We start from the raw sequence: 144,179 nt of genomic DNA, 5'->3' as shown, positions 1-144,179 counted from the left end.
ATACTTTATCTTCATTGTCTGATGTTCTATCATCTAAGTGTTCTACTCTGCTGGTAGTATTCTCCATTGAGTTTTTAAGTTGGTTTATTGCTTCCTGCATTTCTAGGATTTCTGATTGCTTGTTTTTTATAACCTCTATCTCCCTGTATAGTTGATCCTTTGCTTCCTGGATTTGTTTGCGTAATTCGTTGTCGAAGTGATCTTTCATTGTCTGATTTTGCTTTTTAATGTCTTCCTTGATACTCCAGATCATCTGAAGCATGTATATCCTGAATTCTTTATCTGACATTCCATCTGCTGCAGCTATTACCTCTTCTAACGTTGAGTTGACCTGCATTGCTTGTGGTCCTTTCTTTCCTTGTCTCTTCATACTGTTCGCGTTCCTTTCTACTTGGTGAAACTGTTGTGCTATTGAATTTTCCCCCTATATATTTATATTGGTCTTGTATAGTTGCAAAGTCTCGCTTGCAGGCGCGGTGGCGGCTCTGCCCCTCCTCCAATTGGGGCAATGTGCCTACCATGCCGGTAGGCCGCTGGTCCTGCTCTGCCGGTCGGTAGCAGGTCCGCCTACCTTGCAGGCGCAGGCGGCGGCTCTGTCCCTCTGTGGGCCGCTAGGCTTGTTCTGTCGGTGGTCGCAGTTCTGCCTACTTTGCAGGCGCAGGCAGCAGCACTGCCCCTCTGCAGGCCTCTGGGGCTGTTCTGCCAGTGGGTCGCGGGTCTGCCTATCTTGCAGGTGTGGGGGGGGCGGCTCTACCCTTCCTCAGGCAACTGGGCCTGTTCTGTCTTTCAGTTGCAGGTCTGGCCTGTTCTGATGGTGGTCACAGTTCCATCTACCTTGCAGGCACGGGGGGAGGGGGCGGCTCTGCCTCTCAGCTGGCTGCTGCTCCTCTTCTGCCGGTGGGTCGCAGGCCCGCCTACCTTGCAGGAGTGGTTGGCAGCTCTGTCCCGCCGCGGGCCACTGGGCCTTTTCTGTCGGTGGTCACAGTTCCGCCTACCTGGCAGACGCGGTGGGTGGGGGGCGGCTCTGCCCCTCAGAAGGCCGCTGGGCCTGCTCTGTGGGTGGTCACAGTTCTGTCTACCTTGCCGGCGCAGGGGGAGTGGGTGGCTCAGCCTCTCAGCAGGCCGCTGCTCCTCCTGTAGTAGAGTTTGAAGTCTGGTATCGCTATACCGCTTGATTCACACTTCCTGCTTCGCATTGTTTTTGCTATTCTGGGTCTATTATTTTTCCATATGAATTTCATGATTGCTTTATCTATTTCTATAAGAAATGCCGTTGGGATTTTGATTGGCATTGCATTAAACCTATAGAGAACTTTTGGTAATATCGCCATTTTGATGATGTTGGTTCTGCCTATCCATGAACAGGGTATATTTTTCCATCTTCTAAGATCTTCTTCTATTTCTCTCTTTAGGGTTCTGTAGTTTTCACTGTATAAGTCTTTCACCTCTTTTGTTAGGTTGATTCCCAAGTATTTTATTTTTTTTTGAAGATTTTGTGGATGGAGTGGTTGTCCTCATTTCCATTTCAGAGGATTTGTCGCTGATATACAGGAATGTCTTTGATTTATGCGTGTTGATTTTATATCCTGCCACTTTGCTGAATTCATTTATTAGCTCTAATAGTTTCTTTGTAGAGCCTTTTAGGTCTGCTAGGTATAGAATCCTCAATAGGACACCCATAGCACAAAAGTTAATAACTAGAATCAACAAATGGGACTTACTCAAACTAAAAAGTTTTTTCTCAGCAAAAGAAACAATAAGAGAGGTAAATAGGGAGCCTACACCCTGGGAACAAATCTTTACTCCTCACACTTCAGATAGAGCCCTAATATCCAGAGTATACAAAGAACTCAAAAAATTAGACAATAAGAGAACAAACAACCCAATCAACAAATTGGCCAAGGACCTGAACAGACACTTCTCAGAGGAGGACATACAGTCAATCAACAAGTACATGAAAAAATGCTCACCATCTCTAGCTGTCAGAGAAATGCAAATCAAAACCACCCTAAGATACCATCTCACTCCAGTAAGATTGGCAGCCATTATGAAGTCAAACAACAACAAGTGTTGGCGAGGATGTGGGGAAAAGTGTACACTTGTACATTGCTGGTGGGACTGCAAATTGGTGCAGCCAATTTGGAAAGCAGTATGGAGATTTCTTGGAAAGCTGGGAATGGAGCCACCATTTGACCCAGCTATTCCCCTTCTCGGTCTATTCCCTAAAGACCTAAAAAGAGCATGCTACAGGGACACTGCTACATCAATGTCCATAGCAGCACAATTCACAATAGCAAGACTGTGGAACCAACCTAGATGCCCTTCAATAGACGAATGGATAAAAAAAATGTGGCATTTATACACAATGGAGTATTACTCTGCATTATAAAATGACAAAATCATAGAATTTTCAGGGAAATGGATGGCATTAGAGCAGATTATGGTAAATGAAGCTAGCCAATCCCTAAAAAACAAATTCCAAATGTCTTCTTTGATATAAGGAGAGTAACTAAAATCAGAGTAGGGATGAAGAGCAGGAGAAGAAGATTAACATTTAACAGGGATGAGAGGTGGGAGGGAAAGGGAGAGAGAAGGGAAATTGCATGGAAATGGAAGGAGACCCTCAGGGTTATACAGTGGAGGGGGTAGAGAGAGAGCAGGGGAGGGGAGGGGAGAGGTGGGGAGGGGGGATGGTGGAGGATGGGAAAGGCAGCGGAGCACAACAGACACTAGTATGGCAATATGTAAATCAATGGATGTGTAACTGATGTGATTCTGCAATCTGTGTTTGGGGTGAAGGTGGGAGTTCATAACCCACTTGAATCAAAGTGTGGAATATGATATGTCAAGAAATTTGTAATGTTTCGAACAATCAACAATAAAAAATTTAAAAAAAAGCATTAGAATAATGTTTGGCAGAGAGTAAGGACTATAGTTATGTTCTTAAAAGAATCAAAATAAATATTTTGTTGGGAACCTGCTTGCAAATGTTACGTAACTTCTCATCACTTTCTTTCTTTCTTTCTCTCTTTCTTTCTTTCTTTCTTTCTTTCTTTCTTTCTTTCTTTCTTTCTTTCTTTCTTTCTTTCTTTTTGCATTCATAATCCTCCACTATTCCTTAACCTTCCACAGGAAGCTTACTGAACTCCTTTGTTTAAAGTTCTCATCATCTATTCTGCCTATTTGGCCACCATATGTGCCATGGTTTTCATTGCCACTTACATTTTCATGTCTGAGTCTTCTCTAAATAGACTTCAAGATGCTATTTTTAGGTATATTCACTAAGTATGAAAATAATAATAAAAGTAGCATACTCTGTCAGTGTTATGTCTAGTCCTTCATATGCCTTATTTCAATAATTTTTCATGATGGCTTTCTGAAGGCAGTATTGCTATCCTCACATTATAGTTGAGGATGCAGGAATTAGTCTCATAAATTTCACTGCTGATTCATAAACTTTGCTAATATAATAAATGAAATAAAAATGATTAGAATATGCTGTCCTTAAAATAAGACAATGTTTTGAATTGCTTTTTTTTATAAAAAAAAAGACAAAGTAACCTTGGGCTGCATTAGTTGAGTGGTTTTCTTAAGTTCTAGGAGCTAATGAATCCTTTTGTGTGCTATATTTTTGTTAGCTAGACTACACTTTAATTAGTATCTTAATTTGGGACTTGTGTGTGTGTGGTACCAGATATGAAACCCAAGGCCTAGCACATGCTAGATAAGTTTTCTACCAATGAGCCCTCATCCTGGGGCCTTATTATTTAAATGAGAATGTTGACAGAGCAGAACAATTCTAGGGTAGTATGACCCATTCTTGGATACCTGCTCACTCAGAGGTCACCTTGGTTATGATGTCTTTCCTGAATTCTATGCCCTCCTTAATGTTTTCATTCTGAGGCTAGAATGTGTCTTTTATATCCTCCTGCATTATTTCATTTCATCTGATTGAAATTATCAAGGGAGACTGTGTGGAAATAAAAAGTATATAGGCTCAGCTTCAGAGAACAGAAAAGACTTAGGTGGTCAGAAATAGAGAGGATGGCATTCAGTGAGAGCCAATAACATAAAAAGATACAGAAGACAAAAAAAACAATAGCAGTAAAAATATGGATACAGAGCATGTTTGTGGTATGCTAAGGGATTGCAAAAAAGCAAGATGCAGCATTGCATATGTACTATATCTATTTATACTATAAAAAGAAAAATGTTCTTAAGACATACTAGAAACAGATTTATCAAAAATAAAAACAGTGATTCTTTTATGCAACTAGACACATGTAGAAAAACAGATTTTCAGAACTGAGGAGTAAATAAAAACTAACCACAAAGGAATAAGTGCATCAACCCGCAAAGACAGTAGCAGTAAAGTAGACATGTCCTTATAATTTACAGTTTCTGCTTTAAGTATTACTAAGTAACTAAAGGTAATAAATAATAACTCAGCATTTTTTCCCAAGGGAGGCTGCATTTTAAGACAGTGGCACTGTTTCCAACACTCATAATAGTGTTAATCACTAGCAGGTCCTCATTACATAACTTTTAAAGAATGTAATTTCTGGAGTGGGAAATTGAAGCCACCTGAAAAGGCTGACTTGCAAGATAGATTGTTGTCCAATGATCTGGGTTTACAATATAAGTCATAAATATTCTCTGGGTACTTGGTGTACTTGCAGCAACCCAAAAACCAGCTGCCCTGAAAAGCAAATAGACTAATGTAAGACTGCAACATGAAGAAAGACTATCCATGACAGTTTTTGATTAGGAGCAACATTACCACTTAAATGGTTGAAAAATCCATCAGATATATTTGCTATTTAATATAAATGCACCAATACCACCACTGAGACCCCTAAAATATGAGTTCTCTTCAAAGCTTATCAAGGCCAAGGGAGTCATTGATTGGACTTCAATGAAGGAATAGGAGACAACATTCTCAAGTTTAAACAGAAGGTATTGTGGACAATAGAACTTAAATACTATTTTTTTAAATTCCAAATTCCTACATAATTGTGAGAAAATGAAAGCAAATCTCTTCTAAAGTATATTTTTAAAAGTACTGCAAATATTTAAATGTTCTCATAGAATAAATAAACCAATGACTAAATATTCACATTTTAAGTTTTTTGCATTACAGGTGGGATAGTAATAAAATTATTTTTCTGGACATATTTCCTCTGAGTATTTGCAATATTATTAAAATTATAATTGTAAGCAATTTCTTTTAGCAGGTCCTGAACACCAGGCACTAACTAGATCATGACCATGGCAGAGAAAATCTGGCTCTCCACCTAAAGGTGTTAAGGGTTCAGGTGGCAGGCAGGGATAGGAATGATAGGAACACTTGAGCAGACCAGTGAGACAGCAGAACAGAGTACTGGTGTTCAAAGGCATCCAAGCAAGGAATGTTGATGCAAGTCTTACTGTTTAGGGATTTCTCTAGGAGAAGAAGGCTGAGGAAGAATTCCAGGGAGATGAAACTGCTATAGAAAGGAATTTAATCCTGAAATACCAAAAGTCATTTATTTAATTAAGGTAAATTTACATAAGTGTGCCAAGTATGATTTAGAAAGATCCAATGAATTGAAATAACTTTGTCCATTTGCATTCCATGTCACAAATTCTAACAGAAATAGTATTGTATTGCAGAGAGTTTACCTGGCTGTGAGTTGTACCAGGATACATAGCCCAGAGTTGCTTGATTGATAGTGTGCAGCCACATTAGGTGCTAGGTGTGTACACTCTGTGGCATCTAACACTTTAATCTTGCCTCTTCCATACTAAGTTTTCCCACAGGAGTACATATGAAAAAAATCAATAATGTGAGATTAAGTAAATCTATAAACACTACACTTTTAAATTGATTCCATTCATTAATTTTCTGAGCCCTATTTTAATATATGCAGAGGAGTTTTGCAGAAATAAACAATAAATTTATTAGTGTCATTGGCCTTCATAAAGTAACTTCCACTACAAAGGTTCCAATATATTTTAAAAAATTATTTATTACCTGCAAATCCATGACTTAATTCTCTTTTAATGCTGAGTAATATTCCATTGTGATTATATGCCACATTTTTTATCTATTTATCTACTGAAGGGCATCTAGGTTGGTTCCACAGTTTAGCTATTGTGAATTGTTGCCACAGTCCCGCTGCAGCAAAATAACTGGGGGGTGACGAGCAACTTGTGTAACGCCAGCGAGCCATTAAGTGTGGAGATTCCTTATTGGTTGACTGCTGTATCGAGTTTATGTTAATTAGATAAGCTGTGTGGAATGTATAAATACCTCTCCTGTCCTACAATAAACGGCTTCCACTCTTGCTGTATCAACGTATACAAGTTATTTGTCACCCCCCAGTTATTTTGCTACAGCCGGACTGCAGCAAATTGTGCTGCTATAAACATTGATATGGCTGTGTCCATGTAGTATGCTGTTAAGTCCTTTGTGTGTAGACCCAGGAGTGGGATAGCTGGGTCAAATGCTGATTTTCCTAGGAATCTCCATACTACTTTCCAGATTGGCTGCCCAATTTGCAGTCCCACCAGCAATGTAAGAGTGAGCCTTTTCCCCACATCTTCACCAAATTTATTGTTGTTTGTATTCTTGATAGCTGCCATTCTGACTGGGGTGAGATGGTATCTTAAAGTAGTTTTGATTTGAATTTCTCTAATTGTTAGAGATGTTCAACATTTTTTTATTTATTAATTTATTGTATATAGTCTTGAGAGAAGTGTACAGTTTGTTGACCAATTTATTGATTGGGTTTTTTTTTTTTTTTTTTTTTTTTTGGTGTTAAGGTTTTTGAGTGTTTTATGTATCCTAGAGATTAGTGCTCTATCTGATGTGCTTGTGGTAAAGATTTGCTCCCATTTTGTAGGCTCTCTATTGACCTCACTGATTGTTTCTTTTTCTGAGAAGAAGCCTTTTGGATTGAGTCCATCTCATTTATTGATTCTTGATTTTAATTCTTACGCTATAGGAGTCTTATTAAGGAAGTTGGGGCCTAATCCCACATGATGGAGATTTGGGCCTACTTTTTCTTCCATTAGGCACAAGGTCTCTGGTTTAATTCCTAGGGCCTTGATCCATTTTGAGTTAAGTTTTGTGCATGGTGAGAGATAGTGGCTTAATTTCATTTGTTCCATATGGATTTCCAGTTTTCCCAACACCATTTGTTGAAGAAGCTATCTTTTCTCCAATGTAGGTTTTTGGTGCCTTTGTCTAACATAAGATTACTGTAATTATTTGGGTTAGTCTCTGTGTTCTCTGTTCTGTACCATTGGTCCACAGGTCTATTTTGATGCCAATACAATGCTGTTTTTGTTACTATTGCTCTGTAGTATAGTTTAAGGTCTGGAATAGTAATGCCACCAGCTTCACTCTTATTGCTAATGATTGCTTTGGCTATTCTGGGTCTCTCATTTTTCTAGATGAATTTCATGATTGTTTTTTTGTTGTTTTATTGGGATTTTAATTGGGATGGCATTGAACCTGTATAGTGCTTTTTGTAGTATGGTCATTTTGACAATATTAATTATTCCTATCCAAGAGTAAGGTAGAACTTTTTATCTTCTCAGGTCTTTCTTGTTTCTTTTTTAAAATATTTTCTAATTGAACTTTCTTTTTTAAAATTATTTTTTATTTATGTATGACAGCAGAATGCATCACAATTCTTATTACATATATAGAGCATATTTTTTATATCTCTGGTTGTATACAAAGCATATTCACACCAATTTGTGTCTTCATACATGCATTTTGGATAATAATGTTCTTCATGTTCCATCATCATTTCTAACCCCATGGCTACTTCCCCTTCCACTCCCACTCATCTGTTCTATCTAGATTTAGTCTGTTTCTTCTTTCATGCTCCCCCTCCCTAAACCACTATGAATCAGCCTCTGTATATCAGAGAAAATATTCAGCATTTGTTATTTTGTGATTGACTAATTTCACTTAAAATTATCTTCTCTAACTCTATTCATTTACCTGCAAATGCCATGATTTTCTTCTCTTTTCATGATAAGTAATGTTCCATTGTATATACATATCAAAGTTTCCATATCCATTCATCAACTGAACAGCATCTAGATTTGTTCCACAGTTTAGCTACTGTGAATTGTGCTGCTATAAACATTGACATGGCTGTGTCCCTGTACTATGCTGTTTTAAGTCCTTTAGGTATAGACCCAGGAATAGGATAGCTGGGTCAAATGGTGATTCCATTCCAAGTTTTCTAAGGAATCTTCATACTGCTTTCCATATTGGCTGCACCAATTTGCAGTCTCATCAGCAGTGTATGAGTGTACCGTTTTTTCCCCACATCCTCACTAACACTTATTGTTGTTTGTATTTTTGATAGCTACCAATCTCACTGGAGTGAGATGAAATCTTAGAGTGGTTTTGATTTGTATTTCTCTGATTGCTAGTGATGATGAACATTTTTTCACGTATTTTTGATTGATTTTATGTCATCTTTTGAGAATAGTATATTCAGTTCCTTGGGGCTTTTATAGATTAGGTTATATGTTTTTTTTTTTGGTGCTTGCTTAGCTTTTTGAGTTCTTTATATGCCCTAATGATTAGTGCTCTATATGATATATGACGGGTAAAGATTTTCTCCCAAAATGTAGACCCTCTATTCACCTCCCAGATTGTTTCTCTTTGTTGAGAAGGAACTTTTTAGTTTGATTCCATCCCACTTATTGATTCTTGATTTTAATTCTTGCACCACAGGAGTCTTATTAAGGAAGTTGGGGCATAATCCCACATGATAGAAATTATGGCCTTCTTTTTCTTATATTAGACTCAGGGTCTCTGGTTTTATTCCTAGGTCCTTGATCCACTTTGTGTTGAGTTTTTTGCATGGTGAGAGATGGGGGGTTAATTTTATTTTGTTCCATATGGATTTCCAGTTTTCCCAGTACCATTTGTTGAAGAGGCTATCTTTTCTCCAATGAATGTCTTGGGTGCCTTTGTCTAATATAACAAAATTGTAATTTTGTGGGTTAGTCTCTTTATCCTCAATTCTGTACCATTGGTCTACAAGTCTGCTTTGGTGCCAATACCATACTTTTTTTGTTTGTTTGTTTGTTTGTTTGTTTTTTACTGTTGCTCTGTAGTATACTTTAAGGTCTGGAATAGTAATGCCACCTGCTTCACTCTTCCTGCTAAGGATTGCTTTAGCTATTCTCAGTTCTCTTGTTTTTCCATATAATCTTTTTTTTTTTTTTTTTTTTTTTTTAGAATTTTAAACTCTTAGTAATTTTTATTTTTACCAAAAAAATGAGGAAGGAGTCAATTATGAGCTGTCACACAAGCATTCTATAGATTGGCAAATTTATGAATATGTAATTTTCACATTTTCTAGAAGTATGTATTTTATATTACAATGCTTCAGTGTGGACATAGTACATTTGTTTTGTTGTTGTTGTTGGACACTATACCTTTATCCATATAATCTTTATGACTGCTTTTTCTATTCCTATGTGTGATGCCATTGGGATTATGATTGAGATTGAATTGAATCTGTGTAGTGCTTTTGGTAGTATGGTTGTTTTGATAATATTAATTCTGGGTATCCAAGAGCAAGGTAGATCTTTTCATCTTCTAAGGTCTTCTTTCTTTCTTTTTTTAGAGTTCTGTAACTTTTATTATATAAATATTTCACCTCTTTCATTAAGTTGATTTCCAAGTATTTATTTATTTGAGACTATTGTAAATGGGATAGTTGTCTGCATTTCTCTTTCTGAGAATTTGTCACTGATACACTGAAAGACATTTGATTTATGAGTGTTGACTTTGGTATTTTGCTGAATTCATTTACTAGTTCTAGAAGTTTCCTAGTAGAACTTTTAGGGACTTCTAGATACAGAATTATACCACCAGGAAATAGTAGCAATTTGAATTCTTCTTTTCCTATGTGTATCATTTTAATTTCTTTCATCTGTCTAATTGCTCTGGCCAGTGTTTCAAGAAGTGTATTAAATAGAAGTGGTGAAAGAAAACACCCCTGTCTTGTTCCACTTTTTAGAGGGAATGCTTTTGATATTTTTCCATTTAGAATAATGTTGGCCCAGGGCTTAGAATTGATAGACTTTATGATGTTGAGATATGCTCCTGTTTTATTCCTTGTTTTTGTAGTGTTTTGAACATGAAGGGGTGCTGTAATTTGTCAAATGCTTTCTCTGCATCTATTGAGATGATCCTAAGATTCTTATCCTTAAGTCTATCGATGTGATGAATTACATTATTAATTTACATAAGTTGAACCAAACTTGCATTCCTGGGATGAATCCCACTTGATCATGATGCATAGTCTTTTTGATATGTTCTTGTATATCAGTTGCCCGAATTTTATTGAGAATTTTTGCAGTATGTTCATTCGAGATATTGGTCTAATGTGTCTTTTTGATGTATCTTTGCCTGGTTTTGGAATCAGGGTGATATTGGCCTCATAAAATGAGTTTGGAAATGCTCCCTCTTTTTCTATTTTCTGAAATAAACTGAAGAGTATTGATATTAGTTCTTCTTTAAAGATCTTGTAGAACTTGGCTGTGTATCCATCTGGTTCTGGGCTTTTCTTGGTTGGCAGAATTTTGATGGCATCATTTATTTTGTTGCTTGAAATTGATTTGTTTAAATTGTGTATATTATCTTCATTCAATTTGGGTAAACTATTTTGACTGTAGAAATTTGTAGATGCCTTCAGTATTTTCTATTTTATTAGAGTACAAGTTTTCAAAATAATTTCTAATTATCATATATATTTCTGTAGTGTGTGCTGTCAAATTTCTTTTGTAATTATGGATATTAGTAATTTAAGTTTCTTCCTCCTTCTCTTCATTAGCATTGCTAAGGGTCTGGCAATTTTATTTATGTTTTTAAAGAACTAACATTTTGTTTTATAATTTTTTTCAATTTTTTGTTTCATTTTTTATTGATTTCAGCTCTAATTTTAATTATTTCCTATCTTCTACTTCTTTTGGTGTTTATTTATTCTTCTTTCTCTAGGGCTTTGAGATGTAATGTTAAATCATTTATTTGTGGATTTTTTTTCTTCTTTGAAGGAATAAACTCCCAATTGAACTTTCCTTTTAGAATTGGTTTCATAGTGTCCCAAAGATTTCAATATGTTTTATCTGTGTTCTAATTTTTTAATCTGGTCCTTGATGTGTTCTGCAACCCATTGTTCATTCATTAGCATATTATTTAGTCTCCAGGTGCTGGAGTATCTTTAATTTCTTATTTTATCATGGATTTCTAATTTTATTCACTATGATTTGATAGAATACAGGGTAGTATCTCTTTTTATTATATTTGCTAAGAATTGCTTTGTACCATAATGTATAGTCTATTGTAAAATAGAATCCATAAACTCTGAGAAGAAAGTGTATTCTTTCGTGAAGTAGGAAATATTCTATATATGTGAGTTAAGTTTACGTTATTGATTTTATTATTAAATTCTATAATTTGTTTGTTCAGAATTTGTTTGGAATATCTATCTAGTGATGAAAGAGATGTGTTGTGTTAAAGTCACCCAAAATTATTGTGTTATGGTGTTTGTGACACTTCAACTTGAGAAGAGTTTGTTTAATAAATGTAGATGCTCCAGTGTTTGGGGAGTATATATTTATAATTTTTAAGTCTTCTTGGTGTAGGTTCCCTTGAGGAGATTGTCATGTTCTTCTTTATCCTTTTTGATTGACTTTAACTTGAAGTCTTTGTTATTTGATATGAGGATGGAAATACATGCTTGCTTCTGCAGTAAATGTGAGGGATATAATTTTCCCCAAACCTTCACCTTCAGTCCGTGGATGTCTTTTCCTGTGAGATGAGTCTCAGGGAGGCAGCATATTGTTAGGTCTCTATGATTTTTAATTTAATCTGCTAGTATATGCCTTTTGATTGGTGAGTTTAGGCCATTAACCTTCAAGGTTATTATCAACACATGATTTGTATTACCAGCAATTTTTCTTTATGTTTGGTATTTAACATTACTTGGTTTCTCTTCTGATTATATTTTCCTTAAGTGTAACACCTCCCTCTCCTGATTTACATCATTTGCTTTTTCTTTTCCTCTTCTTGAAATATTTTGTTGAGGATGTTCTGTAGTGCAGGCTTTTTAATTGTACATTCTTTTAGCTTTAGTTTATCATGAAAGGTTTTATTCATCATCACATGTAAAGCTTAGATTTGCTGGATATCAGATTCTTGGTTGGCATCCATTTTCTTCCAGAGTTTGGTATGTGTTGTTCCATGATTTCCTGGCTTTGAGGGTCAGGTTGAAAAATCTGCTGATATACAAATTGCTCTCCCTCTACATGGGATCTGATTCCTCTCTTTTGCAGCTTTTAAGATTCTATTCTTATTCTGTATGCTAGAATTTTCATTATAATGTGGCTTGGTGTAGATCTGTTGTAATTTTGTACATTTGCTGTCTTGTAAGCCTCTTGTATTTGGTTTTGCAATTTATTCTTTATGCTTAAAAAATTTTCTGATATTATCTCATTGGAGAGATTGTGCATTCCTTTGGTTTGAAACTCTGTGCCTTCCTCTATCCCAGTAACTCTTAGATTTGGTCTGTAGATGCTGTCCAATAATTATTGGATGTTCTGTTTATGGTTTCTTACTATCTGCACTGTGTGATCAAGTTTATTTTCCAGATTATATAATTTATCCTCATTATCTGATGTTCTTTCTTCCAAGTGATCTAATCTTTTGGTTATGTTTTATATTTAGTTTTATATTTGGTTTCTTGTATCCTTCATTTCAAGGATTCCTGACTGGTTTTTTCTTCAGAGTATCTATCTCCTTCTTGAATTGATCTTTTGCTACTTGTATTTGCTCTCTTATCTCTCTGATGAAATGAACAAATTTTGCCTGTATTTGCTTACTTAGGTCATTCTTTAATTCATATATTATTTTAATTATGAACCTTCTGAACAACTTCTCTGACATTTCATCACCCATTGTTCATGGATTCTGTTATAGTAGTATACTCTCATTTGTTAGGGGCACTTTCCTCCCTTGTTTTTTTATGTTGTCTATGTTTCTTTCTTTCTTGCATCATGGGTCTGAGATATTACAGTTTCTATAATATGTTCCTAGTACCCATGCAGATTGTCTGTACTTCATCTTGATGTTGGGCTTCCAGACTTTGCTGGTGTCTCTTAATGTATGCTACTGCATCTAAAGTGGTGGCAGCAATAGCTGGGGTAACGTGAGATAATAGTTGATGTTCCCCAAGATGAAAGCAATATCTTACAGAGACAGGGTGGAAAGGGTGGGCCCCACAATCTCATTGGGATGCCTGCTCTGAGATGCAGCTCATTCTATGTCCTGTCTGTTGTAAAAAGTTAGAGGCTACTGTGTGAAGAAGGCTATGGAGATGACTGCAGTGTCCCAAGATAAAAGTGGGTTAGGTTTAGGCTCCCAGGTGTGTGGTGGGACAAACTCTGGATCTGGGTTCTATGCAAGTTGGCGTGGGTGGATCTGGGTCAGGCCTAGGCTCCCAAAGTAGTCTGCTAGTCTAAAGAGGTGGTCCTGTGCCAGAGGATGGGCTCCAGTGGGTACCTGCCAATGGAGGGGTGGAGCAGGGCCTACTTTGAGTCTGGGTTCCTTGCAGGGCGATGTGGGTGTCTCTGCACCACCTAGCTTGACCTCTTAAGGTAGTCTCTTCTTTCATTTTTTGGAATACTATAGTTTTCATTGTATAGGTCTTTCACCTCTTTCATTCAGTTGATTCCCCAGGTTGCTTTTTTTTGTTTTGTTTTGTTTTGAGGCTATTGTAAATGGGGTGGGTTTCCTAGTTTTGCTTTTTGAGAATTTGTCACTGATGTAGAGAAATGCCTTTTATTTATGGTGTTGATTTTTATATTCAGCTACTTTGCTAAGTTCATTTATTAATTGCAAGAGGTTTCTGGTGGAATGTTTTGGGTCTCCTAGGTATACAATCATATCATCTGCAAAAAATGATAATTTGAGTTCTTCTTTTCCTATCTGTTTCTCTTTAAATTTCTTTCATCTGTGTAATTCCCATGGCTACTTTTAAGAACTACATTAAAATTAGTGAAAGAGGGCATCCTTGTCTTATTCAAGTTATTAGATGGAATGCTTTCAATTTTTTTTTCCATTTAGAATGTTGTCGGCCTGGGGCTTAGTATAGATACTCTTTACAATGTTGGGGTCTGTACTTGATATCCCTAGTTTTTCTATCATTTTGAACCATGAAGAGGTGCATTTTTTCAAATTCTTTCTCTGTATCTGTTTAGAATCTCCTATGATTATTATCTTTAGGTCTATTGATGTGGTGAATTACATTTATTTATTTCTGTATGTTGAACCAACCTTGCATCCCTGGGATAAACACTAATTGATCATGGTGCACTATCTTTTTGATATATTTTTGTATTCAATTTGCCAGAATTTTATTGAGAATTTTTGCATCTATATTCATTAGCCATATTGGTCTGAAGCTTTCTTTCTTTGCTGTGTCTTTGTCTGGTTTTGAAGTCAGGGTAATATTGGCCTCGTAGAATGTATTTGGAAGCATTCTCTCATTTTATATTTCATGAAATAGTTTGAGAAGCATTGGTGTAGTTCTTATTTAAATGTGTTGTAGAACTCAGCTGGGCATGTCTCCAAACCTGGTTTCTTGGTTGGTAGGCTACTGATGACATCTTCTATTTCCTTGCGTGAAATTGATGTGTTTAAATTGTGAATGGTGACGTTAAGTAGAGGAGCATCTACTAGGCATAGCTCAGGAGGCAGTTGAACATTTCTCATATGAACTGCTATGGGAGCTTTCTTTACAATCTACTGAAGAATGGCTATATAAATAAGTTAGTTAAGAAAAGAGGTGACACTGTTTCACACAGCATCACCTGTTAATCCTTTGGAAAAACAAGTTTTAACCATCAACACATAATCAAATCTTGCAGTCTCCCAAATACATTAGAAATATACAGTTAATCACAGCAAAATTTACAATCCAATTTTGCTCTAGTTGGAGCCAGATCTCTTTACATATTTGGACTAGTCATGTTTTCACCTTTTCTTTCTATATAAATGTTTCTATTTCTGGATCCAGGATGGTGGGCCAAAGGGAGGCATTCTGCATTGCTCCATGAACTGGGATGCAAGTAGTAAGAATACTGCTTCTGTTCAATCAATCTTCCTTCCTCCTGCACGCCTTAAGGGCTCCAGGCCTCAGCATCAGAGTAGGCCTCCCAACTACTTGCCCACACAGCACTACTGGGTTCCCCAGAGAGACCATCAGAGGTGGCAGCAGCATCCATGAAGAACTTTCGGCCACCCATTTAAGCAGAAAGCATTGATGTGGCTCCCATGGAGGACACCTGGCTGCTTCCCATGAGTAGAGACCAAGATCCCTGTGTGGACCTTCATCTACCTAAATGGGGCTCCCCTTGTTGCTGCCGTCTTGGGACTTAGCAGCAGTGGACTCAGACCCCTAGGTGCAGTAACCTGCCTGACCCTGGGAATTTCACACAGGCTCCCAAATCAGCTCACACTGTAAGCCACAGAGCTCATCGCTAAACTCATCATCCAACACCATCACCTGGCTCCCCCCACCCAACCCAACACTCCACTTCTGAAAGCAAGAGCCTCCAACTTGTGTCACTTTCATCACCATCTTCCAGGAACCTAGTTTCTAACACCCCCTCTCCCCAGCAGCAGCTAACCTGTCACAGTGGCACCCTGGTTACCTTCACCATCCTGAGGGCAGAGATACCAGCTAACAACAGATGACTCCACCTATTGGATGAGAAGGGAAGCAAGAAAGATAATGATCTCCAACCAAAACAAGCCTTGTGTCTTCCTTCAAGATTTTTTTCCCTCTCCCCACCTCACATCCCCAACATACGTAAAACCAAGTACTTTGCATGAATTAGAACTTTGAGGACTGGGACTCCTGAATAGTATGTTACAGTGGAGTTGTACACTCTTTTTATTCTTTTTTTCCCCATCAATTTCTGCTATGAAAACTTTTTTAAATTTTTCTTGATATATATGTGTGTTTGTTTTATGTACTCTCTTGTCTTCCCAGTTACTTTTCTACACAAATTTACTTCCTCTCCTTTCTTCTGCTACTAGTCTTCCTCTTTAGATTTCTCTTTCACACTTTCTAAGACATAACAACTCTATATATCCTCACCTCCTACCTCCTCAGTGTATCATCTAACTCCTCATCCACTCCTTTGTAACTGTAAACATTTTTACAAACCTACTGGCTATGTTGTAGATAATAATTGAATTCATGATATCTGTACATTGTGACCAAATATAAACATCTTATTAGCAAACATTGGTTTTCAGGATGTATATGGTTTATATTGGGATCTGATCACATTGTCCTTCACCTCAAAGGAGGTGATCCCTACAGGGGCACTGTAAGCCTGTAGGGTAAAAATGATAATGCCTAGGATCCACAGTTCTAGAAGGGAAGATACACCAGCAATATGAAAAGACAGGGAAGAAAGGGTCCAAAACAAATCAAGATACCACATTATTAGAATCCATGACCATCACAACAGAAGATATGACAGAATGAGTTCAGAATGTACATAATTAAAATGTTCTGCAAATTAAAGGACAATATAAAAGACTAAATACTGGCAGCAAAAGATCATTTTGACAAAGAGCTACATAAACAAAACAAATATTGGCAGCAAAAAATTACTTCAGTAGGGAGATAGAGATTCTAAAAAAATCATTGAAATAAAAGAAACAATAATCCAAATTTAAATTTAAAGAGTTCAATTGAATGCATCACCAACAAATTAGACCACTTGGAAGACAAGACCTCAGACAATGAAATTATGACCTCAGATATGAAGGACCTCAGATATGAAGCCATATATAATTTTGAAAAGAATGTAGATCACATAGTGTAAATAGTATGAAAACATGAGCAGCACATTCCAGAAATGAGGCATATACATTGAAAAAATCTGCAAGAAAAAGCTCTTCAATTTACAACTTCAAAGTATAAATATGAACATCCTCACACAATTAAACTTCAAGTTAGGATATTTTATGAAAATTAAAGAAATACTATTATTCTTAAGTTTCAAACACCTGGAACTGGTGCAATGAAGTGATTTTCGTGATCCTTAGGATGCAAGTAAGTGTGTCTTGTGGCTCTGGTGGTCACTTCAACCTGTATGCATGATGAAATCACAGTAAACCATATACACAGAGTTGTAAATCTCTGAATTTCTTATGTAATGTGAAAGTAATTGGGTAACTCTTTCAATCTTATAGGTAATAGCTAACTAAGCTGGAAAACAGATAAAGGCTCTAATTTAATTATGACCATAACTAAAAATGCTGTTATTTAAAATAATGTTTTTTCAATGTCTTGTTAGTTCAAAAGTAGTATATGTCCAGTAGAATTTGTACTTTAGAGTTTGGATTTTCCTTTGTCCTGAGCTAGCAATATACAGCACAACACCCTCTTGGTGGGGGCAGCAGCATTGAGTGGCAGCTCCCCATCAGTGACAGAATCATCTGGGGAAGCAAGCAGCACACTGCAGAGCACTGTGCTTCTAGGCACATGGTGTGGTGCATGAATTTTCAATTTGAGATGTTTTCATTTATGGTGGGCTTAAGAAGAGGAGCATCTATGATGCCAACCAGGCAGAGCTCGGGAGGCAGTTGAACATTTCTCATATGAATTGTTATGGGAACTTCCTTTACAATGTATGGAAGAATAGCAATTTAAATAAGTTAGCTAAGAAGAAAGGTGACACTGTGTGAAGGATTGTGGTCTGTTAATTTTTTGGAAAAACAAGTTTTAACCATCAAACTATAATCAAAACTTCCAGTCTCCCAAATACATTAGAAATATTACAGTAATCACAGCAAAATTGACAATCAAATTTCACTCTAGTGGGAGCCAGAGCTCTTTACATATTTGAACTTGACTTTTCACATTTTCTTGATATAAAATGTTTCTCTTTCTAAGGCATATCTACATTGACAAAATCTGCAAGAAAAAGCTCTTCAATGTACAACTTAAAGTATAAATATGAACATCTTCGTAAACTTAAGCTTCAAGTCATGATTTTTTAAATAATGGGCTGGTAAAAAATTCTTAAGTTCTAAACAGCTGGTGCTGGTGCAAGGAGGTGATTTCACTGATCATTAGGATGCAAGTGTGTCTGGTGGCTATTGTGGTGGTAATCACATCAACCTATAGGCATGATGAAATTACAGAGAACCACATACTCAGAGTTGTAGTGGACTGGTGTTGGAAATCTTGTTCTCAGCCTTTTGATGCAAATTCTTCTAAAGATGATTCATATTTTCTTCAGGTCTACTTTGTGCACTATGTAAAGAAACCATGAATAGTACTTTCTTTTCTATTTGTAAATTGCTTGAGGTTTAAAAGATAAACCACATGTTCCTATCCTAAAGAAGCTTGAAAATCAAATAAAGAAAGAAGCTGAAACTGAGAGAAAATTTAAAATTGAAAGAAAAAGCTGATCTATATAGCCACTATGTATTTTGTCTTCACTTTTTATTTTGGTAAATTAAGATAAAAGATAAATCAAAAGTTTCCAGCTCAACTTAGGTGAAATCAGAGAAAAAAGTAGATTATATAGCAAATACTTCTCTGACACCTGCAATTTCTAAAACAACTGAGAACATTTTATCAAAATTAATTGAAGAGGATCCAACATGGTGGCGGGTGGGGAGGCAGTGCTTTCATTACCTCCTCAATAAAGGGGTCAGAGAGATGCATTAATATGCTTAGATTCTACCTGCTAAGAAACTTCTAGCAAAATTCTGCTGAAGTGAGACCGGCCGGGAATTAGTAGGATTATTGGAGGTGACAGTTTGCCCCAGACGAGTGAATCTCCGCCACAAGGTGCGGAGGTCCAGACCTGCCAGCCGCCGCCCGCACGGCTTAGCGACCAGCCTCTGAGGCGTGGCTCAGCCAAGCCTTCATGAAATAGTGAACTGGGAACTGAAACCAACCGAGATTGGGTCAGACCAGAGACAGGCCAGTCCCACCCCTCCCTTCGGACATTGCAGCAAGGAGCCTGGTGCCCGCCATAGCAGAGAGGTGTCATCACCAGAGTTCGGCCAATGAAATTCCTTCCCAGTGGAATCCACTTTAGCAGGTGTGTGACTCCCATCCCCACCAGATACAAACAGCCGGGAAACCTCAAAAATCTCTCCAGGGGCGTGACTGTAGGGGCCTAGGGAATCCCAACCCCCAACTCCCCCTACCGACAGCGGCGTGGGTGTGACTGTAGGGGCAGAGGGAAGCAGAGAAGACTCCCCACCCCCAACTCCCCCAACCACCAACGGAGTGGGCGTGACTGTAGGGGCAGAGAGAAGCAGAGGGCACTCCTGACCCCCAACTCCTCCTACTGCCAGCGGAGTGGAAGTGACTGTAGGGGCCAAGGGAAGCAGAGGGGATCCTCGATCCCCAACTCCCCTTACCACCAGCGGTGACACCCAAGGTCTTAGCCACCAGTTTCCTGGGGTGTGCCCACCAAAGGGGTCCGGAAAAATTAAACTGTTGCTTCCCAGATCACCGCTCCACAGCACTGGGGTTTAGATGAATGGCAGATAGAGTGCTCAGTTGTTCAGGAAATAGGGCACGTGGTGGGGCTGCAAGTGTAACCAGATCCTTGGGGCACTACCCCCGGTGAACAGGACCTGGCTGGCTGGCAGGAGGAAGGGGGGGAGGGGCCAGAGAAGAGAAATGGCGCTGGACTAACAGGATTGAGAGACTCCCAGGAGCTGCCTTACAGGGATTGCTGTCATCACATAGAGGGCAGAGGCTTGGCTCGGAGGGCACAGCTCTGCCTACTGGAAGAGAAGAAAATGGATTTCTAAGACTTCACTTTATTTTTTCTCTTTTTTTCTTTTCTCCCCTTTTCCTTCTTTCTTTCTTTCCCACTTCAAGTTTTATTGTTCTTTCCATTCTCCTCTAATCTATCTATCTCTCTCTCCTTCTTTCTTTTTAAGAGCACCTTCCTTCCCCTATCCCCCAACTTTCATCCCAAGCATTATGTCTTCCATTAAGTGTAATTGTCTAAATGCAAATAGGTGAATGTTTCGAGGCTGTCTATAGGGCTCCTAAATACCCAGCTACTACCAAACACCCTGATTCAATCACCTGTTAATATCCCCCTTCAGTAGAGCAATCTTCCAAAGTAGCCTAGACATACTAACCCTCATACCATCATAACACCTAACCTAAACATAAAGTCCTAAGAACAAACAACAAATCCCTATATGCATACAGAATCTGGAAGCCTTTTATGAATTGAATGAAACAGCTTTAAAGTACAATAAAGCCAAACATTTCTAGGCGTAGTCTCCCACCACAAAGGAGAGACCACAGAGATATAAAAAAACAAAACAAATTTATAGCAGAAAACAGAAACACAGCAGTTACACAGAGTTGGAAAGTAACATGAACAACATGAAAAAACAAGGGAAAAAAGGATTACGAACAATGCAGGACATCTTAAATCTACAGGATAGCCTAGAGGCATCCGAAAAATGGACAGAGAAAGAACTCAAGGCATACCTGACTCAGATGGAATGCAATCTTAAAGAAGTCATGAGACAACAAGTCGAAACAATGAAAGAATACTTTGAAAATGAATTGCATAAGCAAATTCAAATTGCAAAGCAAGAACTCTATCAGGAGATAGAGATCTTAAAAAATCAAACAGTAATCCTAGAAATGCAGGAAACCATAAACCAAATTAAAAACTCAAATGAGAATATTACAAATATACTAGATCAAATAGAAGTCAGAACATCAGATAATGAAGACAAAGTTTATCAACTCGAAAAGAATATAGCCAACACAGAAAAGATGTTAAAAAATATGGGATGTCATAAAAAAACCAAACTTGAGAGTCATTGGGATAGAAGAAGTTACAGAGGTTCAAACCAAAGGAATGAACAATCTGTTGAATGAAATAATCTTAGAAAACTTCCCAGATATGAAAGATGGAATGGATTGCCAAATCCTGGAAGCCTACAGGACTCCAAACATACAAAACCGTAATAGACCAATTCCAAGACACATAATTATGAAGATATCCAACATACAGAAAAAGGAAAGAATATTAAAAGCTATGAGAGAAAGGAGGCAGATTACATTCAGGGGTAAACCAATTAGGTTAACGGCTGAATTTTCATCACAGACTTTGAAAGTGAGAAGATCCTGGAACAACGTATTTCAAACGCTGAAAAATAATGGATTGCAACCAAGAATACTGTATCCAGCAAAATTAAGCTTCATATTCAACAAAGAAATTAAAATATTTCACGATAAACAAAAGTTAAAAGAATTTGCAGCCAGAAAACCAGCACTGCAAGGCATGTTGAGCAAAATACTACAAGAAGAGGAATTGAAAAATAGCACCCAAAACTAACAGTGGGAGTTATCTCAGTAAAGGGGGAGAAAAATAACCAAAGAGGAAAAACTAGCCAAACTAAAATAAATAAATAAACATGACTGGAAGTAAAAACCATATTTCAATAGTAACCTTAAATGTTAATGGCTTAAATTCACCAATCAAGAGACATAGGCTAGTAACCTGGATTAAAAAATAAACAGATCCAACAATATGCTGCCTTCAGGAGACTCATAAGATAGGAAAAAACATACACAGGCTGAAGGTGAAAGATTGGGAAAAATCATACCATTCACATGGCCCTCGGAAGCAGGCAGGAGTGCCCATACTCATATCAAATACAATCAACTTCAAACCTAAGTTAATCAAAAGAGATAAAGAAGGACACTATATACTGTTAAAAGGAACCATTCACCAACAAGACATAACAATTATCAATATGTATGCACCAAACAATGGTGCTGCAATGTTCATAAAACAAACTCTCCTCAAGTTCAAGAATCAAATAGACCACAACACAATAATTATTGGTGACTTCAACACACCACTCTCTCCATTAGACAGATCCTCCAGACAAAAGCTGAATAAAGAAACTATAGAACTCAATAACACAATCAATAACCTAGACTTAACTGACATATATAGAATATATCAACCATCATCAAGTGGATACACATTCTTCTTAGCAGCACATGGATCCTACTCAAAGATAGACCATATATTATGCCATAGGGCAACTCTTAGTAAATATAAAGGTGTGGAGATAATACCATGCACCTTATGTGATCATAATGGAATGAAACTGGAAATAAATGAAAAAAGAAGGAAGAAAAATTCTGCATCACCTGGAAAATGAACAATATGTTACTGAATGATCAATGGGTTACAGAAGACATAAAGGAGGAAATCAAAAAAATTCTTAGAGATAAATGAAAATAGGACAAAACATACCGGAATCTATGGGACACAATGAAAGCAATTCTAAGAAGAAAATTCATTGTTTGGAGTTCATTCCTTAAAAAAAATAATAAAAAAAAACCAACAAATAAATGATCTCACACTTCATCTCAAAACCCTAGAAAAAGAAGAGCAAAACAACAGCAAAAGTAGTAGAAGGCAAGAAATAATTAAAATCAGAGCTGAAATCAATGAAATTGAAACAAAAGAAACAATTGAAAAAATTGAAAAAACTAAAAGTTGGTTCTTTGAAAAATTAAATAAGATCGACAGACCCATAGACTTGCTAACGAAGAGAAGAAGAGAGAGAACTCATACTAGCATATGGGATGAAGAAGGCAATATCACAACAGACACTTCAGAAATACAGAAGATAACTAGAAATTATTTTGAATCCTTATACTCCAATAAAATAGAAGATAGTGAAGGCATCGATAAATTTCTTAAGTCATATGTTCTGCCCAGATTGAGTCAGGAGTATATACACAACCTAAACAGACCAATATCAATTGACGAAATAGAAGAAGCCATCAAAAGACTACCAACTAAGAAAAGCCCAGGACTGGATGACTATAGAGCAGAGTTTTACAAAACCTTTAAAGAAGAACTAATACCAATACTTTTCAAGCTATTTCAGGAAATAGAAAAAGAAGGAGAACTTCCAAATTCATTCTGTGAGGCCAACACCACCCTGATTCCTAAACCAGACAAAGACAATTCAAAGAAAGAAAACTACAGACCGATATCTCTAATGAACTTAGATGCAAAAATCGTCAATAAAATCCTGGGGAATCAAATACAAAAGCAAATCAAAAAAATTGTGCACCATGATCAAGTAGGATTCATCCCTGGGATGCAAGGCTGGTTCAATATACAGAAATCAATAAATGTTATTCACCACATCAATAGAGTTAAAGATAAGAACCATATGATCATCTCGATAGATGTCGAAAAAGCATTCGACAAAGTACAGCATCCCTTTATGTTCAAAACTCTAGAAAAACTAGGGATAACAGGAACACACCTCAATATTGTAAAAGCAATCTATGCTAAGCCTCAGGCTAGGATCATTCTGAATGGAGAAAAATTGAAGGCATTCCCTCTAAAATCTGGAACAAGACAGGGATGCCCTCTCTCACCAATTCCGTTCAACATAGTTCTTGAAAAACTGGCCAGAGCAATTAGACAGACGAAAGAAATTAAAGGCATAAAAATAGGAAAAGAAGAACTTAAATTATCACTATTTGCAGCTGACATGATTCTATACCTAGCAGACCCAAAAGGGTCTACAAAGAAAATACTAGAGCTAATAAATGAATTCAGCAAATGGCAGGATATAAAATCAACACACACAAATCAAAGGCATTCCTGTATATCAGTGACAAATCCTCTTAAATGGAAATGAGGACAACCACTCCATTCACAATATCCTCAAAAATAATAAAATATTTGGGAATCAACCTAACAAAAGAGGTGAAAGACTTATACAGTGAAAACTACAGAACCCTAAAGAGAGAAATAGAAGATCTTAGAAGATGGAAAAATATACCCTGTTCATGGATAGGCATAACTAACATCATCAAAATGGCGATATTATCAAAAGTTCTCTATAGGTTTAATGCAATGCCAATCAAAATCCCAACGGCATTTCTTGTAGAAATAGAGAAAGCAATCATGAAATTCATATGGAAAAATAAAAGACCCAGAATAGCAAAAACAATGCGAAGCAGGAAGTGTGAATCAGGCGGTATAGCAATACCAGACCTCAAACTATACTACGGAGCAATAGTAACAAAAACAACATGGTACTGGTACCAAAATAGGCGGGTGGACCAATGGTACAGAATAGAGGACACAGAAACCAATCCACAAAACTACAACTATCTTATATTTGATAAAGGGGCTAAAAGCATGCAATGGAGGAAGGATAGCATCTTCAACAAATGGTGCTGGGAAAACTGGAAATCCATATGCAACAAAATGAAACTGAATCCCTTTCTCTCGCCATGCACAAAAGTTAACTCAAAATGGATCAAGGAGCTTGATATCAAATCAGAGACATGCCGTCTGATAGAAGAAAAAGTTGGCTCCGATCTACATACTGTGGGGTCGGGCTCCAAATTCCTCAATAGGACACCCATAGCACAAGAGTTAATAACTAGAATCAACAAATGGGACTTACTCAAACTAAAAAGTTTTTTCTCAGCAAAAGAAACAATAAGAGAGGTAAATAGGGAGCCTACATACTGGGAACAAATCTTTACTCCTCACACTTCAGATAGAGCCCTAATACCCAGAGTATACAAATAACTCAAAAAATTAGACAATAAGATAAAAAATAACCCAATCAACAAATGGGCCAAGGACCTGAACAGACACTTCTCAGAGGAGGACATACAATCAATCAACAAGTACGTGAAAAAATGCTCACCATCTCTAGCTGTCAGAGAAATGCAAATCAAAACCACCCTAAGATACCATCTCACTCCAGTAAGATTGGCAGCCATTATGAAGTCAAACAACAAAAAGTGCTTGCGAGGATGTGGGGAAAAGTGTACACTTGTACATTGCTGGTGGGACTGCAAATTGGTGCAGCCAATTTGGAAAGCAGTATGGAGATTTCTTGGAAAGCTGGGAATGGAACCACCATTTGACCCAGCTATTCCCCTTCTCGGTCTATTCCCTAAAGACCTAAAAAGAGCATGCTACAGGGACACTGCTACATCGATGTTCATAGCAGCACAATTCACAATAGCAAGCCTGTGGAACCAACCTAGATGCCCTTCAATAGACGAATGGATAAAAAAAAAATGTGGCATTTATACACAATGGAGTATTACTCTGCATTAAAAAAATGACAAAATCATAGAATTTTCAGGGAAATGGATGTCATTAGAGCAGATTATGGTAAGTGAAGCTAGCCAATCCCTAAAAAACAAATGCCAAATGTCTTCTTTGATATAAGGAGAGTAACTAAGAACAGAGTAGGGACGAACGGCATGAGAAGAAGATTAACATTAAACAGGAATGAGAGGTGGGAGGGAAAGGGTGAGAGAAGGGAAATTGCATGGAAATGGAAGGAGACCCTCAGGGTTATACAAAATTACATACAAGAGGAAGTGAGGGGAAAGGGAAAAATAATACAAGGGGGAGAAATGAATGACAGTAGAGGGAGTAGAGAGAGAATAGGGGAGGAGAGGGGAGGAGAGGGGAGGGGGATAGTAGAGGATAGGAAAGGCAGCAGAATACAACAGACATGAGTATGGCAATATGTAAATCAATGGATGTGTAACTGATGTGATTCTGCAATCTGTATATGGGGTAAAAATGGGAGTTCACAACCGACTTGAATCAAAGTGTGAAATGTGATATATCAAGAACTATGTAATGTTTTGAACAACCAACAATAAAAATTAATAAAAAATACTGAAGGCATTCCCTCTAAAATCTGGAACAAGACAGGGATGCCCTCTCTCACCACTTTTATTCAATTTATTTCTTGAAATACTAGCCAGAGCAATTAGACAGACAAAAGAAATTAAAGGCATTAAAATAGGAATAGAAGAACTTAAATTATCACTGTTTGTGGATGACATGATTCTATCCCTATCAGACCCAAAAGGGTCTACAAAGAAACTACTAGAGCTAATAAATAAATTCAGCAAATGGCAGGATATAAAATCAACACACACAAATCAAAGGCATTCCTGTATATCAGCAACAAAACTTCTTAAATGGAAATGAGGACAACCACTCCATTCACAATATCCTCAAAAAAAATTAAAATACTTGGGAATCAACCTAACAAACGAGGTGAAAGATTTATACAATGAAAACTACTGAACCCTAAAGAGATAAATAAAAGAAGATCTTAGAAGATGGAAAAATATACCCTGTTCATGGATAGGCAGAACTAGCACCATCAAAATGGCTATATTACCCAAAGTTCTCTACAGGTTTAATGCAATGCCAATGAAAATCCCAACGGCATTTCTTGTAGAAATAGATAAAGAACTCATGAAATTCATATGGAAGAAGAAAAGACCCAGAATAGCAAACACAATTCTAAGCAGGAAGTGTGAATCTGGAGGTATAGCAATATCATATTTCAAACTGTACTACAGAGCAATAGTAACAAAAACAGCATGGTACTGGTACCAAATCAGGCGGGTGGACCAATGGTATAGAATAGAGGACACAGAGACCAATCCACAAAACTACAGCTATCATATATTTGATAAAGGGGCTAAAAGCATGCAATGGAGGAAGGATAGCATCTTCAACAAATGGTGCTGGGAAAACTGGAAATCCATATGCAACAAAATGAAGCTGAACTCCTTTCTCTCTCCATGCACAAAAGTTAACTCTAAATGGATCAAAGAGCTTGATATCAAATCAGAGACTCTGCATCTGATAAAAGAAAAAGTTGGCTCCAATCTACATATTTTGGGGTCGGGATCGAAATTCCTTAATAGGACACCCATAGCACAAGAGTTAATAACAAGAATAAACAAATGGGACTTACTTAAACTAAAAAGTTTTTTTTTTTTCTCAGCAAGAGAAACAATAAAAGAGGTAAATAGGGAGCCTACATCATGGGAACAAATTTTTACTTCTCACACTTCAGATAGAGCCCTAATATCCAGAATATACAAAGAACTCAAAAAATTAAACAATAAGAAAACAAATAACCCAATCAACAAATGGGCCAAGGACCTGAACAGACACTTCTCAGAGGAGGACATACAATCAATCAACAAGTACATGAAAAAATGCTCATCATCTCTAGCAGTCAGAGAAATGCAAATCAAAACCACCCTAAGATACCATCTCACTCCAGTTAGATTGGCAGCCATTATGAAGTCAAACAACAACAAATGCTTGTGAGGATGTGGGGAAAAGGGTACACTTGTACATTGCGGGTGGGACTGCAAATTAGTGCGGCCAATTTGGAAAGCATTATGGAGATTCCTGGGAAAGCTGGGAATGGAACCACCAGTTGACCCAACTATTGCCCTTCTTGGACTATTCCCTGAGGACCTTAAAAGAGTATACTATGGGGATACTGCCACATCAATGACCATAGCAGCACAATTCACAATAGCTAGACTGTGGATGGCACTAGAGCAGATTATGCTAAGTGAAGCTAGCCAATCCCTAAAAAAACAAATGCCAAATGTCTTCTTTGATATAAGGGGAGCAACTAAGAACAGAGCAGGGAGGAAGAGTATGAGGAAAAGATTAACATTAAACAGAGAAGAGTGGTGGGATGGAAATGGAGAGAGACGGGAAATTGTATGCTAATGGAAGGAGACCATCATTGTTATACATAATTACATATAAGAGGTTGTGAGGGGAAAGGGGGAAAAATGTGAGAGAATTGAATAACAGCAGATGGGGTAGAGAGAGAAGATGGGAGGGGAGGGGAGGGAGGATAGTAGAGGATAGGAAAGGTAGCAGAATACAACAGTCACTAATATGTCATTATGTAAAAATATGGATGTGTAACCGATGTGATTCTGCAATTTGTATTTGGGATAAAAATGGGAGTTCATAACCCACTTCAATCAATTGTATGAAAGATGATATGTCATGAGCTTTGTAATGTTTTGAACAACCAATAAAAAAAAAGAGAAAAAAATTAATTGAATTTTATTAGAATTAATATTAAAATATATAATTAATATTAAATAATTTACTTTATTTAAATTACCTTTAGTAAACTAATTTTTTAAATCCAATAAAATTTAAATATTAATCAAAATATAATATAAATTAATTTATTAAATTTATAGATAAAATTTATTAACAAAATTAATTAAATTCACCAATATAATTAATAAAATAATTTAAATTAATTTATATTAAATTATAATTTGATTTAACTTAAATAATCTAATTTGTATTAAATTTTATTTGAATTAATTTTAATGAAAATATTTTCAATGGTTTTAGAAATTACAAGTGTCAGAGAAGGATTTGCTGTATAATATGCTTTTTCACTTCTCTGATATCACCTGACTTAAGCTAGAAAATTTTGGTTTATCTTTTATCTTAATTTACAAAATTAAAAAAAAAAATAACTACTCCTTTGTTAACTTTTTCATCTTTTAAAACTCTGTATTATGTTATTTATCTCCCCACTCTCTGTTTTTGATCAAATTTTTTTTTTAATGTGTTTATAAGCATTACTCTAAGGCCCAGAAAAGTATGTAAACATTCCAGACATTTAATGATACATTCTTACAAATTAAAATGAGGCATGTGATTATACTTTTGGTTTCACTGACAAAAGTCATCTTCCTTCTGTACATATTTAACATCTAGAAAAGGGAATGAATGTCAAGTGACTTTTTTAATACAATGAAGATAAGGAATCGGGATAGGTGTCATAGCATTTGGATTAAAAGAATCTTAGAACTTATCCACTAAACTTCATGTTCAGGTCCTCCCTCTGTAATTTTCATTTAGTAGTTATACAGTGTTTTGTTTTATAAATTAAAGAATTCTCAACTTTGCTACATTATATTTTGTTTGCATATAATCCAATTTCTGAGTATATATCTTTTTTGTATGTGTTGGACTTTTTCTTTTCTATCATTTTTATCTTAATATAATTAAATTTAACAATATAATCATAAAGACACTGGAGCTATAGTTATTATACTTGAATACCTTATAGCACAGGAACAAAATTTTATATAAAAAAGCTACAGCAAACCAACACAAATAAAATTTTAAAAAGTGCTACAGCAAAACACACACACACACACACACACACAAAAGGCGGGGGCAGTCAAAACACCTGGTAGCTCTATATATCAACTTTTTTTCTTTTTCTTTTTCTCTGCAAATACATGACTTCTTTTTGAAAACGCCTCTCTGTAAAATGTTCAAATTTTTTATGGCTTCTTTAAACTGGTAAATCATCTCTGGCTTGAGAATCACCTATTGCTTTAAAAGGTCCTTTTGTAAAACCCTGGTGCTGTTGTCAGGGAACACTGGCAATGTTGTAAAGGTGGGCATGAAGTCTTCTATGAGATTCAAATGGAGATTCCCAGGTGCTGCAGTCTGGCTGGGCACACAATCATGAGCCACCACACAGCTTGTAGATTCAAACAGCAACTCTTTATTCTCAAACTCACACCAGCCGTCTACAATCACGTTCTGGGGAAATCCGTGTTCTCTGCCTAAATCCACGTTCTCTGCCCAAATCCACCTCCACTGGGCTTCTATCTCCCAAAAAATACTGTCTGAATCCCGTGAGAACTCAAGGGGAACTCAGGCAGCAGGATACGCCCTATTCCTAGCAGGAATAATCTTAAACCTGGAACGCCCTAAACCTGATTATCCTAAACCGGGAACACCCTAATCCGCCCTGGTCCTTGAGCAAGGTCAACTACATTCAATGTCACTGCAACATGGGGTACGCTGGCAAGGAAATTGTCATACCTACTTGGCTAATGGCTCCCAGCAGCCAGGTCCACCAGGTCCAAGTCAAGCTAGCCTAAGCAGTGGCTCAGCCACCAAATGCGGTGCCAAGAACAGATTCACAGCCACTCTTTTGCCAGTTCTGAATTCTGCCGCATCTTTCAAACTTCTTGGTACATTCTCACTTTCCTTTATCCTTCCTCTGGAGTCTAGACGTTTCATGGCACGAGCAGAAAGTTTTGGTGGTGGAACACATGAAGGAGATTCTCTTTCCAGAAACTTAACAAAAAGTTCTGAAAAAAGAACTATTAAGCAGAGATTGCTCATTTGGTCTGAAAGATGTGCTGGGGACATTTTTTTGATCTTCCTCCAAGCCAACTGTCATCCACATAGTAATGCCACCATTATCTCCATTCAACAACTGCTCCATTTTCTCCTTTTGAATGTCCAGGATGCTTCCTAATAAATGTAATTCTTCATGACACTTACTTTTTGCTGTATGGAAATGCCCAATGAATAGGTTTCTCATTAGGGCTTTGTCCACTTTTCTTTCTGTGCCCTTTTCAAGTTCATCAATTTCTTATCATTCAACATTTCTTGTTGGACCTCATTGTGCTTTTTAAGTCCTTCAATCTGTTCTTCCTTTAGATGTAACTATTTTTTAAGTCTGGTTGCTGAATCCAACACATCGTTGGCTTCATCCAAATGTTCCTGTAATAATAATACCTCTCTAGATTTTCTGCCTTTTCATTCCATTTGATTATGTATTGTCTTTCCTTTTCTAATTCAGCCCAATACATAGCTTTTTCTTCTTTGTTGGAAACTCTCTAGAACCATTTGCAGGTTAGTTAATGACATGGCATACTGCTTTACTTGTTCCTGGTAGAGAAAAAGCTGCAGTGCATTCTCATCCCTCTCTTGGGAGAGTAAACACACCTATTTCTGCAGGGACTCTATCTGCACAGTGCCTTGATGCCATGCATTAGAAGAGGAAACTAGCTTTTCCTCCAATACTGTGACTTTCTTTCTCAGGTTCATCTCTCTCTTCTCCACAGCCCAAGTTTCCCGGGTGTAAGAATCTTCTGATTCTAAAAGATGGCTCCCCAGTCTTTGTACCTCCTGATTTAAGTGTAATTCTTTGTCATGTACATGTTGCACCTCTTTCTGGAGGGTACTCTTTTCCATCTGTTTGTTCTTTAGGGACAAGGTGAGTTGGTCTGTCTCCTGCTGATAAAGAATGGTCTTCTTCTGCATGGATTCAAGTGCATTTAAAAGCCAATTTAATTTCCCAGCCTTGCCTGTTCTTTTTCTTGTAACAGCTGCTCAAAGGAAAGAGCTTTCCCCTTCATCGAATGGTACTACAACTCTTGTTCTTGCAGCATCACAGAGAAGTTCATGTTCATCTCTTGTAATGCTTGATTCTCCACTACCTTTTCTTTGGATATTTCTATTATATTTTTCAGTTTACCCTTTTAGTTGAGAAATGTCTATTTCTAAAATTAATATTCTCTCCTTGAGGTTAGTTATTGCTTGCCTCAACAATTCATTTTTATCCACTTTGTTAGTGAACTTTGCATTTAAGAAAGTAACTGATCACTTTTGGCTTGGATTAAGAGGTATTTTTCTTTTTTTCTTTCAGTAAATTTTGTAAAGATCTTGTTTTTCCGTGAGCTGTTCAATTTCAGAATCTGTTTGTTCATGTTCTTTCTTTTCTCTCTTAGAGGTAGCAGCAGTTGCATCAGACAACCTGTGATTATTTTCCTTGAGTATCCTAATGGTGGTATCTTTTTCCTGCAGTGATTGTCTCAGCTCTTCGACCTTTGCTGACTGGGAGGTAAGTGATTATGCAGACAAGAGCTGGTGTGTAATCATATCAAGTTTTCCTGAATAAATTTTAGCCTGAAGAGCTTATTTCTCCATGTATTTCTGCTGGATAACTTGAGTGAGTTTACCAACTTCATCTTTGGACACCTGATCAATCTGTTTGGTTAAAGATATATTCTTTTCATTTAGAAGTTGAAACTCAAGTTATGGTTCTTGGATTCCTTTCACTTATTTTTCAGTTTCATAGTTATACAGGTTGTGTTCTTCACTTCCATTTTCTATAGGAAGGCTTTTAACTTTTGTTTCTTGAAAACTATCAGAATTGTCTGCTGGAGTATTGTGTATGTCTTCCTGAAATTGGGCTTTTATTTATTCAATGATTTTCTGCAAATTCTTAATTTCCTCATCTTTCTTCTCCATCACAGAAGGCTGCAATTGACTACATTCCAGTTTCAAGTTTTCACACTGTTCAATTATTTGTCACATTTCCACACTGAGCTGCTCTCTTTCCCACTTCAAGGTGTCTGTCATTTTCTGACAAAGATAATTTTTTATTTATGTTTTTTATTTGATTCTCAAGTTCTCCCATCTTTGTTGAAGACTCTAATTTTTAAGTTTGTAGAACCTTAATAGATTTTTCCATCTCACTGATTTTAGACTCATCAGTTACTGTAACTCCTGAGTCACCTTGTTCTGATTTTCAAGTTTTTCAATCCCTTCTTCATAGTCATTTAATTCCTCTCGATACCAGCGACTTATCTCTGCCAGTTTCTGTTGATGTGAATTCTGCAAAACTGACATTTCCTCTTGATGATGATCAAGGTCTTGACTTTGGTTTTGTTCACATATTTTGTAGTTTGCAGATTTCACTTTTTTTTGTAGTTTGCAGATCAGAATTATGTGTTCCCTTTGCCTGAGCTATATCCCTCCAATGGCCAACTTGAGATTCAAGTCTTGAAACTTCAATTGATAGTCTACTGATTTCTTGCTGTGATGAAATGATGTCACTGAAGTCCATGTCATCACTGGGAAAAGCTGAAAAATGATCTCATTACCGAATGAAGATGGGACAGTGGTTGCTGGTACAGCTCCTGAATCTACTGACTGCAGCGTGGACAACTCATCTTGTAGTACAAACTGTCTTGCTTTTAGTTGCCTGATTTCTACTTCTTTCTCTTGCAGTTCATTTCAGTAATTTGCAGATTGATGTGGGATCTGTAGCTCTGATGCTGCATACCTTCCTTCCAGCTCAGTACAATAGTTTTAAAGTCTTTCATTATCATATCTGATCATCCATTTGGTACCTTCAAGGTTCTTTCTCCAATAATTAGGTAAACCTGCTTCTACATCCTCAAAATTGTCCAGAACCTCATCCTTGGTGACATTGGAGATATGGCTGGTGAGGGAAGCTAAGCTGCCCTCCACCTGACCCAAGGAATGGCCCAACCAGAGCCTAGGACTCTAAACAAGGACAACACTGCCACAATTTCAGTGAACCATCATACCCTCTCTGAAAACCACCTCAGTCTCTATCCACCTCTGCTATGAACTCCTGGAGCACCAAGGAGTCAATTATGACCCAAGCATTCAGAATTCCGTGAAGGGTGGGGCTTTGCCAACCATTGTGTTGTGCCTGGAACGGCAGAGTCCTAGCCTAGGCTTGCACCATTGACTCCCCACCAGTGGCCCAGTCACCCCAACTGAGCCTTGGCTCCTTCCCTCAACTTTCTGCCCTTGGGCTTGGGTGAGTTCTCCCTCAGCATTGGCGACTTGCCCCAGCTCATGGTCTTCTCCTGCCACCTGTGTTAGTGTTAGGGTGGCCATATCACCCCTACCTCATTCTTAATGAAAATAAACTTGAAACTTTCCCACTAAGATCATGAACAATCAATGATATCCTCTCCTAAAACCCCTATTTAACATCTTCCTGACTTCTTAGCTAATGCCTCTCATGTGCCAGGTGAGCACCCTACCACTGAGCCCCAGCCCTAACCACAAAACTGATGCTTTATTATATATATATTATATATATATATATATATATATATATATGTATATATATATATATATATATATATATATATATTATATATATATTTTAATATATATATATATTGAAATGTATTGGATACTATTAATCTAAACCACACTGAAGGCAAGAATGTGAATGCAGGTTCCCAAATCAAGTTATCACTAATTACCAGGGAAAGGCCTCATTACTACTGGGCTGAGGAGAATGATACTGAAGATCAGAGACTCCTTTTCCACATGCATGCCTTGTAAACCTAATGTACTTTTGTGATTTGTATAATGAGATGTTCTTTCTGTAATATAGACTTATTTATAAGATTATGACTTATATGACCCAGACTTATGTATGAGACTGGGACTTCTAATTTTTTCTTATAAATAAGTCCTAATCTTATTTATTTACTTACACTCAAAGCATAGCTTTTAAGCTATAAATTTAAAACAGATGTATACAGGAAACATTGCTTTCCTCCTAATTTCTGAAATATCAGGCTGTCTGCTTTACCTGCTAACTTAGTAAAGCCTGTGGAGTGCTGATGATCTCTTCTCTGTCCTGTCTTTCCAATTGCATCCTGTGGTTACAGGCAGCATGTAGTATGTACTCTGTGTCTAGTGGAATGGCACTGCCCTGGCATATAGAGCTGGTCCATCCAGAAATCTAGGGGCAGCAAATAATTTTTTTTTCCCAAAAAATACCCTTCCTTGCTGGGGCTCTGGCTTTACCTGGGTCCCCCTGGGAGTATCTGAAGCCTGGACAGGACAGCCTGGATCCTACTCAACTGCTCTAGATAGTCAGGCCATGGATTTCTTTATACTACATCTTAAATAGAGCTTCTATTGCAATAACATTCTGTGCTAGGTTTGGGATTTGAAAAGTAAGATATGATTATTAATAACAAAGGAATGAAAGGACCAAGATGGGAGACAAAGAACCTGTTAGCCAGAGCACAGTGTTCCAGCAGTAGTTCCTTTCAGTGACCTCCTTTCCAACAGCCATCAGGAGGAATTGCCCCTGTTTGTTCTCTCTGTGGAGCTGGAGAGAAGCAAGCTCTCCATGGGAGATAGTGTGTCTGGCTCTGGTGCTCAACTCTGAACTTCTGATCTCTGCTTCCCTCAGGAGCCCTCAGTCTTTCTCTGGCTTTTATTGCTACAATGGAAGAAAACAGACTGGGCAATTTATAAAGAAGAGTGGTGTTTTTTAGTTGATTTTTTTTATTAATTCTATTCAGTTATACATGACAGCAGAAAGATTTTTGATTCATTGTACACAAGTTGAGCACAATTTTGTTCTTCCATTCCTCCATCTTTCCTACCTGCATCTCTTCTTCCTTTCTCTTCCTCCCTCTTTGCCCAATCGTAGTATCTCCATTCTCACCCCCCAATCCCCTTCATGGATCAGCATCCACTTATCAGAGAGCACATTAGGCCTTTGGTTTTTTCAGAATTGGCTTACTTTGCTTAGCATGATATTCTCCAATTCCATCCATTTACTGCAATTGCCATAATTTTATTCTCTTTTAATGCTGAGTAATATTCCATTGTGTATATACACCACTGTGTCTTCAACCATTCATCTATCCAAGGGCATCTGTATTGGTTCCACAGTTCAGTTATTGTGAATTGAGCTGCTATAAACATTAATGTGGCTGTGTTTCTATAGTATGCTGATTTTAAGTCCTTTTGGTATAGACTGAGGAGTGGGATAGCTGGGTCAAATGGTTGTTCCATTCCAAGTTTTCCAAGGAATCTCCACACAGCTTGCCAGATTGGCTGCACCAATTTGGAGTCCCACCGGCAATGTAAAAGTGTGGATTTCCCCCCCCACACACATATTTTTCAACCCTTATTGTTCTTTGTATTCTTGATAGCTGCCATTCTGACTGTAGTGAGATGGTATCTTAGAGTAGTTTTGATTTGCAGTTCTCTAATTGCTGAGATGTATTTGGGGTAAAAATGGGAGTTCATATCCCACTTGAATCTAATGTATGAAACATGATATGTCAAGAGCTTTGTAATGTTTTGAACAACCAATAAAAAAAAAAGAGATGTTGAACATTTTTTATATATTGTTGATTGATTATATATCCTCTTCTGAGAAGTGTCGGTTCAGTTCCTTGGCTCACTTATTGATTGGGTTATTTGATTTTTTGGTGTTAAGGTTTTAGAGTCCTTTATATACCATATAGATTAGTGCTCTATCTGATGTGTTTGTGGTAAAGAGTCACACTCATTTTGTAGGCTCTCTATCACCTCACTGATTGTTTCTTTTGCTGAGAAGATTTTTGCATTGAATCCATCTCATTTATTGATCCTTTTTATTTTAATTCTTGTGCTATAGGATTCTTATTAAGGAAGTTGGGGCCTAATCCTACATGATGGAGATTTCGGCCTAGTTTTTCTTCCATAAGGCACAAGGTCTCTGGTTTAATTCTTAGGTTCTTGATGCACTTTGAGTTGAGTTCTGTGCATGGTGAGAGATAGTGATTTAATTTCATTTTGTTCCATATGGATTTCCAGTTTTCCCAGCACCATTTGTTGAAGAAGCTATCTTTTCTCCAATGTAGGTTTTTGGTGCCTTTGTCTAATTAATATAAGATTACTGTAATTATTTGGGTTAGTCTCTGTGTTCTCTGTTCTGTACCATTGGTCTACAAGTCTGTTTTGGTGCCAATACCATGCTGTTTTTGTTACTATTGCTCTGTAGTATAGTTTAAGGTCTGTAATAGTAATGCCACCAGCTTCACTCTTGTTGCTAAGGATTGCTTTGGCTATTCTGGGTCTCTTATTTTTCTAGGTGAATTTCATGACTTTTTTTTTAACATCTGTGGAATATCATTGGAATTTTGATTGGGATGGCATTGAACCTGTATAGTGCTTTTTGTAGTATGGTCATTTTGACAATACTACATTTTGACAATACTATTAATTTTTCCTATCCAAGAAAATATAAGATCTTTCTATCTTTGAAGGTCTTCTTCAACTACTTTATTAGTGTTTTGTAGTTTTCATTGGTGAGGTCTTTTACCCATTTTATTTGATTGATTTCTAAGTTTCTTCTTTTTTTTTTCTTTTTTGAAACTATTATGAATGGGATAGTTGTCCTAATTTCTCTTTCAGTTGATTCATCATTGGTGTATAGGGATGCAATTGAATTATGGGTGTTATTTTTATATGCTGATAAATTTCTGTATTGATACATGAGTTCTAGAACTTTTCTGGTGGATATGTTGGGTTCTAATAATATCTCAATAAATGCAGAATTAGCATTTGATAACATATCATCCAAGACACTAGGAAAATAATTATTGTAGAAAACATACTTATTTTAGGAAAAATACTTATTGTAGGAAAATACTTCAACATTATAAAAGCTATTTTTGTTAAGCCCAAGGCCAGTATCATCTCAAATGGGAGAAAACTGAAATTATTCCCTCTAAAAATGGGAATAAGACAGGGATGCCCTCTCTCACCACTTCTATTCAACAAATGTCCTTGAAATCCTACCCAGAGCATTAGGGAATAAAAATGATACAAATAGGAAAACAAGTGCTCAAACTTATGAATAATTCTTAGTACATGCAAATGGCAACCAAAGCCAAAATGAAGTAAGAACCTCAAATTGAAGGTCAATGTAGGCTTGTAAGATCATTCATTGAGACCTTGGAAAAACAGAAGTGGGTGCCTCACTGATTCTTTCAGAGAAAGAGAACTGATAATTTAAAGTTTGGGCCTCTCATATTCTACCTGTTAAAAATAGGTCCTTGGGTTGGGGATGTGGCTCAAGTGGTAGCACGCTTGCCTGGCATGCATGTGGCCTGGGTTCGATCCTCAGCACCACATACAAACAAAGATGTTGTGTCCGCCGAAAACTAAAAAATAAATAAATATTTAAAAAATTCTCTCTCTCTCTCTCTCTCTCTCTCTCTCTCTCTCTCTCTCTAAAAAAAATAGGTCCTCTAGGACTAGGGTTGTGGCTCAGTGGTGGAGCACTTGCCTCACATATGTGAGGCACTGGGTTCAATTCTCAGCACCACATATAAATAAATGAATAAAATAAAGGTACATCAACCACTAAATTTTTTAAATAGATCCTCTAGGAAGTTTAAAGGGCCTAGCCCTCCTACCATGATCCTTCAGCAACCCAGAGTAGGGAGAATCTTATCTCAGAGACATTTGTGGTTGGGCATTGGCTATGTGGAATACACTTAGAACTTGTGGGAGATCCATGAAACATTAATGTAATTGCTGTATAAAAACACCACTGTTTGAGTTAAAGTGAGCAAAAATAATACACAAAGGAACAATGATTTTAGATCTCAGACTGCTAGGTGTGATGTGAGGGGCAAAATTCTAAGATGTTCTCACATCCTCAGCCCCTAGAGGACTTGCACCTACCTCCAGCTCTGTGATTCAACAGTAATGCCCCTTTGAAGATGTGATTATGGTCCTCAATCAACTGACCTTAATGTGGGGAGATTGGCCAGGTGGACCTTATGCAATCATGTGGGCTTCTTAAAATTGCTTTCTAGGTGGTGGCAAAAGATGGAGACTGTGATCTATACTTATTCCATGGAGAAAGACCTGCAGGCAGCCTCCAGCAGTGGAGAGATAGCAGGAGAACACAGCAATAAATTACACCAGCAGCCAATGGACTTGAAAATGATCCTGATATGAGTTGAGATCTTTACTCTGACCAACACCTTGTCTGCAGCCCAAGGAAGCCCAAAGCAGAAAACCCAGTTATGTTGTGTCTAAACTTGGGAACCTTGGACACAATAAACTGGTGATGTTTTAAGCCACTAATTTCTGGTAGATACACAGGGCAATCAGACTGAGAAAACTACTCAGTCAAAAACCCATCATTCACCATGGGACAAAGAAGGATTATTCAGAGCTCCAGATAATTAAACCAGAAACCATGAAGAAGCATTTCCAGGCAGTGGGCCTGGACCTACTGCTTGGGCTGCACAAGCATTTTATGGGTTTTGAGGTGACACAGAACAAGAACAGTCATGGTTTCCCCACTTCAACTCTTTCCTGTAAGAGACTATGTGGTGGTTGCCCTATTTCTGCCCCATGGTTGTAAGTGAGCAAGGGAGGGACAAGGAGCCAGTCCCTTTTGTCCCCAGGTCTTCAAATGAGGAAGAACCTTACCAAGAAACCTCATCTGCATCCAGAACTCAGATGACAGTGAGACTCTGGAGGCTTGGTAGGGTGAATAACATTTTCAAGCAGGAAGAATGTACATGTTCTGTGGCTGGAAGTCTGACTCTGATGGTTTCAAACACCATCCCTATATTTAGCATCTCTTTCATTGAAAAATGGTCTCTGTCCCATCCTTGGGCCCTGGGTGGCCTGTGTAACTGCCCTGGTGTGGAAGCAATGCTGAGTGATATCTGATGTTGATTTGAGAAAGCTGAGGTTCTGCCAGCTTCTTGGGGCTTTCACCATTTTCAGTCCTGCAAGAAGCCCCTTCTCTGAGTTCACCATGTGGAGAGGTCACATAGGGACACTAGAGAGAGAAAAAGACACCAAGCTTCTAGTCACTCTGATCCTTCTTAGTCCAGGATGAGACTTGGGAGCAAAGGAGACTTTGAGAGGATCTGGCCCCAGCCACTCTCTGATACAACCACAGATAGAGAATAAAGACAGCCTCACTGTACCATGTCAGACCTTGTGTTCATGAGAAAAATCAGCCATCCTTTATTTTTTTAAACAATGAAAGATGAGGACAGTCAATCAAGCAAACATCACCCAAGAGGATTTCCAACATAGCAGAAACATGGAAACAGATAATACCCTAGCCTCTAAATTGAAATGATCTTAAAGTACTCAAAAAAGAAAATGGAGGACAAAATGAACATTGTTGGGATCTATTATGAAGAGAACCTGAGCTCAGAGGACAGACAAATAATACCCTTTGCTTCATGGCTCCATTAAGATAAAGGACTCCAAATGATGTATCCATTCCTTAAGTACTTACTGTCAAAACCATATTTCTTTCCTGTGCTGGTTTTTACCCCCCTCCAAAGTGAATCATTATGGTTTTTTTTTGGGGGGGGTAGAATTTTTTTAATCCTGGGGAAAAACCATAGCAACTTTCATAAATTGAAAAAATAAATAAGGCCTGAAACAATTGTACTTATATGGCATTCTGAAAATTGAAATAATCTGAGAAACATCATGGCAAAATCAAGGGTACTTCTGTGCATGTAAGATATTAAAACAAGTGACCACAAAATCTGGTGCAAATTCTAAGCTTTGATGAATCCTAAGCAGTTAAGAAATGCTCAAAAGTAGTAAAGGAGGAAACATATGTATTCGTGTTTTGCCTGCACACATAAATAATAAATATTAACTCAGTGTTTGGACCTCATGTGGTTTTCTTGTCTGGCACTTCCTGAAATGCACACTGGCTTCCCCTCTTCAGTTGTTGCTATATGATGAGAGGCAATCTCTCTATGCTTTTTCTGCTAAATGAACTCAATAATCATAAACCACAGGGAACATTCAATGAAGGGTAGATGAAAAGTCTTTACACATTAACAAAAGTACAAAAATGTTTGTATTGCTAACCAAGTAGATAGTAGATAGAGCTCTGAGTGTGTTGATATTTTTGTCTTTCTCTGAAATATATATATATATATATATATATATATATATATATATATATATATATATATATATATATAAGCTTTCAATTATAATTTATTGTTGAACTCACTTCTAAATCACATTTCCTCTCTTTCCCTGCTTGGTCTCTTACTCATATGATCTTTCACTTTGGGTTCCCCAGGACCTGCCCTCACCCTATCATACCTGGGCCCTGCAGGAGGTGCTGTGATCATCCAGAGGGAAAGAGGAAGGGATACAAATGAAGATCCAGAGAACTGGTTTAAAAGGGGCCTTCCCTTACATCACTGGTTTTCAAGCCTCAGGTTAGACTCTGACAGCAGAAGCCAGCCTCTGACAGTCTATCTCTAAATGGTGACAATGCTACTTGCTTTCAGAGAGAAGAAAATATACACATTATAACCAACCAGTAATTATGAGCACTAATGATGGTTATTTAGAAGGGCTGAGAACAAAGAGGAGTGTTGTGCAAGCAGGTGTACTCTACCACCTCTGGCCCTGCTGTGCAGTATTTGCATCCAACAGGCAGTATCCGTGTTCCTCCATCACTAACCCTGTCAATCATATGATGTCTCCAGGACTCAGGTATTTCTGGCTCCAACAGAGAGGTCAGATTTTAATGTCATTTCTAATCTTAAAATCATGAGGCTTATTACATCACTTTGATTATCTGACTTTTAAATATTCATTCTACATAGTGTGCTTTCATAAATCTCATATAAAAGTTAAGACTATATTATTCAAATTGTTCTGATACTGAAAATTGCCTTCAATAGAATATTTTTTCAAGCAGAATAAATAATTAAAACTTACCAAATAAAATAGGTGGGACAATTATATTTAAAGTCTAAAAGATATGTCATATGGTTTCAAAACTTTTCAGAATACAGATATTATATATACTCCCATTGAAACAATTGTACATTACCATGCATTCTGGGATTAACTAAGCATTGATTATGTTGAAGTTAAATTTCACACATTTGAACATTTAATATGAGAAATTAAGAATAACAGCAATTTAAAATGATGTCTATTAAGATGCATTGATTAGCCATTTTAAAATGGATGTTCTGTCATTCATTTTAGGCAAGCCAACACTCTCCATGTAGATTTGCACAGTGGAGATTTTGTAACTTAGTAACATCTTGGATAGAAGTCAACTTTTATTAGCATTGTCAAGTTCTTAATAAATTCTCATAAAATATTTGAGCTTATAATCAATTTTAATGGAGGAGCAGAGGTCCATTAAGTTGCTTATAGTTAAACAAAAATCAGAATTGTGCATCTTTTTCCTATGAAAATTCATCAAGAAAAATTTTGTGACACCTCTTACCCAAAGCACCTCATAATCTGACATTTATGACCTTTGATTTGATGGTTGACTCCTTCTTTAGTTAGAATCAGAAGAAATTTAACACAAAGAAAAGTCTCTGTGGATATGATATTGACCACAATGTCCAACTTAAAAGGTGATGTGGTCTCATTATTTAGATTTCATTCCAGAAAAGACACAGTTGTGTAAAAGTAGAAGTTAGAATGAAAAATAACCATTGTTCCAAACCTAGAAGCACCCTACAGAATGGAAGCAGTAATGCAGAGATTGAGAACCCCCAGCTTAAGAGATAAAATCCACATTGATGTTGTGGTTCAGGAAGTTGAGGAGGCTGTGGCCAGATTACCGTTTGAAGAAGGATTTGATTTTCAGTGCCTGCTTCACACTAAATTGACTTCCCTTTATACACAGTATTGGGTGTGTGCTTGTTTATTTCTTAGCATCCCTTCCCAGTATTATTCTCAGGAAAGAACCCTAGTCTCATTGCACAGAATAATGATTAAAACTAATGATCAACCATGCCAGGAAGGTTCTGAGATGTGGCACCAGAACATTTTGACTATGGAAGGCAACAGAGTGAATTAACAATGGAAGTCTTCATGAAAATAAAGATATTATTTACCCTACAATTTAAGATAAACAAGAAAAACTTGACACTCAGCCCCTCAAATGTTGCTCATTCGGTGGTTAACCAAACAAGCCTTTCTTATAAATGAACTAGAGAGAAGATAGGAAACAGCTCAAAAAAATCCCAAAAGTTGTAAAAATTAAAATCTATATCTGACAATAAAAGAAAAAAAAAACTAGGCCAGAGCTCCAGCATCCCCACAACCATTAACAATAACAAAAATGTTCCACACAGAAAACTTGTTCTTCAATATACACTCTCATTACAAAAAAGTATTTGCAGAATCTTAGAGAAATATCTTTTTTACTTTAATATAAATTTGATTAAAAAATCAAGACAAGCTGATACTTTAAAAGTGCAGAAACAACATTAAGTCACACCAGAAAGTATCTGCTACTAGGATAGCATGAGGGATGGAAATTTACCTGGGAGTTTTCAGAAAAGAAAACAGGAAAAAAAGAATTGCCTTTTCCATTAATAGAGGAGAAAGAGAGGGAAGAGAAAGAGACTGTTCAGCTGAGCATAGACCCAAAAAGAAAAAATTTCTAGTGTGACAGGTGGGGAATATACGAAATGAAAAACTTTGGAGATCCAACATGGTGGCGGGCGCAGAGAGATTAAGTCTCTGACCTCTTCAGCTGTGCGGGCATAGGGAGCCATAAATTGTCTAAATGCTCTTTGCTCAGGATCACTAGGCAATGCTGAGCTGACATGGATCTGGGGCAAACAGTCTGGGCCCCTCAGAACACACACACCGAGCCCTGATCGGCTGCATTCAAGCTACAGTTCGCCTGCTTCTCGTGACTCAGCACTAACGATCCCGCTGAAATAACTGGTCGGCCCTTCTGAACTTACAGAGGTAAAAGCCAACAGAGCCTTCATAGGCAGTGGCCACAGGATTGAAACGGGGATTGGGAGAGACAGTCAGGACCCACCCGTTGCATTGGTCACCAGGCAAAGGGAACGAATGGTTGCATGGGATACCACCTTGGCAGAGAACTGACGTCACGGGCAGAAGAGATAAGTTCATTGAAACCAGCACGACAGGTGTGTAATCCCCTAGCCATCTCTCTCCACACAGCGGAGAAACCTTAAGGGCCCATCCCAGCTCTCCTGTGAGCACAATAGCCAGGCCAAGGGAATCAGGAGTGGTGCGGGACTCAGGGCATGGAACTCCCGGCTACCGCTCCCACCAGTGCTGACAACTGAGGTCTCTTGCACCAGCTACCGGGGGCGTGGCTACCAGAGGGCAAGCAAATTCGCTGGGGGTTCTCAGCCCCAAGCTCTACAAACTTAGGGTCTGAGGGAGGCAAACAGGGAGAGTGTGCCCAAGTGTTCATGAAAACAGGGCTCCCAGGAGCAGCAGACCTGGCGTGTAGCCAGTATTGTGGTGAGCATCACAGGTGAACAGGGCCAGGCTTGAGGAAACACAAGAAAAGGCCCTAGACACTCAGGATTGGAGACCCGCCCAGTCTGGTAGGAAGAGGTGCTGCACAGTGATTGGTTCCCACCTATTGAGAGGAGAAGCTTGGCCCAGTGGGCACAGCTCCACCTACTGGAAGAGAAGTTAATCGAACTCTATGACTGCATTTATTATTTTTTCTTTTTCTTTCATTTTCATTTTTTGTTGTTGTTCTTTAACTTTTTTTAATGTTTTTAAATTTTTATTTTATTATTATTATTTTAAATTTTAATTTTCATTTTTTATTATCATTATTAGTTTTGTAAAAAACTTTTTTTATTTCTTTCTTTATTTTCTATTTTTTTGTTTCTTTTGTCTTTTCATTTCTTTTCAATTTTCTTATTCCCCCTTCCTTGAATTCTACCTGCCTACTCTCATTCTCTTTAGTGACTTCTTCCCTTCCCTTCTAATATCTTTCCTCCCAAGCATCAAATAAATTTATAAGAGTAAACAGTAACTCAGCAGTCAAACAGAACAAGAAGTAACATGAGCAGCATAAAAAAGCAAGGAAGAAAAGGAGTACAAACAATGAAGGACAGCCTAAATATTCAGGAGGACCTAGAGTCAGCAGAAAAATGGTCATATAAAGAACTCAAGGAATACCTTAGACAGATGGAATGGAACCTCAAAGAGGATACGAGACAGCAAATCCAAACAGTGAAAGAACACATTGAAAATGAATTACATAAACAGATAAAAGAAGAAGTTAAGCATCTTTATCAGGAGATAGAGATTATAAAAAAAAATCAAACAATAATTCTAGAAATGAAGGAAACGATAAACCAAATTAAAAACTCAATTGAGAGTAGCACTAACCGAGTGGAGCAAGTAGAAGCCAGAACATCAGATACTGAAGACAAAATATATCATCTTGAAAAGAGCCTAGCCAACTCAGAAAGGCTGGTAAAAAATCATGAGAAAAACATCCAAGAGATATGGGATAACATAAAAAGCAAACCTATGAGTCATCAGGATAGAGGAAGGTATAGAGGTTCAATCCAAGGGAATGAGCAACCTGATGAATGAAATAATTATAGAAAACTTTCCAGAAATAAAAAAGGAAATGGACGTAAAAATTGTAGATGCATACAGGACACCGAGCATACAAAATCCCAGTAGACCAATGCCAAGACACATTGTTTTGAAGATATCCAATATACAGAACAAAGAGAAAATATTAAAAGCTACAAGAGAAAGGAGGCAGATTACATTCAGCGGTAAACCAATAAGGTTAACAACGGATTTTTCATCACAGACGCTGAAAGCGAGAAGATCCTGGAACAATATATTTCAAACACTGAAAGACAATGGATGCCAACCAAGAATTCTGTATCCAGCAAAATTAAGCTTCAGGTATGACAATGAAATGAAAATCTTTCATGATAAACAAAAGCTAAAAGAATTTGCAGCCAGAAAACCAGCATTGCAAAGCATCTTGAGCAAAACACTACACGAGGAAGAAATGAAAAACAATAACCAAAACCATCAGTGGGAAGTGCCTCTGTAAAGACAGAGGGCGGGGGGAAATTTAATCATGGAGAAACAAACTAAATTTAAAAAAAAAAAAACGAAGATAAATAATCAAACATGGCTGGAAGTACAAACCATATATCAATAGTAAATCTAAACGTTAATGGCTTAAACTCTCCAATAAAGCGACATAGGCTGGTAACATGGATTAACAAAACAAATCCAACAATATGCTGCCTCCAGGAGACACATCTGATTGGAAAAGACATACACAGGCTGAAGGTGAAAGGTTGGGAAAAAATATACCACGAACACAGTCCTCATAAGCAAGCAGGGGTGGCCATGCTCATATCGAATAAAATCGATTTCAAGACTAAGTTAATCAAAAGGGATAAGGAAGGACATTATATACTGTTAAAAGAAACCATTCACCAACAAGACATAGCAATTATCAATATTTATGCACCAAATAATGGTGCTGCGACATTCATAAAACAAATTCTCCTCAAGTTCAAGAATCAAATAGACCACAGCACAATAATTATGGGTGACTTCAACACACCTCTCTCACCACTGGACAGATCCTCCAAACAAAAGTTGAATAAAGAAACTATAGAACTCAATATCACAATCAATAACCTAGACTTAACTGACATATATAGAATATATCAACCATCATCAAGTGGATATACTTTTTTCTCAGCAGCACATGGATCCTTCTCAAAAATAGACCATATATTATGCCACAGGGCAACCCTCAGTAAATATAAAGGGGTGGCGATAATACCATGCATTTTATCTGATCACAATGGAATGAAACTGGAAATCAATGATAAAAGAAGGAAGGAAAAATCCTACATCACATGGAAAATGAACAATATGTTACTGAATGATCAATGGGTTACAGAAGACATAAAGGAGGAAATCAAAAAATTCTTAGAGATATATGAAAATACAGACACAACATATCTGAATCTATGGGACACAATGAAAGCAGTTTTAAGAGGGAAATTCATCGCCTGGAGGTCATTCCTCAAAAAAAGGAAAAACCAACAAATAAATGAGCTCACACTTCATCTCAAAGCCCTAGAAAAGGAAGAGCAAAACAACAGCAAATGTAGCAGAAGGAAAGAAATAATTAAAATCAGAGCAGAAATCAACAAATTTGAAACAAAAGAAACTATTGAAAAAATTAACAAAACTAAAAGTTGGTTCTTTGAAAAAATAAATAAGATCGACAGACCCTTAGCCATGCTAATGAAGAGAAGAGAGAAAACTCAAATTACTAACATATGGGATGAAAAAGGCAATATCACAACAGATGCTACAGAAATACAGAAGACAATTAGAAATTATTTTGAAAACATATATTCCAATAAAATAGAAGATAGTGAAGACATCGATAAATTTCTTAAGTAATAGGATTTGCCCAGACTGAGTCAGGAGGATACTCACAAATTAAACAGACCAATATCAAGGGATGAAATAGAAGAAGCAGTCAAAAGACTACCAACCAAGAAAAGCCCAGGACTGGATGGGTATACAGTGGAGTTTTACAAAACCTTTAAAGAAGAATTAATACCAATACTTTTCAAGGTATTTCAGGAAATAGAAAAAGAGGGAGCTCTGCTAAATTCATTCTATGAGGCCAACATCACCCTGATTCTGAAACCAGACAAAGACACCTCAAAGAAAGAAAACTACAGACCAATATCTCGGATGAACCTAGATGCAAAAATCCTCAATAAAATTCTGGCGAATCAGAAACAAAGGCACATCAAAAAAATTGTGCACCATGATCAAGTAGGATTCATCCCTGGGATGCAACGATTGTTCAATATACGGAAATCAAAAAATGTTATTCACCACATCAATAGACTTAAAGATAAGAACCATATGATCATCTCGATAGATGCGGAAAAAGCATTCGACAAAGTACAGCATCCCTTTATGTTCAAAACATTAGAAAAACTAGGGATAACAGGAACTTACCTCAACATTGTAAAAGCTATCTATGCTAAACCTCAGGCTAGCATCATTCTGAATGGAGAAAAATTGAAGGCATTCCCTCTAAAATCTGGAACAAGACAGGGATGCCCTCTATCACCACTTCTATTTAATATAGTTCTCGAAACACTGGCCAGAGCAATTAGACAGATGAAAGAAATTAAAGGCATAAAAATAGGAAAAGAAGAACTTAAATTATCACTATTTTCAGCTGACATGATTCTATATCTAGCAGACCCAAAAGGGTCTACAAAGAAACTACAAGAACTAATAAATGATTTCAGCAAAGTGGCAGGATATAAAATCAACACGCATAAATCAAAGGCATTTCTGTATATCAGCGACAAAACTTCTGAAATGGAAATGAGGAAAAACACTCCATTCACAATATCCTCAAAAAAATAAAATAAAATATTTGGGAATCAACCTAACAAAAGAGGTGAGAGATTTATACAATGAAATCTACAGAAGCCTAAAGAGAGAAATAGAAGAAGATCTTAGAAGATGGAAAAATATACCCTGTTCATGGATAGGCAGAACTAACATCATCAAAATGGCGATATTCCCAAAAGTTCTCTATAGGTTTAATGCAATGCCAATCACAATCCCAACGGCATTTCTTGTAGAAATAGATAAAGCAATCATGAAATTCATATGGAAAAATAAAAGACCCAGAGTAGCACAAGCAATTCTAATCAGGAAGTGTGAATCTGGCAGTATAGCGATACCAGATTTCAAACTATATTACAGAGCAATAGTAATAAAAACACCATGGTACTGGTACCAAAACAGGCGGGTGGACCAATGGTACAGAATAGAGGACACAGAGAGCAATCCACAAAGTTACAACTATCTTACATTTGATAAAGGATCTAAAAGCATACAATGGAGGAAGGATAGCATCTTCAACAAATGGTGTTGGGAAAACTGGAAATCCATATGCAACAAAATGAAACTGAATCCCTTTCTCTCACCATGCACAAAAGTTAACTCAAAGTGGATCAAGGAGCTAGATATCAAATCAGAGACTCTGCATCTGATAGAAGAAAAAGTTGGCTCCGATCTACATATTGTGGGGTCGGGCTCCAAACTCCTTAATAGGACACCCATAGCACAAGAGTTAAAAACAAGAATCAACAAATGGGACTTACTTAAACTGAAAAGTTTTTTCTCAGCAAGAGAAACAATAAAAGAGGTAAATAGGGAGCCTACATCATGGGAACAAATTTTTACTCCTCACACTTCAGATAGAGCCCTAATATCCAGAGTATACAAAGAACTCAAAAAATCAGACAATAAGATAACAAATAACCCAATCAACAAATGGGCCAAGGACCTGAACAGAGACTTCTCAGAGGAGGACATACAATAAATCAACAAGTACATGAAAAAAATGCTCACCATCTCTAGCAGTCAGAGAAATGCAAATCAAAACCACCCTAAGATACCATCTCACTCCAGTAAGATTGGCAGCCATTATGAAGTCAAACAACAAAAAGTGCTGGCGAGGATGTGGGGAAAAGGGTTCTTTTTACATTGCTGGTGTGACTGCAAACTGGTGCGGCCAATTTGGAAAGCAGTATGGAGATTCCTGGGAAAGCTGGGAATGGAACCACCATTTGACCCAGCTATTGCCCTTCCCAGACTATTCCCTGAAGACCTTAGAAGAGCGTACTACAGGGATACTGCCACATCGATGTTCATAGCAGCACAATTCACAATTGCTAGACTGTGGAACCAACCCAGATGCCCTTCAATAGACGAATGGATAAAGAAAATGTGGCATTTATACACCATGGAGTATTATGCAGCACTAAAAAAATGACAAAATCATGGAATTTTCAGGGAAATGGATGGCACTAGAGCAGATTATGCTAAGTGAAGCTAGCCAATCCCTAAAAAACAAATACCAAATGTCTTCTTTGATATAATGAGAGCAACTAAGAACAGAGCAGGGAGGAAGAGCAGAAAGAAAAGATTAACATTAAACAGATACATGAGGTGGGAGGGAAAGGGAGAGAAAAGGGAAATTGCATGGTAATGGAGGGAGACCCTCATTGTTATACAAAATTACATATAAGAGGTTGTGAGGGGAATGGGAAAATAAACAAGGAGAGAAATGAATTACAGTAGATGGGTTAGAGAGAGAAGATGGGACGGGAGGGAATGGGGGATAGTAGAGGATAGGAAAGGTAGCAGAATACAACAGTTACTAATAGGGCATTATGTAAAAATGTAGATGTGTAACCGATGTGATTCTACAATCTGTATTTGGGGTAAAATTGGGAGTTCATAACCAACTTGAATCTAATGTATGAAATATGATATGTCAAGAGCTTTGTAATGTTTTGAACAACCAATAAAAAAAAAGAAAAACTTCATTGTCAAAAGAGCTGTCTGGAAGTGATTTCCCATGGCAATGCACTTATTCACCAAGCTGGAAACTGCCCTTTATCTAAGAAATCCTTCACCAGAGCAACCATTAGCCAAAGTTTTCACCTTCCCCATGAAAGAAATCCCAAACTGGCAATCAATCTGGGGTTTGAGTAAAAACATTACATAATGCTGAGCTCCCTGCTCAAGGTTTTACATGAAATTTTCCTTTTATACTAATCAGAAAAAGTCAAATCTTATGTTGTCCTAAATTAATGGGTACTAGAATTCAGTAGGTCTTGAAATGGTTAAATGGGCCCAAATGCCAGAAGTGTGGAGAAGCCCCTTGTTGAACCTAACCTATTAACCATGGTGTCATCTGCATGATCAATTTTATAATTAATAGTTTGTGATGCCACATCAGAAACTCAAAATATTATAAATATTTTTGGTAAGCATAATATTGTAAACATTTTTGGTATAATATATAGAAAAACCTAGTTTTATAAGTTATGTTTCAGGGAAATAAATTCCTTCTCTGTCCATTTTGGTGCTTATTGAACTGAAATTATCTGAAGGAGGATATTCTAAGGTTTTTTTTTCTCACCTCGTCTCTTCTTCGCCCTAAGTCAGGTAAGAGCATATAACACCATTTGGGAAGAAAAACCTTTCCAGAGTAACACACACTTCAATTGGCCCCTGCCTCCTGAAATGGAGAAGCTCCTTTGGAATTCTGCCCTGGAAAAGCTGTGACTCAGAAGGAGCTCCACACATGCCCTGCTGTCATTGCTCCAAGTTAAATTTCATGAGTGGCCACTGTTATTTCACCTGCCCATGGAGTCATATTGAAATTCTCTCTAGTTAAGTCCCAATCCCCACAGCTGGACTGTGACTAAGCTTTCTGAAATCAAGGAAGCAACTTTTATTCTCTGTGTCTAATCTGACCCAGCAGCACCTGGGAGAACTTTGCCACTGAGCTACCCTCTCCACCATTTGCTTATTTACTTATTTTTATTTTATTTATTCCAACACAGTTTCAAACCAAGTTGTTGAGGCTGACCTCAAAATTACCATCATCTTGCCTCAGCCTCACACATTGCTGGGATTTCTGTCAACTGCTACCATGCTTGGCAGCCCACATGGTTTTAAAGCCCATATTCTAGACATTAAACTTCAATCTTGTCTGAAAGAGGTAAAATTATTTTCTACTTAAAAGTCACAATAAGGGCTGGGGATGTGGCTCAAGCGATAGCACGCTTGCCTGGTATGCGTGCGTCCCAGGTTCGATCCTCAGCACCACATACAAACAGAGATGTTGTGTCCATCAAAAACTAAAAATAAATAAATAAATAAATATTAAAATTCTCTCTCTTTCTCTCTCTCTCTCTATCTTTCTCTCTTTCTAAAAAAAGTCACAATGATACAAATTCAGCAAATCTCACTGTGCCAAACCACATCAAAGTCCAGCTTCCACATACCCAGATGGGGGTTGACACTATGTTACACCTTACTGCAGCTAACAACCAGTATTCCTGACTTTTGCAATGCAAACCAGACTAGTGTGTTCTCATTCCTTCCCCCTGTGCTTAATTTCAAACTCACCTAAACCAGAGGAAGGGAGATGTTCCTCTTTCCACCTTGCCACACTGTCGTTCAGATCAGCCTAGTGACCCTCCAAACTTTTCTTCTCAAAGACTTGATTCTGAAATGAGCTCCTTATCTCCCTCAGCTTACAGCATCAGCCTCTTCTCCTGAGAGCTCAGGTAATTCACTTAGCCCCATATCTTGCCCATCCCACCACTCTTTTCTGTTTTCAAATTTTATTGTAATTGCACAGTGGTACACACCTGTAATTCCAACAGCTCAGGAGGCTGAGGTAGGAGGATAATAAGGTGAAAGCCATCCTCATCTACTTAGGAAGGCCCTAAGCAACTTAGCAAGATCCTGTCTCAAAATAAAATTAAAAAAAAAAAAAAAAGACTGAGGATGAGGTTCAGTAGTAAGTGTCCCAGGGTTAAATCCTTAATACAAAAAAAAGTATTATAAATTGACAATTTAGCATTGTAAATATTTATGGGTTACAATATGGCTTATGAACACAATATGGAATATAAATTACCTCATATATACATTACCTCAAATACTTATCATTTTAATGAAACATTGGAAATTTACTCTTAATATTGTTCATCTCAAAATTATTTACTATTTTCATCATGCTACGTAATAGAGTTAAATAAAATCTCTATATCTCTCTTGTCTGAGATTCTGAACACTTTGACCTTCATATCTCCACATCTCCATCCTCTAGCCTCTTTAGCCACAATTCCATTCTCTGCTTATTTGAGTTGGTTGTTTTAAATTCCATATATAATTGAGATATTGTCATATTTGTATTTTTGTGTCTGGCTTATGTCATTTAACATAATGCCCTATGGATTTATCCACATTGTCATGATGTCAGTATTTCCAGATTTTATGGTTGAATAATGTTTCATTATAGATATATATCACATTTTGTTTTTCTGTTCATCTATTGATAGACACAGATTATTGTCATGTCTTGGATGTTGCGAATAGTGTCCAATCAACGAAGGCAAATATCTCTTCTTATGAATTTCATTCCATGTGAGTGTGTAACCAGAAGTGGGATTTCTGTATCATGTGGTAGATCTATTATTAGTATTTTGAGGAACATTCATAAAATTTTTTACAATGTTTATACTAGCTTACATTCTCACCTATGGTCCTAACTTTCTGCAGGGTCTACACATGTAAAGACTTCAGACTAACTTTCTCTTCCCTTTCTCAATGAATAAAGTTTACCAATGTGTAAGTGCCCCTCTTCTGTTCATGGAACAACTTGAAGCTTGAGCTCTATCTGCCTTCTTAGAAACTTTGGAGTTTTGATTTAGGAAGAAGTGTGTTACATGCATGCACATGTGTGGGTAAATACATAAGCACATTGACTCTAAACAGCAGTACATTTATCTGAACATTACAATTCTTAAACTGACAAAAACATATACTCTACATACTTACAAGGAAATATATTTTATATCTAGAGGAGGATAGGTAGGAAATGGATGACAAATGAGACATCAGCTTAAATTAAAAGAATTTACCATTCCAACTTTACTGTATAATGCTCACAGTTTTTCCATGGATGTTCAGATTGTAGGCCTGTCAGTGCTCTAGAGCTTCCTAGCTCATGAGGTGAGCAGCTTGTTCTGCAATGTGCTTACATAATGTTGTGCTTCCCTTTCTAGAGGAGTAAAACAAGGGGTCCTTAGTTCTTAAGTTAAAACATCCAGAATTCTAAGAAAAATAAACATTTTGTCTTTATACCTCAGTTATCTCTGGTATCTCATTAAAGAGATGGTAGCTGACTCATAGAATGGTTGACTTCTTCTTTTGAAATTGGGTGAAGGTTCTATTCTGCCAGGAAAGTCTTCCCTCTTTTGTCTTCTGCCAGAAAAGCAAAATTAGCAATTGTGTGATCTACTGTCCACTGCAATCAACAAGAAATAACTCAAAACCTGCAAGAGCCTTATATTCTATGTAAGTTGAATTCTTGTCCATTCTGATTTTTGCCTCAGAATCTTCTGCCTGTACTTCTTGCTTATGATATCTTGAACCTGGTGACGCTACTAGTATTTGTCAGAGGCAAATAGATCCCAACTATAATTGCTTTTAGTGTCTGTGAAATGAAAATCATCCTCTCACTCCCAACTCCTGTCTGGATTTAGTGCCCCACAGAAAAATTCTGAGCTCTTCCCCATTGTTAATATCTAACATTAGAAAATTCTACATTGCCACTCCTACAGCAAGGCTGATGTGTGAAATAGACAGAAAGCACTGGTTGAGCCTGATTATCAGGTCACTTTCAGACACTGGTTTCACTGATCACACAAACCTTTTTGGACCACCTTTGTGGCAGAGGCTGTGACACTCCAGTGAAATCTCTTCCTCAAGAGGTTGCACAAGAATCCTGGGGGTTCTCTCAGAGGGCTCTGTGTATGAGAGCCTAGAATCAGGCCAAGAGGAGGAACCATAAGTTCAGCACCACTGGCTAGATATTTCTGCCTCTGCAGGTCAATGGAAGGGACAGTTCGACATTTGAGCCCGAAGGATTTCTGGACTGGAACTGGGGCCAGGCAGCAGTTGCAGCAGCATCAGCCACCATAGCCACTGTCACCAAAGTGGGGCCTGACTGGTGCAGAGGGTGCACTATGCTGGAAGTTCCCTTGCTCACTTGCTCCTTCCCTCTGACACCCATATTCAGGGACTCCCTCCCTGCTGCCTTCCCTAGAAAGAAAGGGGCCTACCCACCTGCCCTTAAACTTCATTCAGGCCTGGGTGCAGTGATCTCCTAGATTGGCTTTCTAGGAAAAGAGGGGGCAGCTAGACCAAGTTAGTGGCATGTTGCTTTGCTCCAAGTTCCCACCACAACCCGCTGAGTTGCCTTGGATGCTCCACTGCCCTCAGATGTCTGCAGTGGCCGCTCCCTGGGGCCGCCAAGAACCTAGCTAGGCTAGTTCACTGACTGGGCCAACTGTCAGCAGAGCAGGGCCCTGCAGGAGCAGGACAAGAGGGCAAGGCCGCTGGGCCTGGTGCTAACTGGGATGATCCTCGCGTCCACCTGGTGCTCGCCAGCCCTGCAGCCCTCCCAGGTTCGCTGCCCCTGCAGAGCCCCCAGCGCTGGCACCTGGATAAGGGTGCATGGGGCGCGCGGCCTGCCTGGTGCGACCAATTGTGGACAGCGCCACCTAGCGGGACTGCAGGGTGGTGCTTGCAGGGGAGTGACAGCTGCTGGGTCCAGGGCCCTGGAAGGAGCAGGAGTGCCATGAGGGGGCACATTGGACAGACCACCAGCAGAACCAACTCCACTTCCAGGGGCTGAACAATTTGGGGATGCATGGGTTGAAAAGTACATACCCTCATGGGGTTCGGTCCCAAGATCTCCCCTCCTAACATGACCACAGACCTCCTGCTTGATTTGGATCTTGCTGGCATGCCGCCTAGAAGGAAACCTTCTCTGCTGGCCTGCACAAGGTGACTTCACTATGCTGTCAGTCCGCCTGTCCCTGAAACCAGCAGATATCTGGAGACCGGCCAGGAGAGCATAGCACCACCAAGCGGGTCCCTTGGCATGCAAGGCTGAGAGGCCTACAGGGGACACAAACAAGTGCACTCTCCTGCCAGAACCTAGAATCTCCAGGCATTTGTTTTGGAAGTGGATGGATGTGGGACGCTTCCACGCTGAGTGCCAGACTCTCCCCTGCTCTGCAGTCATTTCTCCCGAGCATTGTTGACACATTCAGGCATTTTATTGACGAGTCCAAACCAGGGATTTTTTGAATGCAGTTCAGGTTGGAATGTTTGGGGACAGTGAATGTCTGCAAACTCATGTCCTTGCCATGATTTTGGTGTGGGTTGCAGAAAATTGGATCATCTGGAGGGATCAAGGTGCAATGAGCCTTTTTGTGGTTCTTCTTGTCTTTTTTTTCCTGTTACCACATATTGTATCCAGGTTTAGCTGTCCACTGAAAGTGGAGTGTTACTCTGCCTCTTCTTGAAGAAGAAAGGATGCTCACAATTATCCCAGGGCATGAAATCAAAGGAGAACCTGCATGAGTCTTTGTTCTGTAGTATTTTCTGAGGCAGGGTCCCTGGAAGCATGTAAAATTAAGTGCCCTAACAATAGTGGTTCATTAGGGAAGTCAAATTCCATGTGAAGTGGGCATCCCAGAGGTGTGTTGTCTGTGGTTGGTCGCAGCAGTCAGGCAGAGCGTCCTACACACCTCCAGTGCTGGTGCCTGGCAGCAGCAGCAGCAGCAGCAGCCACCTCCACAGCCCTCTGTTGCCAAAGTGGGGCCTGGCTGGTGTAGAGGGTGCTCTGTGCTGGAAGCTCTCTTGCTCTCTTGCTGCTTCCCTCTGACACCCATGTTCAGGGACTCCCTACCTGCTGCCCTCCCTAGAAAGCAAGGGGCCCACCCACAATCCCTTAACCTTCATTCTGCCCGGGGTGCAGTGATCTCTTAGATTGGCATTCTAGGAATGGAAGGCCATCCCTACCAATTTAGTGGGATGTTGTTGAGCTCAAAGTTCCCACAACCCCGTGAGCTGCCTTGGATGCTCCACTGCCCTCAGATGTCCACAGCAGCTGCTCCCTGGGGCCACTGGTAATGTAGGCGAGTTCCCTGACTGGAACGATTCTCAGTGGAGTCAGAACATGGAGGAACAGGGCATGAGGGCAAGGCGACTGGGTCTGGTGCTACCTGGGATAATCCTCACATCCTTCTGGTGCTCGCTGGCCCTCCAGCCCTCCCAGGTTTGCTGAACCTGTGGAGCCCCCAGTGCTGGCACCCAGATCAGTGTGTGCAGGGTGCTCTGCCTGCCTGGTGCAACCAACCACAGATGGCACTGCCTAGCAGTACTGCAGGGTGGTGTTGGCAGGCGAGTGACAGCTGCTGGGTCCAGGGCCCTGGAAGGAGCAGGAGTGCCCAGAGGGCACATTGGACAGGCCATCAGCAGAACTATGCTCCACTTCAATGAGCTGAATAACTTGGGGCCGCATGTGTTGTAAAGAATATACCCTCTTGGGTTTCCATCCCAAGGTTTCCCCTTCTACCTGAACACTGAGCTGCTGCTTGGGTTGGAACTTGCTGAGATACCGCCAGGAAGGAAAGCTCCTCTGCTGGCCTGTGCATGGTAACATCACTATGCTGTCAGTCCACCTGTCTGTGACACCTGCAGATATCTGGAGAGCAGTCAGGATGGCATAGCAGACACCAAGCAGGACCCTTGGTGTGCAAGGCCCAGAGAGACCCATAGAGGACACACACAAGTGCACTCTCCTGCTAGAGCCACGAATCTCCAGTCCTTTGACTTGGAAGTGGATGAATGAGGGACACTTCCACTCTGAGTGCCAGACTCTCTACTGCTCTGCAGTCATTTCACCCGAGCATTGTTCACACACTCAGGCATTTCCTTGACAAGAATCAAAACCAGGGTGATGGGACTGGGGATGTGGCTCAAGCGGTAGTGTGCTCGCCTGGCATGCATGCGGCCCGGGGTTCGATCCTCAGCACCACATACAAATAAAGATATTGTGTCCACCAAAAACTAAAAAATAAATATTAAAAAAAATTATCTCTCTCTCTCTCTCCCTCTCTCTAAAAAAAAAAAAAAAAAAAAAAAAACAGGGTGAAAGGCTTTTTCAGTGAAGTTCAGGTTGAGAGGTTTGGGGAAAGTGAATGTCTGCAAACTCATGTCCTTGGCATGATCCCTTGTATGGGTTATAGAAAATTGAATCATCTGGAGATATCAAGGTTCAGTGAGCCTTTTTGTGGTTCTTTCTTTCTTTTCTTGTTTCTTTTCTTTCTGTTGCCACTAATTGTATCAGGGTTAGCGGTCCACTGAGAGTGGGGTGTTACTCTGCCTCTTCTTGAAGAAGAAAGGATACTCACAATTATTCCAGGACATGAAATCAAAGGAGAACCTGCACCAGTCTTTGTTCTGTAGTACATTTCTGAGGCAGGCTCCCAGGCTGTATGTCAAATTAGGTGGTCTAATTGTAGTTGTCCAGCAGGGAAGTCAAATTCCACTTGAGCTGGGACACCCAGAGGTGATAAAAAAAAGAGAGCTGGTCCTTGGCACTGCCTTTTCTCCCTTTCCCCTGTTTAGCATTTGTACCATTTGATGTTTCTTTGAGAACATGAGGAAGAGGCGGTGCAGGAATATCTTAGTTGTTCTCATTTGCCTGAGGAGCCATGACAGGTATTGACAAAGGTGGCTTTGCTATAACATATTCATCTGGTCAAAACTCTTGGGATATATCTTTATAGTCTTTTGTGGTTTTCTTGGATGTTTTCCCACCATGCTGTGTAGTGTTGCGTGGAGGAGGCTGTTTTCTCTTCTTGTCAATATTCCTTTGAATCTTTGGATAATAGAAGTTAATTGGATGTCAAGAGCCTTCACCCAATCTGTGAACTCCTCACCTGCTAGGATCAGTTGGCTGGTAACTGGAGGCAGGTGGGGTGCAGATGGAGGAGGTCTGGATCAAGGCTGTGGGCTGTGTATCTGTATGTGGAAAGTGGAAATCTCTTTCTCTGCTTCTTGATGATCATGTCAGCTACTTCCTTCTGCCACACTCTCCTGCCATGATGTTCAGCCTCTCATCTGAGGTTGCAAAGAATGGAGCCTGCTCTCTATGGACTGAGACCTCTGAACTCGTGAGCACCCAAAGAAAATTTTCTGCCCCTCAGGTCATTCTGATCAGATCTTGTCTTCACCAAAGCAAGGAGCTGACTACTCTAGGCTTTAGTGGTATTGTTACTCATATGGAACTGACATTTTAGGCAAGTTCCATTTAATATAAAAGAAAATAAAAATTATATAAAAATTGACCAATGAAGAAAGTATCTATCGCTTCACACTCCTTTGATAACTATCCCTTTATGCTGATACAAATTTCCTAGGAGTATAATTGTATGGTTATTATAGAACTGAGCACACATCCTATAATGCCTTTGATTTGAACAACAAAAGGAATTTGGGACCTTGTCAAATATTGGCAAATACCATGAACAGATACAGACTCCACAAATAGGGAGAAAGACAGAATGAGAGTAAGGACTTCACCTTTCTTTCCTGAAAACCGCAAGTTTCCTAAAGATATGTCAACAATTGTTAGTGTCCATAGATAAAATGAAAACCTTATGAACTGGAAGATATGTGGATCATTTGCATATCCTGACTAGAGTTTAGTACTTTGTCTTTCTGGTATGAATATGGCCTGTTCCAGGGTAGCCCTGGGCAATTCTGAATCCAAATATGAGGGAATGCCAGATAATCAAACAACATGGACGGTCAATATTCATACAAAATATACCAAGTGGAAAGAAATCCTCTGCATCTTGCATCCCAGTTGCAAATTTGTCTCAGTGCTTGAAATACTACCAATACCCTTCATCTTCACAAAGGCAGTTATGGAATTAATTTATTTTTATAGCTTTCTCTATACTTCTTTTTATGAAGCTTTAATAATTATTTAACCATTAAAATTATTTAGTGATTAGCGAAAGATTAAATTTATTAATTATTTTTATTTCCTTTCTGAGTTAATGAAAACTATTCCACAAAATCACCAGAACTTTCTCCAGGATTTCAATTTGACAACATAATAGTGAATATTGGAATACACAGAGTTAAAGACACCTATTCATAGGAAACTGTCAAAGTGGTATGGATTTTCTCTTCCCTGGGAACAAGGCTTCTTGATTCACTGCACTCAGTGAAGGGTAGCTGTGCTTGGGATGGTGAAGAATCTCAAGGCAACCTATGTTCAAGGCTTGGTCCCCAGGGCAGGGTGATTGGGAGGCGGTGCAAGTTTTGAGAGGTCAGGGTAAAGGGAAGTTCTCAGGTCATGGTGCATATGCCCCAGAGGAGATTGTAGCCCTGGCCTGTGCTCTAGCGCTTCCTAGCTCATGAGGTGAGCCCCTTGCTTGGCCTTGTGCTTCCATCATGTTGTGCTTCCCTTTCTAGAGGAGCAAAGCAAGGGGTCCTTGGTTCTTGGGTGAGAACATCCCGAATCCTAAGAAAAATAAGCATTTTGTCTTTATATGTAAGTTATCTCCGGTATCTCATTAAAGGGATGGAATGCTGACTCATAGAATATTTGACTTCTTATTTTGAAATTGGGTGAAGGTTCTTTTCTGCCAGGAAAGTCTTCCCTCTTACATCTTTTGCCAGAAAACCAAAAGTAGCACATGTGTGATCGCTGTCCACTGATCCACAAGAAGTGCCTCAGAAGATGCAAGAGCTTTATGTTCTATGGAAGTTGAATTCTTGTCCGTTCTGATGTTTGCTTCTGATTCTTCTGCCTGTGCTTCTTGCTGAGGATATCTTGAAGCTGATGATAATAAGCTACTGGTATTTTTCAAAGGCAAATAAATACCATTTATAATTTCTTTCTGTGACTGTGAAATAATCACTATCCTCTCTTTCCCGACTCCTTTCTGGATTCAGTGTTCCACAGAAAAATTTTGAACTCTCCCCCTTCTTTGATATCCAACATTAGAAACTTCTAAATTTCCATTCCTACAGCAAGGCTGAGGTGTGAAATTGACAGGCAGCACTGGATAAGCCTGATTATCAGGTCACCACAATGGGGCACTTGTTCTGCTCCTCCCACAGACCTTTTTGGAGCATCTTTGTGGCAGGGGCTGTGACACTCCAGTGAAATCCCTTCCTCCAGGGGTTGCCCCAAGAACCTCGGGCATTTGTCTCAGAGGGCTTTGTATCTTCGAGCCTAGAGTTAGTCTCAGAGGAGGAATCCTGAGGTTCAGCCAAACTGGCCAGATATTTCTGCCTTTGCAAGACCATGGAAGGGAATATTGGACTTTCGGGCCCAAAGGATTTCTGGACTGGACCTGGTGCCGGGCAGCAGCAGCAGCAGCAGAAGCAGCAGCTGGTGTCACCAAAGTGGGGCCTGGCTGGTGCAGAGGGTGCACTGAGCTGGAAGCTCCCTTGCTCTCTTGCTCCTTCCCTCTGACACCCATGTTCAGGGACTCCCTCCCTGGCTGCCCTCCCTAGAAAGCAAGGGGCCCACTCACCTGCCCTTAAACTTCATTCAGCCTGGGGTGCAGTGATCTCCTAGATTGGCTTTCTAGGAAAGGAGGGGCAGCCCTACCCAGTTAGTGGCATGTTGCTGAGCTCCAAGTTCCCACCACAACCTGCCAAGCTGCCTTGGATGCTCCACTGCCCTCAGATGTGTGCAGTGGCCACTCCCTGGGGCCTCCAGGAACCTAGCTAGGCTAGTTCACTGACTGGGCCAACAGTCAGTGGAGCCTGGCCCTGCAGGAGCAGGACAGGAGGGCAAGGCCACTGGGCCTGGTGCTACCTGGGATGATCCTTATTTCCTCCTGGTGCCCAACAACCCTGCAGCCCTCCCAGGTTTGCTGCCTTGCTGAGCCCCCAGCACTGTCGCCTGGATAAGGGTGCATGGGGCGCCTGGCCTGTCTGGTGCGACCAACTGCGGATGGTGCTGCTTAGCGGGACTGCAGGGTGGCGCTGGCAGGGGAGTGACAGCTGCTGAGTCCAGGGCCCTGGAAGGATCAGGAGAGCCTGAGGGCACATTGAACAGGCCACCAGCAGAACCACTCCCCACTTTCAGGGGCTGAAGACGTTGGGGAAGCATGTGTTGAAAAGAATGTGCCCTCATGGAGTTCCGGGCCAAGGTCTCCCCTCCTAACATGACCGCTGAGCTGCTACTTGGGTTGGATCTTCCTGTGATGCTACCAGCAAGGAAAGCTCCTCTGCTGACCCGCGCACACTAATGTCATTATCCTGTCAGCCCGCCTGTCCCTGACACCGCCACATATCTGAAGAGCTGCCAGGTGGGCATAGAAGGCACCAACCGGGACCCTTGGTGCGCAAGGCCCACACGAACACAAACAAGGGCACTCTCCTGCCATCGCCTTGAATCTCCAGGCCTGTGACTTGGAAGTGGATGGATGCGGGAGGCTTCCACTCTGAGTGCAGGACTTTCCCCAGCTTTGAAGTCATTTCCCTGCAGCATGGGTTTACACACTCAGGCTTTTCCCTGACAAGAATCCAAACCAGGGTAAGAGGATTTTTGAGTGGAGTGCATGTTGAGAGGTTTGGGGACAGTGAATGTCTGCAAACTCATGTCCTTGGCATAATCCCTGGTATGGGTTGCATAAAACTGGATCATCTGGAGGGATCAAGGTTCAGTGAGCCTTTTTGTGGTTCTTCTGGTCTTGTTTTTCCTTGGCTTTTCTTTTTTCCTTTTTTCTTTTTTTCTGTTACTACATATGGTATCTAGAATTAGCTGTCCACCGAGGGCGGGCTGTTATTCTTCCTCTTCTTGAGGAAGAAAGGATTCTCACAACTATTCCAGGGCATGAAATCAAAGGAGAACCTGCAGCAGTATTTGTTCTCTCATCCCTTTCTGAGGCAAGCTCCCTGGCTGAATGTCAAATTAGGTGGCCTAATACTGGTTGTTCAGCAAGCAAGTCAAATTCCATGGGACCTGGGCCACCCAGAGGTGATGACAAAAGAGAGCTAGTCCTTGGCACTGACTTTTCTCCCTTTCCTCTGTTTAGCCTTTGTACCATTTGATGTTTTTTTGAGAAAATGAGGAAGAGTCAGTGCCAGAATATCTCAGTTGTTCTCATCTGACTGAGCAGCTAAGGCACGTATTGACAAAGGTGGCTTCTCTGTAACATATGCATCTGGTCACAACTCTTGCAATGCATCCTGAGAGTCTTTTGTGGTTCTGTTGGTTATTTTCCAACAATGCTGTCTAGTGTTGCATTGAGAAGACTGTTTTCTTTCTGTGTAAATATTCCTTTGAATCTTTGGATAGTATAAGTTAATTGGGTGTCAAGAGCCTTCACCCAGACTGTGAACTCCTCTCCTGCTGGGATCAGTTGGTTGGTAACTGAAGGCAGGTGGGGTGCAGATGGACAAGGTCTGGGTGTGGGTCAAGGATGTGGGCTATGTATCTACAAGTGGAAAATGGAAATCAGTTTCTCTCTACTTCTGGATGATCATGCCAGCTACTTCCCTCTGCCAAACTGTCCTGCCACAATGATGTTTAGCACCATCCAAGGTTGCAAAGAATGGAGCCAGGTCTCCATGGCCTAAAACCTCTGAGGTGGTTTAAGTTTTGAGAGGCCAAGTTAACAGGATTTTCTCAGGTCAAGCTAGCTAAGGGTTCTCTTCAAGAGGTAAAACTGTGGCCAGTTGCTAGAAAACAGTATTTTGGTGATATTCCTCTGGGTGTATTCACCACTTACAAGAGCTGAATAACATAGGAAACTATCAAATACAATGAATAAAGACAGTGAGAAAATATAATGTCAAAAGTGTTGCAAAATGGAATTGTTAAGCTCTGATAAGTGTAATACAAAATTGCCATAACTCTTCTGCAGAGAAATTTCATAAAATATGCCAAAATTTAAAGTGCATGTCTAACATTTGCCCAAGAATTTCAATTTTAATGAGTCATTCATTGGTACTGTGGCTATTTTTTTTTTATTTTTACCATGAAGTGGTCCACTGTAATCATTTTGCATGAATATATAAAATATATTTTTACTATTTTTTTGGGGGGGAGTGTATTTGTACACAATGCCTTTATTTTATTGATTTATTTTGTTGTGGAGATGTAGCTCAGTGGTAGAGTGTTCAGCTGGCATAGGAGAGGCCCTTGGTTTAATCCTCAGCACCACAACAAAATAAATCAATAAAATAAAGGCATTGTGTCCAAATACACTCCCCCCAAAAAAATAAAAATAGTAAAAATGTATTTTATACATATTTCTGTATAATTATATCTCCAACACATTTTTTTTAAAGTTACCACATGAGCTGGGAGTGTAGCTCAGCCATAGCACATTTGCCTTGCATGTCGGAGGCCTTTTGTTCTATTCTCAGCACCATTTATAAATGAAAATATTAAATATCTATCCACAACTAAGAAAAAATTAAGAAAATAATATAGAAGTTGCTTTTAAAAAAGTTAACACAGTTGTAGTTGTACATATTCATGATGTGATACAATTCACATGTTACCTTTTTAAAAAAGAGTATGGTTCTATGGCTCCAAAGAGAATCACATTATTTTACAGCCATCACCGTGATTTGTCCATTCCCAGGACTTTTCTATTCATGAATTCAACCTGTCCTCATTCAATAATATCTTGCCACTTATCCCTGTATCTTATCCCAGTAACCACCATTCTACTTCCTGTCTGTATGAATTTGATTATTTCAAAGTTTTATTTTAACACTATCAAAGTACAAGAGCAATGTGTGCTGGTGTATGTGTGTACATGTGCATACACACATACACCTCCATATACATACAAAACATACATTCATAACCAACTTCACCTTCTTACTTTCCACATTGATGTTTACAAATCTTCCTATATTGTGCAAACATTCATTTATTTTGTTCTTGTACTTTCATGATTTCTACATTTAATGTCTCAGAGCACCTGGAGTTTATTTTGATGGACATAATGAGATAGGGATTGGATTTCATGTTCTTACCTACATCATTAGGCATCTTCAAAATGGTCCCACTACCATTTACAGAATAATTTGTCTTCTGCAAATAATGGATATGTGACCTTAGTGACATTACCAAGTGTTTTATTCATGAAAGTCTTTCCTGATCTCTCTTTTTAGTTCTGTCACTCTGTTCCCAGTTACCACCCTTCAGATATGACAATTCTCTATGTGAAGGTAACTCTTGGTGCTAAATCCATGACTTATTTTATTTTTCCAAGATGATACTTTTATGTTGGGCATGATGGCCTATGCCTCTATTCCCAGTGGCTTGGGACACTAAGGCAGGAGGATTGCAAGTTGTAAGCCAGCCTCAGGAACTGTGAGGCACTAAGCAACTCAGTGAGACCCTGTCTCCAAATAAAATACAAAATAGGTCTGGGGATAGGGCTCAGTGGTTGAGTGCCTCTGAGATTCAATCCCTGGTACCAAATGAAAAATTTAAATACACACATGTGCACACACACACATACACACACACACAAATCTCACACCTGTATACTTTTGTGAGTTAATTTTTCAAAATGACTTTTGACCTTTTTTTTTTTTCTCTCATGATTCCTTCTGCATGATGACATGATTTCTTCTGCATGATGACATGAGGCTGCAGCCCAGGCAGAGGGTAGTCACAGGTGCATCCCACCTCGGGCTGCCCCCTGCCATATCTCAGACTCAGCCCAGGAATGACTCTACCCACTGTGAGATGCCTGCCAGAGCTCAGACTCCTTCAGGCACTGTCTTCACCTACTGGAAGACACCTGCTACAGTTCAACCCAAGCCCAGATCACCTAGCTGATTGGCGTGGGAGCCTGGCCCAAGGTAGGCCTGTCTCAGTCCTGCCACAGGCCGACCCCCACAATGCTCAGGCCAGACCAAGGATTGCCTCTGTCCCCAGGCAAACAAATTCTGGAGCTCAGTCTGGAGCCTAATCAGCCAAGTCCAGCTGCAGAAGAGCTTGGGTAGGGGTAAACACAGTTCCACCTAGCCACAGGTGGAACTCTACAGAGGTCAGGCCCAGGCCTGATCCCCCCAGCTGAACTGCAGTTGAGCCTAGGAAGAGGGTAGACACAGGACCATACTGCCCTGGCTGACTCCCGTAGCTGGAGACCTGGGAGATATATGTGCTCAAGCCAAGTCAAGCTGTTCATTTCCTCTCCGACCTCCCCCTCTACTGAAACTGTGCCTGCAGCAGGTCTGCCTGGGTTGTTCCATCTGCAAAAGGATCACATGGGCTCCACAGTGTTATGTTACAAGTTGTGAAGGTGAGACACAGGAACATATGCACTTGGATGTCACATAATGCACGTATGGGAAATTCTAATGGTATGTTTACTTTTTATTTTTGCTAAAAGAGGAAATACACAAGAACAGTGGTGGCATTCAGAATGCTTCATAATGGGCGGCACTGGTTTGGACCACCTGGAATAGGTGTGACTTGCAAATAATCACTATGACCCAGGCCTTTCCCAGGTCTGCCAGCTGGGTGCCAGCTTCGAAGCACACAGCAAGTATCCTCATGCCCCACGCTTGCCTGGCTCGTGGCAGAGCCTAGAGAACAAATTTCTAAATTTCAGTGATCTAGATGAGGTTTTTTCTTTTCTTTTCCCAGGATGGAATCATGAGTGACTGTTTCTAATGTAGCCACTAGATGGCGCGCAAAGACCAAGTTGTGGCCAGAGGTGTGCCCTTCTCCCCTCCCGCAAAGGGCTCCAGAACACCTGAGGCTGACTGGCTTTGCCTAGTTTCCCCTGAGAGTGAGCAGGGAGGCTCCCTTCTGTCACCCACCTGGTGGTCCAGCTAGCACCTGGCATCTGGTAGGTTGGAAAGGCACCACCTCCCTTCTCCACACCACTGCAGGCCCCACAGCTAGATGGATGCCTAGTGGATTTTTCCCCTCAAAAATCTTTACTATTTTTATTTCTAATGATTGGTGCTCATTATAAAAATTTTAAGCAACATATGGATAAATCAAAATCCCTGCACCCCCAGTATGGTTCCCATTCCAAATAGCTCATCTAAGTCAAAGCTGTGTAGAGAGAGCTGGCTGGACAAAGAGATGAGGGTGGACATTACACCTTGCAGCCATGAGCTCCTGCTCTGCATGCTAGGATTTAAAGAGATGTCAAGTACCCCATTCACTTCTACTTAAGAGGAGGCAAGAAATCTAATGTGAGATCCTTGAACTTCAAAAACCATCAACCACCACAAGGTACTGGTTTTAAGACAGCTCACCATGATTAGGGGATGATATTATGGTAAAAACAGGTTAGTGATTGGAGCCATTATTTTGTTACTTTTACTAACATCACTAGTACCATGACAGCTGTATCCACTCTGTAAGAGGTGCCATTTAATTATAGTGTAGCAACTGCACTATCCAATATGGTGGCCACTAGTTATCTTTGGCTATTACAATTGGAACCAACTAAAGTTAAATAAATCCCAGACGCCGCCTGCGCGACTCGGAGAAGGGGCCCAGCAGCCCGCCTGCACGGTAGACAGACCACCCCAACTGGAAGAGGGGCCCAGCCTCCCACCTGCATGGTAGGCAAACCTCGCAGCCTGGAGAGAGGGCACACCCACCCGCCAGCGCGGTAGACAGACCACCCCAACTGAAGGAGGGGTCCAGCCGCCCGCCTGTGTGGTCACCTGACAGAGCTCTGGACAAACATAGGGTTTCTCCAACACCCCCCACCTCATCAAACACCTTATGAGAAAAACTGATGGAACTCATCTTGGAAAATCACACCAACCCTTAAAACCCACCAACCGGTGGGCGTGGCTACCAGCTCAGTTCTACAGCGGACCAGGCACCTGGTTTACATCTCAGAGAATAAGAGTAGAGAAGCTCAAGTTCTCTCACACTGACTACCACCACCACCCTGAACCCAGAGACTCAAGCTAGGAATAGACAACACCACCAACTGGAAGAAAAGAAAACAGAGTTCTGAGAGACATTTTTTTCTTTCTTTTTTTTCTCTTCTCTCTCTCTTCTCATCCATTCATCCAGTCTCCTCTACCCTTCCCCCTCTGGTCCTCGCAACCTCAACAAATGTGAAACCAAGAGTTGTTCATGAAAAAGGTCTTTAACAAATGAATCACCAGAATAATATAATATAGAGGAATTGCATATGCCCCACTTCCCCCCCTCCTTTTAATTTCTTTTCTTTTTTCTCTTATTTTCTTTTTCCAGCTTTCTTTTTTCTCTTTCTTTCCTTTTTATTTGTTTTTCTCCTTCTTACTTCCTCTATCCCACTTGAAACCCCCTAAATTTTACTATTTATAGGTAGGGTAATCTTATAAATACAGATAGGAATTTTAATCTATATATTCTTCCATAAATTACCCATCTATTGGTTAGAGCTTTCCAAAGTTACTAAGTTAGATTAACCCCATACCCTCACTCCTTTTCCCCTAAACATAACATCCTACATCTGAAATTCAGTTTTCTTCAAGCTAGCAGAAACGGTATGCCTTTCATGAAACTAATGACTATATTTGTATATTTGTAAATGATAATTGAACCCAAAATTTGTAGACATAGAGTCTAGATATAAATGTAGTAATAAGGAAAACGTGTGCTTAGATGATGTACTATTGATATTGGAACTATTAACATTGTCTTTCTCCACAAAAGGGAGACTTTGCAGCTACACAAGAGCAATATAAATTTATAGGGGGAAAACCAATAACACAACAGTTTCACAAAGCAGAAAGAAATGTGAGCAGTATGAAAAGACAAGGAAAGAAAGGACCACAAGCAATGCAGGTCAACTCAGCTTTAGAAGAGGTAATAGCTGCAGCAGATGGAATGTCAGATAAAGAATTCAGGATATACATGCTTCAGATGATCTGGAGTCTCAAGGAAGACATTAGACAGCAAAATCAGACAATGAAAGATCACTTCGACAATGAATTACATGAACAAATTCAAGAAGCAAAAGATCAGCTATACAGGGAGATAGAGATTATAAAAAACAAACAAACAGAAATCCTAGAAATGCAGGAAGCAATAAACCAAATTAAAAACTCAAATGAGAGTACTACCAGCAGAGTAGAAAACTTAGAAGATAGAACATCAGGCAATGAAGACAAAGTATTACAACTTGAAAAGAACATAGACAGCTCAACGAGATTGTTAAGAGACCATGAGGAGAACATCCAAGAAATATGGGATAACATAAAGAGACCAAACTTAAGAGTTATTGGGATACAGGAAGGTATAGAGGTAAAAAACAAAGGAATGAACAATCTATTCAATGAAATAATATGAGAAAACTTCCCAGACTTGAAGAATGAAACAGAATTCCAAATCCTAGAAGCCTACAGGACTCCGGATGTGCAAAATCATAAGAAATCCACAACTAGACACATTATAATGAATATGCTCAACATACAGAATAAGGAGAAAAATTTAAAAGCTACAAGAGAAAGGAAGCAGATTACATTTAGGGGTAAACCAATCAGGATAACAGCTGATCTTTCAACACAGACTCTGAAAGCTAGAAGATCCTGGAACAACATATTTCAAACACTGAAAGGAAATGAGTTCAAACCAAGAAGCGTATATCCAGAGAAATTAAGCTTCAGGATGGAAGATTAAATTAAACCTTCCACAATAAACAAAAGTTAAAAGAATTTGCAGCTAGAAAACCAAATCTTCAAAACATCCTTGGCAAAAAAATTACAGGAAGAGGAAATGGAAAATAACAATGAAAACCAACAGTGGGAGGTAGTGCAGTAAAGGGAAAAAATAATCAAAGAGGAAAAACAAATCATGTTAAGTAACATAAATGAACAAATATGGCTGGAAGTACAAACCATATCTCAATAGTAACCCTAAATATTAATGGCTTAAACTCACCAGTCAAGAGACACAGGCTAGTAGAATGGATCAAAAGAAATAACAAAGATCCAACAATATGCTGCCTACAGGAGACTCATATGATAAGAAAAGACATACATAGGCTGAAGGTGAAAGTTTAGGAAAGATCATATCACTCATATGGACTTCGGAAACAAGCAGGAGTATCCATAATCATATCAAATAAAATAGATTTCAAGCCAAAGTTAATCAAAAGGGATAAAGAGGGACACTACATACTGCTCAAGGGAACCATACACCAACAAGTCATAACAATCATAAATATATATGCCCCAAACAATGGTGCAGCTATGTTCATCAAACAAACTCTTCTCAAGCTCAAGAGTCAAATAGACCACAATACAATAATTATGGGAGACTTCAATACACCTCTCTCACCACTTGACAGATCTTCCAAACAAAAGATGAATAAAGAAACTATAGAACTCAATAATACAATTAATAACCTAGACTTAATTGATATATAAAGAATATACCACCCAACATCAAGCAGTTACACTTTTTTCTCAGCAGCACATGGATCCTTCTCAAAAATAGATCATATATTATGTCACAGGGCAACTCTTAGAAATTATAAAGGAGTAGAGATAATACTATGCATCCTACTGATCATAATGGAATGAAACTGGAAATCAACGATAAAAGAAGGAAGGAAAAATCCTGCATCACTTGGAGAATGAACAATATGTTACTGAATGATCAATGGGTTACAAAAGACATCAAGGAGGAAATTAAAAAAAATTCCTAGAGATAAATGAAAACACAGACATAACATACCGGAATCTATGGGACACAGTCAAAGCAGTTCTAAGAGGAAAATTCATTGTTTGGAGTTCATTCCTTAAAAAAAAGAAAAAAAAAAAACAACAACAAATAAATGATCTCACACTTCATCTTAAAACCCTAGAAAAAGAAGAGAAAAACAACAGCAAAAGTAGTAGAAGGCAAGAAATAATTAAAATCAGAGCTGAAATCAATGAAATTGAAACAAAAGAAACAATTGAAAAAATTGAAAAAACTAAAAGTTGGTTCTTTGAAAAATTAAATAAGATTGACAGACCCGTAGTATTGCTAATGAAGAGAAGAAGAGAGAGAACTCAAATTACTAGCATATGGGATGAAAAAGGCAATATCACAACAGACACTTCAGAAATACAGAAGATAATCAAAAATTATTTTGAATCCTTATACTCCAATAAAATAGAAGATAGTGAAGGCATTGATAAATTTCTTGAGTCATATGATCTCCCCAGATTGAGTCAGGAGGATATACACAACCTAAACAGACCAATATCAATTGACAAAATAGAAGAAGCCATCAAAGGACTACCAACTAAGAAAAGCCCAGGACTGGATGACTATAGAGCAGAGTTTTACAAAACCTTTAAAGAAGAACTAATACCAATACTTTTCAAGCTATTTCAGGAAATAGAAAAAGAGGGAGAACTTCCAAATTCATTCTATGAGGCCAACACCACCCTGATTCCCAAACCAGACAAAGACACTTCAAAGAAAGAAAACTACAGACCAATATCTCTAATGAACATAGATGCAAAAATCCTCAATATAATTCTGGCAAACCAGATACAGAAACATATCAAAAAGATTGTGCATCATGATCAAGTAGGATTCATCCCTTTGATGCAAGGGTGGTTCAATATACGGAAATCAAAAAATGTTATTCACCACATCAATAGACTTAAAGATAAGAACCGTATGATCATCTTAATAGATGCACAAAAAGCATTCAACAAAGTACAGCATCCCTTTATGTTCAAAATACTAGAAAACTAGGGATAACAGGAACATACCTCAATTTTGTAAAAGCTATCTATGCTAAGCCTCAGGCTACCATCATTCTGAATGGAGAAAAATTGAAGGCATTCCCTCTAAAATCTGGAACAAGACAAGGATGCCCTCTCTCACCACTTCTTTTCAACATAGTTCTCGAAACACTGGCCAGAGCAATTAGACAGACAAAAGAAATTAAAGGCATAAAAATAGGCAAAGAAGAACTTAAATTATCACTGTTTGTGGATGACATGATTCTATCCCTAGCAGACCCAAAAGGATTTACAATGAAACTACTAGAGCTAATAAATGAATTCAGCAAAGTGGCAGGATATAAAATCAACATGCAAAAATAAAAGGCATTCCTGTATAGCAGTGACAAATCTTCTGAAATGGAAATGAGGACAACCACCCCATTCATAATATCCTCAAAAAAATACTTGGGAATCAACCTAACAAAAGACGCGAAAGATTTATACATTGAAAACTACAGAACCGTAAAGAGAGAAATAGAAGATCTTAGAAAATGGAAAAATACACCCTGTTCATGGATAGGAAGAACTAACATCACCAAAATGGCGATATTACCAAAAGTTCTCTATAGGTTTAATGCAATGCCAATCAAAATCCCAATGGCACTTCTTGTAGAAATAGATAAAGCAATCATACGGAAACTCATATGGAAAAATAAAAGAGCCAGAATAGCAAAAGCAATTCTAAGCAGGAAGTGTGAATCAGGAAGTAGAGCGATACCAGATTCAAACTATACTACAGAGCAATAGTAACAAAAACAGCATGGTACCAAAACAGGCTGGTGGACCAATGGTACAGAATAGAGGACACAGAGACCAATCCACAAAATTACAACTATCTTATATTTGATAAAGGGGCTAAAAGCATGCAATGGAGCAAGGATAGCGTCTTCAACAAATGGTGCTGGGAAAACTGGAAATCCATATGAAACAAAGTGAAACTGAATCCTTTTCCCTCGCCATGCACAAAAGTTAACTCTAAATGGATCAAGGAGCTTGATATCAAATCAGAGACTCTGCATTTGATAGAAGAAAAAGTTGGCTCCGATCTACATATTGTGGGGTCGGGCTCCAAACTCCTTAATAGGACACCCATAGCACAAGAGTTAAAAACAAGAATCAACAAATGGGACTTACTCAAACTAAAAAGTTTTTTCTCAGCAAGAGAAACAATAAGAGAGGTAAATAGGGAGCCTACATCCTGGGAACAAATTTTTACTCCTCACACTTCAGATAGAGCCCTAATATCCAGAGTATACAAAGAACTCAAAAAATTAAACAATAAGAAAACAAATAACCCAATCAACAAATGAGCCAAGACCTGAATAGAGACTTCTCAGAGGAGGACATATAATCAATCAACGAGTTCATGAAAAAATGCTCACCATCTCTAGCAGTCAGAGAAATGCAAATCAAAACCACCCTAAGATACCATCTCACTCCAGTAAGATTGGCAGCCATTATGAAGTCAAAAAACAACAAGTGCTGATGAGGACTTGTACATTGCTGGTGGGACTGCAAATTGGTGTGGCCAATATGGAAAGCAGTATGGAGATTCCTTGGAAAGCTGGGAATGGAACCACCATTTGACCCAGCTATTCCCCTTCTCGGACTATTCCCTAAAGACCTTAAAAGAGGTTAAAAAATGTGGCATTTTTACACAATGGAGTATTACTCTGCACTAAAAAATGACAAAATCATGGAATTTGCTGGGAAATGGATGGCATTAGAGCAGATTATGCTAAGTGAAGCTAGCCAATCCCTAAAAACAAATGCCAAATTTCTTCTTTGATATAAGGAGAGCAACTAAGAACAGAGCAGGGAGGAAGAGCATGAGAAGATTAACATTAAACAGGGATGAGAGGTGGGAGGCAAAGGGATAGAGAAGGGAAATTGCATGGAAATGGAAGGAGACCCTCATTGTTATACAAAATTCCATATAAGAAGAAGTGAGGGGAAAGGAAAAAAACAATGAGCAGAAATGAATTACAGTAGATGGGGTAGAGAGAGAAGATGGGAGGTGGGGGGGGATAGTAGATGATAGGAAATGCAACCGAACAAAACAGACACTAGTATGGCAATATGTAAAAATGTGGATGTGTAACTGATGTGATTCTGCAATCTGTATGCGGGGTATAAATGGGAGTTCATAACCCACTTGAATCAAATGTTTGAAATATGATATGTCAAGAACTATGTAATGTTTTGAACAACTAATAATAAAAATTAAAAAAAAATAAGTAAATGAAATAACAATCTACAATCACATGTTTTATTCAGATTATCTTTTCAAATAAAAATAATTCTGTGACCTCAAAAATAAATAAATAAAGGTAAATAAAATTTAAGTTAGTTCCTCAGTGGCAGTGGCCACATTTTGAGTGTTCTGCAGCCCCCAGGGGTCTTCAGACCCCCAGGGTCAGTGGCTGTATCATTTCCCTGGAGATTAGCACATTGTACCCGTGAAAACAGGATGTTGGGTGGTGCGGGTTTTGACTAGCCCCTCCTCAGACAGGAACAAACAGCACCTCAGGCTCCTGACTTTGCATGGATAAGTATTACTGATGAATAAAGTTAACAAGATACCTCCGGAGTGACACGTGCAATACCTGATTATGTGCAAGTGTCTGCAAGTTATCAGGATATGGCACCCTCAGCCTCTCCTGGAGCAGGGCCTCCACTTCAGCAGCAGTGCATTGTTCAGAGTCTTGCTTCCAAATCCAGTTCCTATTGATCCAGAAAGGACTTTTCTCTTTGTAACCGGAGGCTCCTTTTGGTCAAGAGCTTTCTTCTTTTCCATACCTTTAGTCTTACATCAATGAGATCTTGAGGGGGGACAAGGAAATTCACCATGTGGTCAGCTTGCAGTGTTGAACAGGAAGACACTTCTGCCCCTGTGCTTGGTGAGCATGAAATGCTGAGATTTCAGGGCTGTTGGTCAGTCCCTCCTTCATACATGTTGATGTGCCCCTAGGCTGGGGGATGTGATGTGAGGGGCTCAATTCTTGACATCAGGGACATCTCCAAGCTCTCTGCCCAGGAACAGAACTCCACTTTTTTTGTGAAATCTCCTTAGTGATGGAGGAGGAATGCTACCCCAGGACTCAGGATGGAGATCTGAACACCAATGTCCTGAGGCAGAGTGAGGGAGCCATAGTTTCTTAGGAAAAAAATGGAGAAGCTGCTGGATTCTTTTCTGAGGAAAGGAATGAGAACATTTATAGCAGGCTGAGAGAGGTTGCCATGGACTTGGGGCAGACTTGCCTACCTTTCCCACCTTTCCTCAAACTGCTGTGATTCTGAGAAGTTTTGCCCTTGGCTGGTGATGGTTGTGATGCCAGCCTTCTCCACAGGAAAAGGCACTGTGGATGGAGGAATCAGGGTATGAGAGGGCACAACACAACCTGTCCTCTTGGGTGGGCTGTGTCCCCACCAGACTCTCTGTGAGTTCTCCTTGGTCCACTCCCAGGTCCCATTGAGAAACAGCCATAGAAACCCAGGCTGACTTCTGTTGTGTGGGTCTGTGCACAAGGAGCCCCCTTTTTCACATGCAGCCTGGCAGGCTAGCCCTAACCTTGTCATGCCTCTGAGCTCTGAGGATAGAGGATGTCGGTGTTGAGGGCCTTGTCCTCTGAGGTGCTGCTGACCCCATGTATGTCTTCCTTGCAAGGTGCCACAGTGTAGTCATGAATCACAGCCCAGCAGTATCTGCTGGGGTTAAGAGGCACCATTCCCTACGGACCATGCTGTCCATCTGAATTTCTCCAATGTGGACTGTCATAGGGAGGAAGAGCAGATTGGTGGCTATAGTTGGCCCCATGGCTGGTCCTTTGGTCTTTCACAAGCTGCCTGAGATGAGGCCAGGGTCAGAGGCTTGCTGAAGTGCTGAGCAAGTCAAGACTCTCGCACTGAAATCTCTCTGGGGAGACCAGTTCACATGTGGGTGAGACCTGGGTCCAGATAAAAGGGGGTGGTGGAGGCAGGGGCCTGAGGACTCTCTCCTGCCTGAGAGGTGTGTGTCACTCAGCCCATCACTTCTTGCTGCAGGAGGCAGAGCCCAAGGCTGCCCAAGGCTCTGGATGTTCATGACAGGCCAGGAGGCTGGAAGGAGATGAGCTCTTTCCACTTTTAATTGCTCAGGTTCAAGAAGGTAATAACGACCTATGTGCACAGGGGGTGGCAGGTTTGAGGGTGGGGTGGAGGGGAGTTACACCTTTTGGTCAGGGCCTCCCTGCCATTCATTCTGTGTCCTCCACAGAATCAAGGGTGAGCAATGGATGGACAGGCTCACATCCTAGGGCTGGCTGGCTGCTCTTGAGGTCAGCAAGTGTTCTGGGACAGTTCTCATAGTGCAGCCAGCCTGGCTGGGTAGTGAGGGGCTGCTTCCCCTGCTGCCTAAGACTTGGGAGCAGGGCAGCCGAGTTGGCCCAAGCAAGCTAAAGGGTGGTCCCAAATTGACCCTAAATAACCAACACTGTGGGTCATCCCAGGCCTGGGCAATGTGACACATTGTAAGCACCCTCCTTCTGCCTGCAGTTGCCCTGCTGGACTTTGAGGTAGGCATGGGGGAACCCTACAGGGATCCCCAGTCCTCATGAATGGGCAGACATGGGGCCTGGGGATGCCAGCACTGCTTGATGGTAACAGCTTCCCAGCAGAAGCCAGGCAGCACTGTCTAGCCATGCTGAGTATCTTGCTGGATGCACTCGTCTCAGTTGTTTTCTTCAACAAAAACTAATTGAGAGGAAACTCACACACCCTGAAATTTACCCTTTAAAGTCCATGGATCAGTGGGTTCAGAACATTCATAGGGTGGGGGCAGCACCACTGAAACTGATTTGTTCACCCCAAAGAGACCTCATATTCACATAGTCACTCTCTATTTCCTCCCACCACCAAGTCTCCTTGTCCTAGCCCACCTTCATCTTCCTCTATCTATGTTAACTGGTGTATCCTCAATTCTTCATGTAAGAGGATGCATGTGACATGTGGTCCTGGGGTCTGGGCTGCTGCTCTTGCTGCCTCAGACTTGGGAGCAGGGCAGCTGAGTTGGTCAAAGCAAGCTGAAAAGGTGGTCCCAAATGGACCCTAAGTAACCAACCCTTTGGGTGACCCCAGGCCTGGGCACCTTGACACGCTGTGAGCAGCCTGCAGCTGCCCTGCTCAGCTTTGATTTAGGGATGGGGCAACCCCACAGGGAGCCCCAGGCCTCCTGGGTGGGCAGTGGGGCCTGGGGCTGCCCAGCACTTCTTGATGGTCACACACTCACAGCAGCAGCCAAGTGTCACTATTTCTAGACATGCTGAGTGTCTTGGTGGATGCACTAGTCTCAGTTGTTTTGTTCAACAAAAACTTATTGAGAGGAAACTCACACACCCTGAAATTCAGCCGTTTAAAGTCTATGGGTCAATGGGTTCAGAGCATTCATAGGATGGGGACAGCACCACTGAAATTGATTTGTTCTCCCCAAAGAGACCCCATATTCACACACAGTCACTCTCTACTCCCTCCCACCACCCACGCTCCATCCTCCTCTGTCTATGCACACTGGTGTGTCCTCAACAATTCATATAAGAGGACTCATGTGATGTGTGGCCCTGGGGTCTGGCTTCTTGCACACAGCTTGGTGTTTTCCAGGCTCATCCATGAAATGTGTGGCAGCATGTGTCGGCATGTCCCCCTTCATCGCTGAAAACCTCTGTTACTGCTGCTTAACGTGTAGCACTGGTCTTGTCCACTCGACTGATATCAGCTGGGATACATCTGAGTTGTCTCTAATTTTTGGCTCTTGTGAATAATGTGGTCACTCAAATTCATAAATCAGTGTTGGTATGGACATGCATTTTTTAATGCAATAAATCAGAAATAGTGAATTATTGTTCCCTAACACTTATTTCTTAGAGGATGTTACCATGGTAACTTTTGGGAGCCTTTGGAGCAATCTATACTGCTTTCCATTAGTTTTCAGAGTAAAATATTTTGTGCTAGACACTTGTGACTCAAAAGCACACAGGAGCCAGGCATGGCTGAGTGTCTGGTGGGGCACCAGGAGTGGCAGCTGGTGCCATGTGGTTGGAGCCCTCACCATCCATGTGGGACAGCAGCTGCCTTGGAGGATTCTGGTCTCTGTGTAGCAGGTGTTTGTATTTTTCTTTCAATGATGAAAACTAGAAATGTGGATTTTTATGGAGATCTATCTGCTTTCTCTTCTTCTTCTTTTCTTTCCTCTGTGACTGCCCTGATTCCAATTGACCTGCATCTGTTGAGCTTCCTTCTTTTCCCAGGTGTAGGTTTTCTTGCCTTTTCCTCCCTCATGCCAAGGTATATCTGTTAGGCTCTCGGAGAGTGCACCATGGTGTCCCACTCGGGGTCTCTGGCTGAGTCTTTCCATTCAGACCCCACTGTTGTGACCAGTGGACAGCTGTGTCTAGGTGGGCTGTCCTCCTGATCCAGCTTGTGGTGAGACTGACTCTCGTTCCTCGTCACCTAGATGAGAATCCATCTGGTGTACCGAACAGTCTCTGACACCAGGCTGGGTGTCTGATCTGTAGTATGAAGGCCCTGAGGGTTGCCACATTGCACAACCCAGAGAGGATCTAATGAGTCACATGTGCCAGTGCTTAAAGGTCACCTGGCACTTGGAAGCCCAGTTGGTGCTCCTTCTTCATCCTCACCACCATCATCCAGGGACAGGTTATTTACCTAAGGAATCATTTGGAATAGCTGCACCTCACCAAGGCAAAAACACATGTCCACTGGTGAGCAGAGTGATAGAGCCCAAAGGTTAACACTCCCCAATTCCCAGCACCCATGGGTGTTTCTGTACCTGGACAAAGGGGCTTCACAACTCTCAATAAGTTAAGGATGTGAGGTGAGGGATTATCCTGGGAGAACAGATGTGGTGTTAACATGCATTCCTCAAAACCAGGCTTGAGAAACACAATATTACCAAAATGGGACTAATTATTTTTTAAGCAAGAACATGTAATACCTTTCAAAAGATGTTTTGACATTAAAAATTCTCCCATAAAGATGCTGTTTATTTTCTGAAAGCAAAATAAACACACAAGATTGCAGTGCGTGAGACTCCAGGTCAATGAAATCCCTGTGTTCCTGCTGACCCATGTGGCCTTCCTGAGATCCCCGAGGACTTACCCTTGGCCTGAGGTCTTCCATGCCATCTGTGGGGAGGGGCAACCTGTTATGAACATTGTCTCTAGGGCTGGGCTTCATGGTTGGGAGAGGAAGGAGAGAGAACTGTAGAATGGCTGGTGGATCTCACCCTTGCTGTTTCCATGTGATAAAGGCAGACAGGGAAGCTGATCAGCTCTTCCAGGATGGGGACATCTGTCCACTACTGTCCTGGCCATTTTGAGCAGAGTGTATCAGAGAGACAGTAGATGGCAAAGTGCTGAAGCACAGTGGTGGGAGAAGGTGGGGCAGGTGAGGCAGGAGGAGCAGGAGCCCAGCTAATTTGTGTCCCAGTTCCTGCTCCAAATTCCTGGCTGTGACCTAGGCAAGTGTATGGCTGTCCTTGAGCCTCTGTGTCCATCTTCTAAGGGAGTGACAGTATGTACACAGGCTCAACCGCTGTCTGGTCCCCAGTCTGTCCCATGTCACATATCTGCACATATGGTTCTTGTGGACTCAGGAGATTGTATTCCAGTCTGGGCCAGCTGTGTTTCAATATAGAAAGTTCCAGACTGCATTTGATTGGAATGAGAATTTGGAGATAATCTAGTTATGGCAATCTCTGAGGAAAACTGAGGCCTGAGAGATGGCTTTACCTTGGTTCTGAGAGAACTTACTTATGACTCCCAGGCAGGCAGAGGCTGAACTGACCCAAAAGCCCACCTGTCCCTTGCCTATGACAAGAAGTAGCTTTGGGAGGGTCTCCTGTGCCCAGCCACAGCCTCTGTTGAGTGGTCGTCCCTGTGTTCACACAGGGAGGACACAGTGCCTCCTTAGAGGCAGACCAGCAAGTGCAGCTCAAGTGAGCTGCTGGTCATGGGGACAGAGGCCGCTGGTGTTTGCACCAGGAATTCACTCTTATTCCACTGCCAATGGATTAGGCTTTCTGCTCTGAGACCATGGCTGGTGACTCAATTCTGATGGCATCCCAGCTCAGAGGCTGTCACTGGTAATGCATGGAGTGAAGTTAACTCTGCCTGTGGCATTTGGCTTGGAACCTGCTCTTGGAAGGGTTTACCCAGCTTTTGGTGATTCCAGAGTTCAGGAGGTTCTCTGAGTCCTACTCGTCATGTGGATAGACATAATCGGCCTGTCAGTCCTTCCTTTATTAGCAAAGGGCTCCACCTTTATCCCAGAGGCTGAGAATAAAAACCTAGGGATTGCCTGGTGGCTTCTCCATGGCCAACTGGCATCTCTAGGCCATCAGCAAGTCCTGGAAGCTCTAACCTCCTAAATATGCCCAGCAGCCCCTCACTGCACCCCATCCTCCTGCAGCACGCACTCAGCCACCTCCTTGTCCTGCCAGAAAGGCAGCTATAGCCTCCCTCTGGCCTCCTGGCTCCACTCATGCTTGGAGCTACCTCTCTGGCCCCTCTGCCTGCCTGCCAGGCAGCCCTTCTAGTTCATGACAGATTCTGTGCACCCTATTGCCTTTGGAATCTACCAGTGGCCCAGGTCCTCTAGGCTGATGCATGCTGCTCACTATCTTCTGTCCTCCTTTTTTGTCCCCTTCAGGGGCCACACTGGCCTCTTTCCTGGTAGGGACACATCCTCACCTCACTGGGATGCCAGAGCCCCTCACTCAGGTCTCAGGTCAATCAAATTCCCCTACGCTTGGCAGTGCTGTCCTCAGCCACCCCCTATGTCTTCTTTTTGTGTCTCCTTCATAATTAGCACTCTCCAAAGTGATCTGGACACACATGTGCCTGGCAGCCTACAGACTGTCTTCACAGGCTCCATCCTTCTTCATTCTTTCACCAAGAAGAGTCTATCCCAGAGTCCCCTATGACATCATGACATTTTCATATGTCTCCAACTTGCAGTCACATCCTCTCTCATTTCTGGCATTGACAATTTTGGCCATCTCCTTCACTCCTGATTATTGTGGCTATTGCTTTATCAATTTTAATAATCTTCTCAAAAAATCAGCTTTTTGTTTCATAGATTTTTATTACTTTTCTTTTTTTACATTGCATTGATATCTGATCTAATATTTCCTTTCTTCTGCTTTCTTTGGATTTAATTGGCTCATTTTCCAGTAGACAATAAGGCGGAATCTGATGTCATAGATTAAACCTGTTTCTTCTCTCTAGAGCTAGTGCTGTACATTCCCCCACATTCTTGTACACCATATTTTCATCTTCATTCAATTCACAGTATGCTCTAATTTTGCTTTTGACTCTTTTCTTTGACCCTCCATGTTCAAAAAGGTGTTAGGTACTTTCCAGTGTTTGGGGAATCTTCCACATAGACCCCAATTTGATTTCTGGTATTTATTTCTGTGTGATCAGAGAACACACCATAAGGACTTGAGTCCTTTCACTCTGCCTAGACCTGCTTCGTGGTGGGAGGGGGATTTCTGTTGCTGATGCTCTGTACTCCTGGAGGGTGTTCTGCTGCTGGGTGGGGTGTTCCACAGGGCTGCCAGGGGTTCAAGTCCCCTTTCTTGCCATCTGTTGTGTGAATGATCAAGAGAAGTGTTGCCCTCTCACCACTGGGGAGCTGGCTTTTTTCCATGGTAGCTCTGGATGTTGTCACTTCATGTATTCTGAAGCTGTTGTTAGGTGTAGCACATTTGGGATTGTTAGGTCTCTTGAGAGTTGACCCTTTTACCTTTATTATATGGACCTATTTTCTCATAGTGGTGTCATATGCTATGAAGTCCCCTTTTTCTGATGTTGGGATAGCCACTGCAGTGTGTTTGACTGATGCAGCATCAGGTAGATGCAGAGATTTCCCTTGTGTTTTTCACCTCTCTGTGTTTGGTAGACTTGTTGTGGGCAGCACTTAGTGTTGTTTTCTGATGTTACTCTCGGAGTGCTCAGGCCATTTCCAGTCCCAATGTTGGATGTGTGGCCAGGGTTCAGACATGCCCTTGCTGTCTATTTTTATCTGTCCCATCTGTTCTCTAGTCTCCTTTTCTCTTTTATGCCTTCTTTTGGATGAATCAACTCTTTTTTATTCTGTTTTGTCACTTTTATTAATGTTAGCTATAGCTTTCTTTTCTTACTCTGCAGTAACTTTAGGGCTTATCATGAGCCTTTAGCTTGCCATAATCTGCCTTTGAGCACTGCCTGCCACCTGGTCCCAAGTGACAATGCTGCAGTAGTCTCCTGAGCTGCTCACCTCTTGGTACCTGGGCTGAAGCTTCACCACCAAAACTTTGGCTATGTCACAAGCATGTTGCATTGTTAATTATTTTTGTGTAAACATTGGACACTCTTTTGAATAGTCAATAATAATAATTCTACAGAGCTCTCATTTATTCCCCATGTTGACACCATTGTCTTTGCTTTGCATTCTGGTGTGCAGACCAATTTGCATCTGGCTGATCTCTCCCTGACCAGTGCATTCCTGTAACATGCCTATGATGGAAATCTGCTGGTCCCATTTTGATAGGCTTCCATGACTCTTTCAGTTTCTGCTTTGCCTTTACTTGGTGAGGAGACCGCTCCACTGTCCCCGAGGTGCCATTTGGCCTGCATCTGGGAGGTGCTGGCTGCCCCCTTAACCTGCCTGTTTCTGGTGGGAAGCTCACCCTTTCCTGGTTTCTGGTACTGCTGAAACTTAGATGTCCCCCTGGCTGATTTCCAGGTTTCCACTCTGTGCTGGATTCCTGCAACCCACTGTGGTGTTTCTTGCATCTACTTCATTGTTCTTCTGTTGGAATTTGTTGACTCCTTGTATTTGGGGTTCATTGTTCTCATCACATCTGGGGACACTTCAATGCCAAACCTTCCTGCTCTCTGTCCTTGCCTATCTTTGGAGAATAGTTGCATACATGTTGGGTCACTTGGGTAGCCCTTGACGGCCTGGTGTGCTCCTCATGTGTTGAAATGCTCCTCCTCTGTGTGTTGACCCAGGGTATCCTTCTCTTCTTCAGTGTTGGATCTGCTGACATCTCATCAAGGGCATTTCTCATGTGGATGGCAGATTCACCTGTGAGACCTTCCCCTTCCATGTTTCTATTTAAATTTTTAAGTTCAGCCTTTGATTCTGGATTCTTGTGTTTTCAGGTGCAGTCATAGCACAGCCAGCTCCATGTCTTCCTGTAGTGCAGCTTGTGGCTTCCCACAGAATCACCCACTCACCCAGGCAGCCCCCTGCTTGGGCTTGCCTGGTCTCACATGCACTCCTGCATGTTTCCTCCTCACCATTTTATTACTCTTGCCTATTTTTGTAACCCCTCATGGTCACATATAGCACCGTTCTGTCACTGTTGTGCTGTCCATTTTGGCCTCAGCTGCTCACCTCCACTGGCTTTTCCTTCCTGACCCCCACGATAACTAATCCATCCTCCATATCTGTGACTTTTTCATTTGAAGAATGTGCTGTAAACAGAGTCATCTGGTGGGTAACATTTTTGGATTAGCTTGTTTTCCTCAGCATAATTCTCTGGAAACCCAGCCAAGGTGTTTTGCAGGTTGGTGATCTTTTCCTTCACTGCTTCATGGCACTCCGTGGTGGGAGCTGCTCAGCCCTTCTCCTTCGAAGAACAGCTGGGTTGCAATGTCTGACTGGGAGGAACAAGGTTGCTGTGAGCATTTGTATGTATGCTCTTTTGCAAACATAAAATTTCCATTCTCTGAGATGAAAGTCCAAGAGTGAAATTTCTGGGTCAGAGGCAAATTCATGTTAAATAGGTGTGTGTGTGTGGGGGCAAAGATGGGGTCCCAGGGGTCTGCAGTTTTGTAGGGCCAAAGAAGGAGATTGCGACTTCTTCTGTGAACTGTGGAAAGTCATTTGAGGGCTTTGGCACTGGAGTGGCAGGCTATGGTTTATGCTGAGCAGTGGTTGTGAGATGGCCACCCACTGTGTGGCAGAGGATTGAGATTTGGTAGGTTGGAGGCCATGGCAAAGGTCCAGGCAGGATAAATGGCTCCCACCTGGGAGGAGGGGGAATTGCTGAGATGGAGATGTCCACTTCTGGCGTCACTTTCAGCCAGGAGCCCCTGAGTTGGTTTCTCATGTCACCCTGTGAGGAAATCACTTGGGGGTTCTGGATTGCATCATGAATAGAAATAGAAGTATTGATAATCAGCTCCATTTTTGCCATCTGAGGCCCCTTTAAAGTGGCCTTCAGGCAGTAGGAAATGGTTGCCCCCAAGAAGGTTTCTGAGAGTCAATTACTTGACATCTGCTACAGTTTTGGAGAGTGTCATTTCACAGAACTGACTCTGTGGCTATTGTGATGTGTTGTTTGTCACCATGGAGTTAGATTTTGCTTGTGTGTTAACAGACAGAGTGTGGGGGCAGCTGCATGTGTCCATCAGCTCAGCTCTGCTGTTAAGGAAGCTCAGGGTTCTCAGGGAGTGGCCCCAGCTCTACTAACCATCCACTCTCCAAGGTCCCAGGAACCAGGTCGCCTCAGATCCTGCCATGTGAGTCCAGCAACTCTTTGAGAAGCTGTTACTCCAGGGCCTCTCGAGTAGGAGGCAGTTGTGTTGGTGCTCACAGAAGGAGAGGAGTAGAGAACAGGGACCACCTCCTCAGGGAGAGGCAGTTATGCCAGTGCCCACAGGAGGAGAGCAGTGGAGAACATGGAACACCTCCCCAGGAAAGCCTTGGCTGCCTCTATTCTACAGGAACATGGCACAAGCTTCTTCAGGGCTCTCCAGGCATCCCAACACTGCTGTTGCCTTGGTCTGAAGGACCCACAGGAAACCCAGGTCTGATGAAAGCTCTGAGGCTCAGGCCCTGGAGGGGAATCTTATTTTTTAATTCATTGCTAGCTGATGGTGTGGGGTTAAGCACACTATTTAACATCTCCCTTTTCATTTTTTCCTTTGAAAATTCACATTCTGCTAAAATTAAATAGTGTTACAATTTAGCAAACCCTTTCAAATATGCTAGTTGCTTGTCAATCATGGAGTTGAGAAATAAGGAGGAGAGAAAACAAACACTATGGACAGCATCATGGGCTATGATGTGCAGTTCTAGGTACAGCTTCCCGGATTTCAGGTGCAGTCAGCAGGCCATGTGCAGAGGTGGTGGGTGGTTTGGGATCTTCTAGCAGAGGCCACTGTGGGACAGAGAACCACATGGAGGGCATGGGCTTCTGTCCTCATTTCCTGCACTCTCTCCACACAGCTCCCAGCAGCACACAAAACTCCCTGGTGTTCACTCTCCAGGTACCAGCTATGGCCACCTCCTGCAGCATCTGGAGGGCCCAGCCACACCTCCTGTGAGGGCTGGACTGCAGCCTGAGCAGGGAGGGTGCCCTTGGTCCTGGTGACTCTTCTCTACCTCAGGGGTGGCCCAGCTCTTTCCATTTATGATACTTGTATTACTTAAAATCTTTTAAAAATCCCAGTTGCCACTCACCTTTTATTGGTTAGTAATTGTTATCTTAGGCATTTTCTGATCAGAGTGCAGGTGTGTTTTGCCCCAGGCTGCATGCTGACTGACATGTTACTAGGCATGGTTATGCACTCACATGCATATTGGTGTGACATTAAAGTGATATTAGTTGTCCCTTCACCAACCCTCCTTATCCATCTATCAGTTTAGTGAGTGCCCCTGGACACTTCAGGCCCTCTTTCCAGTGAATGCAAGACTGTTTTCCTTGATATCAGCTAGGGTTTTCAAGGTGCCCAGTGGGCGTCACTCATGGTGTCTTCCTGAAGCTCTAGATGGCTTAGCTGGTTGTTCCTGTCCTGTGGTGGGCTTAGAGTTCCCAAGGAAGCCAGTTGGTGTGTGTTCTTGGGCCTCTTCCATAGATGTGGGGCTGTGGGACTGCATTTGTTACTGTGAGTCCTTCCTGTTGCTTTTTCCCACTTGGTTCAAGTGACAGACCCTGCAGGTGCCTCGGTGCGGTGCCCCACTCCAGTGCTTGGGGCTTGGAGAAGCATCTCAGAGGCAGGTCAGAGGTCACAGGGATAGACACCAATCCAAGGCTTCAGGTCCCCAACTCATTTTCTTCTCTCTGACCACTGCTCCTTGCCTAGCACAGAGTGAAACCTCATTTCTGTTACTCTACTCAAGCCATGAGGAAATTGAGGCAGGCAAATAATTTGTTTTCAAAATATTTTTTTTTCTCATTGTGAAAATCTATTAAATATAAACTTTCATATAAAAGAAAATGGAAATATTCCTTTATCCTCCTGCCTACAGACACTGATTAACTAAAGTGATATGGAAAAATAGTGGAGAGTTGGGATTAGTTGAGAAAGACCCCTCTGAAGGTTAATGAGATGCAAAGACTCACATCCCTCCTGGCTCAGTGTCTTAACACTTTTCAGGTGTTGATGTTGGTTTTTCCTAATAAGCAGAACTGCAGAGGAGTGAGGAGCCCCCAGGCTGTGAGCATCGGTAGCAGGTGAAGCACTCAGTGTTTTGATATTGGCTGAGATTTTTGTGCCTTTGTGTAAAATTTTGTGCCTCTCATCTGTAAAATCAGAACTCTGACTTCTTCCTCAGACTTGTTCTTATAATTATGTTAATAAAACCTATGTGACTATAAGCAGTGCCCACAGTCCTAGGTGTGCATGTGGGCACTTTGTCCTAATCATTTTCACTTGCGTACCCACCAGCACCTTGAGTGTTTGCTTAACAATTAGCTTTTTAGATAAAGTGCTTCCCACCAGGATACATCAGTGGACACAAGTGTAAAGTTCTTGCTGGATCTCCTTGGAATGAGGAGCACTCTGCCATGTGTCCCAGCTCTGTCAGGAGCTGCTCCACACTGGGCCCAGCTCAACAACTTCAGCCTAATAGTTGCAGGATGCAGCAATCAATGGGCTAACCTGTGACATCTGGGCACCACTGGGTACACAGGCCTCTTGGCTTGTGTAGATCAGAAGGCTTCTGGCTTGCAAGGTCCGAGTCTCCTTCTTGGCTCTTCCTTGATGCCTTTCTCTCTTTCGGCTCGCAAAACCAGTGGGTCTTCCTCCCTGGTGGCTCTGTTAGCTCTCTGGATTTTCCCCCTCCAGTTTGTACAGGTCCCTTTGTCCTTTCTCATTTAATCACACTCCACTGCTCTTTCTCTGTATATCTGTCTCTTTGTTTCTCTCTTTCTCTTCCTCTCTCTCTCTCTCTCTCTTTAGGACCATACCTCCATGTCCTTTGTCTCCCTTTCCTCTTTCCTTCTCTCCATCTCTTCCTCTTCATCTCCTTCTTGCTCTACTCTTCCACCTTTCTCACCTCCTCTCTCTTCCCTTTCCAAACTATTTGTCCATCCACCCATTCATTTGTCCATTTTTCCTTCCATCCATTCACCCATCTATGTATCCAGCCATTGATACATTCATGGATCAATTCACTCATCCAACCATTCACTCTTTCAACCGTCCATCTATTCACCCATCCATCCATCCATCTATCCATCCATCCACCCATCCACCCAGTCATCCTTCCATCCATCCATCCATCCACCCAGAGGCATGACTAAAGTGTTGACAATCAGTGGAGCCTCCTTCCAGGGTTCCCACTGCTCCCTGCAGTCACCAAGGCCTCAGACATTTCACAGCAACTATACAGGGGGTTTATTCATATTTAAATAAAGTTATCACTGCAAGCCTGGGTTTCAGGAGAGCTAATTGTTTCCTCACCGGTGCCCTCGGGCCACATTTTAGGTTTAAATTGAACAGATGTCATTTGCTTGCTTGCTGTGTGGCAACTGGAAGTTGTTTTCAATTCTGATTCATCTCAAACTGGATGAGATATTTTTTCTGACAAGAGAGAAATATTCAACAGGTTATGCTGTAGTCAGAGGTTTGCTAATAGAGGGCAAGTAGAGAACACACAGGTGGCTGCTGTTCAGTGTTGCAGCCAGTGTGTGGGGTGGGCAGGACCCACTGACATGGAATGGAGGAGGAAGCAGGCTGGGAGTAGGGCAGAGCTGGTGCTCCATTCATCCTGCACCTCTATGGCTCCTTTGTTCTATCTCTGTAGCCTTGTGGTTTTCACTTAGTGCTGTGTCACTCTCCCTATCTCTGTCCAGCTTTGCTAGCCATGCCTGTGGGAGCCTCTGCTCTTCCCCTTTGGCCCAGGTTGGAAGTTACTGCCTCCTTTACAGAGGAGATGATTGCTTGCTCGAGGGGTCACCTAGGAAGTCTGAAGCAGCAGACAAATCTCCTGACTATAAATGAAGGACTCTCCATGTTGACCTGCCACAGTTGTGGGGTCTTCCAGGGAAGGGTATAGGATCCCGTGTCTATCTCCAGCTGGCAAAGTGAAGCATTTGAGAAACTGAGGATGCCATGTCTTTAGCATTATTTTGACAACTTAGAGCCTTGGGGTGCAGCTCCTGTCTTCCCCCAGGACTCAGGGATCAAAGGACACTGGCATAGTTGAGCCCATAGGGTAAGATGACTCTGGTGAGCAGCAGAAACCAGCTAGGATCCATGGAAGCTGCTCTTCAGGTGAATTCTTGACAAGGACATGACGTGTCCTGGAATCCTGGAATCCAAAGGCTTCAAGGGCCTACCTGCCCTGCAGCTCTGTAGGAAGCCTGCTCTCTGCCAGTGTTTCATCAAACTCTATGGCTCCCTCCTTTTCAGCTCTGGTGGCAGCAAATGCCCAGCAACTGCCTTTTAGTTAATGTCTTCCTTTCTGGAAAGGAGTCAGGCAGAGGCTGAGATCTCTTCATCTCCATTCTACATGTTTTAAAGAAAGAGGTTCATTAGTCATATCTGGACCAATTGATGGTGACTGGTGGGGGACAAGTCCATTTTGTATAAAGTGGTGACTTGGCACCTTGTCACCATTCCCAAGGTGATGGGGGTGAAGAGGAGGGGCATTTCCAAAGGATGGTCCCCATGTCATGTTGGGCAGCTTTACCTACATTCAACATTTGGCATCTTGTTTTACCTTGGGCAGTGTGGGAGGCAGTGGGAAGACAAGCATGGTTTCTGCTGCTGTAGTTTAGAGTTGTGGCTTTAAAGGTTCCAGGGCCCACCCCATGCACACGCTCTGCCAGTGCAGAGGCTGCAGGGACTGAGTATTTGTGATGGACTAGCAGCTTTCCTACTAGAGATCTCTTCTCACACTAGCTAGGGACCATGGCCTCTACTCTTAGCAACTGGAGTTGAAACACCCGCTCTGGACTTTGGTGAGGGACCTTGGGGGCCTTACAGCTTGGCCTTCCCTCCACAGATGCTGGCTGGGGCCTAGGACTGCATGTAAGATCTCCTCCTGACCCTCTGCACACTGGCCTATTTGGAACACCTTTTGTGTTAGTCAAGAACTCATAAAGAGCTGAATCTTAAAATCATTTACTGCATTTCAGATAACAAATTATCTGATTCTAAAAATATCCCTTGGATATGTTGGGTAGGGGAGAAGGACTGGTTTCAGAGTTACATAATGCATAACAGTGGGACTGAAATCCCTTATTTAAATTGAAGCCAGCATCTTTCATTTACTCTGGGTGACGTTCTTATTCAGTTTGCAGCTGTCAAAATGAGCAGTTTAGTGTCTGCCACTAGAATGTGGTCAGATTAGATTCCTGCTTAAAGGCCAGTGTTCTTGGGTCAGATACCTGGGCATGCAGGTGTCCAGATCTCAGGGCTGTGGTCCAGAACCACAGGCTGAGTGAGGAACTGGGGAGAGCATAAAGAAGCCACATAAGGCCATGTTATGGTTCCCTAGGGACATATGACTGTGCCTACTAAAATTTAAGATTTACATGCATTTAACATCTTTGTAGAGGTTTTAAAATTTAAAGTATCTATAAATCTACCTTTAATCCTTCAAGATTTCTTTTGAGTTAGGCAAAGGAGTGACTTGGCAAGGTTTATTGCATAGGCAAGGAGCTGAGCCATCTTGCAGGGTGGCCGGGTGATGGCTTCTGTGGCTGATCACCTGTGTTCCTGTTCTGGCTCTGCCACTTAGCAGAAGTGTGATTCTGACCAGATCATTGAGTGATTTTCAGCTTTAGTTCATCATTGGTAAAATGGGGATACAAATGGTAACCCTTCAAAAGCAATGTTTGAGGAAGAAGTAAGATGTTAATAAGACCTGTTAAAATATATCAGGCACTTAGAAGATGTCAGGAGTGGGTTTTGGTGCTTTATCAGGTATTGATATGTATCATTCTGTGTGTTAAAAATATGCATTATTATGAACAGAAAATGCATGTAAATTAGTTGGACATTGCCTATCACTTATCTAAGGGTTTATGAGAAACTAATTGCCATTATTCATCAATCATTTTTAAGTACTTATATACTGTATTATTACACATTTGTTCATCAGTTCATCTTTAATTAATTCTTTTTTTTTTTTTTTTGGTTGTGCTGGGAATTGAACTTGGGGCCCTGTGCATGAAAGGCAAGCACTCTACCAACTGAGCTATGTCCCCAGTCCCATCAGTTGTATTGTCTTTTTCTTTCTTTCTTTCTTTCTTTCTTTCTTTCTTTCTTTCTTTCTTTCTTTCTTTCTTTCTTTTATTGTATATGTGAGTCTGAATAAATGCATTTCCCAAATGCATTCATTAAAATATCCTAAATATTAATATTCTCTCTCTCAATATAAACATATAATATTGGGCTACGGATGTGGCTCAAGCAGTAGCGCGCCCGCCTGGCATGCGTGCGACCTGGGTTTGATCCTCAGCACCACATACAAAGATGTTGTGTCCACCAAAAACTAAAAAATAAACACTAAAATTCTCTCTCTCTCTCTTTAAAATAAAAAAATAAACACATAATATTATTTTAATAAAGTGTTCAAGAATAAGTTACACATATAAAGATACTTTGTAAATACTTTGCTGTGAATTTCCCCAGAACCTTAAAATTCAGAAATAAACATCAACACAAGAATTTTCTCATCCCCGGGCTTTATTCTTATTTCTTGTTCCACTAATGTTCACTGTAGCAACCACCCAACCAAAGTCTGGGATTGGATGGTGCATTGCATCTGTGCCCCTTGATATGGAAGGGTTTCCTGGGTCTCTGTCCTTAGACTAGGATTCAATGGGGATTACAGTGCAGTCACACTGCGCAGTGCCACAGTCCGGGATGGCCTGAATCTTGTTCCTTATCAGCCTCACTTCTCCTCCTCTATGGAGCACAGGGTCTGTTTACCTGTCACTAGTGATGTCACTGATGGCCTCTAGTGGCTGGTCTGTGCAGTATCCACACCACAGAGCTTCTGTTTCTCCTCTGAAATGAACACATCTCCTGCACAGAGGTCCTTTGTCACTGTGCAGATATCATTTTTCTTGCACTTTCAATCACTTGTCAAATGTATGAATGATTCTACCTGAAACACCTGTGGCAATTAATTGTGCTTGTGGAAGGTGGTGGTCTCCTTCTATGGTTCCTTTCACATTTACTAGATGGAGTTTGATCCTAAGACACAGCTTTTGTTTCAGTTGTGTTCTTATGTTGGTGTGGACTCAGATTCGTGTCACCTGCCAGGATCATTTGCCATGATGCTGAACTGTCCCAACTCTGCAGTGGCACCTTCACCACTCTCTCATGTCAATTTGACATTGTCTTTAGCACACTGTTATTTTCTGGGTGTTTTTAGCTGGTGACTATGCACAGTTCTTGCCTCAGTCTGTGAATCGGCCATTTCTCCAAGCTTCTGGTTTATTTTCTGGAGAGTGGTGTTCAGAACTGCAGTCTGGGCTCTAAGTGTGCTGACTGCTAAAGGGTTGTCATCCTTTGGTTCTGTGCCCTTCCCCTGGAGAGAATTGAAGGAAAGCCACATCTATGCACACACACACGGCCACACTCCACATATGCACACATGGGCATACCACCCAGAACTCCTGCTGGCCACTCATGCCAGGTCTTGTTTGTAGAGCTCACCCTGACTCTTTATCCTCTCCATTTTGAAACTCATTCTTCCATCAGCGAGAACCCTGGTGTTCATTATCCATCACATTGTTTTCTCATTCCTAGATACTAAAGGAACTTTGGAACTGCTGACCCCAACTGCTGTAGAGAACAACCCAGACAGAATTAAATGTGTGTTTACAGTTATTTTTGTCTTTGCTCTGAGAGTGAATAGTCAAAAAAAATGCCCCCAAATTATTTGCCACTACTAGATTGTAATGCTTCAAAACAATGGAGGTTGATTCTTGCCCACACCCTATATCCAACACAGATCAGCCGGGGACTTTGCTTTGCATTGCCCTTACTCTGGACCCAGAGTGACAGAGTGGCCACAACCAGTGTGGCAGAGAAAGGAGGGCACAGGGACTTATTTTCTTGGATCCTCTAGTTCAAAGTGAGTGCATTTGCTCACTCATCTTCTGTGGACAGGTCACCTCAACTGGTCAAAACTATAACGTGTTTGGAGAAGGCCAACCACTCCCTAGAGCTGATGGGCAAGTCTTGTTATTGAGTGTCATCCTTATAAATCACTGCAAAAAAATCTGATTACAGAGGAGGAAGCAGAAGCACTCAGGCTCTTCTTAACTCTTAATACACGGATCCAGTCCATAAGGTTCTCTGCTGTGTACCATTGTATACTGTGTGCATGTACCATGCCCGCTGAGACATGCCCTGTTGGGTGGATATTCAGAAGGTTTACATCTTCTGTAATAGACACAATGCTCCAATCGTACCCTTGAGCAGGAGGCCTGGGTGGGCATGGCTCTCCTTGAGGCAGCCTGTGTGGAATTGTTGAGCAGCACAGGGCCTCTATCAGAGACTCCTTGTTGCTCTTTTCTTCTTGATAAATAAATATAGAACCAACCTCATTAATGTACTACAAGAATTATATCAGGTGCCACATGAAGCCGTAATCCCAATGCCTAGCACATAGCAGAGACTTTCTAATGTAGGAACTCTTGTTCTTATTGTTGTTGTTTGTGGAGCTGGGGATACAGTGGAGTTGTTACTGTGCAGGTCCATGGCTCCAGGGCATGGAGTGTGGGCTCTGGCTTTCTCAGTTCCCTTAATGTACTCTGTGGGCTGTTCTCCTGATCCAATGGGGTTTTGGGTTCCCAGTATGGGAGCCATAGCTGCCACCTTCCCTTCTGAAAGGAGGTGCCTAGGGCCAGTGCATCTTCACCCCCTTCCTACCTCTGGGTCCTCTCCAAGTTTCATTGGCCCTTTGAGACTGAAAGCTAACAGAGCTGCTGTTGAGAGACCTTGACCATCTGAGAGACAAAAAGGGGTAAAGAGGGACTGTGAAGAGTACTTAGGACTTCTGGGTCCCAGGTCTGAGGATTCTTCTGTGAATGGAGCCACCTCAGCCCAATAGAGCCTGCACTGCTCAGAAGGCCATCTGTGCTTGTTCTCACCAAGTTCCCTATCCTTCCAGGTCCTTTCCCATTGACATGACTGTCATAGAGGCCACGTCCACTTGGTAAATAGCCCTGGATACAATACCAACCCTGGGGCAAGGCATGAGCATGTTCCCAGAAAAGGTATTGCCTCAGTGTTCAAAATATGCAGTGTGTTTTAGTGTGTGTATAAGGTTATGTAACCATCAGTGCTAATTCTACAACATTCACATCATTCTTGCAACACAACACCATACCTCCAAGTGACTCCCCATCAACCTTCATCCTCCTCTCCAATCACAGCCACTAATCCACTTCCTGCCTATTCTGGACACTTCATATACATGGAGTCATAAGATGCATGTCTGGGCTTCTTTCACTAAATATAAAGTTTTAAGGTCCACCCATATGGTAGTATATATCAGTTCAGTCCGATGACTCAGTAGCGTTTCATTTGACAGGTCAGCTTGATGGCAGCCCATGGGATTTACTCAGGCACCTGGCACTTGCCTTCACTTCAATTTCTTGCATTCACAGAGATAGAGTCAGCTGGGGGTGGAGCTCAGGGTCTGCTGGTCCCTCCAGGGTGTGGGCACACTCTGGTTATGTGCACATTTCTATGGACAAGAATGGCCATACTTATGCATTCCAAAGAACATGTCATAGTTTTCCAAAGCCCTGTGGTCATCTGCTTATCCATATTTTCCCTTTTAGATTTTTGATGAACATGCTCTTCACTGCCTCAGAGAGCTACATAGGTAAACAATTACTTATAGTTGCTTTTGACAAACATCTCTATAGAAAAGATGAGCCCAGAGCCAGGTCACATACAGCCTTGCAAGTGGTGTCCTCCAGAAAACCCACAGACAAGTTCTGTACCATGGATGGTTTGGGAATGAGGGTGCAAAAAGTCTCCAGTGCAGTTTTCTTTCCTATGGTGCCCACAGTGCTGGTTTTTACTGGGAAGGTGGTATCATATTTCAAAGCCATTGTGGAGCTGGAGAGTGGGGGAGTGGCCCAGGTCAAGTTAAAATGTCACAAATGTCTCCATTTTTTACTAGAATCTGTTCCTATATTTCTTGTATAAATGCTATCCCAATCATACAAGTGTATGGTGCATCTTCAGAGCCCAGGAAAAGTTGATTTTGACAGTGTTTGCCAGTTTCCTTGTTACTTTTATGGAGAAGAGAGATTTCTGATGTCCTTATTCTGATTTTGCCCTTGGTATCGCCCTCATGTGATGGAAGTGCCTTCCACAGAGGAGTGTGAGTTGCTATCTAGGCTTTGGACCTGGATTTCCACAGACAGGAACAGAAAATACTTGTTCTGGGGATGATTGTGGATGTTTAGCAGTTTCTCTGAGCAGCTCACTGTTTTGATGTAATATTGAACGTGGTAATTGCTCTCTCAGTGTCCCGAGGGTACATAGGGATCTTCTTTGGGATTTTAGAGAGCCTAAATTCATTAACATTATTTTGGAATTATCTCCTCAAGATCCTATCCCAAGCTGGGCACAGTGTTGCACACCTGAAATCCCTGTGACTCAGGAGGCTGAGAAAGGAGGATCACAGGTTCAAAGCCAGCTTCAGCAATTTAGTGAGACTCTAGGCAACCTAGTGAAACTCTCTGTCTCAAAATAAAAAGAAAAAGAAAGGGCTGGGGATGTGACTCAGTGGTTAAATGCCCCCAGGTTCAATCCCCCCCCACACACACACACTCAAATACCACCAGGAAAGTAAATATATCAAAAGAAGAAGGTTGGCTTACCACCTTTTGGGGTTGTACCATCACCTTTCCCACATATTCCTTACAAATTTGACATTTTATCTTGAAAAGTAGCTAGTATTTGCAGGATTAATATCACTGCAAAGCAATTCATGTATAAAATGGTAATAAACCTCATACTATATTGGGAGGGTCTTTGAGGAAACAGAATGGATGATTAAATTCATGCCAGCCATTTAGAACACCACCTGTCTCCTAGTAGCTGTCTCAGTGACTGTTGTTGCTGCCATTCAAGGCTAGCTCCTTCTCTTGCCTTTCTCCTATTTTGGAATGAAGAATGGGGGGGGGCAAATGAGGACATAGAGTGTGGGACCCACCTAGTGCCTAAGTTGAGGTGGGGACTGAGGAGAGGAGCAATGGGTGTCGGCCTACTGGACGGCTGAACACCTGTGCTGTGGACTTCCACTGCTGAGCTGAGTTTTGCAGCTGTTGCTGGCTTCTCTGCTTTGCCTTCTTCTCCAGCATTGTGTGGAAGTAGTTTCTCTTCTGTGATGCCTGTGTGAGCCTTGCAGTGGCTCTTTAACTCATTCATTGAGTAAACATTCTAAACTCCATCTGTAATGGCCGATGCATGGAGGGCTGGGCTCATGGTGCACATTCTGCCCTGAGACCTGTACAGATGGCCTGTTATACATCCATAAGTTTGATATGGAGTAGGGGTATGTTTATCCTTATTTGCAGACCAGGGATGAGAGGCAATGTGGGGCAGAAGTCCCCTGAGTGTGACAAGGCTGAACTGTGCAGGGGATAGAGAGAAGGGGACAGGAGAATGATGAGGAGGTGGGCAAGGCCGAGTTGGCCTGCCTCAGTGAGTGGGACTCTAACTTAAGAACAGTAGGGCACTTTCCAAGAGTTTTGATCTAGGAGAGAGAGAGTGTCACAGCCCGGCTGCAGCAAAATAACTGGGAGGTGATGAGCAACTTGTGTACATTGATACAGCAGGAGTTGGAGCCATTTATTGTAGGACAGGATGGATATATATACATTACACACAGCTTATCTTAATTAACATAAACTAGATACAGCAGTCAACCAATAAGGAATCTCCACACTTAATGGCTCACTGGCATTACTTCACAAACCACTCCCTCTGGCAAAATGCCAGGCACCATCCTGACTTGTTTACAGACCCTAACAAGAGAGTCTGTGCTGGAGATCTTGATGACTATGAAGGGAGACACAGGGAGAACCCCAGGGCCCTTGCAGCTGTCCAGGTTAGAGACGTTGGGAGAGGAGGGGAGTTGGTAGAGGTGACAGCAGGACTTTGACAGATGAAGATGAGTGATGAAGAGAGAATATATGAGCCCCCATGGGTCATCAGGGTTTGGAGGAGAATCTCTGGGGTGCTCAGAGGTGAGGGAGGGGCCACAGAGCTCAGCTCAGCTGAGCAAAGGTTTATGATGTGACTAGCTCTTCTTTTTTTTCTTTGTGCTCTTATTTTTCTTCTTTTGAAACAAAAATTAAGTGGGTGCTCCCTCTGTTACTAAGCCCAGAAGAACAGGCAGTCACTGCCTTAAGGAACCTCAAGCCAAGTCCTGGAGAATGCTGGAGAGAATCTTGTGTCAGGCATGAGACAGATGCATGTGGAGCAGCGTGTGGGAAGAGGCAGAGGTCAGGGAGCAGTTTGGTGCTCCCTGGATAGGCTGCGCACCAGGAGAGGGTCTGGCTGGACTCCTGCCTCATGCAGTTGCATCCCTGGACCAGCCTCACCCAGCCAACTCCCCAGGTTCCAAGCTCACTCACCTGCACCTCTTCCCTTCTTTAGGACACAGGTTTTGAGCACAGCCATTCTCACTGGAAAAAGTCCTTCTTGGTCCCTGTCAAAGTCGTGGGAGTTCAAGAGGATGTTTCTGTAGTGGATATGTGGGAGTCTGTGGAGTGCAGGTTGGCTGATGAGGATGTTGTGAAGGTGTGAGTCTTCATCTGCCTGTCTCCCAAATACACACAGCTTTCATGGCTCACTGTGCCTAGCCTCCAGATCTGGTGAGCACCCATGCTTCTGGGGCTGTGAGTCAGAATGACCTAACTAAGCAGTAAATGTCTGAATCAGAGACACCTGGGTCATATGGCAGCTGCAGGGGGCCGAGCTGTTCCCCTCTGCTGAGCCAAAGTCCCAAGGGCAAATTTGTGCTCATTCTTAATTCTTTCTATCTCCATTTTCTTCTCTTCCCTCTCTTTCTTCATGGGATAAGGTTTTCTTAACATCAACAATCCCCATACCAACTCAATTGTTACCAAATCTCTGCCCAATAATATTATTTACTTAACGTATTTTCTTTAACTGCCATACTTTCTTGGAGTGGCTGGTTGGCTCAGCTATTGGTTAGAGTGTAGTGTTAATAAATGCCTCCCTATTTCAAACTTACAAACAGATTTAGTCTCATTATAGGATAATAAATCTCATGAACTTGATGTACTAAGTTTTTGTTACTAACATTATAATAAGTGACTATTAAAATTTCAAATAGCTCATTCTGTGCTACCTACCTTAATTTGAATATAACCTGAGGAAGATAGCTCAGTTGGGGTGTCTGTCTAAGGGACATTTTTAATGTGTGCTTCATTCTAATTGGCTACATTTCTGACTCCAAATTCTGCCAGGAAGAAGTCTATGTTTTCAGTTTTCCAGGGTCTTTACAAATTTCTCCTTGAACTACTAAATTTGGTGTTTCTTCCAATTTTTTCCTAGTATATTGGTTGCTGCTTCATTTTGCAGCAGAGACCTGAGGGAGAAGGGACTTCAGTCTTGAGGATGATCCTTCCTCCTTCAAGTGCTGAGAGAGGCTTTAGGTACACTATCTATGTTTTAGAAGACAACAATACCCACCTCTGCCCTTCCTCGCCTTCTCCCAGCTCTGGTTCATATAGTCAGGGAAACTGTTCAGTCTAAAGAACTTCATGGCAAACAATAAGGCCTTCATGAGTTTCCAACATAGAAAGGGTCTGGGAAGGTTTTATTTCTACACAGTGTGACCTGCGGGATGCTGTGTCTTGGTCTACAGGCAGTTTAGTAAGGAAGAATTTGTGTATTTGTCAGATCTAGTAAAAAACAATGAGTCTATAGAAAACTCACATTTGGTATCGGTTGTTTCCTGGGCTTGGAACACTAATTCTCTCTGAGAAGAAGTCTGGACTAGCTTAAGTCCTGTACACACAGCCCTTCCTGGGGAACCTGGTAATGGAACAAGCCCAGGTCTTACCTTCTCAGCTCAAGGAGACCAAGTGCTTGCAGGACATCATGTGCATGGATAAAAAAATGGAACATGCACTGCTCCTGGATGTCTTTGGCCATGCACAGCCTTTACCTTCTCCTGCCTTCCAGAAAGCAGTAGCAGATATGGCTCTGTGTGATTATGCCATCATGGATCCAGGTAAGTGATTCCCTCTAGGTCAGTTTCCTAAGCCTTCAGTCCCCTCCTGAGGGCCTCCTGTGGAGCCTCACACAGGATCCTTGTTCTTCTGCCTGGAGAGCTCCATTTGCAGATGGCCAGTTCAAGTACAAGTCCATGGATCCTGCTAAAAATATCCTTGGCCCATCCTGATACATATAATTTTGGAAGCAGAGGGGTTTTGCCTATTAACTGTTGCAGCCTCATGAAAAAACAGAGTTCTTTAGCAAATGATTGTTGACTCTTCCAGGAATGAAATGGAGCCCACAGATCATCAAGCTCAGCCCTACAGTCAGACAGGTCCTGCAGCTATCCTTGCTGTCTATGTCAGTGGGCCAGAGTTAGTTAAACAGCTGTGATGCACAGGCTGTTGCTCCACTCTTAATGTTCAAAGTAAATTTTTCCATGACTCCAAGATGGATGGAGATGTCCACAGAGCCCTGTGCTGGCCTCAGCCTCATACCAGGGACAGCACCAGACATTGAATAATCATTAGTACCCTTAGGAGACCCCCCTCCATCTGTGGGGCTATTGCTCAGTTGCTCCTTCATAGCATAGGAAACACCACAGGGCTCCAAGAAGGAGTTTGATGGGTCATCAAAGATCTTCATGCACTGTAAGTTCAGTGGCCTGGGTCTGGGATTGTGATGTCAAGAAATAGGGAATTAGGGAAGATGCAAATTATGGCAATGCACAAATTAGCTTCTTCGACCTGAGATTGTATGACTTTTGAAAGACAGAATCTGAAGGCATAAATATTTTAAAAACCTGGAGATTGATCCTGATTAGGCAAGATTGGAGAGGATAAATGCCAAGTTTTAAGTCAACAATTATTCTGAAGTTAAAAATAAAGAAAAAATAATAAGTGTTGCTGCTTAACAGAGAGAGTGTGTGTATGTGCAGGTACATGTGTGTACATGCATTGTGTACATGTACATGGATGGCTGGATTTCAATCTTTAATATGTTGCAGTCATGTAAAAATTGACAAATTTGAGATTCTAATGAAAAATCACAAGATCATGTGGTCCTGGGCACTGGGCCTATGTGGGCCTCACCTGGAGTTGAGGAGAGGATACCTTTTGTGTAAGGCCTGCATCCCCCACTCACCACAGTCTGCACTACTCACTCGTCTCCCCCAAGGAGGTAGAGGGACATTTGTCACTTCACATCATACTTGAGACGCTGGCTTTCTGATCTTAGATTTTAGATGAAAGTGAGTTTTTCTTGTATTGTGGTCTCATTCTATCTTCATGATGGAGATTTCTATATCTTTATATCCTCTAAGAGGAAAAAACTGGATTGTGTTCTGCCACACATTGTCTGGGTAGTTAAGGGTTCCTGAAATCAAATCAGAGGAGAAAAGACTACAGCAAATGTGAGTATTTAGCCTTGTGATGAGAAGAGGAGGCCCAGGGGTGAGGTGGTGACAGCACTGTTATGTCTTTCAAGGACCATTATGTGGAAGAGGGAGATTTGTGCTTTTTGCATTCCTAAAGTGGAAGTTAAAAAGAACCATTTTTAGTTCAATATAAAAAAAAAAGGACTGCAGATGTAGTGAGTTCTTTGGTTATGCTTTCAGTCAGATGATGGGGTTCAGATCATAACTTCACCTCCCTTACCACTAGACCTTGGGCAAATTCCTTAACTCATGTGAACTCAGATCCTTATCTACGAATGGGGATGATAATCATATAGTAAAAAGTTACATTCTATTGAGATTTCCTCTAATGTCATTGTGCAAGGAAGAATGAACAGCAGTTAAAATAGTTCTGGAAAGTCCTTTAGAGGAGATCTGGGTTTTGGAAGTTCAAAAAGCAGTTGACTTGGGGATGAGGATGTGACTCAAGTGGTAGCATGCTCGCCCAGCATGCGTGCGTCCCAGGTTCGATCCTCAGCACCACATACAAACAAAGATGTTGTGTCCACCTAAAACTAAAAAATAAATATAAAAAAAAAACCCAGTTGACTAAAAAAGATTTTTTTTTCTTTAAGCCACAGGGAAAGGGCAAGAGCTAGTTTAAAGGAAATGCTGAGGGGAGCTGAGCTAAGCTGCATTTGGGTAACTCCCTCTTTTTCTTCACTGTGTCTTCTGGTGGAAGTTTCATCTGGTGGCAATCCAGGTATTCTGAGCATATATAATTAAATTTCAATTTGTTATATCTGTGTGTGATAAAGTCCTAATGTGGGAAATTATTAAATGAGAATGTATATCTAAAGAAAGTCACAAAGTGATTGGCCTGTCATATGTCAATGTTGCATTGATAGATGTGCACATTTGTATCTATATCCATATACATGACCACATTCACATCTACAAATCTTAATCTCTACTTGGTTGTAAGGGCCACAGTATCTATGGCTGTGTCTATCCTGTTCCCAGCCCTCATCACAGTCTGGAACAAGTAAATGTTGGTTTAAAATACAAATGAATGAATGCTAGAGATTCCGGGAGGAGAGAAGATACTATGCATGAGTGGTTTTCTCATCTTTGGGAGGCATCTCCACCAAATTTCCTGCTACTGGAAACATTCAAAAAGTGGTGGAGGGGGTTCTAAAGCCATAGAACTTGGTAATGGGTGGAGACATGGGCCTGGTTTGTGGTTCACCTTCTTCTGCTTTCCTGGGGATATTCCATTCTGCAACACGCCTTGATCATCTGCTTGTGGAGGTCAATGCATACAGAGCCACAAGAGCTACCAAGATGGAGTGTGTGTCACATGTTCCCTTAGTAGTTTTCAACAGCACATGAGTATTAAGAGACATTATTTATTGAACATTTACTAAGGGCCAAGTACTATCATAATAAGGATATTAGTACTGTTGAACCTCCATTTTCACATGGGCCTTTATGATAGGCAATATCAGGGCCTGGAGTTTGCACACAAGTAAATGGCATGTAGATGGGTGATGGAACTCCCTGGAGATTTAGTGGATGTGGGGGTTGCAGTCCCTTCCATGGCCTTCAGACCTGTGCATAATGAGTGTCACTCTAATGTCATGTACCATATTGTGGGGGGGAGGTGGCAGTGACCTTCAGGGGGTCACTTGATGATGGCTTTCTCTGGATCTGTAAAGGACTTGTTTTCACCAACAGCACCTGGACGGTATGTATGTTAGTCCCTGTGGTTGCTGTAGCAGATCACCATGAACTTGGTGGCTGCCTGTGGTTCTGGAGGTGGGAAGCCTGGGAGAGGCTGGGAGAGCCACCTCCTCCTGGAGGCCCAGGGGACACCTGTTCACTGCCTTTTTCAGCATCAGAAGTAGGCTACCTTCCCAGATCATGTCCTTCCTTCATCTCAAAGTTAGCAGTGTGGTGCCTTCACCTCTCTCCATGGTCTCTGATCCCACCATCACATCCTCTTTGGTTGTAGCTCTCCAGCTCCCCTCAGGAAGACCTGCCCAACAACTGCCCCTGTCAAGGTTCTTAAAGGTGTCTGTGACATTCCTTTGCTACACATGTTGCTTTCTTAGAGCTGGTGTCACAAGTTATTACAAATATGATGACTTAAACAATAGAAATTTGTTCTCCTGTAGGTCAAAATCTGAAAGCCTTGCTTCCTCCAGTAATTCTAGATAGGGTCCTTTCTTGCCTTGTACAGCTTCTGTGGGTCTGAGCATTCCTTGGATTATGACAAATTCCCTTTAATCTCTGATTCCCTTGTCATTGAATTTGAAGTCACCCTGATTCAGGATGATTTCTTCTTGAGATCCTTAAGGTTTATATCTGCAAACCCACTTTTCCAAACAAGGCTGTGTTTTATTGCATTTGCAATTGTATTGTGTCAATGAGTTTTGGCTTCCAGTGCCACCAAGGCCAGTCATGTTCCTTAGCAGGGGATTAACTCTTTAATGCTCTCAGAGAAATAAATATAAGCACAAGCAGATCTCAAAATCATGCCTCCAATCTATAGCTGCTATCACTATGTTTCTGGTCTTCAAGTATCAGCTGGACTAATAATAATGAGATGTCAAAGGGCCAATGATAGACTATTAACATGTGAAAGCCTTACCTACCCAGAAAGGATCTTATTTCCACAGGTGGTCTGTGAGGGTCAGGTAAGGCAGTGGACATCAGAAGAAACAATGTCTGCTGCTCAGCAGCCTGTGGGCTGCTGGCCACCAGAGAAAGCCTAGAGGGTCCAGGCAGCACCTGGAAGAGCAGCCTCACTCCTTGGATCATTGTATCCCTTTGAGTGCTGCAAGGAGTTTCTCCCAGAGACTGTCCTTTCAGACAGTATTGGCTGGATGATGGTGTGTTCTCAATGGGGCCCTTACAGAGAAGAAATGGCTGAGCCAGGCACTTCACTCTTCAGGTGTGAGTGGTACTGGTCAGGGTGACAGGTCTTGGGCTCAGGCAGAGCTAAGCTGTACTCCTTCTTTCGTATGGGTTGTTTTTGTTGATGTTACAGATAAGAGAAAGCCCATCCAATGGCCCTCAACTTATACTAATTCTACTTGGAAGAACAGAGAAAAATTCCAAAAAAGACCAAATGTCATTCTTTCTCATTTAGCAATGCTTCACAAAAATTCCTCTTAAATTCTCAGTTATTCTATTTCTGGGCATGAATTTCTTTCCTTCACACACTGCCAGGAGCCACGCCGCTCAGAAGAAGTTGTCAGGCAGTTTGGAATTATTGCCTAATTTTGTCCTTCATTATGTTGGACTTTTATTGCTCCATTCTAATTGGAGACGTGTCCCATATTTCCTGTTGTCCTGGGATGGACACTTCTGCCTTCTCAACCTTCTTTTTCTGTCAGCTTCACTGTGATTTTAGTATTAATCAGATCATTTTCACCTCTGTCTTTGGCATCTCTAATTAATAACTAACACCCTAGAATTGTTTCTGAAGAATTCAGGGAGATCCTGGAGCAATCCTGCATGAATCTGCACACCTTTGTCTTCACTTGCCCAGGCACATACCTGTGGTCCCTCTCTCCCCTCCTGGGAGACCCTCATCTGCTCTTCTCTGGCCAGGCCCTGCTTGCTACAGGGTTGGGGTTTTGCTGGAGATGTGGGGCTGTCATTGTGCTGCAGACTTCAGGTCTGGTCAGGTACAATCCCTAGTGTCCTGTGTCTTCTGAGGATATATTTATTCTGTGATCACTAAGAAGAAAGGGATCCCTCCATTGTGCTTTGGTTCTTGGTTCACAAATTAAACTTCTGCCATGCAGCTTTGGTGGTGGAAAGGGTGTATCAGCTTCCCTGAGCTTCCAGAAAAAAACTCAGAGGAGCTAAACAAACTTCATAAATTAACTTGATCACATAACTGTGACACAGGGAGGCATAGATCCAGGCACAAAGGCCATGGGATGAGGCTGCTGCCTCCTTCTGCCATTTTCCTATCTATCATCTTCATGACAGCACAACTGACACTCAATGAGCTGCAGATATTTAAGAGGATATTTTGGTACATTTTCTTAGTTTTGTGGGTGCAAAATCACCATGGAAATTGACGTAGTGAACATATATTTAATCTTTGATTTTTTCATTATGCTTCTTTATGATCCATTCTCTTTTGCCCCTCTCCATTTGTCCCTGGCAACCACTTATATGCTCTTTGTGCCTGAAGGTTAATTTTTTCTTTTCTGGAGTTTCATATAAATGAAAAAATAAAGTATGCTTGCTATCTATATCTTCATTCCCCCCTCTTATCTCTCTCTCTTTCTTTTTCCCCTCATAATGATTAAATTGATATTTATCCTTGCTGGTATGTGTCTCAATAATTCCTCTTTTACTTCTAAGTCATGTTCCACCATGTGAATATATTAGTTTGTCCCCCTGTGGCTGGACATTCGGGTTGTTCCTGATTGGGCTAATGCTACTGGGAGCATTCATGCAAGCTTTTCTCTGAAATTTCAAGCCATAATTTCTCTAGGAATACACTTAAACTCATGTTGATCTCCTTAGGAAACTGTTTAGTTGTTTTCTGAAGTGGGTGTGACATGTATATCCCTGTCTTGGGTGTCTGAGAGTCCCATTGCCTTCACAGTTGTGCCAGCGCTTGGTTTCATTGTTCTATTGATTGTACCCATTCTGATGGGTTCAGAGAGTGTGCCATATTGGTTTTATTTTGCATTTCTGAAATTATTAGTGTGATCAAGCTTCCTCTCATGTGCTATTTGACACCTAGAGATATTTGATAAAGTGATCCTCAAATTTTTTGCCTCTAAATTTTTAAAATAGTTGTGATTGAGCTTATCTGGTGTGATTTGAGATACTTTATCCCAGATTTTGACCTTTCATGCATTTTCATCTTTTGAAGAGAATAAAATTTTCACTTGATGAGATACAATATATATATATATATATATATATTTTTTTTTTCTTTTATGGATTAAGCTTCTTCTGTAGAACCTAAGAAATAATTGCCTAGTCCACATTCACAAGATTTTTCTCATATACTTTTTATTTTATTTTATTTTTTAGTTCAGCTGGTACATTTAGGTCTGTGATTCATTTATTGAGTTAATGTTCCTATATGGGAGGTAAGGGTTTATAGTCATCTGTTTAGCATGGATTTTCCAGGTTTCTCAGCAACATTTACTGAAGACCATTCTTTCCATTGTGAATATCCTGCCATTCTTGCTCTCTGTAAAAACAGAGTTTTATTTCTGCCTTTCTTGTCTGGAGGGCTTTCATTGTATTGCATAATCACCCTGCTAGGTTTGCCGGTAAATAATCGCTCACAAAGCCTTGACCAAGTGTAATGAGTCTCCTCCCTGTGCTTGGCCCTGGGGAGAGGACGTTTACCTTGCTCCAGTATGTTTAACTCTAGCTGTTTCTGTTGCTCTTCGAGTGACTTTCATTAAGTTTGAGAAATTTCCCTTCCATTCCTGCTTGTCTGTTTGTTTGTGTGTCTGTTGAGATGACTGCATGGTTTCTGTCCTTTGTTCTATGTGGGGTTATAGAGAAAATGAGTTTTGAAGTATTTTGAAATTGTTTTTGTTCACAAAGTGGGAGATGACAGCACTGTGGACCACCTCTTTTGGGATCGTGTTTTAATTTAAGTTAATTTTTTGCTTGTTTGTCCCCTAAATCCATAGAAGGGTGGGGAAGTTGCACCAGAACTGTCTTTGGTTATTTAACAACATTGAGAAGGAAACACTCTGTGAGCAGGTTCTTTGGTGAGCTGATGAGCTCCTGAGCTCCCGAGGGCAACAGACATGTCCAGCTGTCACACCCTGTTCCAGGTCCTCCCCTGTCACCTGGGGAGCAAGCACTGTTGGAGGAGTGTGTGAATGGCTCTGTGGATGTGCCAAAGGGAACATGCAGTAGGAGTTTGGTGTGGCCCTCTTCTGAGACATAGTGCTGCCTGCTCAGCTCTCTCCCATGTGCAGTGCTGCTGTGAGGCCCCATTCTTACAGGGCCTGGTGGACTGGCTGTGCATCTCCACCCCTCAGCCCTCCAACTGGGCAGGGCATTGTTCATCTGTCTGCTCAGTGCACCTGGTCACTGAGCCTGGCACCAAGCATGTGCTCTATGAATAGATGCCTAGTGCAGCCTCTGGATGATCACTGGGGCCAGAAGAGGACAGCACTGCTGTGGAAGAGGTGAGGCTGTGTAGTCAGGGGACGCTAGTATAAATCTACACAGCCTTTGCTTTAGGGGGATCCTAGGAAGGCTGCTCTTTGAAAAGAATTCTCTTAAATTAAACATAACAGCAGAATACATTTTGCATAATTATACAAGCATGGAGTGTATCTTATTCTAGCTAGAACCCCATTCTTGTGCACAGTTGTGGGGTTCACTGTGTTATGTTCATATATGAATACAGAAAAAAATTATGTTACATTCATTCCACTGTCTTTCCTTTTCCTGTGCCCCCTCCCTTACCTCCATTCTCCTCTTTCTAATCCACTGACTTTTACCCTCTTTGCCCTTTAAAGTGGTTTACCTTCTACATATCAGAGAAAACTTTTCAACCTTTGGTTTTTTAAGATTGGTTTATTTTACTTAGCATGGTAGTCTCCACTTCTATCAATTTACTGGCATATACCATAATTTCATTCTTTTTATGGCTAAGAAATAATACATTATGTATATGTACCACATTTTCTTTATCCATTTATCCATTGATAAACACCAAGGTTTATTCCATAGCTTAAGTATTGTGAATTGAGCTGATGTAATGTATGTAAACATTGATGTGGCAGCATCACTGTAATATGCTGATTTTAAGCCCTTTAGATATAGATCAAGGAGTGGAATAGCTAGGTCAAATGAGGGTTCCATTCGAAATTTTCCAAGGTATCTCCATACTGCTTTCCAGAGTGGTTGCACCAGTTCACAGTTCCACCAGCAGTGTATGAGTGTAACTTTTCCCCCACATCCTTGCCAACATTTATTACTTCTGTTTTTGATAATTGCCATTTGGACTGGAGTGAGATGAATCTCAGTGTGGTTTTAATTTTCACGTCTCTACTTGCTACAGATGTTGAACATTTTAAGTGAGCCTCAGAGTTGGACTGTGTAAAGCCTTGGAGCTACTGGGCACCCATGCATTTTACATGCATGAGTTCATGCAATACTGTGCTCACAGTGCCTGAACCTCACTTAGCCTGGCTATAGAATCCACATCTTACAGGGATGTTACTACATGGGGAAGTCAGTTATCCCCAAATGAAGCAAGCACAGTGCAGGGTCTTGTCTCTGAGCTAGGCTCTCAGGCTGCTTTCTTTGGTGCTCCTTGACTTCACACTGAATGTGCCCTGGGCCTGGTCTAGCTGCTGATCTTTTGGGTGGGCTGTTCTCTCCCTACTCTTAGATTGCACATTGGCCATTTTGAACCTACCTTGAGAGGTTATGATTATTACCTTCTGCAGATAAAGGTGTGTCCTCTTTTTTTCTTGAATATCTCAAATGTATACAGAGAAATTCACTCATATTAGGAACTAACGGACATCAAAAGAATAAAAGTCTGGAACACCTTTTGCAGCCAACATCCCAGAACGAAGGATACATGATGAACATAGATGAGAGATTCAGAGACACTCTCACATGTTTTCCCCAAATACAGGGAGATTAGCAGGAGCAATTTATTAGTGCTTTGTTGATGTTTCTCACTAGAATATTATGGACTCTTGGAAGTGATTGCTGCCTGTTCAGCTGGTAAAATATGAATTCCATCTCAGAAGAAAATAAGGGTATGAGCTTCCTTGGGGAGCAGGCAGAGGGGATTGCATGGTCTGCTGTTCATCAGACACGGGTTTGTCACTTGCATTCTGTTGTCAAGAGGAAAGTGCTCCCAGCAGTGAGAGATCCTTTTTCCCACACACAAAATCTTCTCATCCTTCTCTGATTATATTGTCTCTCACGTGCTCTTGGTTCTCTCAGCCCTCTTCTACTTACAATAATGAAAGACCTGAGACTGGATAGCTTTATAAAGATAAGAGGTTTAATTTTGCCTCATGGTTCTGGAGGTCCAAGGTCAAAGGACTCCATCTGATAATGACCTTCTTGCCAGCAGATTTCTGAGTTCATGTAGCCAGAGACAAAAAGCACACATTGAAAACTTGCTATTTCAAGTAGAGGTCACAGTAACCCCTTTGGATAACAGGAATATTACCTCTGTGAGAAATGTGTTCTCCTGTCCTAACCCAAAGAATGGACTAAGAGTTGCAAAGTATCGCAAAAAGCCAGGCTTTACTGACAACCCTGCAAGCCTGGGTTTCTGAGGACACAGGCATACCCCCTACTATTAAAACCAGCATTTTATACTCTAGAGGTGCAAGATCCCTCCCAGCTCCTCAGTGCCTTAGAACTATGGGGTGCATAGTCTTCCTGAATGTCACCCAGGTTTTACTCTCCCCTATTGGTTATTTAAAGGGATATACCTGGAGTTTCTCCACCTCCTTTTGTTTTCCTGGGCAGGAGGGCCTTTCTGGGATTGGTCTGTCCTGTGTGAGGTTTTTCATCTCTTGGTCAGGCTGGGCCCTTTTACCTCAGCTTCTCTGTGTCAAGTTTGTCTTTTTTCCTCACTCAGGTGTTAACTGCTGGTAACCACTTGTTTGGTTTTCTCTTTGGCTGATTTACAGTAATTTTGCATTTAAGACTAAAAGTTGCATTTTGATAATGGACTGCTGGACTTTCTATTTCTCACCTCCACTGCAGAGATGAAGAGACTAATGTTCCTAGAGGTAAACTGCCCAGGCCCATGCATGTGTGAAGGAAGGCACAGGAAGCTGGAGCCCAGGTTCAGGTTACTCCAGAATCTGCACTTCACTGATGTGCTGCCAACATAGATGTGATCTGTAGAATTTGAGGAAGATTTAGTGAATCTGGAGGATTCTGATTTGGGAGTGGGATTTCTGGGGTGCAGGGTGTGGGAGGGCACAGTTCCCTTGAGGACATTTTGATGAAGGGTGTTATGGTGAATCAGAGCCTTAAAAAGAAACTGCAGTCTGGAGAGATGTCAGCAGCACTGAGTAAACAGACTGCAGTCCTGTGTGAAGCCCAGGCCACTGGTCTCTTGAAGGTGGGGAGAGCGTGCAGGCTGCACAGCTGTGTGGCATCAGGAAAGCCACTGCTCTTGAGGAGACCTTGAGGATGAAATTGGAGGTGACACCTGATCCCTGAAATTCAAAATGTGGATCATTAAGAAATTGACGTCCATCCCCAATCCACAACAGTTCCTGGCCCAGGCCCATCAAACAGCAGAGGTGGCTAATGGCACAGCACAGCACAGCACAGCCATGGTGTCCTGGCCAAAGGAGGCCCTTCTAGGGCAAACCAACTTGTGCATACCTGCAGCCTGCCTAAGAATGGATTCTTTATGGAGTCTTTTATTTGAGTCAGGGCAGATGAGTATGGAGCTTGAGAAGAGTCCTCAAAGATGGAACTGGCACATCTATAAGAATAGAAAAAAAACAATATAGGAGAATCCCACAAAAAATGCTTCTTTTGAGATGTGCACTTTGCCTTGGTAAGCTGGGTGGGTTGTGGGGTGGGGCTGGGAGTGTGGTGGGGTTGGCCTGGTCACTGTCCCCAGTGAAGGAGTTGAGCTCTGTATCTCTGGAGACTGAGGCAAAGATGTGTTAATCAGGACTGTGGCTCTGAGTGGCAAGGTCCAACTACTGAGTTCCCCCAGTAGAGGGGTGTGATGGTAACATAGCAGACAGTGGGATGCATAGGGGTCTTGGTGATGGCAGCAGCCAGAGAATGGATCTGTTCACTATACTTTCTGTTCTTGTAATCATGCACCAACTTTCTTCAACTATCACCAACTTCCAGGATCACAGCTGTTTTAGTCTCAAGTCACATCTATGTATCATTGTAAAAAGAGAAGAGAATAATCTTTTACCCTCCTGTTCAAAAACTTTTGAGGAAGTCTCCTGGACAGTTGAGAATAATCCAACTCATCAGCTTTGTGCTGGGGCTGGTGGTGGGAACTTGGCTGTGGTGGGGATGGGGGGCAAGTAGTGTGGGCATGCTCAGGGAGCTGATTGGGCATGCCTGGATGACATGTTTATCTGGCAAGCAGAATCTTAGGACATAGAACGGGGCTAGAGTTGCTAGGTAGATGAATACTACAAGAGACCCTCTGAAAAGATTTTTAATTTAGAAGTTAAAAATTCAAGTGTGTTTCTGACCTAACTGTTGGGTCTGGGATATCAGGAAATGCAGGTGATATTCTAAGTTACCAATGGCTTCCCTCAGAATTCATGTGTGGAAGAAAAGCAAGCTTAGCAAGGAGCTGTGAGCCCTCTGTTGGGAGCTTTGTTCTTGATGGTGACTGAACAGTCACCAGGTAGTTCAAGAACACCCAGGTCCTCTGGCAGGAGAAGCTGGCAAAGGCAGAGATGCAGAACAGTAGGGCATAAGATCGCAGAGAGCCTGGGAGGCAGGCAGCAGCTTGGTTGTGATGGACATTCCAGCTTCTATCCTAACATCACTAGAGGATGTTATTTTATTAAGTGGGAATTTTAGAAAGTAAACTGAAAATAAAGATGATTTCTGCAATAGGGTGGGGGATGGGACAGAGGTAGGAAAAAGCCCTTGAAGAATGCCCTTCTATTTCTCCAATAAGGACCCAGGAAGGGTTCAGACCAGCAAGAAACAGGGCAAAGAACCTGAGTGGATTCAGGGTGAAGAGGACCTTGCCATCCTCATGGTCCACATTTTCCTACACCTCCGCCCAGTCCCACTCAGTCTCTCTCTATGCCATCTCCTTATTGTCTTCCATACCATTTAGCTGTGGTTGACATTATGATATTTATTTGCTGTATTTATTATTGGCATTTTGAAATTTGCTGCCCCGTGTCCCACATCATTCTGTGAAATGACAGTGTGTCTAAATTACTAAGCAAATGTCTGGTCAAGTGATCTTATGAAGCATGGTTTTCATCTTGCCAGGAACCCATGATGTGACAGGACATCTCCCAGGAGAACCCACCCCTGGAGAAGGAAAGTTTTCCTCTCTGAAGTGGGTGCCATAAACAGGGAAGTGCACTATGGAATGTCATGCCTGGCTTTGGGGGCAACTTTTGCCCCCCCCCCCAAATTATAACTTTGGTCTCATGAGCTTATAACCAGGTCACATGAGTGAGGCTCTGTGACAGATGTTTCTTAGACTCTCATTCCTTCTCACCCCCTCTGGACCATATGGAAAAAGGATGTGTTCAGAACTGTTTGAGGGGAGGGGAGCAGTATGTGGCAATGCAAGGGAGAGCAAAGCTTGGCCTACAGACAACACAGTGGGGAAAATGCTGCTTGGGTGGTTCTTGGCTACCGTGAACCTGGTGTCAATCATCTGTAATGAGGAAGCAGTCTGTGTGCAGACCCCACTCAGTTAATTAGACCAACATAGGAGACACCTGTGTGAGTCTGCCCAGGTTGATAATTATCTTTCCCCTTTTTTTTTCTGTAACTTGCTATTTGGGGTGATACACTTCACTGAGCCATACTCCATGATTTTGTTGTTGTTGGCTTGTTTGTTTATTTAGGGTCTGTAATTAGGGCCTCTCTCCCATACTGTGGGGGGCTCTTGCTACTTCTCAGAGGGCACAGCCTTGGTCATGGTCATTGCCTTCTGGTAGGACAATGGATTAAGCAGTGGTCTTCCACTGCCTAGTACTTGAAGTCTCTGCTAAGCAGACTACAATTCAAATTCTGGCAATGCAAATCAATCAATAGATATTGCTTCAGAGTTTCTTCAAGCATGGCATGTGTGCCCTTCTGGTACATAACATGAGAATTGGTGGGACTTAAAACAAATAGCTATCAGAATGTTTGTAATGTACCTCAGGAAATTTTATATTTAGTGCAAGGAGCCCATTCCTCCTGAATGCATTTTAGTAGGGGCTGATCTGCATGGGCAGAACTGAGCCATTACTGGTCATTCCCAAACTGTGACCTAGAGGGACAGGAACAGGTCATGTCTGTGAAAATTATGAACCTACAGCAAGTGACTTCCTACCAGGATTGTTGGAGAGATGGAGAGATTGAGGGTATGGGTCACCAGCAGAGTTCCTCCTGCTCTCATTTGAAAGCATTCAAAGCTCCACTGGGCTGTCTTTCCCCGTGGGAAATGAAAGTTGTTTATAAAGAAAAGACATGGCAGAGCCTGTTACCATGCCACACAGATAACCAGACTTTGGGAGACTTGGCCTGATAAGCCATTGGCTCAAACCTCAAAGGAACTTAAATCTCCATTATTTCTTGTTACTTTACAAACACATATTGTGATGCTAGGTGCTAGAGATGCACAGATGATTAAGGCCTGACCCTTAACCTCAATGGTCACAATTTAGAAATCCTCCTTTAAAGCTGTGTGCAAACTGATATGGGGACAGGAGGGTCATGGCTGACAGGTAGTAGTGACTTCCTGGAGAAGGTGATTTTGGGGCTGTATCTCAAGGGATGGTAGGAGGCATGCAAATTCTTTACAGTAAGAATGCCTGTAATTTCACCCCCAGGGGTGGGCTACTTTTCAGGCCAGCCCAAACCAGAATTGTAGCCAGAATTCAGCCAGCAATTGTCTTGCTAGAAAGGAAAGAGTCAATCAAGGGGTGGATTCTGGTGACTAACTGGGCCACCAAGTCCTGCCCAAGAACAGGCTTTCCTCTCTGACCCTGGTTTGGTGCTGGTTTCCTGGACCTCCCCAAAATATTCACCATGTGAGAATGGGTGTCTAGACTTCTCTTGGCAGCAGAAAATAAGTCTTGCCTCTTCCAGGTGTTCAGCATGGACCTTTCTATGAATTGTAGTAGGTGGTGGGAGGCTACTTTTCTCATTTTCCTAAAATCTCAGAGATAAAAATTCTTAGCTTTTGATTTTTACAAGGTAACTTTACAGTTCACACCATTTACATATTTACACTATTCTTTTTGCAAAACTTTATCTTCTTTAAAAAATGTTTTCATTGTGGTGGTACACATCTGTAAACCCAGTGGCTTGGGAAACTGAGGCAGGAGAATCACAAATTCAAAGGTAGCCTCAGCAAATTAGAAGACCTTGTCTCAGAATAAAAAATAAATAAATAAAAATATGTGTAGGGACGTGGCTGAGCACTCCTGGGTTCAATCCCTAATACCTCCCCACTAAAAGTAGTTTCAAACAAGTTTGAAAAACACACATAATTCTATCCTTCAGTATTCCTCTACTTCTGAGACTCTACTAATAGTACAAAATATATGTCTTTTGTATGAATTATTTATAAACTCACCATGAAGACTTAAGATCATGGTCCCAACACCTGTGCATGTGGCACATGGCACCTATGCTCCAGAGATACTCCCCAGAAGCCCTGTGCCCTGGTTACAACTGTGCAGGATTCTGGCAACACTATGTGCTTCTGGGCTCATCAGGTAGACACTCTGTCCTTCCAGGCATGTGAAGCATAGGACTCTTATAAAAACCTGTAAGCGTTGATGTTACATTTTAAGTCTTCCCTGTGAATGGATAATGTGCTTAAATGAAGATATATCGTAGATAAGCACATGATAAGGTTTGCACCAAAAATCATAACCTTGGGCTTTGGTTGCTGGCATAGTCTTGATAAGGGGCACCATTTTGGTAGTGCTTGTCTAAAAAGGTAGAACTGAACTTTGCTGAATGCAATTTGGGCAGGGGTTTCTTTAGAAAAAAAAAAGACTGGCTTTTTTGTCCAGTTTTTTTCCTCTATAGAGGCAGTTCAGCAGTGGGGGATGAGGGACAGAGCGTCTCTTTCATCAGGAGATGTCATGGGCATCTCAAATTAAGGTAAGCAGCAGCCCCTTGTTTGGATGGACTGAATGTAGCCAGCAAGACCTTGGCATTTCCTAAGCTCAGAGAGTGCACATGTGATTCTATCTAGATAAAATTCTACAGAATGCAGAACAGTCTACAGTGGAAAAATCTCATCAACAGTTACATGGAGCCAGGATCTCAGGGAGTGATGGATGGAAAAGAGGCATTCAGAGTGACAGAAATATTCTGAGTATAGTGTGGTTTCATAGATATACACGGTGTCAAATTCACAGACCTGTACCCTTTAAATATATGCATCATATTAATTATACATTATTTACAAATTATATCTCAGCAAGGTTGTTTAAAGGTCCCCATGTGTGCATTCACCTTTCCCCATCAGCCTATGGTCCTCTAAAGCCAAGGCCACGTATTCCTTGTGTGGGCTGCACCAAGGTGACAAAGCATTGCACCCAGGAGGCCTCTGACACAGAGCACCAGTGTGAACACACAGTCTGCATCACCCAGCTGTGATCACTGGAGAAGCAGCCTACACTGAGCCTCAGTTTTCCCATCCATAACATCAGGACACAACACCAAATATACAGACTATTTGGAGAGTGTAATTGGTATGATTCTAAGTAAACCTTTGAAAATAATTGTTATGTAATAAAAATACATTGGGGCTGGGGATGTGGCTCAAGCGGTAGCGCGCTCGCCTGGAATGCGTGTGGCCCGGGTTCGATCCTCAGCACCACATACAAACAAAGATGTTGTGTCCGCCAAATACTAAAAAATAAATATTAAAAAAAATTCTTTAAAAAAAATAAAAAAAATAAAAATACATGATAGTTATTATTATTTGTTTTTTTTTAATTATTTGGCAAAAATTCAAGGTAAAATAGTTTGGGATCTATTGTACCTTAGATTAAACTTTGCTAAACAGTAATACATAAAATGTGTTCAGATTTCAATTGAGTAAGTTTTTTTTGGCTGTCTTGATATGAAATTTCAATATATTCTGTGAATTTTGTGAGAAACATACTACCTGATTCTGTAGTGTTCTTTCCCTCTATCCTAGTGTCACACTACTAAAGTTTTAGAAGGTGTCGTAAGGAAGAAGTTTAATGCACAATCTCCCATTTCAAACCAATGAGTCAATGGTTTGGCAAACACAGAGCATGGGTAATACAGATGAAATTCCTGCTGCTCTACCAAATAGAAAATGAAGATAATTATGTGTTCTCTGAACGACTGTGTAGAGCGTACACACACCAATCTCATAGGCTTTAATCTCAATCCTAGAAACAGCTTATTCTGTTACAATCTGTTTTCTTTACCCAGGAGACAATTCAGAAGTATTAAGTGAATTGCTTGATGCTGCCTACTACCATGTGCCAGAGTCAGAATTCAAAAACCCTGTCCTAATGGAATGAGCCTCCTGACCCGTGCTGCACTGCCTTTCCCTGCTCTGGTCTTCTCTGCAAGAGCTGAAAGAAGAAGGTAGAGTGTCCATCCCCATGGACCTTCTCAGCTGGGGATGTGTGCATGGGACAAGTGACTCAAAGTTTTCACTGCAGTGTACATCTCCACCAATGACCAAAAAAATATCTCAGGTTGTTGCTTTTCAGGTTACAAATGATTTACAGATATAGAATCCATGAGTAATAGTGCCTGCTGTAACTTGGTGAATAGATGGAGTGGGGAACTCTGTTTTTTGTATATCTGATATGGCCCCTGTATGTTATCACCTACTCAGAGGTTAGCACTCAATATGATAAGCCTTATTGAGCTGTTTTTTAAGCTACACAAGGATGGAGAACATACATATATAAAGGATATTTATATTTTATGAGAGATATATGATAATAACATACAGAATTGTTAAGGTCATTCACTCTGTTACATTTTTAGTTAATGAATGAATTAATTATTTTTCCATGTCATTATAGATAAATTACTGAAATACATGGCAGGGTTAATTCTGCATGTGTTCTGAAAAGATGCAGAGTCACTGTGTTATGATTTCAATTTGAATGACAAATAAACCTCATGGTTTCCAAAGATGATGTATTCCTGGCAGTGGGATATGGTTCAGAGTGATCTGAATTGGAATTAGTTGTGGGTGGAAAGCCATTGACAAAGAAGAACTAGAATTTTCCATAAATGTAGTAGAGTTGAGGTCTGTACTCTAGTAGGTAGGGTTGGGAAAGTCCCAGCAATAGGTGACAAATACCTGTACCAGGAAAAAGGTGAGGGAAGAATAGAACTTTCTAGTGTGTGCACTGCAGCCTTCTGATTGGCAGGGAACCCCATTCTCTGGAGTTGGTCTGCGTGGCTTGGACAGATTACATTCTTTTTCTTGCTCCAGAGGAAAGGTTCTTCTTGAACTTCCATTTGCCCCAGAACAGTGCTCCCATGGGAAGAGGGTTTGCTCTGCAATGGGACTTCTGTTACCATTCCTAAGGATCTAAATGGATGGCAGCCAGGCTATACTTTGTGTTAGCATCATGGGATTTAAAAATAAGAGCATGATCCTCCATTCCATTTTTTCTGCTATAAATGGAAATTGTATTCTGATTGTTCCCTTTACAATACTGGATAAAATAATACAGATTCAAGTCACTCAAACATGTCTCCCCAAACTGCTGATTTTTTTGGCTATTCATTTTCTCCCTTTTAAAAAAAGTAAAGAAAAGAAGATGGAAAAGTATTTTTCTCCTTCAAATTTGAAGTGTCAAAACAGATGCCCTCTTCAGCTCAAACTGGGATTATGGGGCTGAGAGACACATTAGCTACCACTATACACTATCAACTTTAAAAAAAATAATTTGTTCTAATTAATTATACATGACAGTAGAACACATGGTTTATAACTTCTCATTCTTCTGGTTGTACCTGATATAGGGTTATACTAGTCATGTAATCATATATGCACATAGGGTTCTAAAGTCATTCATTCTACTATCCTTCTTGCCCCTACACCCAATCCCCTTTTTACTCCCCCTATCTATTCCAAAGTACTTCCATTCTTTCCTAGCCCCTTATTTTGAATTAGCATCCACATATCAGAGAAAACATTCAACCTTTTTTTTTTGTGATTGTCTTATTTTGCTTAGCATGATATTCCCTAGTTCCATCCATTTACCAGGAAATACCATAATTTCTTTCTTCGTTAAGCTGAGTAATATTTCATTATGTCTCTATAACACATTTTCTTTATCCATTAATCCATTGAAGGACACCTAAGTGGGTTCCATAGATTATTAAAAATTGTGCTATTATAAACATTGATTTGGCTGCATCACTGTAGTATTATGATTTTAAGTCTTTTGTGTATCAACTGAGGCTTGTGATAGCTGGGCCAAAAAGTGGTTCTATTCCAAGTTTTCTGAGGAATATCCATACTGCTTTTTACAGTGGTTGCACCAATTTGCAGCCCCACCAGGAATATATGAGTGTACCATTTTCCCTGCATCCTTGCCAACATTTATTGTTGCTTGTATTCTTGATAATTTCCAGAATCATCATTTAAAAACAGTATTATTTTAATTTTACAAATTTATGGGTACTGTGTGATAATCTGATGTTTATATATAGAATATAATGCTCAAACCAGGGTAGTTAACATTTTCACCTAAAACATTTCAAACTTTAAATTAACACAATAATCTTACATATTTATGTTCTACAGTGTAATATTTCAATACATGTGTGCATTGTGTACTGATCAAATCAGGACAATTAGTATTTATGTTCCTCTCATTCCTCATAATTGGGGCCTTTGAGCTCTTCTCTGGTTAGACATAAAACAAAATAAGTTATTGCAAAGAATTGTTCCCTGACTCTTTTATAGATTACCAGAATTTATTACTTCTATCTAACTCAGTATTAGTACACATTATGTAACCTCCCATTACCTACCCCCTCAACACTTCCCAGCCTCTAGTAATCACTGCTATACATTAAGATTGACTTTTAAAAACACACACATATAAGAACATGAAGAATTTGACTTAAATCTTTGAATATAATATCCTTCAATTCCACCCATTTTCTGTAAATGATAGAATGTCGTTCTTTTTTAAATTTTTTGAATATTTTTTAGTTTTAGTTGGACACAATACCTTTATTTAACTTATTTACTTTTATGTCGTGCTGAGCATCAAACCCAAGGTCTCACATGTGCAAGGTGAATTCTCTACCACTGAGCCACAAGCCTAGCCCTAGAATGTCATTATTCTATGGCTGAATAATATTTCATTATATACAACTGTGTGTATATAGTACAGTATCTTTATCCATTCCTCCACTAATGGGCATCTGGGTTTATTCCATATTAGCTATTGTAAAAAGTGCAGCCATGAACACAGGTGGCAGGTTTCTCATTTCCTTTGGAGATATACCCAGAAGTGCATCATATAGTAGATAAACTTTTAGTTTCTTGTGGAAGCTCCATCTGTTCTCCATATGGCAGTATTAGTTTGCGTTCACATCAATAATGTTTGAGAGTTTCCTCTCACTCATATCCTTGCCAGAATTTGTTTTCTTTTTGGTAATAACTATTCTATCTGGGTTGAGATAGTATATTTTAATTCTTATTGCCATGATGGCTAAATAAGTTGAGTGCTGTTTTTTTTTTTCCTTTTCATTAATTTGTTGGCCATTTGAATTCACCCCTTTCAAAACAGACATGCAGACCAGTGGAACAGAACAGAATCAGAAATAGCCCTGTGTACTTACAGGCAAATCATTCTCAACAAAGGTGCCAAAAACATGAGTTGGAGAAACGAGAGTATCTTTGATAAATAGTGCTGGAAAAACTGGATATTCACAAGGGGGAGTGTTGAGAGCCACAGCCAAAGGGGCCTCAGCAAACTTCCAGCTGCCAGCTGATTGGCTCTTCTGTGGTGATGCTCATTGTGCTGTTTCCCCACTCTTTCAGACCATGAAGCTGCTCATTGGGGGACTTTTTTTGGATATGCCCATGCGACCCAGCCAATCAGCCTCAAGAGCAGGAGGAGTGGTGGGCGGGGTTCTGAGGCTTGTGGGAAGCTGGTGGTGGCAGTTGGGCTCTGAGGGGAATTCCTGAAGAGCTCCTGTGGTGAGGCATGTGTGTTCTAAAAATAAAGTTTGTTTCTGCTTGATAAGTGGCTTGTGAATTGTGCCCAGCCAGACTGCAGCATTTGGTGGGCCACACGGGGAATGACTGAGGGTAAGTGATAAGGTAAACTGCTTGCCCCTGAGGGCAGGAATAGAGGATAGGTAGCCATTTTAAGATTCTTCTTTCATTTTGTCTCATTTTTGTTTTAAGTTGCCTGTCCCTGGAGATGAGTGAGATGGAAGAAAAACTGCTCACATCTGAGGAAAAACTATTTGCATCTGAGGAACAGATAGGAAGAAAGGACGCATGGATATTTCAGGAGGATAGAAAGGCTATCATAATGATTTTTTGCTGTTCCATTTTTGTTTCATTCTGTTTCAGTTTTGTTTGTTGTCATCTTGTTGGATTGTATTATAGTAGAAATATGGGATCAGAAATTAGTAAAAAACAAACCGAAAGAGTGTTAAGTAAATTGTTAGATGAAGGAGGCATCTCAGTAAAATCAAGAACAGTCAGGGCATATGTTGATACAATATAAAAATGTAGCCCATGGCTTTTTAAGGAGGAGTTGTTAAATATCACAATGGAACCATCATGGTGAAGATTTAAGGGAAAAGGAAAAGAAAAACTCAGGAACTCTGCCAGTTGGCACATTGCCATTGTGGGCATTGGTATCTTGGTTGCGTAGTCCAAAGCCTTCTGTTCAGACAATGGGAGAGGAAGGAGAAGACATATTGGTTCAAGTAAAAGAGAAGGTCTCTCAAGTTAGAGGAAAAGATTCAAGTAAAAAAGAAGGTCTCTCAAGTTAGTCAGAGAGAAGAAAAAATTCAAGTAAAAGAGAAGGTCTTTTGAGCTAGTCAGACAGAGGAAAAAGTTCAAGTAAAAGAGAAGGTCTCTCGAGCTAGTCAGACACAGGAAGAAAGTTTAAATCAGAAAAAGCCATCAGGGGAAACATTACAACAGGAGACTGCTACTAACACATTTCTGTCACCAGAGGGCGTAAGTTTCCAACCAACAGGGCCACCTCCATATGCTGGGAGGCCCCCAAACCCCCGTAGTTGATAGATGGGATCCTGAGACAGGACCTCAAATATTAGCATGCCCTGTATTTGAGTAGGCAGAAGGGCAGCAAATTCACCATGCTTTAGATTTCAAAACAGTAAAGCAGCTAAAAGAGGCTGTAACAACCTATGGTCCTCAAGCACCCTTCACTGTAAGCATGGTCAAATCCATTACCAACTTGAACATGACACCAGCAGATTGGACTTGTATGTGTAAAACTGTGCTAAATGGAGGACAATATCTGTTATGGAAGGTTGCCAATGAGGAATTTTGCAAGGAGACGGTTAGGCGAAATGCAGCTGCTGGTTATCCTCAGAAATTTAGATGTGTTGTTAGGAAAGGGACCTTATGAGGATCAGCAGCAACAAATTGCATGTGATTCTGCCGTATACTCACAAATTGCTGCAGATGTGGTTAGGGCTTGGAAGACTTTATAAGGACATGGAGGTTTACAAGGTCAATTATCTAAGGTAATACAAGGAGATAATGAACCTTACACTGAATTTGTAGATAGGCTTATTCAAACAGCTACCAGAGTTTTGGGGAATACAGAACAAGCAATGGAAGTAAAAGGACAAAGTGTAGTAGCACCAATACAAATAGATGAAGAAATAGATAGATATGGATTGGGTTTTCAGGAGGGGTCACTGAGACAATAAAAATTACTTGGAAATCAGAAAGACCAGTATGGGTTCCTCAGTGGCCCCTGACTAAAGAAAAGATATAAGCAGCCCATGACCTGGTCTAACAACAATTAGAGGAAGGACATATACAACCTTCTGTATCTCCCCATAATACTCCCATTTTTGTCATCAAAAAGAAATCTGGTAAATGGAGATTATTGCAAGATTTAAGAGCCATTAATAATGAGATGGTTATTATGGGACCTGCTCAATCGGGAATTCCACAGTTGTCTGCTTTGCCAAAAACCTGGTATGTTTTAGTTATAGATATTAAAGATTTTTTTTTAATTCCAATTCATTCTGAGAATAGTCCACGTTTTGCATTTACTATCCCTGCACTGAATCATGAAGGCCCTGAACAGAGATATGAATGGAAAGTACTCCCTCAAGGGATAGCTAACAACCCAAGTATGTGTCAAATTTATGTTAACAAAGTAATCCAGCCACTTAGAAATCAAAATCCTGAACTACAAATATTTAACTATATGGATGATGTATTATTAACACACAAAGATAGAAACACATTGCTAGAATGTTACGCCACACTTACAAACTTATTAAAAATTATAATCTAGAGACAGCAATAGATAAAGTACAATTAAGTTTTCCAATTAATTATTTAGGAGTTCTATTATCCTCAACCATGGTCTGTCCACCAAAAATTCAAATACGAGTAGATCAACTAAAATCACTTAATGACTTTAAAAAGTTATTAGGAGACATAAATTGGATAAGGCCTTACCTAGGCATACCAACAGGATAGTTGGGACTTTTATTTGATATCCTAAAAGGTCCAGATCCAAATTCATCCTGCATGTTAACACCTGAAACAAGAAAGACATTAAAAATCATTGAAACATATATAGAAAACATGCATTTGGATAGAATTGATATAAGTTTGCCTTTATTATTTATTGTACTACCAACAAAAAATATTCCTACAGGAGTATTTTGGCAAGATGGTCCATTATTATGGATACATTTATCTTATTCTCCTAACACTATTCTTACTAGGTATCCTGAGGCTGTAGGACAATTAATACTCAAAGGAATAAAATCAGGAAAGGGAGTGTTTGGAATTTCTCCCAATAAAATTATTACTCCATATATTATGGATGAAATTGATGAGTTAGCTAATAAGTTAAATACTTGGGCAATAATCATGTGTAAATCTAATGTTTCATTTGATAACCACTTACCATCTAATCCTTTATTGTCTTTTTGGTCTTCACATCCTATAGTTTTTCCAAAAAAGACAGAAAAACACCTATCAAGAATGCTCCAAATATATTCATTGATGGGTCAAATAATGGTGTGGGTTACCCCTGATCAAACTTTTACATTTTTAGTATCCAAACAATCAGCTCAAAAGTAGAGCTTAATGCAGTGTTACAAGCTTTTGTGATGTTTAAAGATTCTGTATTTAATTTATTTTCTGATAATCAGTATATAGTTAATGCTATAATATCCCTTGAAGATGCTGGTAGGATTTTCCATTCATTTACTGTTTTCTCTTTGTTTTCCACTATACAAAGTCTAATCTGGGACAGAAAAGTTCCATTCTTTATAGGACATATCAGGGCACATACAGGAATGCCTGGAACCCTTAGTTTGGGCAATGATTTAGTAGAGAATACTACACATGACATACATATTATCTCTACACTAGAGGAAGCTACAAATTTTCATAAAAGGTTCCATGTCTATGCTAATACTGTACAAAAGCATTTTAAAATAACTAAGGAACATGCTAGACAAATAATAAAACAATGTCAAAATTGTGTGACATTTTTATCACAAGTTAATCTTGGAGTCAATCCAAAACATTAAAAAACAGATAATGGCCCTGGTTATACTTCTACCTCTTTTAAACAATTTTGCTCATCATTTGGCATTGCTTATATAACAGGAATCCCATACAATCCACATGGACAAGGCATAGTTGAAAGAGCTCATCAAACTATTAAAATGTACTTATTAAAGCAAATGAGGGAATTGGGAAGGGGTATATATCCCCCAAAGATAAACTTAAAATAACCCTTTTTACTCTAAACTTTTTAAATTTGGATTCATCAGGGCTTAACGCTGCAGAAAGGCATACGTGTCCAAAAAATTTACATAAACCCAAGGTACTTTGGAAGGATATTCTAATAGGACAATGGAAAGGTCCTGACCCAGTGATTGTCTGGAGTCGGGGGTCTGTTTGTGTGTTTCCACAGGGAGAACAGCAGAGGATTTGGATTCCAGAGAGATTAACTAAATGATTTCTACAGACCAAAAAGAAGATGATTTGGCTCAAATCCATAACAGCTGATATCCAGAACTCCCATTTGGCTATGCTTAAATCTGCGGCAGTGGTTCTCCCACACCTGGAGGCTAATGAAACCAGAATGCTTTTTTCAATACCTATTTTATTATTGCCCTTTCCCACATAATGAAGTTCTATGTTGTTTTTTGAGCTCATACAGACCTAGGTTAATGTTTTGCTGATCAGTTCTATTTTTTGACTATGGAGTTTTTAAACATTTCAATGGAGATTTCACCTGTAAAAATTTACAAGGCCTTTACTGTTATGTTATTTGTTGTATGTATTTTATTATGTGTGCACACTTGTGTTTTGTGTTGTATGACTGTATGTGTGTATGTCCATATATCATATATGATGAGCGTTCATGAAAAAATGGATCCAAATATTTTTTTTTCTTATTCACGTGATTTAAATGGTTTAATTTAAATTGGGTAAACAGCTGTTGAGGATTGTTTTAATTTGTGAACAAAAAAGGAGGTTAACAGATCTGTTTGTTTACTTTCAACTTTCCTTTTCATTATATTTATTAATTCTGTTCATGATAATGTAAATTGTTCAGAAAATTGCTTTCTTTTAGTGCCTGCTGGAATGTTACATATTTTTTTCTTTAGTCATCATTGCCAGAATTCTTATCGTCATCACAGTGCTGGTGAAGACAAAGATAAAACCAAACTACAGCTTCTTCAATAGCTACCACAACAAACTGTATAAACTGATGGATCATTGAATAATGTAACTCAACAAGTGATGCTCAATGAAAAAGTTGATTTGCTTTGGGAGAAAATGGACATATTAATGGGTTCCTCTGCTTTGAACTGCTTGTAGAACTTGCCTGGACTATGTATCACTTGTATGCATTGTGAACTATCTGTTGGTGCAGCGACTTGTTGTAGTACCGGGGTATTTTTGCTGATGGTGTCATCAGTGGTACAATTTTTCCAAAAGAAGCTGTCAATTGGCTTGGTGTCATGGCATTTTGTATCCTCCTCCCTTCTGCTTGTGATGGTTGTTCAGCTAAAATTTTGGGGCTAACAGAGGTGAGGCAAAGAACCTCACGCTCCCATTGGTACAAAGGCCTATCCACAGGAGTGGCTGTATGCTGGACCGGTAGTCAATGAAGGGTAAGATCCAATTGCAATGGTACCAACCTAAGACAGGAGGCTGATGCCTTGAGGTCAGATCATCCGATGATGATATGTATACTGGATATGTAGTATTGGATAACCTAAGACAGGTATGGTCCCTAAGCCACCTGCTTGTTGTTTAATTAAACAGAGAAGGGGAGATGTTGAGAGCCACAACCGAAGGGGCCCCAGCAAACTTTCAGCTGATTGGCTCCTCTCTGATGATGCTCATTGGGCTGTTTCCCTGCCATTTCAGACCACAGAGCTGATCATTGGGGGCTCTTTTGGCTCCACCCATGCAACCCAGAAATCTTCCTCCAGAGCATGAAAATTGAAAATGACCTAGGAGTTCTGGTAGAGTGCTCGCTGGAAGTGCCGGAGGTGGTGGTTGAGCTCTCGGGGAATTCCTGGAGAGCTCGTGTGGAGCGGCATGTATACTAAAAATAAAGTTCATTCCTGCTTGACAAGTGGCTCATGAATTGTGCCCAGCCAGACTGAGGCAGATTCCTTTGAGGCAGGGGAAAGGTTTGGGTTGGCACAGGGAGGAATGGGCTGTGTGCTCATGCACACAAATATTAAGTTTTGCTGTGCTTAGCAAAACAAGGAGTTCTGTGAGAAAGTATGAACTCTTTGAACTGTGTCCTTGTTGCTGTCTTAAGAAGATAAAAGAATGTTCTGCCAAGTGTGAAATTTATATATATATATATATATATATATATATATATATATATATATATATATACACACACACACACACGTGTGTGTGTGTGTGTGTGTGTGTGTTCCTTGGAATAACTAACCACAAGTTAATTGATAAGAAATATGGAGCACTGTGACCATAAACAAAATTTTCCTGAGAATGTTTATCCATGCTTGTAAGGATCAACTGCTGAAAGGATGTTTTTTTTTCCTTGTTTTAATTAAAAATGCTGTATAAAAAAAAGGAGAGAAAAAAGTAAAGACGGTGCTCATTTTCTACTGAATGCATGTGTGTGTGTGTGTGTGTGTCTTTCTTAAGTATCTCTGCTGTACCAGGATTTACAGATTTTCAGCAGGTCTGACAGATGGTGGCCCTCAGTGGGCAGCAGAGAGTCAAATGCAACAGGCAATTATGACTTTGCTTAAGGAGCAAGGAATTGTAATTAATAGAAAAACAGCTTCTGCTTTTATACTTGCTATTAAAACTACATCTCCTTTTTTTTTTTTTTTTTTTTTTTGTACTCAGGGAATTTAATGGTTCCTGATTGGGAAAATGTAAAAGAAGATTTGCAAAAATATTTAAGGGAAAAGGGTCTGGACAGTTTACCTGTAGCTAATTTTTCTTTTCAGAAGTTGGTAAAAGATGCACTTTTATCTCCAGATGTAAAAGTGCATGGATTTTTACAGCAGGCTCAGGGAACTTGGATGGAGGTTCAGGACAGGGAATCAATAGTTTCAGTGAGTGAAAGTGATTCCTCAGATGATGAGGCCCCCATTTATGACACTTCTAAATTAAAAACAAAGGATCTACCACCTATAAAAGAGGAGCTAATCCTGTAAGTAATAAGAAGCACTCATAAAAATTTTTAAGAATGGATCCAAATATCTTTAATTCACGTGATTAAAATGGTTCAATCTAAATTTAATAAACAGATAGAAATAAATGTCTTTAAATTTAAGTTTACAAGTGTTTCTAGGTGTTCAAAAAACTAATAAAATATTAATGTCTATAAAATGTCTAATATGCCTTGGTTCTAGGACTTTTCCTTCAAAAAATAACTAACACTGTTAAATATACTTGTCTAATATTTTGATAAAATAAGTAAAGTAAATTTGATATGGGATTACTCATTCATCAGTACTTTTGTTAGATATCTGATTGATTTACTAAGGTCTGTATAAGTTTGTTTTTACAATCAGTAATGTGTTAAGAAGACAAAAATTTCTTAAAACATGTTTACCCATAACATTGTGTTTATTGAGTTTTATTTTTTCTAGACCAAGTAACCATAAAAATTAAACATCCTGTTAAATAAGAACTGTTATTTTAGAGCATTGTACTGTCATTTCTTTAAAAGCTAAACTTGGTTAATATAAAAACATCAATGTAATTGTAATGCTATTAATGTGCTCATATTTTCCAAATATACAAGTCTGTAAGGTAGAAGCTTTAAAAGAGCATTATATCAAGCTGGAGTTCTTAGGTTTTATGGTGATTTTAAGCTTAAAAAAGCATATTGTGGATTTACTTACCTGTTATCAATAAGATATGTAAAGTTTTATATTACTTTTTACATTGGGAAATAATTTAAATGTATTTTTAAGTTAATGAGAGCCTAATCTATGTAAAGGTTAATATTGATAAGCACAAAATATTTTGCTACCTTTCCACAAATGGTTAAAATTTTCAGCCTTTCTTTAATTCATGTTTTAAATGTGATATCATATGGTATTAGCTAATGTTCATGTGACCTCAAACAATTTATGTAAACTTTGTAAAATGATATTTAAAAGACAAAGATCAACTAAAGATAGATAACTAAAACACTTAAGATTTATGAAGAGCCCTGTCTTACCTGAGATAAGGCTCTGTGTCCCATCTTACTACATGTGAGAATGACTACAAAAGCAGTAGTCCAGATTTTAGTTCATTTAATGTTATGTTCAAAAGTTGGTTTTGTTTTTTTTCTATCAAGATTACTACGATCTCAAACAGGAGATATAATGTGTAACTCAGCCAAAATTCAAGGTACCTATTACATGAACTAAATATGTTTTCATATTTTATTTTGTAGTTTTCTTATAAATGGTCTAAAGATTGCCTGTTAATGTTTTACAGAGGTACTGCTTTAAAACACACATCCTGGGTTAATTTAAGATAATAAGCCATCACCTACAAGACAGATAGGATAATACAGACCCCAATTAATAAAAAAGATAAATAATTATAAAGTTATAGGGATTAAAGCCCAGTACTCTTAATATAAGGCTGTTAAAATTTATTTACTGGATGTTTAAGATGAAGTTTTAAAATTAAAGTTAAATCAAAAGGGCCAAGAAAACCAATATTTGGCTCTTGCTCTCTGAGTCAGTCTGAATCCAGGGAACATGGGACTTCTCTAAAGAGCTTTGCAACTCTGGGCCACATGACCCCTCGCTCAGGGAGATTAATGAGACCACTGGAGAACAGAAAGCCAGTCAGTGCATTTTCTATGAAGAGGGGGATCATTAGAGAAGGGAGATATCCCTGATGCTTCAGAGGGAAGCCACATAGTCAAGCATGACCTGGACCCATCCTAGTTCAAATGGCACTAACAGAACTGAGAAGCTGCTATAAAGTTTCCCCCAGGAATGACTCCCATAAAAACTCAGCTATTAATAATAGATAAAAACAAAAGTCAGTTTGACTGCTTCATCTTAAACACTCAGTAAAGACAGTTAAAACCAAAACAGCCATTCCTGGGCATTTTCAATAATAATAATAATAATAATAATAATAATAATAATAATAATAATAATAATAATTATTATTATTATTATTATTATTATTATTATTATTATTTAAGTTATACACCTTATGTTAGCCTGAGATAAGTAAAATAAGTAAGACTGGAGGCTACAAAGAAGGATTCTCAGACAGAAATGTCTGATAACTATAAAAAGAGATGATCAAGAGGAGATGACAGAGACAGAATTTTTTAGTTTAAGGCCTACAGATATTCCTAACCTACACAGGTACGCTTAGTGTTTGTTAGTATGGTTATCCAGCACTGAGTAACAGAATTAAAGGTTTCTCTATTAGACATAAAGGTCATTCCACTTGGTGAGAAAAATGCTGCCACTGATTTAGCCTCCAAAATGTCTGCCTTTCCATCTATGGATCCCCAAACTTTACATTCTCAATTTCACCATAATGCCTCTTCTTTAGCTTATCATTGTAAAATTTTTCATGAAGTGGCTTCTCAAATTATTCACAATTTTTCCCACTGCTCTGCACAGATACACTCTCCTAATTTTGACATTAATTCCAGAGGCCTTTTACTGGGTCATTTATGGCAAATGGATGTTACTCATTAACATTTTTGGCAAATTAGCATATTTTCATGTGTCTATAGATACTTACTCTCATTTCATTTATGCTTCTCCTCATTTAGGGGAAAGTGTCAAAGATGTACTTCTCACTGTATGGAAGCCTTTTCTATTATGGGTCTCCCTAAACATATTAAAACAGATAATGGACCAACATATACTAGTACATCATTTGCAAAATTTCTTCACATTTATGATGTAAAACACATGAAAGGTATTCCTATAACCTTCAAGGATAAGGCATAGTAGAACGAGCTCATCAAACTCTTAAAGCATATCTGTCAAAAACAAAAGGGGGGGAGAAGTGACAGTCCCCACTCTTGTTTAGCACATGTATTATTTATTTTAAATTTTTTAACTGTAGACCCAGCTACAAAACTTACAGCTGCAGATCGCTTATGGCATGCTAAGGGACAAACATCCCATCCACTTGTAAGGTGCAAAGATGTTTTAACAGGACAATGGATGGGTCCTGATCCTGTATTAATGTGGGGAAAAGCAGCTGCCTGTGTTTTTCCACAAAATGATCCCGCACCTTGATGGATTCCTTCTCATTTGATACGGTTTGAATCTTCTAAAACTATATCATGAATGCTCTTACTTCTTTGGTTTGTTTTACATCTTATAGATACTGTCCCTAAACATTTTTCTCCTTTTTGGAGCTATGGAAGTTACCTCTTTCAATCATACCAATGTATGGCTGAGATTGGCTCAATTGGCAGGGACTGATAATATCTGCCTAAAACAAGATGTCCATTTGGGAGCAGTATTGAGTTCCTGTTTACTACCTGTCTGTCATCCTGCAGAAGAAATAAAAAATATGACCTTTTTCTCCAGTTTTGATAAAACTATTGCTTATGCTGATTATTTTAATTGGGGCACCCCTTCTTATCGCCTATCCTGAAATGCAGTTCAAGTTATAATCACTACTGTTATTGTAACAGATAATGACACCTGCACTGAGCTTCACAATTGTGCAACTAAGTGTAGATCTATGGGACCTGCTTTTGCATGTAATAATTCCTTTCCAGTTCCTTCAAGTTATGGACACGTGCCATTTTCAAGAGGCTGTTTGTTTTTCCTGTGGAACTTTTACATTCAACTATATACTGGCAAATATGACTCATGGAACATGTTGCTGTTTTAGTCGTCTCACAGTTTTCCTTCCCTCCATTGATGATTTGCTTCCTGAACATCCTTCTCGTAACTTACGAAGAATGGCTATGCTAACATCGGACTGTAAGGATGATATAAATTTATTACCTAAAGCAGAGTTTGATGCATTGACTTTTTCCCTTGTAGGGATCCCTCGATTGACAGTAGGAGCTTATAAGACAGATATGAAATTGGCATGTGTAATGGCAAAAAAAAAAAAAAAAGAAAAAAAAAAGAAAAAACATTAAACATACATTTACTGCTCTAGCCTTGTTGAATGAACAGCAGGTTTTATGACAAGGAGTTTTGGATAATAGAGCTGCTATAGATTATTTACTATTGTTACACCATAAAAAATGTATTCAAGTAAAAAAAAATATGTGTTGTTTTAATCTGATTGATAACAGTGTTCCTTTGATACAGAAATTCATCATTTGAAAAGAAATGATTGATAATATCAGACAATATGAAGGAAATGAAGAATTATTTTCATAGTTAACATCTTGACTTCCTACTATTTCCTAGTTAAAAGAATTAATGATATGTGTGATTTTGATACTTGGCATATCTATACTTGTTTGTATCATTGGTTGTTGTATGACCACTTGTCTCTTATCTTATCCTCCTGTGGTGACTTTATACGCCCCCTGATGGTTAAGATGATTGCTGCCAATGATGGGTAAGATGAATCACTGCACATATCAACCTAAGACAGAGGCTTTCATTTTCCATTAGTGGAAGTCCTCCATGACGGGTAAGAATGTTGCAGTATGGTTCACAACCTAAGACAGGCACAATCGCCGTCATTGTTATTTAAGGGGGGAACTGTGAGCACACACAAACAAAGTGTTAAGTTTTGCTGTGCTTAGCAAAACAAGGAGTTCTGTGAAAAAGTATGAACTCTTTGAACTGTGTCCTTGTTGCTGTCTTAAGAAGATAAGAGAAAAGAGTGTTCTGCCAAGTGTAATATATATATATATATATATATATATATATATATATATATATATATATATATATATATATATATTTATATTTATATATGTGTGTGTGTGTGTGTGTGTGTGTGTGTTTGACTCAGAATAACTAACCACAAGTTAATTGATAAGAAATATGAAGCACTGTGACCATAAACAAAGTTTTCCTGAGAATATTTATCCATGCTTGTAAGGATTAAACTGCTGAAAGGATGTTTTTTCTTTTCCCTTGTTTTAATTAACAATGCTGTATAAATGAAAGAGAGAAAAAATTAAAGACGGTGCTCATTTTCTACTGAATGTGATTGTGTGTGTGTGTGTGTGTGTGTGTGTGTCTTTCTTAAGCATCTCTGCTGTACCAGGAATTACAGATTTTCAGCAGGTCTGACAATGGGCAGCCAGTTAACTGGGCCCTTGTAGGCTGGCTGCTGTGTGAACATTCTCAAGACCCTCAAGGGGTCCTTCCTCCTAGGATGGCACTTGGAGCCCTCCTAGCCACAACTCAGGACTCCATGAGAGATGACTCTGTACCATGCTCCTGTTTGTCTCTTGATACTAATTGCCCATTCATTTTTGTGCACAGAAATTTCTGCTCCATTTCTATCAGGATCCAATCCTTGGCATAAATGCTGCTCTCTTTGCTCACTTTTCCCCTCAAAATTTTCTGAGACAAAAAGTGTGATTTCTATTTTTGGTATAATCTGAGTTAGATAATTATGCAAATGTCATTTCTCTGAAACATATTTTATGTATGTAAGTATGCCCACAATTGTATTTGTATTTTGACTTTTGTTCAAAATTTCACTAACAGTTTTGTATGCCACAGTTCAGAGAGCATACTAGGCTTCATAAACATTAATAAAACACTGTTGTATCTTAAATATTATATTTATTCAAGATGTGAATAGGTCTTAAGTGTAAATATCACAGATTCATAATTACATGGCAATTAACAAGCTTTTAGTTTCCATCCCCTACTTTAAGGTTAAAGGAAAATCCCTTAGACATGTTGTGTTTAGTGGAGTTTCTTAAGCAAGGAAAAGAGAATGGAAACAAAATGACCCACTTACTTATCAGCCTCAGGACTGGAATAGCTTCACAGCACTTATGCCTCCGTGTGTCAAGGCAGTGTAGATGCAGAGGAACAGTGAGGCTGAAGACAGCTTCCCAGGTCACACAGAACCTTATTCCTAGGATTCCACATTTCACAGGCTCAGCACTGTCATTTCTGAAACACTGCCATGTTAAGAGTGTCCTCTGCACTAGGCTTTCACTAGGTAGGGTGAGCACTACCTTCATTGACAGATCCCAGACTCAAGGGTGGAGTCGTCCTCAGGCCAAACCTAATTTAATATAATGCCGCAGTCCGGCTGCAGCAAAATAACCAGGGGGTGACGAGCAATTTGTGTAGATTAATACAGCAGGAGTGGGAGCCATTTATTGTAGGACAACAGAGATATTTATACATTCCACACAGCTTATCTAATTAACATAAACTCGATACAGCAGTCAATCAATAAGGAATCTCCACACTTAATGGCTCACTGGCATTACTTCACAATCCACTCCCTCTGGCAAAATTCCAGGCGCCATCCAGACTTGTTTACAGACTCTAACATTATGATAAAGTTTTAAGAATAGAGTAGCACATCTGGTTGCTACAAATTATTTTAGAAAAAGCCCCTTCAAGATTGTAAATAACATCACTTTAATATATTTTTGATTCAAGTCTAAATTATTAACTTAACAATAACTTATAGCTCCATACAGTGGTTTGTATGTAACAAACAAAATGAATACATTGTATAATAAAAGAATTGTGAGAAGTGCAACTAAGGGACTTCCCAATGATAAATAGTTCTTGGACCTGTATTTCAGAAAAAACAAACAAACAAAAAAAAAAAAACAAACTATAGTGTACATAGTAATACATAGGGAATTCAAGTTGAGTGCTAAATATGAATGGATATGGAGCACTTTTTTTTTTTTTTTTGGTACTAGGGATTGAATTCAAGGGCATTCAACCACTTAGCCACATCACCAGACTTGTTTTAAATTTTATTTATAGAAAGAGAGTCTCACTGAGTTTCTTAGTGCCTCACTTTGGCTAAGGTTGGTTTTGAACTTGGGATCAGCCTACCTGAGCTCCTGGGAATACTAGTGACACCTTGTCCTTCATTCCAATTTTCTGTTGGATATTCCCTCTCCAGGTGCCCATGGAACTATGAATCCTCTCTTTCCATCACCCCCTATCCTGGCTGCCACTGTCCTCACCTCCATCCTGCCAGGTGCTGTGCTGCTTCTGCTGGAATGGGATCCAGTCTCATGGCAGAATCCACTGCTGACAGGTTAGAAGATTGAATATTATGAAGATTTTAGTTCTCAAATTTATCTACAGTTTTGATGCCATCTCATTAACATATATTAATTCCAAAATTTAAGCAGGTACAGATAATCTCATAAGCTGGGATCATGGTATGGTAAAAGTAATTAAGAAGTAATGAAATTTGAGTATCAATTATTTCTGATTTTTATATGATCTACATAATATTTAATAATGTTTGGGTTAAACAATAATTTTCAAAATTTATAAAAATTACTCTCATAAATAAATAAGTGTGTGCTGACTTTAGCAAACCAATGATTCCAGGTATCCAGATAAGTTTAGGTATCTATGATTTTCTTTGCAGCCATTCTTAATTACTGGATGAATATTAGCCTAAGTACAAAAAAGAAAGAAAAAATAAAATGAATGAAAGTTCAGTCCCTGCCCCAGAATATATAATTTGATTTTCAAGAGTAAGCAGGTTTTTGAAGTTATAAATAGGTCATTTTTTTTTCTGTACAAGGCTGGCTTTGCTTAAAAATTATAGGTAACATCTATGGATTTATATCTGAAGATAACTTTCTATAATGTTCTGCAAGCCATTTAAGAAAAAGAGGGTCATGAAGTGTTCATGCTTCCATTAAAACAATATACATTTTAGATACAATATGGCGGTGGGCACGGAGAGATCAAGTCTCTGACCTCTTCAGCTGCGCAGGCATAGGGAGTCGTAAACTGTCTAAATGCTGTGTGCTCAGGATCACTAGGCAATGCTGTGCAGTGGTTAGTTTATAAAATATCATCACATATCTCTCATTTTAATCAGATTTTAAGTACACACATGTAAGTTACTCAATGTCAGCATTCAAACAAAAAGTAGAGAATGAAAACCACCTTCATTTCCCTGCCCATAGGGCATTGTGCTGACTTGAATATCTGTTAAGGAGATATTCATTTCCAAGTTTTTGAAACAAAAAGGATATATTAACACACTTATACTTTTGGAAAATCAAAATACAAGAACGCTTCTCAATTCTTTGAGGACTTTAGACTTATTTGAAAACCTCTGTTCATTATCACTGTTTTGTTTTTTTTTTACAAAGAGTATGCAGGGATTTTGTAATTGAAAAGACATGAGACAAATTAGAAAAAAGAATGGAAATAGTCCAAATTTGTTTCTTTCAGGGGAGGATTCAGTCCAACATCTCACTCCATCCAGAAATGTTTTCTGCAGGGTTGTGAGTGTAGCTCTATGGTGAAGCCCTTGCCCAGTGCGAAAAGCCCTGGGTTTAGTCCCTGGTTCTGCAGAAATATGCAAAACAGAAAAACAGCAAACACATCTGGAATTGTAGCTCAGTGGCAGAGCACTTGCCTAGCTTGTGTGAAGTACTGGGTTAAAATCTCACAACCACATTTAAATAAATAAATAAATAAATAAATAAATAAATAAAGGCTCATTTACAAACAAATACATAAATAAAACCAACAGCAAATATTTTCTGGAATACTGTTGCACAGTTAGGTGGTGAATATTGATAACAGTTAGATATACTATATTTCAAAAAGATCCAAGGAAATAGCCCACACATTCTCACCATTTACAAAGAGGAAATATTTAAGGACATCTGTGTCTCAGTAATTTCTGTGGCCTCAGAGTCAGTCTCCACATAGTTTTTGATAAGACCACCATGTGGTCCTGACTGAGGTTTTCATTCTATTAGCAGTGCAAGTTTTGACTTGGGGAGATCATGGATGAGCCACCTATTGTCAAGAAGGTCATTTTCCTTTCTCAGTTCCTCTCAGGGTCTAGATGAAAACAGCACTGATTTTATTTTATCAATGGGCATTTTACCGAAGGCCTTGAGTTTCAGTGAGAGGAGGTTTTTACCTAGTAAGGTACATGATATTTAGATAAGAGGTGTCTCCCAAAACTCATGTGTGATAAAATACAGAATTATTCAGAGGTGAAATGATTATATCATGAGAGCTGTAACATAATCAGTGGATTAATTAATTTGGTGGGTTAATAATTTGAAGGGGTTAATTGGTGATAATTATAGGTGAGTAGGGTGTAAGCAGGTCATTGGGGAGTGTATCTTTTTGTTTATATTTTGTCCCTGGCTAGTGAAGCTCCCTCTATTCCTTTCTCTCCTTGTGGCCATGAGCTGAGAAACATTCTTCCACCTTCCACCATGATGTTCTGCCTCACCTCAGGCCCAGAGTGATGGAGTCATCCAGATATGGACTGAAGCACTGAAACCATGAGCTGAAATAAGCTTTTCCAATTCTAGGGAGTTTGTTGGGTATTTTGGTGACAGTGATGGAAAGCCAACTAACAGAGTGGATAAGAGAGCTACGAGGAAATTTGGTTGCTGGAGTGCTCAGCTGAGCATCATGCTTGAGGGATCAGCATCCATCAGTCTTTGGGGAGACAGATGATCTGAGGCAGGTTTATGAAGAGGCAGTTCCAGGGGTGCACCTGAGGGAAGGAAAGGACCAGGCTGCAGCCCAGGCAGGAAGCTGGCAGAGAAGGGGGTGAGTGGGGAAGCTGAGGTCTGCCACTGGACAATGCCAGCTTCTTTGTCTGCTGCATGGTTTTTCTAGGCAAAATGAAAAGGAATGGTGAGCTGTCAAAACCAGTCCTGGCTCTCCCAGTTACTTGGTCAGCCACCTCAGGGCTTACTTTTGTGAGGGTTGCCCATGACCTCATTCTGGACAATAGAGGCCTAGGAATGATCTTATATGTTGTCAAATTAGGAGTATAAAGAGGCTGCTCCCCAAGTGGCCATTTTCCCCTTGTTCTGGGCAAATCCGGGGTAGGTAATGCCTGGTGTCATCCTTCCAGGTTTTGTTCTAAATTTCTCAGCATTCTCAGAACTTACTTAGTTGGGAATGTGGTTCCTTGTAGCCCAAAGCATCCCCATTACAGTGCCAGAGACACCTGGACTTTCTTAGGTGGCAACACACCTGTCAATAGAGCCTGAAGAGGATGGGAAGATGGGGGAGGAGCTGTACTGGAGGTGGGTAAAGAAAAAGAAAACTTTGTTAGAATCTTCCAGGGGGTATGTTGACAGTGAATTTCAAGATCTGGGTCTTGGGACAGAGGCTACAGCCTGTGAGTAAGCAGGCAGACCCCAGGCCCAAGGCTGTTGATTATGTCACAGGAGGGGAATCCAGCAAGTTGTCAGGGATTCTTACTAAATAGGGACTAATTTTTCTCCACATTTTCAGATATTTCTCTTAGGAGTTGGTGAGTTCAGTTCCTGGCTGGTTTACTGCACTTCCAAGCCCTCCAAGGAAAATAAACCACATCCCTTGTAACTATACAGCCACTGTCCATTTCTCACAGGAGATTTTCTTTCTCCTGTTCTGTGCCTTTGTTTTCTACTTTTTTTTTTCTTTGCATTTTTCAATGTTCCAAATGCAGCTTTTGCCACACTCTCTATACCTGTGCATTAGCAGCGTGGCCTGCAGGAGGGATAGAGCCTGTGCAACCAGGAGGAGGAGGGCATGGAGGTGTGGGGTGCAGGCATAGTACTGTGTATCAGGAAGCACAGGCGTCATGGTGAGTCAGCATTTGGGGGTGGCAAGGAGGCATGGGAGGACACCTGGTCTGCTAACCCCTCTCTCTTTTAAAATATCCACCTGTAGTGACTTTAAAGCAGGAACAGATGTGGGTAAAGTGAGTCACAGAGTTGCCTTTTTTCTAGAATCAGGGATCAATTTGGCATTGGAGCCAAATCTCCTTCTTGGTCTTGCTGTTTTCCCTTCTTGTCACTGAGAATAAGATGAATAATCAAGAGAGGGCTTGGACCAGAGGACCCATAGGGCCTGCTCCAAGCTGGGGGACATCATTAAGAGTGCTGTCTTAAGCAGAAGAGGCAAGGATTTGTTACAGGCCTGAAGGGCAAGAGGTAAAAGGCTGGGATAGATGTAGCTCAGATCCAGTGTGGATAGTTGAGGAAAGCTTGTGGCAGGCTTGGTATGTTCCAGAGATGGGGTTGATTGTCCAGATGGACTGCTGAAAGTGATGTGACAAAGGTGACTCCCAGCTTAGGTCCTGAGTACTGGAACTATGATCTTGCCATTGACTGAGATGATCCAGGAGCAGCAGGTTTAGAGGGAGGTTGTCTCCATCTGTGCAGGCTTCTAGACCCAAATACCATAGTCCAAGTAGATTATACATGACATAACGTCATTCCTCACCATCCTGGAGGCTGGACAGTCTGAGATCAAGGTGCCAGCAGATTCCATGTCTTGCCCTTTCTGGCTCATGGAGAGGCATTCTGAATGCATCCTTGCAGGTGAATGAGCTCCTGGGCCTCTTTGATAAGTATGCTAAACTAATTTCACTCATAAAGACATATCCATGTGACCTAATCCCCTTTGAGAGGTACCTCCTGATACTTATGGGGTCAGGATTCAGCCTGTGGTGTGGGGGCAATCAGCATTAAGGCTAAAGTGCAGGCATGAAGATTTTCACTTGGACAGGTTGCGTTTTGATTTATCTGTGAAGTTAGGGAATGAGTCAGAGTTCATATGAGATTCAAGCCAGAGATATCAATGTGGGGGCACCTGGGAGGTGTTAAAGTCCTCTAGCTTCAGCAGATATCCTGAGAGAGGACCCTAACCTTCTCAAATGTGCGGGGCCCTGTGCCATCCTGAGCTTGAGCCTTTTTCCTGACTGTAAATATGTGAATTGAAGCAGTTTTTCTCCAAATTCTTGTCGTGTTCTGAGATTCTGCAGTGGAATCTCTTCAAAACTGATTGGTTCAGAATGACAAAATGAGTGCTGTCCACACATCAGTGCTGATCTCCTCTAGGTGAAGATCTGGGTTACCTGAGTTATCATGGGACTGACACTGTGGGTCTCCTGGAGTGAGATCTGGGATGGCTCCAAGTTCTTCAAGCTTCTCAGCAGGAGGTGTTATCTCCAGGAAGTCACAACCACTCAAGAAACCAGTCCAGGGGGAATAGTCACTTCTGAAGCCATATCCCCCAAATCTGTTTGCAATCTGTTCTCCCACCAGCTGTGAAGCCAAACACTACAGAAAAAACATAGAGCCTTCCTGTCCAACATCCTCTCCCACTGCAGGGCACTGGAATACCTGTTGCAATCATTGAAGGATGCAGACATTATAAGATGACCTTGCTCTGTGGTATCACAGGATGATGCATAAGAAGTAGGGTCCTGGAAAATGGGGAGGTCCGTCTTTGCAGGTAGGGTGGGCTGTAACGAGGAACAGAAAATAACATGGCCACTAAAACAGAGTGAAGATATTTGTGGGATGGACTGCAAGCTCCCAGAAGCCATATGGTTAAGATCAGGAGGGTGCCAAACAGGCTGTGCTGAGACCTACAGGAGCACCTGCACATGCAGCCCTCCATGCAACAGTAGGTGGGGTGGCTAGGAGCCAGAACTCTGGGAATGTTGCTGCAATTTGAGGCCAGAGATCTGACCCTGGGGTCCCAGCAAATCAGGTCCAGCCACTCATCCCAAAACCAAAATAGAAAGTAATAGAGAAAACAAGGAAGGAGCTTTCCTCACCAGGGCCATGTCAGGAAAGCAAAATGAGCTGCAGGGTCTCTGTCTGGTCCATGGGATGCTCTCATGAGCTTTCAGGTTAAATGGAGGAGGGATTGAGTCAGAGCAAGAAGTCTGAACAAGGATGCAGCCCTGGGCAAACTGATCAGATCATTGTCATCTCCCTGGTGCTCCTAGGAGGACATCTTGTCTATTGGGCTGTAGGTCCAGAACGGGGCAATTTGGTTCAGACTGGACACATGCACCTGCTTGGTGGGGCCAGCCTTGTCACCAGGTGATATCTGCTGCCAGGTTCTGCTGTTCTTGGGAGGGGCAAGACAATAACTGGAGACTTCTAGGCCACTCCAGGGCTGTGGAACTAGATGATGTGAAAGCTGACACTGAATGTCCCTGAAACCTTTGGAAATCCCTTAGGTATTCTCATGTCATCATCTTGTCCCTCTTCAAGACTAGGTAAATCAGGGCTAATATACCTTGTGCTATCAGGATTTAGAAGAGCACACCTTAAAGGGGAACACACCTTTATGCAGAGCTGAGCAGGATTCTGAAGACAAATAAAAAAGGAAGGCAGAGATGCCAGGCTTCCTCCTCCTTTGTGCCAATATAATTAGTAGCTTGTAATTCTGTGATGGGGACCTGAAAACTCCCTCAGCTGGAATCCTGCTTCTGTCGTTTTATATCTATTTCATATTGGTTGAGTGACTTCACTGTGTTTAGAAGCTGGATATGAAAAATGAATGCAAAACTGTGCCATTCCATCAGATCATGCTGAGGACCCAAGGAACATTATGCCTTGTAGCAACACTCAGAGCACTGTGAGTGTACATGAGACTTGTTCTTCCCCGGGACTGACTGATTCTCTAGCCAAATTCCAGATTCTCCCTACTCTGAAAGATAGCCAGGAGCACATCTGGATTCAGAAGTGTCTCAGTACCCCAGAGGAAGACCTCGGCTGCTGGTTCTTCCCCCTCCATGAGCTCTCTCATCAGATGACATCAGAATGATTGACTGTAGTCTGGGCAACTCAGAACCTTTAGATGGAGATGTGAATCCAAGGCACAAGCATGTCACTGATACACAGAGGCACCTAGTGACATTCAAGGTTGTGATGGGGACGTGTCAAAGGTCAGTACATGACAAATGGTTGGATGTTTGGTGGGACAGAAAGGATAGGGATGTGGACAGAGAATCAGCAGATCATTACTATACACAGAAAAACCCAGAGAATTGCTACAAGTGTCAGATCTTATAATTGTGTTCAGAAGTCCACAGGTATTCTGGGGCTCAGTCTGTCAGTAAAACAGCCATATGAACAGGAGAACAGTAAAGGAAAGCTAGGAGTTTAAGGAAAGGCAGGACATTTAGGAATAGCTTGCTCCACCAGACTTGGTGTTGATTCTGTAATGAAGAACAACCAATAAAAAAAATAACCCTTTAAAAAAATATCCAGTACAGTAGTCTTCAAATCCATCAAGTGGATTAATCCACTGATTAGGGTCATGTTTCTTGTATTGTAATCATTTCAGCTCTGAACACTGCTACCATGCCTAACATGAGCTTTTAGGAGGACATCTCACATCCAAACCATTATAGGGTGGATCATGTTGTAGGAAAATAGTTTATTTTCAAGAGCAAGAGTGCTTCCTCTCCATGAGATGTTCAGAGGGCAGTATCACAGTGGACAGCCACAGGCTGGGAAAAGTGCTCATGTGCTTCTGGTCCATGCTTATTTGGCCTTCTGACTAGCCGATAGCCATGGTGGCCAGTGCTGGTTCTTCCCTTTGGCAGAATGCACAGATGAAATGGTATCAGGCTGCTGAGGATGTCCTGGTACTCAAGATGAGTGGAGGGTTCCAGGACCCAGCAATGGGCAAGGCCGCAGCCCATTCAGCACTGGTTCAGTTCAAATTCATTTTAAATCTTCTGATCACATTAGGAGGAAGTTCCAGTGTAGTCCTGGGAATCCTGAGCCAATAACATATGTGTATCTTTTTTTTTTGGGGGGAAAGGAGAAAACTGGTCCTGCCCAGAGCTACCAGAGCCTGTGTCTGTGCTTAATGTATCATCAGTGTTTGTCTTCATTGGCAAGGATTGTCTTCTTCCTGGCCAGCATCTGAGGCCTGTGACTGGGTGTCATCCATGGGGCATCAGTCTCTGCAGCTACTCTAAAGTGAAATCCAATGGAGTCATATCAGTCTTTGAAAACCCATAATGAGCCTGGCAAGCAAGGTCCTGCATAACTAACCTTGGGCAAGTGAACTAGTGATGTTCAGCATGTGACAAAGAATATGTGGGTAAACTCAGGTGATGATATATTCTTAGATACTTGCTTGCTTTCAATTTAGTCCACACATCATTAAATGCACCATTTTAAAGCAATCCTCTCTCCCACCTCACGGTATGCATCCTGTGCACAGCCCCAGATTTCTTAGCCATCACCACCATCTAGTTTGACTAGAAAGTCACTGATTTTCAATCTGTGTGCTATGAACTCTGGTCAGGAGAGGTACCTCGTAATTTGGAGGAGGCTCTGAGCTTTATCCCACTACCTGCTATTACTCTTGTCTGCCTCTACAGTTGATTGGATTTGCTTTTACGCTTTGAGGTTCCTTGTAAATTTTAGGTTTGGAAATCCATATTTTGCAATTTTTAGGAAAAAGTTTAAAAAGTTCTGGCTCAGGCAGTTTGATTGTTTTTCAGGTTGCTTCTAGTTTTAACATTCCCTGATTATCTGTACCCATTTTCTTACCTGCATGATAACATACATTCTAATTGGTAAACCCTCATACCATCTCTGAGGTCTTTTGTAATCCCACAATCCCAGGCCCAGATCTGGGCAAATCAGAGGGTTTCATGAATGTCTGTCAAATCAGTGGGTGAGCTCTGGGCTAACTGCTGCCAGTGTGCAAGAAAGGGAGGGGACAGATAAAGATTTTTATTATGTTGTAATAGGTCATCAGTGACATTTCACTAAACATGTTGTATCCTACACTGGGCCTTGCATCTTAGCAAATTTTATTTGTTTACTTATTTGTTTTTAAGAACAAGAATCGAGAGTGCCCTCAGTGTTGGTGGTCACGACAAGGAGTGACAAAAATGCCTTTTTTGCCTCAGGGTTGTGACCAAGGCCAGCTGGCTCCATTATCTCTCCTCTGTTTTCCCAAGTTCCATTCTTTTTATGTCTGTTCATGCTTTTGACACATGGCCTGTACGCCTTTCTTCACTGGACCCTGCTCTTGCAATCACACTTTTTCAGGCCTATGCCTCAGCATCTTGCCCTCCACTGTTTGCACTCTGTGAAATACTGGGCCAGAAGGTTCTTGTTCTGTGCTGTGACTCAGTTCTGGTCACCTGTTGAAGTTAAAATGCTGTCTCACCACTGTTCTGAAAAGATGAACATCGTCTGTGGAGTCTTTTGATTAGACAGACATCTTCAAGGATGCAAAGCATCTTGTAAATGCTGTCATAGAGAGTGGGCTGTTGATGAAAAGCTACTAACAGGTAGTGGAGGACAGTTGGTGAGGAGCAGAAAATCCCAGACTGATTCAGTCTCTCATTTTCTACTAGTATGTTTACTCTTTACTAGAGAGATGCACACATAGGCCTGGTTGATTATTCTCATCAACTGGATCGAGCATGTCCCCAGTGACTGCATTTCATGGTGCTGAACAGGCTTGCCCCTTCTCCACAGTGTTGAAATCATGGCAGAGGCACCACACTGGAGGCCAAGAGACTGGGGTGGGATCCATGTGGTATCTGGGTATCTGTCATTTTTTGTAGCACTTATGTTCTTCCTGCAGAGATGGAAAAGCCAGAATTTCTGTCTCATTTAATCTATCTGGCCTCTCCATGTTGTGTAGGTCTGTCTGGATTGAAATGGCACTTTGTATTCTCGGACCCCTTATCTCTGAGGCCCTACCTGTATTTCACAGGTGAGGACATGTGTGATCTGCTCCTCCTTCTATGCAAATTATATACCCAGCCTGGCTCTCAGCAAGTGGCTTTTGTATCCATAACAATAAATCAGTTTTTTGAAACCAAGAAAATGCATGCAGTAATGTTTATTTTTTTTTCATATATATATATAGTCTTTTTTCACAATAAAAAATTGCCAGAAACTATATACCTTATTATTAAATTAGTAAATTTCTTTTGGGATTGAAGTTGATAAAACATAACAGAACCAAATATCTTCTATTAATTGTAACTGTTGATTTTAAGATACATCATATTTAGAAGTTTAAATCTGAAAAACATTGTCTTGCCAAGATGGATATATTTCTTGTGAGTAGCTTGCCTTTTCTTATGCAGTTCTCTTAGGAGATAAAAAAAAAATAGCATTGCTCTAAAACACACATAATTGAGTTTGAAGTCTTAGAAGAAACTAATTTTACATTGGTAATATGAGAACTTCTTGGGGAATTTGTTGTTTCAGTAGCTAATAATAGCACATTGCATTTGATAAATTAGGATTTTTTTTTGCTTCTCAGTTTGCTAACCCCTTTTGTCAACACACATTTGAGGAAAAAAAAATACATACTAAATTTAATTTTATCAAAACCAGAATCCATTTATATTAAAATGAAAATACTATGAAAGAATTCAAGATATACATTCCAAAGTCAAAGTACCTTATGAATTGCTCCCTTTAGTTTATCCATTTAACAGTTAGTAGAATGTTCTGAAATGCTAAAAACAAACAAACAAAAAAAAAAAAACCCACAAAACAACAACAACAACAACAAAACCATACAATATGAGTCATAAAGGTGGCCCATGCCTGAAACCCCCCCAGCTAGGGAGGCTGAGACAGGAGGATCCTGAGTTCAAAGCCAGTCTCAGCATCAGTGAGGCACTAAGCAACTCAGTGAGACCTTGTCTCCAAATAAAATACAAAATAGGGCTAAGATGTGTCTCAGCATTTGAGTACCCCTGAGTTAAATCCCGAGTACAAAAGATAAATGATTGTTTGCTAACTTGTATTTTTAAACAGTAAGACTTCAGTTTAAGAAAAGGAGCTTTGATTTGTTTTTAGGAAGTTTCTGAATGCAGCATGGTGTGTGCTTGTGAAGTAGCAAAACCCTTCCTTAAATTTCTTTTTTCCAGATTAAAAGTAACTTCAGCAAAAGTGCAGTGAAAATCTTATCTAAAGCGTGTGAATCATAGAATTCTTATTTATAAACTTTTTAAAAAGAGGAAAATATTTAAATATTTGACCAAAATCACACTTAGAATACATCTTTTTTTGATTTGTAATCCTGTGATTTTGTGGAATATCTGAACAATCTTCCAAATGAGATATCACATTATACAAATACTACTTAAGTATTTAATCATGTATCAATGAGACAGGGCACCTATAGTCTGATTTTTGGCTTTAATTTCTGAGGATCCAGGAACAATCTAACCCAGTTGTTACCAACTCTTGATAAGCTGTGTGGTTGAGTGTAATGGTAGTGTACAGGTTGTTATGGCATCAAAGTGTGGGCCGCAGACCCAGCCTGTGTGGAATTCAGGTGGAGAAGAAAGTAGATGCAGATTTGGAGAAGGTTTCTCAGAGAGATATTGCTTCAGTCCAGCACTACTGTTTGAGAGTCTTCAACTGGGTGAAGAGGGACTATATGGAGCATGTGTATTGGGAACCATCTCTAGATTTCTATAGTTCCAAGCCCTCTTAGAATGCTATATACAGTATCTGTAAGATCGTAGTGAGGAATGAGTTTCAGATGTATGTAGAGAGAGGATCATAGTCTAAGGTAAATTATTTACATTTTATTCTGAAAACCTTTAAAAGTTTTTGAAGAATTTCAAGTAAAAGAATTATGGTTTTTGTGACCATGATTTGAGATGGGTCATTGGGGGCAGGGAAGGCAAGTAGCAAAGTTGGTTGCAAGAAGGTCACTTATATTTTATATACTTATTGTTGTTGTTTGTTTGTTTGTTTGTTTTGTTTTAGTTGTAGTTGGACACAATACCTTTATTTAATTTTTATGTGGTGCTGAGGATTGAACACAGCACCCTGTAGGTGCTAGGTGAGCGCTCTACCACTGAGCCACCACCCCAGCCTCTTACTTATATAATACTAATGGAATAATCCAGGTGAATAATGACAGTTGGCAGTGCAAGGGAAAAAGAAGAAACTGTGTTTACACACTTAGTGTTGCACACATAAAGATGGATGATCATGATTTGTCTCATTAGCATTTCTAGGCTCCGAAAGTTGGAATTATCATCTCATTGAATAACCACACCATTACCAGCATTCTTATTTTTTTCTAATGAAATCTAATTTTACTCCTTCTTTGCCATCCAGCCTGACCTCTCATTATTTAATATCTGAATTTACTGTTAGGATTTCCTGACTTTTCCTCCTGCCTCTGGATTTTCTCAGGAAGCTCTGTAACTGCATACTCATTCTCACCATCCTTCCAGCAGTGTTGCTCCTTCTTCTTGTTTTTAATATTATTTATTTTTAGTTGTAGTTGGACATAATACCTTTATTTGATTTATTTATTTTTATGTACTGCTGAGGATCGAACCCAGTGCCTCGCACATGCTAGGCAATTGCCCTACAACTAAGCCCTGCATTTTACACTTTTTACACCATCAATAGAGTTATGGGCTATGGGTACTACCATTTTGATTATTATGAGCATTCCATTTGGTCTTAACTGTTGAAAGGAAAGCCTTCAATGCCATTAAACATTATTCCACTGGGCAGAAAACATCCATCATGTACCATATCATTTAAATATCAAAATCATTTGGGAACCAAAAGCAAATATGCAAGGGTTCATAAAACTGAGTGTGTGGCCTCCTTGTTCCTGTTCTGCAGTATTTTGTTGGAAGAGGGGAATAATGCAGGTGACATATTACCATTACCTTTGAGAGCTTTTTACCCAATTCATATGAAAACCTGGATTAGAGAGAAGTTTACAATGCAGAGTGAAAGTGAACAATGGAAGAATAATCCTAGCATTTTGCCTCTCTACACACATGTACTGAGAGATGATTCTAAAATTAAATAAGTCTATTTTAGAGTAGAGTGCCTTAGGGGTCATGAATTTGAACTTTTCTCCTATTTTGAAATCCCTTCTGTAGTACCCTACTAAATATCAACTGATTTTTCCTTCTCCATCTCCATTCATGGTAATACACTTGGTTCTTCATCATATTAATTATTATTCCCATCCATATGATATTAATATAAAAGGTTCTTAATTTTTCATATTTTATGATAGTTGCTTCTTTGTCTTCATCTTCTTTTCTTCTTCTTCTTCTTCTTCTTCTTCTTATTATTATTATTATTATTATTATTATATTTGCTTTTCAGAAAAACCGGTTTTCCTTGCCAAACTCAGAGTTCAACATTATGTGTTAAATCTCAGAAGCCAGAACAGCAGATCCTGTTATTTGACACCATCTGTATCACTGGATGTTCATTTCTTACATATATTTTCCTTTTCCAAAGTCAAAATAATCAACTAAAATAAGAAATAAAAAACAATATTTATGTACCCAACATGATCAATTCCTATGTTGAACTTTGCATACCTGGGAGGCCATGCTCATCAATTTTTAATACATTGTAATTTGCCTATCATTAATTGATCAAAGTTGGTGGTGGTCAGGAGATTTGTTGAGGTTACTTAATTCTTCCATTATTAATCTCTTATTTATTTAAGCCACTTAAGTGTCATTTAAAAATGGTACCTTGTGA

The 144,179-nt window shown here is 40.4% G+C and overlaps 1 pseudogene; it reads right to left on the bottom strand.

Moving 5' to 3' along the window:
* Positions 1-29,328: 29,328 nt before the first annotated feature.
* On the bottom strand, positions 29,329-94,082 carry LOC124080434 (thyroid receptor-interacting protein 11-like; annotated as a pseudogene).
* Positions 94,083-144,179: the final 50,097 nt, after the last annotated feature.

Source organism: Marmota monax, unplaced genomic scaffold (assembly GCF_021218885.2).
Source record: "Marmota monax isolate L192 unplaced genomic scaffold, Marmota_monax_Labrador192_F-V1.1 WCK01_AAM20220418_F8-fsc00387, whole genome shotgun sequence".
Taxonomy (NCBI): domain Eukaryota; kingdom Metazoa; phylum Chordata; class Mammalia; order Rodentia; family Sciuridae; genus Marmota; species Marmota monax.
This window is presented reverse-complemented; position numbering and strand designations above follow the sequence as displayed.